The 141,378-nt window shown below is 34.1% G+C and overlaps 13 protein-coding genes and 1 long non-coding RNA gene across 23 annotated transcripts; 8 read left to right on the forward strand and 6 right to left on the reverse strand.

The window, feature by feature from the left end:
* Positions 1 to 6,403: 6,403 nt before the first annotated feature.
* Positions 6,404 to 11,152, forward strand: LOC7457792 (endoglucanase 8). Its single transcript, XM_002311482.4, has 7 exons — positions 6,404 to 6,942; positions 7,045 to 7,452; positions 8,310 to 8,402; positions 8,515 to 8,676; positions 9,920 to 10,031; positions 10,337 to 10,500; positions 10,711 to 11,152. The coding sequence occupies exons 1-7, from the start codon at positions 6,715 to 6,717 to the stop codon at positions 11,032 to 11,034; spliced, it is 1,491 nt and encodes a 496-aa protein (XP_002311518.1). The 5' UTR covers positions 6,404 to 6,714; the 3' UTR covers positions 11,035 to 11,152.
* A 3,323-nt stretch (positions 11,153 to 14,475) lies between these two features.
* On the forward strand, positions 14,476 to 21,377 carry LOC7482900 (protein PLANT CADMIUM RESISTANCE 2-like). 3 transcript variants are annotated; one of them, XM_002311483.4, is made up of 4 exons: positions 14,476 to 14,994; positions 15,419 to 15,490; positions 15,630 to 15,842; positions 15,963 to 16,303. In XM_002311483.4, the coding sequence occupies exons 1-4, from the start codon at positions 14,790 to 14,792 to the stop codon at positions 16,046 to 16,048; spliced, it is 576 nt and encodes a 191-aa protein (XP_002311519.4). In that variant the 5' UTR covers positions 14,476 to 14,789; the 3' UTR covers positions 16,049 to 16,303. The 3 variants fall into 3 exon arrangements, with proteins under 3 accessions (XP_002311519.4, XP_052311189.1, XP_024461827.2); XM_052455229.1 differs by lacking the exons at positions 15,419 to 15,490; positions 15,630 to 15,842; positions 15,963 to 16,303 and adding exons at positions 20,497 to 20,568; positions 20,708 to 20,920; positions 21,038 to 21,377 and having other exon boundaries at positions 14,644 to 14,994; XM_024606059.2 differs by lacking the exons at positions 14,476 to 14,994; positions 15,419 to 15,490; positions 15,630 to 15,842; positions 15,963 to 16,303 and adding exons at positions 19,218 to 20,195; positions 20,497 to 20,568; positions 20,708 to 20,920; positions 21,038 to 21,377.
* Positions 21,378 to 26,065: 4,688 nt separating this feature from the next.
* Positions 26,066 to 27,548, forward strand: LOC7482901 (protein PLANT CADMIUM RESISTANCE 2). The gene is made up of 4 exons (XM_002311484.4): positions 26,066 to 26,415; positions 26,571 to 26,642; positions 26,843 to 27,055; positions 27,161 to 27,548. The coding sequence occupies exons 1-4, from the start codon at positions 26,205 to 26,207 to the stop codon at positions 27,244 to 27,246; spliced, it is 582 nt and encodes a 193-aa protein (XP_002311520.2). The 5' UTR covers positions 26,066 to 26,204; the 3' UTR covers positions 27,247 to 27,548.
* A 1,500-nt stretch (positions 27,549 to 29,048) lies between these two features.
* LOC7482902 (uncharacterized) lies at positions 29,049 to 33,333 on the forward strand. The gene is made up of 2 exons (XM_002311485.4): positions 29,049 to 29,889; positions 32,973 to 33,333. Exons 1-2 carry the CDS (start codon positions 29,659 to 29,661, stop codon positions 33,126 to 33,128), a joined length of 387 nt encoding a protein of 128 aa, XP_002311521.1. The 5' UTR covers positions 29,049 to 29,658; the 3' UTR covers positions 33,129 to 33,333.
* A 4,127-nt stretch (positions 33,334 to 37,460) lies between these two features.
* On the reverse strand, positions 37,461 to 43,116 carry LOC7482904 (glucan endo-1,3-beta-glucosidase 3). 2 transcript variants are annotated; one of them, XM_024606788.2, is made up of 4 exons: positions 42,825 to 43,116; positions 38,507 to 39,730; positions 38,112 to 38,139; positions 37,461 to 37,929 (listed from the first exon to the last, which is right to left on the reverse strand). In XM_024606788.2, the coding sequence occupies exons 1-4, from the start codon at positions 42,880 to 42,882 to the stop codon at positions 37,773 to 37,775; spliced, it is 1,467 nt and encodes a 488-aa protein (XP_024462556.2). In that variant the 5' UTR covers positions 42,883 to 43,116; the 3' UTR covers positions 37,461 to 37,772. The 2 variants fall into 2 exon arrangements, with proteins under 2 accessions (XP_024462556.2, XP_002312452.4); XM_002312416.4 differs by having other exon boundaries at positions 38,477 to 39,730; positions 42,825 to 43,115.
* Positions 43,117 to 46,971: 3,855 nt separating this feature from the next.
* On the forward strand, positions 46,972 to 67,759 carry LOC7482905 (mediator of RNA polymerase II transcription subunit 23). The gene is made up of 21 exons (XM_002311488.4): positions 46,972 to 47,219; positions 47,317 to 47,360; positions 47,448 to 47,547; positions 47,666 to 48,649; positions 51,489 to 51,720; positions 52,090 to 52,307; positions 52,812 to 53,019; positions 53,536 to 53,816; positions 55,428 to 55,511; positions 56,648 to 56,742; positions 57,130 to 57,292; positions 57,399 to 57,644; positions 58,700 to 58,870; positions 59,024 to 59,137; positions 59,244 to 59,369; positions 60,171 to 60,319; positions 60,677 to 60,917; positions 61,043 to 61,808; positions 63,785 to 63,966; positions 66,731 to 66,834; positions 66,925 to 67,759. The coding sequence occupies exons 1-21, from the start codon at positions 47,100 to 47,102 to the stop codon at positions 67,124 to 67,126; spliced, it is 4,830 nt and encodes a 1,609-aa protein (XP_002311524.4). The 5' UTR covers positions 46,972 to 47,099; the 3' UTR covers positions 67,127 to 67,759.
* Positions 67,760 to 72,566: 4,807 nt separating this feature from the next.
* On the reverse strand, positions 72,567 to 75,942 carry LOC7482907 (protein TIFY 6B). 3 transcript variants are annotated; one of them, XM_002312417.4, is made up of 7 exons: positions 75,659 to 75,942; positions 74,862 to 74,929; positions 74,274 to 74,464; positions 74,105 to 74,189; positions 73,665 to 73,992; positions 73,420 to 73,474; positions 72,567 to 72,939 (listed from the first exon to the last, which is right to left on the reverse strand). In XM_002312417.4, the coding sequence occupies exons 1-7, from the start codon at positions 75,744 to 75,746 to the stop codon at positions 72,870 to 72,872; spliced, it is 885 nt and encodes a 294-aa protein (XP_002312453.1). In that variant the 5' UTR covers positions 75,747 to 75,942; the 3' UTR covers positions 72,567 to 72,869. The 3 variants fall into 3 exon arrangements, with proteins under 3 accessions (XP_002312453.1, XP_024463469.1, XP_052311242.1); XM_024607701.2 differs by having other exon boundaries at positions 74,274 to 74,566; positions 75,659 to 75,937; XM_052455282.1 differs by lacking the exon at positions 73,420 to 73,474 and having other exon boundaries at positions 72,791 to 72,939; positions 74,274 to 74,566; positions 75,659 to 75,940.
* Positions 75,943 to 95,043: 19,101 nt separating this feature from the next.
* Positions 95,044 to 97,975, reverse strand: LOC7457794 (plasmodesmata-located protein 6). Of its 3 annotated transcripts, XR_002983055.2 has the most exons (4): positions 97,016 to 97,970; positions 95,692 to 95,814; positions 95,483 to 95,550; positions 95,044 to 95,399 (listed from the first exon to the last, which is right to left on the reverse strand). XR_002983055.2 is itself a non-coding variant. In XM_024605957.2 (3 exons), exons 1-3 carry the CDS (start codon positions 97,740 to 97,742, stop codon positions 95,540 to 95,542), a joined length of 861 nt encoding a protein of 286 aa, XP_024461725.1. In that variant the 5' UTR covers positions 97,743 to 97,971; the 3' UTR covers positions 95,044 to 95,539. The 3 variants fall into 3 exon arrangements, 2 of the variants coding, with proteins under 2 accessions (XP_024461725.1, XP_006379773.1); XM_024605957.2 differs by having other exon boundaries at positions 95,044 to 95,550; positions 97,016 to 97,971; XM_006379711.3 differs by lacking the exons at positions 95,044 to 95,399; positions 95,483 to 95,550 and having other exon boundaries at positions 95,580 to 95,814; positions 97,016 to 97,975.
* Positions 97,976 to 105,013: 7,038 nt separating this feature from the next.
* LOC7457795 (uncharacterized) lies at positions 105,014 to 105,826 on the forward strand. The gene has a single exon (XM_002311490.3). It carries the CDS (start codon positions 105,265 to 105,267, stop codon positions 105,655 to 105,657), a length of 393 nt encoding a protein of 130 aa, XP_002311526.1. The 5' UTR covers positions 105,014 to 105,264; the 3' UTR covers positions 105,658 to 105,826.
* Positions 105,827 to 110,064: 4,238 nt separating this feature from the next.
* LOC7482908 (plant UBX domain-containing protein 2) lies at positions 110,065 to 114,096 on the forward strand. The gene is made up of 3 exons (XM_002311491.4): positions 110,065 to 111,261; positions 112,228 to 112,506; positions 113,584 to 114,096. The coding sequence occupies exons 1-3, from the start codon at positions 110,332 to 110,334 to the stop codon at positions 113,815 to 113,817; spliced, it is 1,443 nt and encodes a 480-aa protein (XP_002311527.3). The 5' UTR covers positions 110,065 to 110,331; the 3' UTR covers positions 113,818 to 114,096.
* Positions 114,097 to 116,057: 1,961 nt separating this feature from the next.
* LOC7482909 (probable peroxygenase 4) lies at positions 116,058 to 119,582 on the reverse strand. Its single transcript, XM_024606449.2, has 6 exons — positions 119,317 to 119,582; positions 119,141 to 119,239; positions 118,929 to 119,014; positions 117,343 to 117,437; positions 116,578 to 116,703; positions 116,058 to 116,472 (listed from the first exon to the last, which is right to left on the reverse strand). Exons 1-6 carry the CDS (start codon positions 119,357 to 119,359, stop codon positions 116,322 to 116,324), a joined length of 600 nt encoding a protein of 199 aa, XP_024462217.2. The 5' UTR covers positions 119,360 to 119,582; the 3' UTR covers positions 116,058 to 116,321.
* A 3,490-nt stretch (positions 119,583 to 123,072) lies between these two features.
* Positions 123,073 to 123,367, forward strand: LOC127905698 (uncharacterized). The gene is made up of 2 exons (XR_008059993.1): positions 123,073 to 123,220; positions 123,279 to 123,367. It is a non-coding gene; the product is annotated as an uncharacterized LOC127905698 (long non-coding RNA).
* LOC18101521 (ubiquitin-conjugating enzyme E2 variant 1A) lies at positions 123,170 to 128,004 on the reverse strand. 2 transcript variants are annotated; one of them, XR_008059992.1, is made up of 6 exons: positions 127,784 to 128,004; positions 126,655 to 126,794; positions 124,138 to 124,263; positions 123,939 to 124,065; positions 123,279 to 123,439; positions 123,170 to 123,220 (listed from the first exon to the last, which is right to left on the reverse strand). XR_008059992.1 is itself a non-coding variant. In XM_006379714.3 (5 exons), the coding sequence occupies exons 1-5, from the start codon at positions 127,809 to 127,811 to the stop codon at positions 123,381 to 123,383; spliced, it is 480 nt and encodes a 159-aa protein (XP_006379776.2). In that variant the 5' UTR covers positions 127,812 to 128,004; the 3' UTR covers positions 123,170 to 123,380. The 2 variants fall into 2 exon arrangements, 1 of the variants encoding a protein (XP_006379776.2); XM_006379714.3 differs by having other exon boundaries at positions 123,170 to 123,439.
* Positions 128,005 to 131,496: 3,492 nt separating this feature from the next.
* LOC7457797 (nudix hydrolase 17, mitochondrial) lies at positions 131,497 to 133,197 on the reverse strand. Of its 2 annotated transcripts, none has more exons than XM_024606666.2 (5): positions 132,778 to 133,197; positions 132,381 to 132,492; positions 132,215 to 132,298; positions 131,978 to 132,106; positions 131,497 to 131,884 (listed from the first exon to the last, which is right to left on the reverse strand). In XM_024606666.2, the coding sequence occupies exons 1-5, from the start codon at positions 132,801 to 132,803 to the stop codon at positions 131,753 to 131,755; spliced, it is 483 nt and encodes a 160-aa protein (XP_024462434.2). In that variant the 5' UTR covers positions 132,804 to 133,197; the 3' UTR covers positions 131,497 to 131,752. The 2 variants fall into 2 exon arrangements, with proteins under 2 accessions (XP_024462434.2, XP_002312457.3); XM_002312421.4 differs by having other exon boundaries at positions 132,773 to 133,196.
* Positions 133,198 to 141,378: the final 8,181 nt, after the last annotated feature.

Here is a 141,378-nt window from a genome sequence, read left to right on the forward strand (position 1 = left end):
GATGCTTGATGGAGACAAAATTTTGTTAGATTCAACTTAGGGTTCACGGGCAAAATTGGCATTCGAGGTGGTTTAGCAAGCAAGGGAGCGGTAGTGGCTGCAGCGGTAGACGTGACTTTATGGGTTTTGAGATGGGCAAAGATAGAATTTGCATTGGATATTTGGGATATCTCCTTCGAGTTTTTGTTGTCGTTGTTTCTAATTTCATTTCATTTTTCAAGTACCTTTTCTTGCAACTCCTTCAAAATTTTGACTCGTGATTGTGGTGTTTAAAATCGTGGTTGAACTAGAGTTTTAAATTTTTAAAAAATAAATAAAAAGAATTTTTTTAAAATATTTTAATATTAAAAACAATTTTTAAAAAATAAAAAAATATTTTAATATATTTTAAAATTAAAAATATTTTTAAAAATAACTTTTAATATATGATTTATGAGGTTTGAAGAAAAACTGACTGTTTACAAAGAAATAATAATAAATTAAAAAAACAGGTTCACCTTTTTCTTATAAACTATTTGAAACGTGTCTCGTTATTTGAGGAGAATGTTCCTAGCGGCGTCAGGAGAGACTGCGGCTAAACATCCCCAAGAGTTAATTATTTGGCGGAAAAACTTAAAATTTGTGTGTTTATTTTTATAAAAAATATATTATTTTAATATATTTTTAATTAAAATATATTTTTATAAAAAATATCATACATTACATTATCAAAAACAAATAAATCACATTACCAACCACCACAAGATAAGTTTTTATACAATAAAAATTATTTAACCGACTCATAATTGCATTTTCACGTGGAATATTATCATCTCTTAGCAGTTAGCAGACAACACACTTCACGAAGCTTATGCTTTTAATAGTTATACTTTTCTTATGACAAGCTTACCTTTAATATATATATTTTCCTTATGACATTCTTGAAACTGTTTAATAGTTTTTTTTTCTAAAATAAAAAATATTTTTGAATTAACTTTCATGTTAACGAGGACTACATCTCTTTTTTGGGAGATATTAAGAGTGTATTTTTCATGCATCTGTAAACCCATAAAATCAAAGAATCAGACATGTCTTCTTAATTATTAGATTAACTACTTAATATAGAAAATTACAGACTTATCCATGAACTCATTATTTTTTTCTTTACATGTAAAAGAAACTCATGTGCAAAGTAATAAAACTTGACCAGGTTTTACTTCCAAACTCATAGCTTTAATTAACTCGTCAATTCAAGAGTCAACTCGTCCAAACCTATGATTTTGGTGCTAGACCCAGTTCATCCTCGACTTGAGTCTTGTAACTATGCTCCCGTGGCAAGTATATTACTTTAACAAATAAATATAGTAATTATGAACAAGTTTCAGGTTAAGTAAAATATGTGGATTATCTAATATATGAATTTGTTTCCTGAATTGATAGATAAAACTTCTATATTCAATAATTGATAAATCAACTTAAAACGAATTAAATGACTCTTGTGGTAAAGGTGGATTGTAGTATTTTGAGACACGGTTTCAGTTCTTTGAGCACGCAGCTCATTCTGCTTTTTCGATTATGTTTATTTACGCGGCTGTAACTGCGTTTTAATTAAACTGTAAATTTAAGCTATTTGATAAAGTTAAAAATAAGATTTACTGTTCACGGGTCTCACATTATTTTTGCGTCCGAAATGCAGGGTTCGTGTTTAAAATTTGGACAAAATTACTTTATAAAATATTTTTTATTTAAAAATATATTAACATAAATAAATAAATTTTTTTATAAATTTAATTCAACTGCAATCATAAACACCCTCTAAACTAGTAAAAAGATACCATTTTTTTTAAATAGAAAATTAGTAAACGAGTTTTGATTGGATTTGTCCCGGGTTAATTGAAACATTGGTCATCTCAGGTTTTTGATCGAATTATACTTTATAAATTCTCCCCCAATTTCATTTGAAACTCAGGTCGATTTAAACCAAGGGTCACCTGGGACTCGGGTCAACCTGTCGGGTCAAGCCAAGTTTTAAAATAGTTGCTTTTCAGATACAGTGCTTTCAATTTAGTCACTACTTAATGTCATGATTTAAAAAGTTAACACAAGTTGACGTCGTTTTCTTTTCCAATTACATCCTTCAAAGTTGTTCATTTTAAAAAACAAACTTCATTAATTTTTTTATTTTTCTTTTCAATCAAATTATTCTTATCTCATGATCTTGGTGGGGAGATTTATCAAGGTGACTCATGTGTTTTTTTAAAGTTGATTTTTTTTTTATTTTTATTTTATCCTTTAAAATTCAATTCTTTTTAACATTAAACTTTAATTTTTTTATATGTTTTCCCCTTCTATTGGATTGTCCTATCCGCACAATACTACTTGCGAGTTTTGAGCTTCGCTGATGCTTTGTTTCTTAGTATTTTTTTCTGATTTTATCCTTCTATAATTTAATTTCTTAGATCTGACGATCATTATTTTTTTTAGTTTCTTTTCTATTATGTCGAGTTGTTTCATTATTTAAAATACAATGAGAGCACTTTAACATCAGATTTTTACTGTACAAAGAAATTGGCCCATTAATGTAGTTATATAACTGTACATCATCATAGTCCCTGTGGATCCCGATCGGCCATAATCCACACTGAGTCACGGAGCAACCTACTTTGAACAAGTTCTTAGCCCAAGTCAATAACTTGTTGATCATCATGGTACTGTCTAGTTAGCAAGTTAATTACCTCATTCTCAGAAAAATGTCATCCGCTCATCAACTCTTCTTACTTTTATTTTTCCAGGCTTTTGTATCTTGGTGTCGACGTCCACTACAATGAGGTTAACTTCACATCTTTGAGATAGTTAAGCGAAGGCCTCCGATCTCAAGGGATTCATGAGAATTGTTTTATATATAATTTTAAGATTTGAATTCTAATGACTAGAGACAGCTAACAGACTCTTTTAAGTCTTGACAGTCCATCCAAACCCACAAGTTAATTAAGCCCTTTACCCTGTATGATACTATAATCTGCAAACTGCACGCCAACTTGTCCCAACTCCACACCTTTTCATATACATTTGCAATTAGGGATAATTACTGAGGTTCATATAGGCAGAGAATGTATCATTTTTTTTATATATATAATGAAAGTCTCCTAATCTCTTTAGTAAAGCCAACCTTCATGTAGACTAAGATTTGGTATGTAAATGAAATGCGAGGCCAAATACTGTGTGTTTGTGGCAGACTGACCTTAATACCGGATTAATTTTTATATTTTTGTTTAATAACTGTACGAGAAAACTTGAGTATCTGACAGGGATTAAGCTACACACACCAAAGCAGCTCGGTAGATATACATTTCTTCATGATTTATATTTCATTTTACTTGCGAAGAAGGGAAAGGAAAGTCGCTGATGGTCATTTGATGGCTCAAAAATATATAATCTTTGGAGTCTTTTGGCTTCATTAATGGAGTCATTACGTCGAATGAAGCCGCTGTTTCTATGATGAGACGAGGACTTTTTGTTCACTACCTAATCACTGAACACCCATGACATGGGCACGGGTAGAGTTTTGTTTCAAGTTGGATTCACGGGATCAGACAGTATATGATCAGTCATGGAACCGGCGAGAATTAACATAGATGCTTGGTCACGTTGAATTGATCACGTTACGTACGTACACCAGAAAAGGGCAAGTCGAAAGGGTCCTGGAGACGAAGTACTTAGTTTTTCTTTCAGTAACTTGATTGTTTAATGGAGTCTGGCCAAATAATAACTGGATTTGATAAGCCTATCATATCCAGACATGATAAACTATGTTTTGCTTCCGATTTCATCATGGGCTAATATATAGTTTTAGAGACACCGAGAGTTTGGGTTTATTTAGGGCACCGAAGAAACTTTGATCCTTTGAAGCTTCGCCTTTTTCGAAATAACACCGGGATACCACTAGAAGGTTTGGACAGATACCCTAACAGGAACTGCATCATGCGGTTCTCCAGGCCAAACTGTCAAGAATCAGGGGAGGACAAGTATGTTAAAATTACCTGGTCTACCAAAACGAAAGTGCACCAAAGTCGAGTCACTAGGAAGTCTGGGATAAGATATAAGAAAGAAGCCAAAATTCACCTGATACAAGGCAAATTAATCATCATTAACACACACACACACACACACACACACACACACACACACATATATATATATATATATAGTACTGTTTCAAGTACTGTGGCTCTACATTTGACATGAGTAGTCACTAAAGAAGACCATTTTTGTAGACGAGTGGAAGACACACTTGCCGTCACAAGACGGCACGCCCTCCCACATGCTGGCGCTAGTTATTTCATTGTCATTCTTTTACTTTGGTGTGTAATTCTTTTCTTTCAATTTAATCTCTATTTATTTTTTTAAAAAATCTTTAATTTAATCCTGAATTCCATTGACCCAGGCCCAATTAAAAGCCAACCAGTGAGGAAATAAGGGCAGAGAAAAAAAAAATGTTAATCAACCCTGTTAGTGCATTGTGTTTATAATTTAAATTGTGATTTTTTACTTAAACCCGAATTTGCTGGGAGTTCGTTATATCTCTGTATCAAAATTAAAACAATTAAATATATCATATTTATTTTTTAAAATATATATTATATTTTTATAAATTATCCAAATTATTTTTTGCCTGTCAAATTGATTGAGTAAATTCATGATACCTCCTCCAAGATTAATTTGATGCTTGGTCTGTGCAAATAATCGGGTAAGAGGTTTAGACAATGACTCGCCAGGTTGATTTTAATGGCATTATCAAAGGATTTTCCATTACCCGGCTACATTCCAAGAATTCAACTACTAAAACAATAATTGCACGACCGTTATTAATTTGAATAAGATGAGATTGCCTATCAGAGAGGGCTGGGGAGAGTAAAGGACAGGGAAACGAAGGGTTTAGAACGAGCTTTCTCACCAGACTGCCTCCCGTATTTTGCCTTATTTCTCCCCTGAAGATCGTAATGCCGTTGCGTGATTGAACTTACAAGTCTAATTCGATCCTTTTATTTTCCCGTATATCCTCAATTTGTTTCTTATCATGGTTTGGTTTGTGCAAAAGTCCATGATCGTAATCTTTTCAATTATTAAATAAACAATTTAAAAGTTCATTGAGAATGTTTCACGATTCAATTTACGTTTGATTTTTGTGGGAAAAAAATTCCATCAAAAAGTGTTTGTTTTAATAAAATATTTTACAAATAAAAATATCAATCACATAAAACACCTTTGCATTAATTTTTTTAGATTTGATAAATGATGATGTTGAAATATAATCAAGATAAAATGGCAATGATTATGTTAATAATAAAGCAATGATAGTTAAAATAATGATGGTGACAGTAGAATGGTGTTGGAGGCCATGGCTTAAATGGTGCTATTGGTGAGGCGATAAGGCTATCAAACAAGCTGGTGAACGTTGAAAGCATAAAAATATTAAGGTAAGTGATATCATATTATATAATTATTGAATAAAATTTAACAAGTCTTTATTGCAAATTTTAATAAAAATTTAACACGGCCCGCCACCCAAATTTAAGAGTTTAAATGGTGCTAATGGTGATTATTTTGTTTCTAGCATTTGATTTTATGTGATTCCGATCATGATTTATTTTAAAATTATATTAGTTCTAGCACTCCGATGAGTGCCAAGTGTACCCAGAAAGCTCTCCATCGAGCTGTATTGAATACAATGATTGATGCAAGTATTTAGGATTAGATGCATAACATTAATTTACAACCTAGGAGACTCAGTGATAACCAGAACCATGGCTGCAAGCCATAGGACCACATAATCTAAACGCACCGCTCACTTATTTTTCACAAGAAAAATGATAAATCTGGATTGATAGAATAACTTTCCAGCCATACTCAACAGAACACTCACATGTCTCCCTTCCCCTAGTCAAACCTCTCTGATGCCCAGGAATGATCATTCCCTATCTTCTGCATCATCAACGCACAGAACCCTCTGGCCATATTTGATCCGCACATGCCTGGTTCAGCTTTCTCAAGTGTTTCATTCATGGCATTAATCAAGGAAAGAGAAAAGCACTACAAAGCAAGCCCTATGATCGAGCCATCATCCTCGATTGGTTTCAAAACTCGATGGAGGAAATCTGTTCTTCAACAGCAATTATTAAAAGTAACCATGCCTATTCTAAATCAAAAAGTAACCACGTCTTAGGCTGGAATCATGCGAATCTACCACTAATCTGAAAAATCAAAATACAAGAAAATTTAATTTAATAGTCCCCTAATAAATTTGGTGCTTCTTTTTTGAACCACACCGAAATTTGTCGACATCTTCCCCCTATAATTATCTTAGCAAACAGAGAAAGGATTACCGCCCTATACACTCAACTATTCATTCTAGTTCTTATCCACGTGTCGACCATTAATGGTTCGGTGGACGATACATTTCATCAATCCTTCCATGGCAATAACCCCACCGACCCTCTTCGTGGGTTTTCTTGTTCGGGTAACCGCTTGCCCAGTAACCCGAATTGACCCGGTCAAGCATGTTTTGCATCGGGATCCTAACTCCATCCAGTAATGTCCATCCACGTGGTGACGATCCAATGGTCCATAATCTGGAATCCAATGACAACACTTCCCTTTTTTTTATTTCTTTTTTTTCTCTTCTGGTTATAAAATCCACGACACTCCGCCTTTCTACTTTGCTCCACCCTCAAGAAAATGGCGCGAAAATCCCTAACAACTTCCCTGAGAAATCTTCGCGTCACTGCCGTTCCTTTCCTCGTGCTCCTCTCTCTCCATGCAGTTATCGGCAGTGGCCATGATTACCATGACGCCCTCCGCAAGAGCATTCTCTTCTTCGAAGGCCAGCGCTCCGGCAAGCTCCCCCCAGATCAAAGAGTCAAGTGGCGCCGCGACTCCGCCTTGCATGACGGCTCTACTGTTGGCGTAATTACTCTGAACTCCAGCGTTTTTCTTTAATGTACATTGCTGCATTGCTTTAATCAGCTGCTTATTTTACTTCATTTCTTGCGACATTCTATTTTGCAGAGGGATTTGACGGGAGGGTATTACGATGCCGGGGATAACATAAAGTTTGGATTCCCGATGGCATTTACGACGACATTATTGTCATGGAGCATTGTTGATTTCGGAAGGAACATGGGGCCGGAGTTGAAGAACGCCGTTAAAGCAGTCAAATGGGCAACTGATTACTTACTAAAAGTAACCGCGGTACCTGACGTCGTTTATGTCCAGGTAGGTGACGCGTATTCGGATCATAACTGCTGGGAGAGGCCGGAGGATATGGACACGCTGAGGTCGGCGTATAAGATCGATGGATCCCACCCGGGATCCGACGTGGCAGGTGAAACAGCCGCTGCATTGGCGGCCGCGTCTATTGTATTTCGTTCACGTGACCCTGCCTATTCTAGGTTGCTTCTCAATCGGGCTGTTAGGGTACGTCATTTTCAAACTGGGCTAAGCTAGCTCTGGCTCCTCTTTATTTTTTAGTGTTTGTCAACTGTCTTCTTGATATTTCACTTTCTTCTCAATTAGTTATCGATTCTAGATCTTTCACCTTGTTTACTGGCTATAGCCTGCTGTTTTACGTTTATATTTTTGAAAATTATCTCCTGGTTTTTACAGCTAGTTTTTTTTTTTTTTAAATACACCATGCATGATTGTTAGCATTTTACTATAAGAGATAGTGTGTTATTTTCTAGCAGCAAGAGTAGTGTCTTTCTTTTGGAACACACTGGGTTTCCTTGGAAATTTGAGTGGGGTGGACCATAAAGATTAATAAAGGCATATTAATGCGACTAAGAATTATCTTGAACTGGGCTGTTTGTTGATAGTATATGTACCTTGTGTGAATATGTTTCAATGATTAGTGGCATGAAGCATGAACTTTGAAGTTGTACCAAATAAAAAAAATGATGCTCGTAAAAGGACAAAGGTGGAGTGAGCTTAGATTTGTGCCACCGCATGTCAGATCAATTATTTTTTCCTTATATATATATATATATATATGCCCAACTGTTCACATCGAGTTTGACTGCATTGGAGGACAGTGAGATTTATTCTTTTATGCTGATTAAAAAACAAAAGGTTAGTCTTTTGATATTATTATTCGAGAAAAATGCACTAGATCAGTTATTTTAAACATTCGTCCCTAAACTTGTTTTGGAATTATCCAATCACGGGTTGGTGTAGACGTGTGGTAGCAGTTGTCATTTTAAACGAATGCACATTTTGGAAATAGAGCGAGAAACTGACCGTTTTGTGGGTGTATGTGTGAAACGGTCACTTCGTAGGTCTTCGACTTTGCTGACAGACATCGTGGTGCATACAGTGGTAGCTTGCGTTCTGCAGTGTGCCCTTTTTACTGTGATGTGAATGGTTACCAGGTAAGCAACAGCCGTACCACGTACTGAAAACCATCCGTTAGATCAGCATGTCTAGATAAAATATCGGCCCAGGATTAATAATAATGGTGAGATTTCGAATATAATATTGCAGGACGAGTTGCTCTGGGGAGCAGTGTGGTTGCATAAGGCCTCGCGCCGGCGCAGATACAGAGAGTATGTAGTGAAAAACGAGGTAATATTACATGCTGGAGATACCATCAATGAGTTCGGGTGGGATAACAAGCATGCTGGCATTAACGTCCTCATTTCCAAGGTAAGAAAAAACCCTTACGAAAAATTTAACTTTTCTAGCTCTTAATATTAACCAGTAGTTGCTGCTAATATATAGTATCATCTTATTTAACGAGACTATCGATGCTTTTAAAATGCCCGCTTGCTTATCAAACCCTCTGTCTTGTCTAGGTTTTATTGTTCTTCATTTTTTTTTGAACAGAGTCTTTTTTGTCTTGCGTTTTTGTTTGCTACGCGGGGATCGTTCTTTCATCCTGAACAGAGTTATAAAATAAAAATTGTACGGGTATCACGTGATGAAGCATAAGCAAAGAACATCTTTGGTAGTGTGGATTCCGCGCATCGTTGGACCCATAAGTCCAGATAAACTAAAAACAGCGTAAAATGATATGCTAGATATCTACACTGGCTTAAATAAAAGCCTAGATCGAAGGGAAATGAAATCTAAAAACTCGAATCATATTATTATTGTTGGTCATCAATATAATTCTGACCCTGCTAGCTAATTTTTTGATCGTGGTGAGCATATGAAAATATGGGAAGTGAATATAAAATAATATGAATAAAAATGATAAAACTTATTAATTTTGATGATTGCACATGATTAGATTAGAATTTGGTTCTGGTTTTCATGTGCGCTGGCACCGATTTTTCCTCAGTATAATCCGTGCATTCCTCAAAGCATAAAGCTACAATAAAAAGAAAGCCATAGAATTAGGAGCTTTAATTAGAAGGGTATAACTGTCTTTAAAGTCGGTGAGAGTTGAGAGTCGTTGTGTCCTTAAATTAGAGCCAAGTCACCACAGTCCAAAGGTGCCAACGTGAAATGCCCTGAAAGTCTATGTGTTCGTTTTTCAAGATCTGAGCTTTTCGGGGGTCCCAGAATCACTAAGATAGCAAGTTCCTTTGTGGATGCATGTGCCAAAAGGCTGGGTCTGTCGTCCTTCCCATGCTCTCATGAGCCCGCTATCTTCGACCCCCACCTTTCTTGAAAGTGATCGTGGCAATTCCTTGATGAGCGATTCCTAGTTTCGGTCTCCCAAGTTTTAGTAATTCTGATAGCTGAACTTTGAATATTAAGTAACCGGGAGTCAGGAAGAAACTTAGAAAAAAAGAAGAAAAAATCATCTATGCTCATGAATAAAATTGTGGGGTCTCGTAACATGATAAGTAAGGCAGCAAGTATTCATTGAACCTGATATACCAGACAACACCATACACAGTTACAGCATTAATTTTTTTTCTGTTAAATTTATTTATAACAGGAAGTGTTAATGGGAAGAGCAGAATATTTTGAGTCTTTCAAGCAGAATGCAGATGACTTTATTTGTTCTATATTGCCTGGGATTTCTCATCCTCAAGTTCAATATTCTCCAGGTATTTTACCTTAATATGTTTATAAATGTATGCAAATATTATATAATCACAATTTTTCCCTGATCATTAATTTGACAGCTAAATCGCAATACATTTTAGTATCGTCTTTACTGTGAAAAATACCGTTATGTAGGAGAAGCATGTGAATAAGTTTGTCATTTATATGCAGCAGTCAGAGAATTATTGTGCTTTTTCAGCAAAGTTTTTGTGCAATAACTCTGTTCTGGGTTTGGAATATTTTTTCAACTTTATTATGCGCGGCTAATAGTTTGCTTGTCAAAATGTATCTGTCATGATTGAAAAAGGCGGGCTGATATTCAAGGCTGGAGGGAGTAACATGCAGCATGTAACGTCTTTGTCTTTCCTGCTTTTGGCTTATTCTAGTTATCTAAGCCATGCCAATAAGGTCGTGCCATGTGGTGAGACGACAGCTTCCCCTGCCCTTCTCAAGCAATTGGCCAAACGTCAGGTAACTTCTATTTTATCTTGTTCTCCGTTAACCAGAGAGTAAAAACAAAGGACCCGTTCTCCAATCGGCATCATGATTACATCAGTCTGCTTTAGGATAATTCATGGGACAGTCGGGCCGTCTATCAAACTGGCTTTAATCATAGAAGAGATGCAAAATAGCAAGGAAAAAACCTTGTACGAATAATTCTTTGCTTGTGGGTTGTGGCAGGTAGACTACATTCTTGGAGATAATCCACTGGGGATGTCATACATGGTTGGATATGGTCCACGTTATCCACTGAGGATCCACCACAGGGGCAGCTCGCTGCCATCAGTGCAGGCGCACCCCGCTCGCATTAGGTGTAAAGAGGGGTCGCGCTATTTCTTAAGTCCAAATCCAAACCCCAATGTGCATGTGGGTGCGGTTGTTGGTGGGCCTAACATCACAGATGCTTTTCCAGATTCCAGGCCATTCTTTCAAGAGTCAGAGCCCACGACTTACATCAATGCTCCCTTAGTAGGCCTACTTGCATACTTTTCAGCCCACCCTTGATTTCCGGAATGGAAAGGATCATTAATTCAGTGGTGTGCAAAATGGTCACCCTACCAATTATTGTCAAAGATTCTAATTGTCCCTAGCTAATGAAGAAAGAATGTTGATGTCTGCGAAACGATGGCGCTTTCATTTTCTTCTTTGTTTCTGTCCTTGGTAATAATTGAACATCTCAGATGCTATGTTCAATGGCGAAGCCATCTAGATGCCAGACAAATTACCATAATTGAAAAATTATAATATACTAATAAATTATTCAAAACTGTTAACTCCAACAATTGGGATGACAAAGGTACACCCTGAAACGATGAAAAGTTAGTCTGGATTTCAATTTTTTTTTTTTTAAAAAAAATGAACTTAGAAAGGTAGAAGTTTCAATTTGTTCACAATATTTGAAATTTTTAAAGGGTGGTTTTTAATTAAGTTTGATTAAAATCTAAAAATAATATTCAGTCATAATTTACTCTTTTATATATATTTAATATAAATTTTAGGAACAATAGCCGGAAAACAATAACAATAGACTACCTTTGATCGTAATAGCCGGAAAAGAGAAAAGTCGTAGCAATAACATTGATTCATGAAAACTCTGGCCGTCTTAAGACCAAATGTTGTTGGGACTGTAAATTTTGCTAACATTCTTCCATTTTCTGAACCAAGTTTTTCTGGTCTGTTGAGACCAGAGGTGGAGTTGGTTAGGGCCTATTATTTATGTCAAAGCTCATGGAAATGCAGGGGCACTAGGTGCTCAGTTTTCTTCTCTCTTTTTTTCCTTGGCCTTTGACTCCTTTCCATTTTCAATATATATTTAAGCACTGACTTGTCATCCATCTGCTCCTCAGGTTGGTGATGATGAATCTGGGTAAGAAACAGAAGTGAACCGCACTAATTAGAGTCCACTAGTGTTGTTGTGGTAAAGAATGGTGATTAGGGTGGAGTCTGTGTGGGTATCAAGATTCGTTGCCTGATCTGGATCTGGGCAAGTCGGGTAGTAACTCAATTAACCACAGATGTTTTTTTTTTTTAATTTTTGTTCAAAAGATGTTATTTCAGCGTTGTTGTTTTATTGAAAGAGAATCACTGAAGTAATATCGTTTTGGGCAATATTGTTTTGAAATTGACACAGCCAACCGTGACCTGGATTGCATCTAATAACTATCAGATCTTGTTTTATCTTGCGATGGTAATATTGGCATATAATTATGCTATTAGATTGTCCTCCTCCTTTCTAATTGTTGCCCGGAAGAGCGTTAACTAATAAACAAACCAGCTGGTTGTGAATGCTCAATGTGCAGATAGCAAAGCATTCTCTCACTCTTTGTTGGCAGAGGTTGGTTGAGATGTGTTTCCCATTCAATGCAAATTTCAATTTTGGAGCCAGCAAATTCCTTTTTCCTTCTTGTTTTCTTGTTGGGTATGGTTTTGGTGTATCTAATTCCAGATCTGCTAGGACAGTTGATGCAGATTGCAGACGGAAGTTACGTGGGACAGTAACAACATAAAATCCCAAGAAAAAAAAACTAAATATTTAATGATGGAAAAAGGTTGCAGATTGCATATCAGAACCTAAATTCCTAATTTCATTCTTAAAATTAAAATTTATAGTGGTCGCAGATGAACCTAAATTCGCTATTTTATTTTTCAAATTAAGTCTTATAATAGTTTGTTTTTAAATAAATCAGAAAACTCTAGCTCTCTACTACAACTAGAAATCTGGAAACCTAAAGAAAATGAGCATAAATTCTGAATTAAAACATAAAATATAAAACAATATAGAAAAAATAATAAAAGTTGTTATATTATGAGCTGCATCCAAAACATGATTTTAAAAGATTCGACGATACATTTAACACGAAATAGTTTTCTTAGCAACATTATAGTTTTTTTAGGGAAAATTACCGGTAAAATCACATACAAAATTTAAACGTGATTCAATAATAGAATGTCATGTTATCATAATTTTAATGTGGTAATCAGTCCCAATCATTCCTTGGACGTTGAATTGTTCCTCTTATCTATAAAAACATCCCTTAAACTATTTACATAATCTATCTAGATTATATTTTCATTTAATAATGTCATATCATCACGTGAATGATCAGAACTACTGGTTTATGTAAGCCAGGAGCCATCAATTGTTGGCCTGTAGCAAATCTAGCTTGCTAGTTGCCTGGTGTGTTTCCTTTTGTGCTCGGCTCTACATCTGTATTTTTCCGGGAAAAAAGAGGATTGCATAGGTTGCAATTTCCAAGCATTTTCATGCCATCAAAGTTTATAAAACATGATGGAATGGAGATGAATTTCTTAGTACTGCTGTGGTCTCTCTTTATCAGCAGTTAGGTTTAGTTTGGTTCTTCTTGGTTTGATCCAATTATTAACATGGAAAGGTTCCATGAATAATATATATATATGAGTTTCTGAACCAGTTTGCACGCATTTTGATTAATCCGACAAGCTCTAAAGTTAACAACCATAAAAATAATATATTGAAATTTGTTTTGGTATCTTTTAAATTTAATATTGGTCATCAAAATGTTCGTTTGTTTGTCCAAGTGAACGGAATCAATGTGTCATGCACGTAATCAATTTCATCTGACCCAACAAAATAAAAATGATTGCCGACAATAACAAGTTTCAAGTTTATCTCACTTTCAATTTACATATGCAGTGCTTATCCACAAAGTCAGTGTAAGGGCAGCTGCCAAGAGCGACTTCCCTTAGCATTCCCCAAAAAAATATGTTCTCTCCCTCAATAACTAGGTGAAGCCTGACGTCAACCATAGATGCCTGGTGTGCAAGTAGGGCGCCAGGCGTGTTAATTTTGGAGGCAATTTTGACCACACCCTCGGTTTTCCGGGAAACAGTGTTCTGATAAAAATTTATAATTTTATTCACTGCTGTAACAGATTATCATAATATATAGCTTCATAAACTAAAGAACAAATGTTCTTTCAAAACCATTTAATTGTGGAACGTTTAGAACTTTGAACACTTCTATATATTTTGGTTTTTTTATGATGGTTCGCGGTATAATTTCTTAAAAATCTTATGAGAAATATGGAAAAAGGGGGTCAGATAATAATATTTAGGTTAATTACATAAAAACTCATGAATTATAGTTTATTATCAAAGTGGTCCTTCAGTGACATGTGGTCACTCTTTTCATGTCTAATTAATTATTTAGAAGGTGCACGTGTTATTTTATTAAGTTTATCTTCTTACAACGTCACCGGCATTGCAAACACATTAGTTTATTGTTTATGAAACTCGAATTAAGGACATAGCCACGAATCTCCATGGAAGCTAACATTTCAACTCGTGTTTAATTATTGCAGATCAGATAGGGCACCAGTTTAGACCTCGTTTTGAGTTACCGGTGAGAAGTTCACGCGTGTTACTATCTCAAGTGTTTAATATCATCCTCCGCTCTCAAATCTCAAAGTCAAGTTGCCTTCATGCTGACCCCGCTTGACCGGCTCTCTCTGCGTTCAAATACACGTAAAAAAATGGCGACGAATTGACGTGGTCATGGCGGCTGATCACTACTTGAAAAATTCAAGTGTCTAAACCTCCCCTTATCTACACTCGTATTATGCTTCATATATATATATGCGCATTCCTCTGCTAACTAATAGTGCACAAATTCAGCAAAAACACTTCGATTCTACTCCTTTCATCACTTTCTTAGCTAGTCGACGACATTGTTGCTGCTTCAATACATTCTTTCCACGGTCTACGTACTATTTGTCATCAGCATGTATCCATCAAAGCAAGACACCGCTCATGAGATGAACCAAAAGCCATCACCTCCCTTGCCACCACCGGTGACCGGCTATCCAGTAGGACCCTTCATAAATCAGCATCACAATGAGATTCATTCTCATCCCATTCAGCATCAACAGCCGCAGCCCGGTCGTTGGTCCTCCGGTCTTTGTGACTGCTTCTCTGACATCCCTAATTGTAAGTTCTTTCAGATGATTTGGATTTCAATTATCAGTAACATTAATTTTATAGCAAATGCTGGATTTCTATTTACATTAGAATCAATTTTTTTTTTCTTTGAGCAGAAGCTAATATATCTTTTAACTTGTTTTTATAAAATTCACCGAATGTTTTTTTGACACTATATTTTATAAAACAAGATAGTAAAAGTTTAAAAAATAGAAGGTCAAACATATTGGTCTTGTAAATAAAAAAATTCTAACTTTTGATGAAATCAAAATCTTGATTCAATTTTGTAACATACATAATTGAAGTAAAACATGCAATTACACTAAATTTATTTATGATTTCTTATGATTGAAAAAAACAATTTATAAAAATCATAGCAAACGAAACCTTACTAATTAGTTGCTTAACATTTGCTGCTATCAATTGATTGCAGGTTGCATCACATGTTGGTGCCCGTGCATCACTTTTGGACGGATCGCTGAGATTGTAGACAAAGGAACAACACGTGAGTACAATACTAGTTCGTTTTTTTGTTCTGGAGATGACCATATATGTGCAAATTTGTTAGCACAAACCACACTTATGATGGTGTTGGAAAGTTAAGATTAATTAGATGTGCGGTTGTGATTTTATTTTTGTTGCAGCCTGTGCTGTAAGCGGAGCAATTTATGGCGTACTTTTATGGTTCACTGGTTGTCCTTGCATATACTCGTGTATATATCGAACTAAAATGAGGAAGCAGCTGATGTTAGAGGACAGACCTTGTAATGATTGCTTGGTTCACTTCTGCTGTGATGCTTGTGCTCTGTGTCAGGAGTACAGAGAGCTCAAACATCGTGGATTTGATATGACAATGGGTAAGCTCCTCGGGTGCTCATTCCCTTTCCTCTTCAATGATTAATTGCATAAGTGATCATGCTATATCCCTTCTGGGCTGTGCTTTGTGGATCTATATCAGTTGGTTTTTTCTTTCTTAGGTTGGCAAGAGAATGTGGAGAGACAAAATGGTAGAGTGACCATCATCGCATCAGCACCGCCCGTTGAACAAGGCATGAAACGCTGAATGAGCCATGCATGCTCTGAATGTTTGTGTGTTATATGTGCGGTAGAAGAGATCAGGATTTCAGTTCAAAAAGAAGAAGAATAAAAGATGTGATCAAGATTGTGCCGTTGGCATCCTTGTATGTTTTGTGCTGCTATATTTCTCTTTTCTTGTATTTGTTTATTTTTATTGATTGAGATCACAAAAGCAATGTTCCTCAATCTTGTACGATAATAGTCTGCTTCAATCGAATGTAAGATATCTATCATTTTTTAATCATTTGTTTAATTCTTGATCGATCATTGATTAAATTTGAACAAAAATCCATCCAATCAATAGTTGACATGCGTCCACCAGGAGGATGGAAACCTTGCCATTACGAACTGTGGCGCTAGTGATGGTGTTCCTGTTGGGCGGCATATTTGTTTGTTCTTCTATCTGTTATCGAAACTGAAGAATCCGTCCTCGACATCTTCTCTCCCCGCATCTCCTTCTCGTCCTCCCTGTTGGAAGATATACATGGCCGCCAACGCGTTGAGCCTAGCTGTCTAGCATTTTAATATTCTGGATAGCTTGCTTTCTTTTGACACCTAAGGTGCCTTAAAATGATATTAACTAGAAAATTAAAACAAGTCGGCTAAATATTGTTGAACAAACATTATCCACTCACCCGTATAGTGGATATACAGTGTATATTTCAATAATTCATTTTAGCACTTGATGTTTTATTTTAGGCGATTTAATCTTAATTAAAGATTGCTTCTGATATTTTAGGCAAGGGTGGAATTGAAAGGAGATGGACCAAAATTAAAAGGACGTCAAATATGGGAGACGTGCCAAATTATTTTTTGTAAATACACTTAAATCCTCAAACTTAAAAAATAACACAAATTATACAATTTAGGTCCCTTTAGATTCCACAAAAATCAATTTTGGTACAAAATTTTATTTATAGTATTTTTTAGTTCCTGATTAGAAAAAAGAGAGACAGAAAGAGGTCGCTATATTCAGCGATGAAAGAGAATGTCGTCGTTCAAGCCATTTCCGACCACCAAAATAGATGTTTTTTTGTCCATGTGTTCCATAAGATATGTAGGGCTTGATTGTGTTGTTTACAACCTCAATGTTGCATGAAAAAAGAAATCTAAACTAAGGACGATAAATCTAACCCAGTTTGATTTCATGTTTTTTTTTTAACTTTTTTTTTGGTATTTTTAGTTGATAAATCGGTTTATGGGTGCTCCAAAGATGTTAATGAGGTGTTTTTTTGATTGAAATAACTTATAAAATAGGTTTTTAAACAAAAAAAAAAAAACACTCTTTAATTTTCTAGCAGCTAGTAAATGGCCAGAATATGAGTTCACGGACAATTTTTGTTTTCATCGTTCACTCTTTTAAAAAATATCTAAAAAATAAAATCAATCTCAGTGTGTGGACTTGAGGTTAAAGACCCACTCGTACGCGCTAGGCTTTTCCTTGTAATAGTAGAGGCGGAGTATTAGGTTCACCCTATTAGAGTTGAAGCTGTTAGATTCAATTCAAATATGGATGTTGAACGGGCCGAGACTAAATCTCTTAAAGATCTGGCCTCCATTTAGGACAGTGTAAAGTACCCAGATTTTTCTTTTGACAGGGGTTACAGATTAAAATACTTGATTGGAAGCTAGCAATTTTAAAATCAGATTGATATATATAAACTAGGCTCAAATTCAGTTAATTTTAGTCGATCTTGTTTTATCCCTTCTTATTAATGGATTCATATTTAAGTTTTTGGTGTTTTATTCATATTTAAGATGGATAATAGTGGTGAAGGCATTTCAAATATTAAATCAATTATAATAGTAAACAGATAATATTTATTATTATTTTTAGTTATAAAATATTATAAACTATAAAGGTAATGAATGTAAAGTAAAGAACAGCTTCGTCAGTCACCATGTTCGAACATTAAGAGAGTCAAGGTCATTTTTCATTTCAATTTTCAAGCAAATTACTAATGTCCTTATATATTACTTTAGTAACTGGTAGCTACACTTCTTGTGTGGGATAATCTTATTATATTTAATATGATTTTAAATATAAACTTTAATAAATAAGAATATTTAATAACTACCTATATAATAGGCGGATGCACCTCCATAGAGCTCTGGTTTCTACCAAACTAGACGAGTGATATTTTTTGGAAATTAATTGAACAAGCCTCGATCTAATTAATATAAAAAATTAACAATATGATATTTTTATTCCAATTTTTAATCAAGCATGAATAGAAAAATAATGTTATTTTCAAATAGTCTTAAACCTTCAAACTTGAAAATGCATTATTATCTATAACGCACAACAAATATAACACAAACAAAGAATCATTAATTGCTATTCTTACAGAAACAAGAAATAGAAAGTGATTTATAGTATTGTCTTTGCAAATAAAGAAGAAGAAGAATATCCTACATTTTCGAATCAAGAAAAGAAAGTAATAACTTTCTATCACTGGGTTCCCAGAAAAATATGTTCTCTCCGTCAATAACTAGGTGAAGCCTTACGTCAACCATAGATGCCTGGTGTGCAAGTAGGGGCCATGCGTGTTAATTTTGGAGGCAATTTTGACCACACCCTCGGTTTTCTGGGAAACAGTGTTCTGATGAAGATTTATAATTTTATTCACTGCTGTAACAGATTATCATAATATATAGTTTCATAAACTATAGAAAAAATATTCTTTCAAAACCATTTAATTGTGGAACGTCTACAACTTTGAACACTTCTATATATTTTGGTTTTTTTATGATGGTTCGCGGTATAATTTCTTAAAAATCTTATGAGAAATCTGGAAAAACGGATCAGATAATAGTTTTTAGGGTTAATTACATAAAAACTCATGAATTATAGTTTATTATCAAAGTTGTCCTTCAGTGACATGTGGTAACTCTTTTCATGTCTAATCAATTATTTAGAAGGTGACGTGTTATTTTATTAAGTTTATCTTCTTACAACGTCACCGGCATTGCAAACACATTAGTTTATTGTTTATGAAACTCGAAGGACACTAGCCAGGAAACTCCATGGAAGCTGACATTTCAACTCGTGTTTAATTATTGCAGATCAGACAGGGCACCAGTTTAGACCTCGTTTTGAGTTACCGGTGAAAAGTTCACGCGTGTTACTATCTCAAGTGTTTAATATCATCCTCTAGGACCTCTACTCTCAAATTCTCAATGTCAAGTTGCCTTCATTCTGACCCCGCTTGACCGGCTCTCTCTGCGTTCAAATACACGTAAAAAAATGGCGACGAATTCACGTGGTCATGGCGGCTGATCACTACTTGAAAAATACAACTGTCTAAACCTCCTCTTATCTTCACTCGTATGATGGTTCATATATATATGCGCATTCCTCTGCTAACTAATAGTGCACAAATTCAGCAAAAACACTTCGATTCTACTCCTTCAATTATTGCATATCAGACAGGGCACCAGTTTAGACAGGAAACTCCATGGAAGCTAACATTTCAACTCGTATTTAATTATTGCAGATCAGACAGGGCACCAGTTTAGACCTCGTTTTGAGTTACCGGTGAAAAGTTCACGCGTGCTACTATCTCAAGTGTTTAATATCATCCTCTAGGACCTCTACTCTCAAATTCTCAATGTCAAGTTGCCTTCATTCTGACCCCGCTTGACCGGCTCTCTCTGCGTTCAAATACACGTAAAAAAATGGCGACGAATTCACGTGGTCATGGCGGCTGATCACTACTTGAAAAATACAACTGTCTAAACCTCCCCTTATCTTCACTCGTATTATGGTTCATATATATATGCGAATTCCTCTGCTAACTGATAGTGCACAAATTCAGCAAAAACACTTCGATTCTACTCCTTTCATCACTTTCTTAGCTAGTCGACGACATTGTTGCTGCTTCAATACATTCTTTCCACGGTCTACGTACTATTTGTCATCAGCATGTATCCATCAAAGCAAGACACCGCTCATGAGATGAACCAAAAGCCATCACCTCCCTTGCCACCAGTACCGGTGACCGGCCATCCAGTAGGACACTTCACAAACCAGCATCACAATGAGATTCATTCTCACCCCATTCAGCATCAACAGCAGCAGCCCGGTCGTTGGTCCTCCGGTCTTTGTGACTGCTTCTCTGACATCCCTAATTGTAAGTTCTTTCAGATGATTTGGATTTCAATTATCAGTAACATTAATTTTATAGCAAATGCTGGATTTCTATTTACATTAGAATCAAATCTTTTTTTTCTTTGAGTAGAAGCTAATATATCTTTTAACTTGTTTTTATAAAAATCAACGAATGTTAAACATAATTGAAGTGAAAGATGCAATTACACTAAATTTATTTATGATTTCTTATGATTGAGAAAAACAATTTATAAAAATAATAGCAAACGAAACCTTACTAATTAGGTGCTTAACATTTTCTGCTATATATCAATTGGTTGCAGGTTGCATCACATGTTGGTGCCCGTGCATCACTTTTGGACGGATCGCTGAGATTGTAGACAAAGGAACAACATGTGAGTACAATACTAGTTCGTTTGTTTGTCCTGGAGATGACCATTTATTATGCGCAAATTTTTTAGCGCAAACCACATTTATGATGGTGTTGGAAAGATATTTATTAGATGTGCGGTTGTGATTTGATTTTTGTTGCAGCCTGTGCTGTAAGCGGAGCAATTTATGGCGTACTTTTATGGTTCACTGGTTGTCCTTGCATATACTCGTGTGTATATCGAAATAAAATGAGGAAGCAGCTGATGTTCGAGGACAGACCTTGTAATGATTGCTTGGTTCATTTCTGCTGTGATGCTTGTGCCCTGTGTCAGGAGTACAGAGAGCTCAAACATCGTGGATTTGATATGACAATGGGTAAGCTCCTCGGGTGCTCATTCCCTTGCCTCTTCAATGATTAATTGCATAAGTGATGCTATATCCCTTCTGGGCTGTGCTCTGTGGATCTATATCAGTTGGTTTTTTCTTTCGTAGGTTGGCAAGAGAATGTGGAGAGACAAAATGGTGGAGTGACCATGATCGCAGCAGCACCGCCCGTTGAACAAGGCATGAAACGCTGAATGAGCCATGCATGCTCTGAATGTTTGTGTGTTATATGTGCGGTAGAAGAGATCAGGATTTCAGCTCAAAAAGAAGAAGAATAAAAGATGTGATCTAGATTGTGCCGTTGGCATCCTTGTATGTTTTGTGCTGCTATATTTCTCTTTTCTTGTATTTGTTTTTTTTTATTATTATTAATTGAGATCACAAAAGCAATGTTGCTCAATCTTGTACTATCATAATCTGCTTCAGAATATGTTTGGTATTGAAGTAATTATTGTGGTTGTGATTTAAAAAAATTATTTTATAAAAAGTATTTTTAGTTGAGGTTAGTTTGAAAAAATAAGTGTTTGGTTAAAACTGTGGTTGAAATTGAGATTGAACAAAAAATAGTTTAATGTGTTTGGTTAAGAATGCTTTTGAAATTGAGGTTATAAAATAATTTTAAAAAAATATATATTAATATTGATGGTTTTTAATTTAAATATTGAGATTTAACTACTGCTATTACATCATGAAAGAAATAATATTTTATATAAAATATTTATTATTGTTCCATTAAATTATTTACAATTCCTTTATGTATAAAATACATTCGACAAGTACTACAATAATTAATTAATGTTAAACACTAATTTTTTAAATAAAACACAATTAAAAAAAATATTTTATTTTATTTTATTGTACTGGGTCGGATAGGTTGGTAGTTATGTTTTAAAATATATTAAAATAATATTTTTTTATTTTATAAAATTTATTTTTGATATTAATATATAATAATTTAATTTAATTTTTATTTTTAAAAATAGCAAAATAATTATAATTTAACCATAATCCAAACATGGCCATAATCATCATTTATAAGAAGAAAGCTAGTGATGGCTTGGCATTGGCATAAATTATTTTATCCGGTCGGGCACCCCATGCATTTTCTGTTAGTTTTAATTTCTTACTATGTAGAGCCCGCAAAGAATGAAAACTTAATTATTTACGGAAACAAGCGGGACGCATGTGAAAGCAGCCTTTTGCTACTTCTTCCAATCCTGCGTTGCAAACGTAGAAAATAATGGGGCCCATGAACAGTAATTAGTGGTTTTTTATTTACCAAACGTTTGGCTCCTACGTTCTGCTTTAAACGCAACCTTCACCGCGTAAACAAACGGCCTCTCAATTGAATGTAAGATATCTATCATTTTTTAACTATTTGTTTAATTCATGATCATTGATTAAATTTAAACAAAAATCCATCCAATCAATAGTTGACATGCGTCCACCACGAGGATGGAACCCTTGCCATTACGAACTGTGGCGCTACTAGGGTGAGCAAAAAAACCGAATAACCGATTAAACCGGAAAAAAAACAACCAAAAAAACCGAACCGAAAAAAAAACCGAATTAACCGATTGAAAAATCACAAAAAAAATTCGGTTCGGTTCGGTTTCGATTTTCAAAGTCTGAAACCGATTGAACCGAACCGGTTCAACCAAGCCAACATTAAAAAAAGAAGTATAAATAACATGTTTTTTTCGTAACCCTAAACCTAAAGTAACATTCTAAAGACAGTCGCCCCCTCCCTTAGTTTGCTCTCTGCGTCTCCCACTCTCTCCTCTCTCATTTTTCTCTATACTCCACAATCCATATCCCACAATTTTTAAGAATTGTTAAGCTCCTGCTTCTCCATGCTTATCTATCCTCATATCAAAGGCACACCTTTCTTCACTTGATTTTAATTTTTTTTAGTTCAGCCACGCCTCTCTTTACCTTTTCTTTTACTTTTAACTTTGTAATTGCTATATAATTTTTCATACCCATGTAACCAAAGAAGATTATTATGTCAAACCAGTGAAAGGTTTTTCTGTGATTTTCTTGATGTTGGTTTCGTGAGGACAACAACTGGACATCGGGTTTGGTTATTTATTGAAGAAACTGAGTATAAAAACACCACACACTCAATAGATGGTGTGGATCTATGTAAAAATTTATAATTAGTTTATGATTGTTTTGGTTTTACATTTGAATAATAAATATCTTTTGATCTTAATTTTTTTTTTTCCAGTGAAATAACTTTTTTTCTTTCCTTATGTTTTGTGTATTTTTTGTGCAAAGATTAATTTTTAAGCAAGGATCCAACAAAAAGAAAACTGGGGTTGGATTTCTGGATATTCCTAACCGGTTTAGCTTGTTGAGAAAGTCAAGATCTCTCTCATAAGCACAAAGCTATGAAAATAGAAATAAGACGAACCGGTTTAAACGGTTTGGAAGGAAAAAAAACCGAACCGAACCGAACATGATCGGTTTGAACCGGTTTTCGGTTTGGTTGGGTTCCAAAACTTGAAAAAAAATAATTTCAATTTGATTATTTATTTTGGTCCAAAACCGGACGAACCGGAAATGCACACCCCTAGGCGCTAGTGATGGTGTTCCTGTTGGGCGGCATATTTGTTTGTTCTTCTATCTGTTATCGAAACTGAAGAATCCGTCCTCGACATCTTCTCTCCCCACATCTCCTTCTCGTCCTCCCTGTTGGAAGATATACATGGCCGCCAACGCGTTGAGCCTAGCTGTCTAGCATTTTAATATTCTGGATAGCTTGCTTTCTGTTGACAGCTAAGGTGCCTTAAAATGATATTAACTAGAAAATTAAAACAAGTCGGCTAAATATTGTTGAACAAACATTATCCACTCACCCGTATAGTGGATATACAGTGTATATTTCAAGAATTCTTTTTAGTCCTCAATGTTTTATTTTAGGCTATTTAATCTTAATTAAAGACCAATTGCTTTTGATATTTTAGACGGGTGGAATTGAAGGGAGATGGACCAAAATTAAAAGGACGTTAAATATGGGAGACATGCCATGTTTTTTTAAAAATACACTTAAATCCTTAAACTTAAAAAATAACACAAATTATACAATTTAGATCCCTTTAGATTCCACGAAAATTAATTTTGGTACAAAAGTTTATTTATAGTATTTTTCAGTCCCTAATTAGAGAGAAGAGAAAGAGAGAGAGATCGTTATATTCCGCAATGAGAGAGAAGGTCATCGTTCAAGCCATTTCCGACACCAAAATAGATTTTTTTTGTCCATGGGTTCCATGAGATATGAAGTGCTTGATTGTGGTTGAATAGAACCTCAATGTTGCTTGAAAAAATATATCTAAGCTTAGGACGACAAATCTAACCCAGTTTAATTTCATGTTTTTTTTACCCTTTTTTGGTATTTTTAGTTGAAGAATTGATTTATGGGTGTTGCAACGATGTTGGTGAGGTGTTTTGGGGTTGAAATAACTTAAAACTTAGGTTTTTTTTTAAGATAAAAAACACTATTTTGATTTTCTAGCCACCACTGGATGGTCAGAATATGAGTTCACAGACAATACATCGTCTGCATATTTTTTTCCCATCGTTCACCCCTTTAAAAAATATATATAAAAAATAAAATCAATCTCAAGTGTGTGTACCTAGATTTAAAGACCCATTCGCATACTAGGCGCATTAATAGGGGGCCAAAAAAACTGGGCTCTGACGTGGTAGCCTGAGCCTAACTTCCTAGAGGACATGGTCTCGGCCAAGAAGCCCAAGCCCCATGCAAGGGCCGACGCCCAAGTGGGTGCACGTCCATGTTGGGCATGACATGCCTAGCAGGCTTGGCGTGCACCCGAGCACCCTCGTGGTCTCGGGCTCGGGAGCACTTCTCGAGCCCAATATGCATGGGGTCGTGCAGTGCACCTAGGTCCATTTCTCATCTCTAATGGGCTCGAGCCTCATTATCTCCAAGGATTTTTCCGGGACGCTACATGTGTCCCTTCATATTTTATACCGATCCAGTACGTATTATTTTGAGTATAATACAACTTAAAATATCACAGATGTGAAATTACCTCCAGCCCCTTCTCTCCACAAAATGATAGGATTCATGAGCTATAAATACACTGTGAATCCTCAAGTTAAAGGTTCACAATCTCTTCATTTTCAATATTTTTAGCATATATATTTTCAGAGTCTATCTCTCTAAAATATCGTTGCACCTTTTCTCTCAATAAAATTACTGACGTTACCATCAGAGAGTTCCCACGCTCATAAAAGAGGACTTTTGCAGGTTGCTTTTCAAAGTTTTTTTTGCTCGGAAATGCATCAAAATAATTTCTTTTTTATTTTTTTAAAATTATTTTTGACATCAGGACATCAAAATGATTGAAAACACAAAAAAATTAATTTGAAGTGAACAAAAAAATAAAAAAATTCAATTTTTTTTAAAATACTTTTTAAACACAAAAATAAACAAGTCAATTAAAAAAAAAAACAAGGAAATAAAAGAATTGATCATTGATAAGCAAGTCTACATTGACTTGTCAAAGAAAACCTCACTCTCTTTTTAATTGGTACTGTTTTATTTTAGGCCCAGTTATAGAAAATAGTTTATTTTTTAAAAAATAGTTTTTATAAAAAAATAAATGTTTGAAAATTGAATTATTATTATTTTTTATTTAGTAGTGTTATTGAAAATAAATTAAAAAATAATTTTTTTAATATTTTAATTTATTTTCAAGTTTATTAAAAAAATATGATCCAAATGTGATAGATAAAAAGTTGAGAAAGATGAAATTAAAATAATAATCAAATTTCATAAATTATTTAAAATAAATAAATAAATATGATAGATAAAAAATAAAAAAAATAATTTCACAAATTATTTCAGATAAAATAAGTAATAAAAAAAATAAAAACCAAATCTGAGAAATAAAAAATTTTAATAAAAAAATAAATAAAAAAACAAGTATTAAAGTATATAGTAATAAAAAAAATTAAGAACTAAATTTAATATGCTATATTTTTTATTTTTTAAATTTTTTTTTAAAAAATTTCCGTTTAAATTATAAAAATTAATTTTTTAACTAAAAAAATATTTTTTTTATTAATCAACTTCTCTCGTAATAAACAAATACATTAAAAATTAGAAAATAATTCCATGAAACATTCGGCCACACGGGTTTTATTATCAAGTTAACCCGCCATTGGAGTTGGAAACCACATGCTCCAAACTGCTTTCTTCTCATCTTGATCTGGGTATATAAAACCCATTACTCAATTGCTCATCATGTACTCACAAAACCCATCTTCTTATGAAAAATTCTCCACTTCGCAGCCACCAGCGTTCAGTCAAGATACAACAACAACTGGGATCCCAGTCACCTCAACAAGCCAGTTCTACAGTACTGATGATTCTAGATCTTCTATTGAACTCCGATCCAAGAACAAAGGCCCTTGGTCAACTGGGTTGTGCGACTGCCATGATGATTGGCGAAACTGTGAGTTAAAAAAGCTGCTTCTCTTAGTGGCGCGTTGTTCACACGCGATTTATTTGTGAGCGTGGGGTTGGGATAGTTGGTATGTCATTGTCTGAGTTAATGGCTGTTTTTTCCTCTCCCTCTCCCTCTCCCTCTTTATTTTTGTGGTTTTACAGGCTGCATAACGTTTTGGTGCCCCTGCGTCACATTTGGCCAAATTGCTGAAATCGTCGACAAGGGATCTTCGTGTAACTAAATATTTCCAATTTTTGTGCTGTTATTAATTTTATGATTTATAGTTTCATTATTAATTAAGAAGTTTAAACAAGCGAATAACTTAATCGAATTCATATAAATAAAAAAAATACTTAACTCTATGTTTTTAGAATATTTTATCTTAATTAAGACCACTATTTATTGACTAGTATGATGTATGCGTTACATGCAGCTTGTGGTGTAAATGGAGCACTTTACGCACTGATTTCATGTGTTACTTGTTTTCCATGTTGCTACTCATGCTTCTACCGTGCAAAAATGAGGCAGCAGTACTTGTTGAGGGAAACCCCTTGCGGGGACTGTCTGGTTCATTGCTTCTGCGAGTGTTGTTCTCTGTGTCAAGAGTATCGCGAGCTTAAAAGCCGTGGATATGATTTGGCTATGGGTAAATATATATAATCTTGCGCTTAACTATATATACGCATATGCTTTATGGGTTTAATCTGGGTTCTTAATTATATTGCGGATTTTTTGTTTTGAAATTGCTTAGGATGGCATGGCAATGTGGAGAAAAAGAATCGCAGCTCAGAGATGGCTTCAGTGCCGCCAGTGGTTGAAGGGGGCATGAGCCGATAAGGGTGCCCCAGATCTGGTTGTGCAAAACAATGCGATGCGTTATCATCAGTTCACATCGTAAGATCCCCTGTAGCTGTTTAATAAACTACTTGACAGTGTTGGAGGCTTGGTGTAGTATAAAAATGATACTCCCAGGTATATGGAATAAAACCCAGTAAGCTGTCCAGTGCCAGGTGGCATATTTGTGATCTTCAGTTGATGCATCGACGAATTTAATTTACTTGTCTGTATTTTACCCTGGTCTTGTCCGTTTCATGAAACTATGTGGGCTTTTTTCTTTTATAATATGGTGACTTGGGGTATTTTTAGGTCCTCGCCCTATCCACATTGAAAACATCCACGGTTATCAAAAAAAAAAATAGCAACGCCCACATGCACCTGTTAATCCAGCTTTCATGGCATATGTGCTTCCTTTCCCTGTCAAGAACACCTCTTCCTTGCCAAAAAACTTCAGGAAATCCGTTTTCCTTTCAGGTCTTGATATTTATCGAAACGATGGATCTCCCACAAGTAGTATAAAATCCACAAATGGTCGAGAATTAAATGGATAATATACCGATACAACGACTGTACCGAAAATTCTCCATGGCTCCTGGGCCATTTCAAAACCAGGATCATAAATTCATCCCTGTTTGTAGGGATACCAAGTCACTCGTGTTATTGAATCATTGATGGGAAGACCCAGAGTAAATTAAAGTGAAGCCCATGAAACAGAAAGGTCGGAGAGTTGATTCCATCGACCGAAAACAAGCATGTACAAATGAAGCAAACACAAAGGTTTTCCATATTAAACGAGCCCATATGAAGTATGAACAACTAAATATATTCAACCAGTTCAAAAGATATTAATCTACCCAAGATTAGAGTCACCAAAGTGATCCGAGACATTATTGTATTCTGGTCCAACCCGATCTAACCCGACCCCGTGCACGCCCCTGGCTTGTTCTAGAGAAAAAAATAAAATATTTTTACGGAATCACGTGAAGTTGCAACTTATGAGCTAGAAAATCTGGACCCAAGGAGAACTGGTATCCTGTTCGCCCACAACCATGAGGTTCCGGGCTGCCCATTTGTAAGAAAAGAACTTCTTGACTGGTCGTTAGGCCTGGCGACCCCGCTTCCGCCACGCAGAAACCAACAAGTCCAGCTTAGATCAGACCCGTCAACTTTGAAAGTATCGGAGTTTACTAGGACCCACGTGTTTCCTTTTTAAATCCCGCAATTGCCGTTTGTTTGTCTATCAAGTGTAAGCACAGTTCGGAGGTCCCATCTTTAGGAAGGAATGTTAGGGGACTTTTGCTTTAGAGGTTCCATCTCTCTTCCTTATGTTGCAGAAGCTGCCTGGCACCGAGCTTCAAGGGAAGGTAAAGCTTCTGTGGTACTGGACCTATCCAGCTACAAAACTAATTAAGACTGGGATTGGTGTGGTTAGTCAAGAGTCAACTTCCTCTGCACGTCATTATAAAAATGAAAAAAAGGAAAACCTTCTGCAATGCCTAATTCCCCATTGCCCTCATGTTGATTTACCAGGAGGCAAATTCTACAATGCCTGCATCGAGTTTTATATTTATTTTTTTGCCCCAGTGTAAACCAAGATAAATTTTGCTCTTAGTTTTTAGGACGGATAATCTATGCAAAATGCATTTTAGTCGAAGACATGACAGGAGAATCTCACAGAGAGCAAAAGGCTGATCAATTCTGGTATAGGAAGCCGTTCATATTATTATTAGAAATAGATGAAGCAATTGAGCTAATCCGAGTATTGATAGCTATAAGCCTATAACACAACTGGTCAAATGTTGTAAACGGTTTGGCGGTATAAATCCTAAGAGCAAAGCTACTTTTACTCAATACAAGAAATGATCTGGGAAGAATAAGATCAACACTATTTAAATCCTATTAACCTCAAAAGTTGAGCCTACATTTTTTTCACAGGCCACCATCTCCCATCTCTATAGTATCACATATCAATCAGGTCTGGTCTTATGCCACTCCATACAAGAGAGCACAATTTTGTGTGGAGGTGAGCTGCAAACTTTCCGCTAAATCTAGAGTAAAAATATATCCCAAGACGATTACAATATACTGGTTTTGTCCCCTCTACGCCTACCCCAACAATAGCCTTACCTTGTCGATACTCAAAAACGCACCAAGAAAGCTCCAAAAACGAAAAGAAAGAAAAAGAAACCCCTCGAACTAACAACCTTGCTCTCTTTCCCTCTCTCTCCCTCCCTCCATTTATTCTTCTAACATCTTCTCTTTTGCGAAACTTTATTTTTTACCCCACCCTGACAGTCTTTTCTTCAAACACTTAGTACGCTCTTACAGTAACTGCTGATACAAGCAGTTTTATCCTCGTTTTTAATTAAGTGATGAGTGAATAAACAAGAAATCAAGAATCAAGCGAAGTGGATGGAAGGAGCAGAGCTGGAACTAGAGAGAAGGAGCAAGTTCTTGAGTGGTTTGATAGAGAAAAGGAAGGCCAAAGAACATCAAGAGCAGCCCAGCAAACTCAGTGTTCGTGTTAGAGCTGCTGATATGCCCATTGTTTTGCAAGACCGCGCTTTTAGGTGTGCTCGTGACCAGCTTGACTCCATGCCTGGAAAGCTTGACAGCAAACGCCTTGCTCTTGCCCTTAAAAAGGTTAGAAACTAAGCAAGTTCCCTTCTTTTATGGGTTTCGATCTTTGTTTACTCTTCAAGCTCAGAATCTGTTAATTGTCTTTCATTCTTCTTTGTTGGAGTATTTATAGTAATGGGTTAAATTATGCATGGAGGCAATCCTGTTGACTTTTGAGTATTTAACTTGAACTTCAAACGTGCTTAAGCACGAGGCTAAATCGGTTTGTTGGGATTTTTGATGGGGTGTTTAGTTTAAATTAATGGGAATTTTGAGGACAGGTGGTCCTGTTCGAATGTGTCATTACTGTAAGTGAGCATGGCGATGTCCTTTTTATGCTGCTGGGCTCTAATCCTTCTTTTGGGGTCTACTTATTCATGGTTTATCCTGATGATTAAAGTTGAAATCCTTTTTTGTGAAGACGAAAGTGTTTTTCATGTGGTCCAATCTTGCCGTTGCGTTAGATTTTTTCTGCTTCCATTATGAAACAGCCAAACCGATTTTGAATCTTGTCAGTAGTGTGTGTACAGAAACTGCAAGTACAGGTGGTCCTATTGATCATTTGTGCTGTTAACTTCTAAAGTGAAATTCATTGGCTTTATTTTTATTCTTGATTGCCAGCTCGGTCTGGACCAATTGGTTCTTCCGCGTGCTCTGCTTGCTTTCTATTGTAAGAATCAATGTCTTAGATAAAGAAAGTGAAATCCTGCAATAGTAGGTATTGAGTTGATATTTATACTACTTAGGTTTGTAATTAGTCTAATTGAGACATAAATGTAACATGTCTCGTAACTAATCAGAATCAGCAATTTATTTATTATTGATGGTTGAATTATGGTCTTGTTTTAGATTCTCTTTTGGTTGATTGCCACTCTGAATGGCTTCTCGGAATTGCTAAGTGCATTTGCATATGTGCAGAGGGAAGAGCATTACATGTATCTGAATGTGTTTTCCATCGACTTCCCTGCAATGATTTATTTCAGTTGGAGGGCGAATTTAACTTCTTTGTTTCCCTTTATATTGAGTGTAGAGTTGAGACTTTGGAATTATAGGGAAACTATTTTCTAGACGCATGTAACTAAATGTATGAGAAAATTAGAAGTATCTGGGAAGGTTTTCATTTAGGTCGTGTTTAGAATGGTAAACGGTATCCAACCTGTTAACAAGCGCAGGACTTATTACCCTTATGACCCCAGAAAACTAGACAAAATGACCAACTGGATTGCTTGGTGTTTAGACATTCTATATATTGGGTATCTAAATCCTTTAAACTGCTAATGAGTTCTTAGAATTTGTTCATATTGTAACAGCAAAGCTAGCATTCTCACAGCTCCAATGCACCAGAATTGTTGGGTTTAAATTAGGAATGGAAACCCATGATGGATAATCCCAAGTCCATTTCCACTTAAGAATGGAGTTTCAACTCCCTTAAAAACTATCTTGAAGCAGTTTTACATACAGGTTAGTTTCTTGAGTTCTACACTGGTCGCGGCTTACCAACTCAGCATGATTGAGTTAGAAAGCCAACCAGTCATGTTGCAGCACCGAAAAACAATTATGTATCTGTAAGAGAACATGGGTTTATTTGTTAGAATTAAAGAAAATGGCATTTTAACTTAAATCTATTGTAACCACTCTTCCAATGTAGTTTTTGTACTCTTGCGTGTAACCATTCAATTGGTCGGGTTTTGCAACTCAGCAATGCTGAGTTGTAAAGCTGCGACTAGTGTAGAATCTTTCTAGTTTTTGAATAGGAAAAACTAACAGAAAAAAAACACACCTTCTATCTCTTTGTAAAGGCTCTCTACATTGTGAATGGCACTTGAATTGTGGAAATTGGGTGTTCTTTCTTCCGTGATTGCATGCTAAGCCTTAAGCACAAAAAATAAAAGTGATCTTGGAAATTCCGCAAATTCTACAGCTTGTAGTAGAGGTAACCTATATTTGTTAAATTGCTTCATTTGTGGCGGAGCTATGGTTATTACTGTCTCACTGCATGAGAAAATAGGAGCAAAAGATATGAATGCACTTCCATAGGCAGCAAAATAAAACCTGTAAATGTTGAAATGTCAAGAATATGGACTCGTCTGGCCTAAGCACATTACAACACTCCATAGTGTACCATCAAGTAAACAATTAGCTTACTGCTCTTTCAGCTGATGTTGGCATTAGGCAGCCCTTGCTAGCCAGATGTTCTATGGTTCAAATGAGAACTTTGTCAGTTGCGTTTCTTGGGGATACAGTTGTCTATACCTGTTCGTTCGTTTCCAGGTTTCTGTGTGTTAAAAGAAACTTTATGGAAAAAGCATCCAGCGGTGGATTTCTCTGGATTTACTCCTTTCCCAGTCTCTTGCATTTTCCTTTTTTCCCCGTCAGAACTTTCTCATGTATGCAACCATTATCTTCATCAAACATTGAAATTACCTACTGTTAGATTGTTTTAAGAAGAGAACCTTTGTTTGATAAATAAAATGAAAACTAGAAGCGGGAAAATGGGGAGAGAGAAAAAGTTACACAACCTGGAATGTGGGAACACAACAAAAGAGAAATGGGCTGTTTCCGTCATCTTTGAAATATGGTATTGTTTCCGGTTTGATGAATACCCAGTTTCTGTGATTCATGATAGTCCTTTACACATAGAAACGCTATCTCTATCTTGCATCTAGTCAAGCAGTTAATTGACTTGAATATTGTAAGCCAAAACCAATTTTCTTGACTAATTATTGCTAGTGGAACATAACAGCAGCATGTGCGAGCATATGTTACTCTGCATCGAGTTTTGTAGAGATACCATGGAAGCTGGGAGTGGGAAATGACACTTGTCAAACTTCAACTTGGTAGAGCAAATTGGCCCCATACCTTTGGGGTTGTTCTGTAACCATCTATTATTATTTTGTTGCATGTTTTAAAGAAGACCTATTGAAGCAGTAATTGTATTGATGTTTGAGTACTAAAAACAGAGATGGACAAATTTCTGCTTGTCCTCTATCCTCCTGTTGCCTAGGAGATTATGATGATCATCTAAGCAGGAATTTATGGAATTTGTTGTTGGAAGTGCCATTTAACATTAACAATCTAACAGTTCCCAGTTTTTAATGGTTTGGCAGGAATTTGATGCTGCATATGGTCCAGCCTGGCACTGCATTGTTGGTACTAGCTTTGGTTCATATGTTACTCATTCCACAGGAGGCTTCTTGTATTTTTCGATCGACAAGGTTTACATCCTTCTCTTTAGGACTGCTGTCGAACCTTTAGAACGCTGACAGTTTATAAATTTTGAGTTCCTTGCTTTTCTATGTGGTTATGCCATGCTGTCGCAACTCGACAGCTATCATACGTTTCATTGGCCCGTTTTTATGTATAATTAGACTGTAATCCTATAAATTTTTATTTTTATTTTTTTACTTTTCAGCTGTACAACACTCTCTCCTCATCCTAAGAGCATAAGAGATCGCTACTCTTTTACCATTTTGTTGCTGCATTATTTTCTTTACATTTCAAATTAATTAAACCAGGCAGGAAGCTTAATATCTTTGGTTTATTTGTCAAGGATTTTCGCTTTTCACGCTTTAGACATTTACTATGAATTAGTACAATTAACCTCACTATGTTATCTGCAACTCGGTGACACAAATAGCTTTTTTTTTTGGGTCACTTGATCCTCTCACTAGCAATTTCACTGGCACAATATCACAAGCTCAGGTTTTGATAAATGATAATGCCAAGGATCCCTGCAACTGCAAGTGTTGCCTTTGTTATCTTGCAAAGGTGGACCTGCGATAATTTGGAGTCTTGCGTTCATTTGCTCAGCAAGCAAGAAATGAAAAGCTGTAGGCAGTCTTTGTCAAATGACTTGGAAGTTCCATTCACAGGTGTACGGTCCACGTTGCTCAACATGTAAAACCTCGGTTACTCAATTATTTTGTCTTGTCTTGCTGTGCAATCCTTTCACACCTCTTTTCTTGAACTTTCTCCTATTTATATCAACAAAATTAAAATTCAATCTCAGTTACTAATATTTTAGCTTGATTGGGAACATGGGGATTTTTACTTTCTGTAGAGAGAGAAATGCATGAAAGCACAGAATACTTTGTGCAGACTCAGCAAATTCTTTCTGCTTTTGTTTCTGGTCTTAGTTCCAAAAATAGATATAAAACCAAAAAGTGGAACCAGGGGGGGCACCCCATGAGGTTCTATTTCTTGTCTTTGCGTACCTCGATGTACCTGAGCTTCACGAGTGAAGCTTGCATGCTGCTCAGAGATGCCGTGAACAAAGATGTATTATCATGGCGGGATATCATCATTGAAAAGCCTTTGAACTCGAGATTGTATGATGAGATTCTGGTGCAAATCACTTCGAAGGCGAATGGAAAACTGAGAACTTTGCCTCTTTTAAACTGTTTCGAGATCACAGGATATGGGCTTCAAACCGTCATGGATAAAAATCCTTGAATCAGTAAGGTATGGTTACCAAATCGACCTTCTTTTGTTTCTTATTTTTCGTTTTTTTTTATATAATGATTAAATTGATTTTCCTCGCTCTTTGGCTTTGCTATTTTAAGGGGGGGGGGGGGGGGGGGAACTTGGATATTTGCCACAGTTTTTCTAATAACCAATTATCTAGGTTAAGGTGGACTGGATAGGATTAGTTTGGTACTGGGGATTGCTTTGAAGCGAAAGATACCTAATCTTATCAGTTATAAATGGATAGACTCGCTTAGATGTTGACTTGCGATAGTTCGAGAAATGGATGAGTGGCTTCCTGAGGCAAAGCATAATTAAAGTATTTCACGTGAATTATATATTTTTAGTCAATGGAATTAATTAGTCGATCGAGTGACGTACTGTAGATCAGGATGAAATACCATAGGAGGGTTTCGGCTCATACTTTCTTGCAATTGAAGTTGCTACAACTGACAAGTTTGCTGTAGCTGTGGGAACTCCCAAGTCTCATGTAGTTGAAATGTGAGGGGGAACAAATTAAACCATGGCTGTTCAAAGGATCAGTACTAGCGCAACATTCATAGGTATATAAATCACAAAACACTAACCCCAAGGGTTAAGCTTGACTGTTAATGAGACTTGTTCTGTCGTTTCATTTTGCTGTTGAAGTAGGTCAGTTCCGCTCTTCTCGTCTACCATGACTGCTAGTCAAAGCTCCAAGAAGGAGTAACCCCGTGTAGAGTTCCCTCCTTGCCCTCGATCATCTCCTTTGATCCCGGATTCCATCAGAAAAGGGTAGAACTCATGCATTCAGTTTTCTTACTTGATCGATCAAGTCTGTCTGTCCTGTCTTCTTTCTTGCTTGCATGATTGTTGTCTTCTCTTCTGGCTACTCCATTCACCTAGAACGCTGCTAGTAGTCCTAGTTCAGAATTCCTTGCTTTGAGGAGTCTTAGACAGCTCATCTTCTCCCATTTTGTGCTGGTTATGTTAAACTATCTTCCATCTCTTTCCTATATCGGAGTTGGAGATAATTACACGCGTGATAAAAAGAAAGCTTTGACAAATCCAACAAATACCTGAGAATTAGATCCTGGTACTTTTCTCCCTCTCCCTTCATCGGGCTTCGTCGTCTCCCTTTCCTTCCCACTCAGAGGATCTCTAAGGTCTATTTTGCTGGTTAGACAGACCCACCGGTCACTTATAAATGCATAGAGCCAGATCCCTCTCGGGTTGGTTGCTTTTCGATGAAGCCTACACCTACTGGGAAGAAGGAAAAATAGGCCCTGAATACTATGATAGAATCGGTTGTTACAGAATCTGCTGTTTGAGGATCAGCTGAAACAGGATTTGATGTCACTTAGGAAAGGAAATGGAATTTATGCCAGTTAATCCGATAGTATGTATAAAAAGAAGAAGCACATGCCAGACCAAAAGAGGTTTCCCATTCAACCCTAGTACGAAAGAAGAAAACTGGTCAGTGTTGTCAGAAATTTATTTTTCTAGATGTATCAGATCGAATGTGGACGGTGATACATTCTTAAGCTCATCTGGATTAAAAAAAATAATAATAATAATCTTAAAAGAATTCAGTTTGACTCGAAGTACCCTCAACTTTTCGAACCAAAATAAGACAAAACATTCTTTTTTTATTTTCTGAGCAGAAAGCATCAGGTTAAATCCTAGTTATTTTTTATTAATTCGTTAATAAGCTGCACACACCCAGATGCTTTGAATGAATCCATGAGGGAATTATAAGAACTGTAAAGACACCATCCCAATATTTTTTCGACGGCTTAAAGAGCCCAGAGATAAACGTTATCTACAACCTAAAAAAGGAACACCTCGAAACAATTTCTTCTCATCTTCAAATGAATCCAGCGTAGCAAAAGAGACAGCCTATCCTGTATCATCACCACAGTATAATCCTACATCATAGTCGTTATAAACTGTTATTTTACGTTTAATAAAACAAAATTACATTTTTAAAAGTAGCTAAACTTCTATGTTTGTGAATAATACCACAATTAAGTAAATTAATACATTGTTTCTTATACCTTTATATATATTAGTAGATTTTTGTTGGTGCCTGTATCCCGTCAGTTTTATAGATATAAACTAACTATTATATTATTATAATAATTTAATTTACTTATATTTAAATAATATTGCAGAGACTTTTATTATTAATGTTATCAATACTGTTATGATCGTAATAATAATTATAATTGTCTTATTCATGGTAAAAGACACTGTTAATATAGTCAAAAGGACATGTAGATTTTTTAATAAAATAGTTTTAGCTTCACTCAAATTAAATATTTTTATATAAAAAATTATTATTATTAGTATTTAGTATTAAAAATAAATAAAAATTATATAGTGCATATATTTTAAAAGACAGTTGATTAAAAATAATTTCTAAGCTACACTTTTTAATGCAGTTCATGAAATTTAATTGATATATTTGATTTTTAAAAATTCTTGAAATATTAACTCTACCGGAGAGAAGGATTTATGCAAATCAAGGGTAAGGCTAGGGCAGGAAGGCTAAAATATTCTTCAATACCAGACATAGAACATAGGATCGAAGCTGATATGGGATCGTACGGGAAATATGAATACGGGAGCGTACGGCGTACGCCATGAAATGAGATCGTACGCCGATGAAGATATATAATAAATCCAGTTAACCATTTTAATTATTTACATGAAGGTATCGTAGATATTAGTTGCTTCAAGTCAATTATAAGAGCCTTTGTCCTTATTGGTGATATATTGAAAGAAAAAAGGTCAGGAAAAAAAAAAAGTAATGAAAGTATTCTTAAGAACAAAAAATAATAATTGAGGGTAGTAAATTTCAGAGGATGTTTATAAATATAATAATAGTTATTTTTTATAATGTTTTTTATTTTAAAATATATCAAAATAATATTTTGTCTTAAAAAAATATTTTTAGCATGAAACAATACAAAAACATACAAAAATTATTTTTTAAAAAAATTAAATTTTGAAAAACACAGTTGCAAACGCTGAAGTCAGCAATCTATCTTAAAAAAACGCAACAACATTAGTCGCAAATTTGACCAAATGAAGGCCTAGAAGAATCTGCAGCAAAATCATTGCATATCGAACTGCAGGGAACAAACAAATTGTCTGCTGCTGAAAATCATCACACTACCAATCAGAAACTGAACATATCATAGATCCAGTTCAAAGAATACATATCCTGCCCCGAGAATATAGTTATAACTTACAACAATAATCCAGGCAAGTCGTTTCACCTACTCATGTTAGAAGTACTTCATGGCTATATATAAGATCAATCAACCTTGCCACCCCTCAACTCTCCAGGAAAAACCAAAATTGGGTATGCAGCAAGTTGTCTAAGAGTATTAGAAACGAAGGTTCTGAATGATTCCAAAGGGTATCAGGGGTTACAACTGATACAAATGCACAAAGTTTTACAAGAAAAACACGCTCATTAGTAAAACACCTATAATCACAGAGGTTGTGAAAGAGCCAGCACCATAGATATATACTGAATGGCAACCAGACGTCGTAGAATTTGAAGATGGTGCCAGAGAAGTTGTATTTGGCAAGCTGCCATTTCTTCCAGCACTACATAAGCAAAAACAAGGAGAGAAGAGATGTCAACAAACTACTCATGACAATCGGGTGTATCCATACCAGAGTTATTAAAATGCAGTACAGAGTGAATTAGACGTGGATGACAAGAGTGGAAAATGGAAACAAGAAAAGAAAAGTAGGCCTTTAAATCAATTAGAATCTTTAGCTTGTACCTTCCAGGAAATATACAGGAACCATGACCTGCACAGGTAAAGGAACATGAGAAGCTTCTTATGCAATAAGAAAACACTAGAAAAGAATGGACAAGCAACAGAAGCTCTCACTTGTGAGAGCATCTCTGGTAAATTAAAAAAAAAAAGAAGTTCCAATCTAGCAGTTGCGAGAATTAAACACCCTAAAAATGTTAACAGGACCTGCCACTTATCTTTGCAGTGAAGTAGCTTTTACACTAGATAAACACCTATCGCAATTCATCTCACTAGCACATTAATGCTCATAAAGCAATTCATATCCTCACTGTAATGTAATTTGTTGTTTTCTTCTCAAATTCTATGTTGCTAGAACTATTATTGCTTACTTGGGTCAGTGGTGGTGATGGTAGCCACACCTTTAAAATCACAAGTACCGGGAGACTTGGCCATCTTCTGGAAATAAGCATTGAAAGCATATGTTGAATGAGCAACAACATTATCTGGCTCGTAACATGGCTGCCCTTGTAACAAGTATGAGCAATCAACTTTTCCTGGTCCACAAGCCCAATCAAGAGCAGCTTGTAGCATCTTCGGGTCAGCACCTTCCTTTGCCACGCAGAAGGTTTGGTTTGTGGTGTCGTTTGCCAATACAGTACCAGCACCAGTCAAGTGTAAGGTATAAACTGGCATGCCGTTGGCATCAAAAAGCCCCCAGTTCTTTTCAGATATTGCCCCGGGTCTCAAATCTTCATTATAGAGTTCATAAATATATGTACTAACTGCAATTTTAGGATGTTTGGGAGTGCCTGTGTTATTAAGCACATGCCTGATCAAGTTGCTGTTGTAAGTGTTAGCATTTTCAAGTGTTGCATCTGGCTCAGATGAGTCACCTTTGGAGGGCCAACCAGACTCCGTCACAAAAATAGGGACATTGGTGAAATTCAGATAGGACATAGCAAAATATGCTGCATCAACAATGGCATCAAAGACATTAGTGTAATGAAGGAGTGTATTAGCATCCACGGCTTCCTTGTCAGGAGGGAGGGGACGGAAAAGCGCATAATCCAATGGGATCACACCATTTGATTGCATGTAGTCGTAATATGGATATGCATTTAGCATGAAGTACGACCCTGTGGACTGCAAAAATTTAAGCAAGGGAACCATGACTGGATCCCAAGAGCGATTAAAAAAGGCTTGAGAAGGAGGGAACGAGTCAAGGATGATGGAAGAAGAGTGAGGGGTAGAGACTTTAATTTGGCCATCAAGATTGGAGGCAACAAGGGCAGAATGGATGAACTTCAGGGCAGAGACCAGGACAGGGGCAGCATTTGGGAGCGTAGTAAGGATTTCAGATCCAACTGCAATGGCTGTGATGTTGGTGGCAGGGACATGGGCTATTACATTTCGAGCAACCCAGTTGGCTGCCGTGGCATTCGATTGACCAATGCCAAGGATCTGGTCATTAGGAACAGAAACAGTTACACGGATGCCTGTGTTGGCAAGGGCAAGAAGCAGGGCTCGGTCTGCATCATAGAGCCTGACATGTCTAATATTCTGAGCCTTAAGAAGGGCTACCACCTGAGTTGGGCTTGGCATGTCAGAAATTGCTGTGCCAATGTTTACACCAATGAAGCCATCTGGAAAAGGGGGGGGAAATGCAATTCAGCAGTAGGATTCAGGCAAAAAAATTGTCCTTGTTGACAGAAGATTTCATCTTAATGAAACCACTAAAAGTGTTGATAACTATATTTCATACGAAGTATGAATGCAGACATTGCAATACTATGTTTAGAAAGAGGATCAGTCCTTGGCCTGAGAAAATCTGAAACACATAAAGGACGAGTGCATTTTGACATTGAAGAGACAAATAGTCACTAGTCAGGCATGGAAAATGATTTCCATATTGTCAGAAACAAAGTTCTGTAACTTGAGCTCATTTGACACCAATCAGGTAGATATCCATGATCATCCATGCATTGTGTGCCTCATTTTTTACCCATACACAATTCATTTTTAAGGCATGATCACTTAATAATAGTGGCAAAAACAACTAGTGGATAAAAAAGAAACATAAATGCAAACTTGATTCCTTTCTACAATTACAGCATCTAGCAATTTATCTTTACCCTCTTTTGGTCTTATTCCAAAAAATGGGATCGAATTCGTCCCACTAATCCCGACCCAGTTTGGAATCATGATACTTTTCTTATCGAGAAAAACTTTAAGATGGCACCAACAGATGATGGGGCTCACAAATTCCTTTTACTGTTAAAATGCATGTTGTGTTTATCTACTTTGTACAATCATACGTAACATTCATTGATCGTCTTCATGGCGGAAGACATAAATGATAATGTAAATACAGGCATCGTTATCTTTCTTCTTTTGCAGAGCTCACTGTGAGGACAATAATTCAAATTTTCGCATATCTAACCAGCCGGATCTGTAGATCACTTTTCATTCCTTTATAACCAAAGACATGCAAAGGATACAAAGAATAGCTACATGGGCATTTGTGGCAAGTGGCCAACTAAAGAGGAAAACAATCTGACTTTCAAATTCTGGCTCTGGGCCATATGTGGAATGACATATCAAGAATTATGAAGGGTTGCGATAAAAAAAATAGATTCATCAAGATTTTACTTATACGTCCATAGTTTAAAATATCTCAATATTACACCTTTAATTTTTAAAATGTTTCAATTTTTTCCCTTAATATTAAATAACTAACGAAAAGCTCACTTCTTTTGTACTTGTATTTTTTTCCCTTTAAAATTCCCCAAACATATTGTAAAATCTTAATAGGAAACCTAAAAAGCCACTAAAGAAAGCCAAAAAAAAATATATATTTGAAAAGGCAAGACTATTTGGGATCTAGAAGGTAAGACTATTTAACGGTTGATGGTAACATACTAACTTCTTGGGATCTAGAAGGTAAGACTATTTGACGGTTGATGGTAACATACTAACTTCTTGGGATCTAGAAGGTAAGACTATTTGGATAGAAGTGAAACATTGATGAATTTGAAAAGGCAAGAGTGGAGTTTACCCTATCATGAAACATTCACAGTTACATTTTTATCCTGTCTATCACAGTATGTATTATGCGATTGTTAGCCCTTGAAGCTGGCTCTTCTAATACTGCTCCTAAGCTCAGGCACAATATTTAAGATACTTGTATATTATCTTAGAACTTAGATATAGAGGTTAATGAATTCCAATCAGCAAAGTATTTTTTATGAGAAAGATGTTATTTGAGGTTCTTTATCTGGGGGGAAAATCATGTTATTCGAAATGGGTTCCACTATGTAGTGAGTCACTTACAACCTGGAAAAGGTCATCTTTCGAGGTTGCTGCTATTTTTTGAAGAAAGGGAGGGTGCAGGTTCCTACATTTAAACTATAAATAATATAAAGTAATGTTATGGTGTCTAGTAAATAAATAACCCATCGCACAATTTATGTAGCACTGCCACCTAACTTTGAACATGGGTTTAAGCCTTGTCCGTAGTAGACCATCATCAACTTCAAAAATTTCCAAATATCAAATCTCTAGATACTCATAGGGAATACACGATAATAGGCAGGTTTATTCCTGAATACCATGACAATCAGATCTGCGATGAGGATGACTTCTATAATTTTAAAAAGAGCTCTGGGGATTAATAGAATAGCACAGAAAGGTGATGGTTTTTGCATATGATATCCACTGGGGGGGGGGGGGGTATACGATGCTGTAGTGGAACATATGTATGCGACTGGTTGCGGTACTAGTAGCGAAATGACAATGATAGCCTTGGAAGAAGATTTCTAGGATTCCAATCCATTCAATACCAGATGCTTTTGCATTCTCGAGCTAATGGTATTTTGGTCCTACACCGTATTTATTAGAAATATATGACAGCATCTGCTGGTCAAAGGACCGCCACATGAGCTGGGAAGCAATATGGTTGAGATTCCCCATTAAAAGAGAGGGTGGAGAAGAGATTAGAGGTTTTCAGCAAAGGGAGAGATTATTATGCAGAGGCTTATACTCTGATAGCAACAGGTTAAATGACCAAGTGGAGAGAAGATTTTTTTCATCATGCATACCATGTTTCCTTATGCAGGTTTCCAAGATAATAAGACATGTAATAAAGTCGAACAAGGTTGTGGCTTGTGACTTCATGTTCAAGAATCCCACCCTACTGTTTTTAGCAGACTTATTGACTAATTAGTACTGCTAACCTGCAAATTAAACCAAATAACACCTGTTTTATTTGAAACTTGATTATAATACCAATAATCCCGTCTCTCTGTTCAAACTAATCACTGAAAACCAAGCTTGTGTCAAATAATAAGACTACAATTTCAAGAAGAAGCCTTAAACTACTAAGTAGAGATAAATGAAATACTGCAAAAATTTAATAAGAAAAGGGAAAAGCAAAACAGAGGAATACCCAGCAACGAGGCACACACGAATATAACTACAGAGCTACACAAAAGCAGACAACTTGAAATGAAAAGGAACTCGAGGTGAACGGAGAGAAAAGGCAAAAGCAAAATGGTAGAATAGAATGGCAACTAATGCCTGCAAATCATTGATTCAAGAGTGAAATGAATTAAAATAAGCTAGCTAAGAGCACTCAGCTGCAGCTAGTAATAAGATACAAGTACAAAACCAGAACAAACCAACAATTAATTTAAGAAAAAGCAATAAAACCATGAAAGCACAAAGAAAGAAGCTTATTACCTTCATCAGCAGAAACAACAGACACTGTCAGCAAGAAAAGCAGGAACAGCACAGCCATTGAAACTTCAGCTACAAATTAAATCTCTTATATCTTGAAAAGACCATAAAACTCAGAAAGGAAATCTATTATAAGACCAACCCAAACACATTAGAAGAGAACAAGAAAGAGTCCAGAAAAGAGAAAGCAGAGAGAAAAAAGTCTGCTCCTTTCGGGGTCTCTCTCTATTGTGGGAAGCGTTTTTAAACAAAACAGGGATGGGCTTAGTTTAGTTTAGTTTAGTTTAGTTTAGTTGTGTAATAAAGAGACAGAGCGTGTGGGCAGGATTTTTTTATTTCTTCATGTATACTCTTCGCAACAGCTACATTATAGAAAGAAACTAGATCATGACCCGCAGCATACGAGCGGGTTGCATGTGAGTTCGATTTTTTTAATATAAAAAAAATCAAATATAACTAATATGTTCTCTAGTAAAAAAAAAACTACGTGGGGATTAATTAATTTGATATGAAGTTGTTAAGTTAGCGAATCTAAGTATAATTTTAATAATTAATAAAAATATAGTTTAATTAAAATAATATTTTTTTAATATTAAAATGATAATTTATTAAATTTATCTATAAAATCCACAACTCAAATATTAAGATATGATAAATCTGTTAAAAATAAATCAAGATAAATTATAAAATCTAATTTTTAATTAATTTAATGTTGTTTGATGTGATTAAAAAAATAATTTTAAAAATAAATAAATTAACATGCTAGATTCATGATATGGTAATGAAATTGAAATAAATTTGTAAAAAACAAATTAAAAGTATAAAGCTCAATTTTTAATTATGAATTTAAATACAAAAATTAATAGAAAATATAACAAAAAAATTCAAATCAATCTCCAAACTCTCAATACGAACCATGAGAAAATATATAATATTATAAAAATCAAGATAAATTATAAAACTCAATCTAAAATTAAAAATAAATAGTATTGTTATATAATAATGATTTGTGAGAAAATAATTATTTAATTCACCTGATTTTTAGTTTTTGTTAGTATTTTCATAAAAATTTCTTCGACGTTAACATAGTAGCGTTTACATAATTTACTAGTTATTTTTAATAAATTAAAACGTGCTTTGCAATTTAGAGATTGATATATCATTTTACATGTAAAATTAATATGAATTCTATAGATCATTTTATCTTTCTAAGAAAGTGATGCTACACATTAAAGCAAAAAAACTTATAAAATATACACAAGATATTAGACTGTATAACATCTATTATTGGATACTGTATGCTAAGATCATAGTCCATTATTTATTATTTTTTGAAGTTTTGTTAAATATTTAACATTCATGCTTTCAAAACCATTGACACTGGAAAGCCGTTTCATCAAATGCAATGTTTCCAAGTTGTGATCGAGGTTTACAGATACTTAATTAAACCACGAGAGGAAAATAAATATGTACGGTCACACTTTATACTTAAAAATATCGGTATTTTTATTATCCCTTAAAAGAACTAAAGTTACCTTGGAAGGCGATACGTTTAATATGCACGTAAAGTGCCACGAAAAATAATTGTTGTAAATATAATAAAATAATAAAAAGTTTGAAGTAAAAATATTTTTTATTTTATTTTTTTAAAAAAAAGGATCTGAGTGAAGTAACAAGGTGGGCAGTGAGGATATCACAGAGGACAACAACTTCGTTTAAAATTAAATTAGAATTGTGATTTGAAAGAGGTGTATCTGCAGGCTTTTTAATGCGTGGGGGCAGAGGAGGGTCACCTCACGGCCTACGAGGAGAGTTCCAGAGCTGGATTCAATCAACGGTCATGTTCCAGGAAGAAGAAGCTCCCTTCTCTGTGTTACTCCTCTTGTCCTGGAATGAGATAGCGATCGCCCAACTTTGCCAGTATATAGCTCTGTACATGTTTCATTGTTTAGAATTCAGAGACTGTGAAAACGCATTTTAAAAGAAACCAAAAACATGAAACTTGAGTGAATCTGAAGGCAGAGGTAGGGGGTTGGCAGGGCCCGACCCTGCAATTTCTTTTTTCTAGTCATTCACCTTAAATAATTTTAACCATTTTAACTTTTAAGATCTTGAATGCCCAAAGAAACGAACAAAAAAAAAAACTGCAAAAGAAATCTTAATTTCTCGACGAAATCGACCCTAAACCATGGAGAAAAATGTGACTGAAGCTCCCTCTGGAGTCATCTCGTTGAACAAGAACAGCGAGTCGGGTTTTGTTCACGAAAAAAAAAGAAAAAACCTAGCCCTCTTAAATATCTCGATGAATTTCCCAGCAAGATTTAAATTCTTTAATGGCATCTGATGTGTTTACGGTCACGCACAAAAACCTTGTTATTTAACTTGATTTTCTTGTTGATTTCTAATCCCCATGAAAGACCTGACTTTTAGTGTTTGATATTGTTTTTTTTTGGAATACACCTTTTAGATTGAGCAAGTGTCCATTTTGTTGCGTGAATGTTAATGGTTTATTTGGAATTGTGATATTGAATGTGATTTAAAGTATTGTTTTTGTTTCTGATGTATTAAAATAATATTTTTTTTTAAAAAAAAGTTATTATATTAAAATAATCTAAAAATATAAATCAATATTTTTTAATAAAAAACAAAATTCAAAATTTAAAGAACCAATTTCTAAACAAACCCTAAAAATTGCCTAATATTGTTGTTTATCATGGGGAGCAGACCTTGATGGGAAAATATAAATACATGCGAGTAGGCTAAAGATTGTTTTTGTTTTTATGTTTAAAAAATATTTTTGAAAATTTTTTATATTTTATTTTAAATTAAATTACTTATAATTTTAATACGATAATCTTAAAAATAAATATTAAAAAATAAATAAAAATATTATTTTATTATATTTTCAAATAAAAACTATATTTTTAAAAATAACTATTTTTATATTGAAAACTGAGCACTTACTTTTTCTATGAAAAGAGAAAAAAACCTGTTCGAATGTACGTGAAAAGAGGTCTGTCATTCAAGATGACAATGAGCTTAAAAATCTACGCAACCCAACATTATTCGGTTAGGCAACGCAACAAAACACCATGCAAATCAAAGTGATATTTTTTCTTCGTTTGTCGAGAGTTTCAAGACCTGTTTAATAATAAAAAAAATCATTTTTTATCTTCATTTATAGCTCTTCTTGGTTTTCAGTTTTTATTTTTTTAATCTAAAATTAAAAAAACATGTTCATTTTAAAAAAACAGAGAACAATTTTTCTATCCAAAAAATGAGCAATTGTAAGATTATAACTATATTTCCACAAAAATTGAAACCATAATCTATGATTGTCATCATATTTTTTTTTGTATTTATTACAATCTAACCATAAAACAATATTTTAATTTATTTTAAATTAAAAATTCTCATTAAAATTTTTTACTTATCAGGTAAAAAAACATATTAGATATTTTACTAAAAACAACGAATTCACAACATTATCCAGATATAAAAATATATATAATTTTTTTTTTTTTGATATTTTACATTGCTAAAGTGCTCGTACATGAAAAAATGATTTATTACATTCCATCATTTTAGTTTATTCTTCATTTGAAAAAAGTGAAAAAGTTATAAAAGAAAATTGTAGAAAAAAATCAAAAGATTTCTTCTACTATCCAAATGAAAAAATATTGCATTTTGAAAAAAAAAACAATCTTTTTATTTTAATTTCTTTAAAATCTGAAGTGTTATTTATTAAATTACCATAAAAAAACACTCTAGCCTGTTTATGAGTGTGGTTACGGTTGTTTTTCAAAGTGTTTTTTCGCTAAGAAATACATTAAAATAATATATTTTTTTATTTTTTAAAAATTATTTTTGACACTTCTCTTGGTTTGTCATGGAGAAATTCATTTATTTGTAAATTATCTCAAAATGGTTTAATAAAATAAAAAAACATCGCTAGAAGCCAAGAACAAGGAAAAAAAAGAATTTGTTGGTAGAGTCGAAATTATATAACCATTTTAGCTGAAAAACGGGTTCTCTTCTTTAAGTAAATTTTCCAAATGGGTCCGGACCCCCGACCCAAATGCAATCCCCCCTAATGGGCCTAGAAGACTTCTCGCAGCACCCACACTCACCTTCGACAAATTTCCCCTTTACTTTCCGCTACACTACTATACTTCTTTGCTGATAACTCACAGTGACTCGGTCATCGCTCTTTCTTCTCGTTACTCCTCACGACTCGAACCTTTCCTCCGACAAAACATGAAATGAAGTGAAAATAAAATGGAACAAAGCCAGAGATCAATAACAGCAGCAGCAGCCTCGGCCTCAGCCTCCTCACGCGGTCACCAATTCCACCCAGCTCGAGCTGCCATTATCGATCTCTTCAACCTCTACTTAGGCGTAAATCATCGTTTTCCTTCTTATTCTCAATTTTATCAATCACCTCCAAAAAAGCGAAAAGATTAGTCATTAATACTTCTTGATTTCCGTTTCGCAGCGAAGCAGCCGCCAAAAACCCGATGATTCAGCTCGTGAACTGCCGTGAGTTTTAAATTCGCTTTTCCTTCGAGGATTATTCTCTTATTATTATTATATTTTTTAAAAAAAATCTGACTTTTTTTTTTTCAGGAACAAGACACAAAAGCGTGTTCTTGCTCTCAACAGAGAGCTTCCTCCTCCGAATGAGCAATTTCTCTTAGATTTCGAGCAACTTCATACCCAATTTCCGGTAAATATTCGTGCTTTACCGTCGAATTACTTCCTCTTTTTTTTGGTGTACTTGTGTTTAAATGGTAAAAAAATATCGTGTTTTGATAATGTGACGTGTGTATGTTCGTACACTTCAGGATCAAGAGCAATTGCGTGCTGTTACAGAATCTGTACTTATAACTCTGGTTGTGCAATGTAGTAATCACGCCCCGCGGGCGGATTTTCTTCTATTTGCCCTACGGAGTTTATGTAGTATAGAGTACATTAACTGGGATAGTTTCTTGCCTAGTCTTCTTTCTTCAGTATCTACCACCGAATTGTCAGTCAGCCAGGCAGGTCAAGCAGTGCCAGCTGTTTCGTCCACTGGTTTAGCGCAGAATGGGATGCTTCCTTCTTCAAGCACAATCTCCAATTCGTCAATTTTTCAGTCTTTGAATCCTACATCCCCACTATCTTCTGTTCATGGCATTGGCTCTCCAGCCCCATTGGGGATGGAAGCTTCACCTTCTGTAGCTATGTCTCCGGTTAAATCATCAGATATTTCTGGTAATGGGCCACAATCTTCAGCAAGGGTCAATTTATTGATAAGGGACAGTGCCATGAGCAGTCTTCGCCAGCTATGTTGCAAGATTATTTTAACTGGACTTGAGTTTAATTTGAAGCCAGTGACTCATGCTGATATTTTCAACCATATGTTGAGCTGGCTGGTTAATTGGGATCAAAGACAACATGGTGTCGATGAATCTGATGGTGTGAAATCCTGGAGACCTGTCAAGGCTCTGATTGAATGGCTGCATAGTTGTTTGGATGTGATCTGGCTGCTGGTGGATGAGGATAAATGCCGAGTGCCCTTCTATGAATTATTGCGCAGCGGGTTGCAGTTTATAGAGAACATTCCTGATGACGAGGCCTTATTTACACTTATCTTGGAGATTCATAGGAGGCGAGATATGATGGCTATGCACATGCAAATGTTGGATCAACACCTTCACTGCCCCACATTTGGTACCCATCGGGTTTTGTCTCCTACAATTCCTACTGTTTCAGTTGAAGCTGTGGCTAACTTGCGCTATTCACCAATCACATACCCAAGCGTGCTTGGAGAACCTTTGCATGGAGAGGTGATGTATTTTTCTAAGAACTCACTCTGGAACTTCGAAAAATTATACCTCATTCTAGTGAAATAGTATGGTTCTGGTTTATGCTATCCTGGAATAGCATCCTTTTGATGGCAGGACCTGTTATCACGGGGCCTTCCAAATACAGCCACCAGCAATGGTAGTCTGCTGGTTGTGCAGGCTTATATCATTACTACTGTTTGCAATAGTGCATTTTTAATTGGATAACAAGAACCATTTTTTTCATGCCTTATAGAATTTCTTCAAATTATTCATAATCCAAAATTAGTTCAAGTTTCAACGAAGTGCATTATAGATGCTTTCCTGTTGGAATAATCATAAAGAGATCCTCATTTTCTTTTTGTTCATTGAACAATACATGGTAGATATGCATCTTCCCATCATGATTTAGAAGTAGTGACATTTTGCAGTTGTGAAAGCAATGCTATATATAAAAACAAATCGAACAAAATTTTCATACAAACAGGCGTTGTTATTTCCCTTTTTATCCTCTACCACTCATTTAATAGTTTTGAGACCCACAATTCACTGCTTATCAGTTTCCACATCTGTTTGTTTGGAGTTTTAGTATGATTTGTTGTATGCGTAGCATTTTCCTTGTGAAAATGAATTTAATTTTGATCTCCAGAGACCTGTATTGTCTTATTGCACCTATTCCGTGCTTATTGTACTTGGATGCCGACACTAATTAGTGTAATCAGTTGAGGATATATAGACAGCAATGGTCACCATTTTCATATTCATTTCTGTATATTTGGATTAAATTAAAAGCACTTGAAAAGAGATTATGGAAGTAGAGGGGTCGATATGTGAGGATATGATGCATTGAAGATTCATAAATGAATACTTTTGGAAACAAGGAATGGCCATAGTTATAATAGTGATGCTGTGGTGTGCCACAATGAGAATATGGGATAAAAGTAATTATGCAACCAGGTCACTTTTGAGTCATAAATAATGATTACTGCTGATTTTGTTCCCCATGTACACTACTATTGGTGAAGTTGAACTGTGAAGACATCAAATGGAATTACATATGGAAAGACTGGGACAATACATGTGCTATCTTTGTTTCAAAAAGCCCTTTATCAAACATTCTGTTTTTGGTATATTATTAATTATCTAGACATATGTTGTTGAGGCCTGAAAGATGACAACTGCTTCCTTTTTTACCCACATGAAGATGATTGAGATAATGTATAACCTATCTTTTTTTCCTAAACTCCTCCATCTAACATTCTGTGTCCTTGGGTATTTTATTAATTATCTAGACAAATGCTGTAAAGGCCAACATGGTGATTGTGGCTGCTCATTTTACTTATGATATTGGTGAATTTGAACTGTGAAGATATTAATAGACATTATATACAAAAATATTAGCATAGATATAAACTCTCTTCATTTCAGAAAATTCCAGCATTCTGTCTGGTTTTATATAATCTTGTATAAAAACTTCTTCTTCAGCAAGCTAAGATGCTTCAGAGATGGGCTGCTGCATCATTAACAATATGCTTTTAGAGTATTTTGAAGGAGATGTGATTCATGTGTGGACTTCCTGAACGACAGATTCTGGATCTTACACAAAATTTGCTCGTGACCTATTTGTGTGTTAATGAAGCTTGCATTGTCTAAAACATAGAACAAGAAGTACACCAAATAAGACATATAATAAAAATAGAAAATACAAGTTCGTTTTTAGTATACCCACTGTTTTGTGTAGTTCTCTTGTGCTTTAGAAAAGAAAGAACTGCAAAAAACCGGTGAAAGACTTTCTAAGTGAATGAAGCTAGTATTTTATTGTATATGTCGCAGAGTATCTTCCATGAGATCCCTGTATCTAGGATTGGAGGATTGTGTTTTGTCTTGGATTCTCTGTTTTACCTTGTCAGGCTTAACAGGACAGTAAAATAATCATGTTTTTCTTGTGTCTTCACCTGGAAAGAAACATTCTGACATTGTAAGGTGAAATATCTTTTATTTGTTTCTTGTATGGCAAATGTATCATCATTATAATTCTTATCTCTAAATATATTTTAAATATTGATTTATGGAGATTGTTCTTTATACAATGTTGCTTAAAAGTCAAATGGCTGCAAAGTTAACAACAGTTTTTAACAATTTGCACTTATGCTTGTGTCTGCATATATGTTTATATATTTACATGTGCACAGTTGGGCTGTATTTACCTTTCATTCTTTCTTTAATTGCTTCTGGTTAAAAATTGGATAATTCTATATGCAGTTCGTTGCTTATACCATGATATTTTTGTTGGACTTCAATTTGTCTGATGAGTTTTATCATTACACTCTAGTTTATCAAAAGTTTTACTCTATTTATATGGAAAGATATCTTTGTTATCAAAGTTATGAATTTGGTTTTGATTCACTTTTTACATGCCTTCGATTGTTTTTTGATGAATTAAAGTTCATTTCCAAACTTTTAGTGCATTCTTTCCCCATCCTTTAGCTCCTTTCAAAACTTGGTTTAAAAGCTGTCTAGTATTCCCCATGGTATATATGTCTTTACTCGAGCATGTATTTTTTTTTTTAAAAAGTGAGATTATTTTTAAATAAAACATTTTTGTCAAATCATCGAATGCATGTCTGGGATGAACCAGCTAACTTGGAGCCTTGTACAGTGCATGGAAGCTGTTATTCCCTGCTCCTTTCTTTAAGGGGTGTTCTTTATCTTATGTCTGAAAATGCAATGCTTTTAAGTAAAATATTGTGTTTGTAATTGGGTAATTTTGTGCCTGTCAAACGCAAAAACACATGCATCTATCTACTACCGCCTGTGAAATTGTTTTCTTTTAACCATGTAGGATCTTGCAAATTCTATTCAGAGGGGAAGTTTGGACTGGGAAAGAGCTTTGCGTTGTATAAGACATGCTCTTCGTACTACTCCATCACCTGACTGGTGGAAGCGTGTGCTTCTTGTGGCTTCTTGCTATAGGCCTGCTCATGGGCCTACTCCTGGTGCTGTTTTCACTTCTAGTATGATTTGTGAGGCCACTATTGATAGAATTGTTGAACTGTTGAAGTTGACAAATTCAGGCAATTATTTATTCCTTTCAATTTTTTTACTTTCTTCTGTTCCTATATAATGTGCTCAAGGATCACTTACTGTTCATGATATTTTCTTCATTGAATGTCTGGTAGGATTGTTCAACTGTTAAATTGCATATTTTCACCAGCAGAATTGAAAATGTAATAGCACAATTTTTAAGTAATATGAAGCAGTAATCATGGTTGAGAAACTTGGTGGACATGTTTGTCACGGTAGCCCCACTACTTTTAAGTGCACGAAGCTGCTTATGTTTCTAATATGTTTAGTGTGTCTGGTTTAAAAATTGATTATAGCAAATTTTGAAATGCTTCTTTTTGTAGGATAATAATTCTTGTAATTGTTTTTTTCATTTGCAGAAATGAATTGTTGGCAGGAGTGGCTTGTATTCTCTGATATCTTCTACTTTCTTGTGAAAAGTGGGTGCATAGATTTTATCGATTTTGTGGACAAACTGGTTTCAAGGCTAATAGAGGGTGATCAGCACATTGTTCGAACAAATCATGTTACTTGGCTGTTTGCACAAATTATTCGGATTGAGCTTGTGATGAATGCATTAAATACAGATGCTAGAAAGGTTGTTATTACTGTAAAATTCATTGCCTTTATACTGCCCGGTGTAGTTTTGCATCTTTCTCACCGTCATAATATATCTCAACGTTATTTATTTTATCGATTTTCTGGACAAACTGGTTTCAAGGCTAATAGAGGGTGATCAGCACATTGTTTGAACAAATCATGTTACTTGGCTGTTTGCACAAATTATTTAGATTGAGCTTGTGATGAATGCATTAAATACAGATGCTAGAAAGGTTGTTGTTACTGTAAAATTCATTGCCTTTATACTGCCTGGTGTGGTTTTGCATTTTTCTCACTGTCATAATATATCTCAACGTTGTTTATTCCTTGTCCAATGCATTTACATTAGCTTCTTTCATCCTTGGTGAAATTTTATTGGCCTTAATTTGTAGCAGATATATAGGGGGTTCATGCTTAGGACTGTGGTTTGGTCAAAATATTAGCCATAATCTTAGGGTCAACTTGTCACACTCAATCTTGGGCGTCGCAATTTTGCTGGCAGGTAGAGACAACCCGAAAGGTTTTATCATTTCACAGGGAAGATCGAAGCTCTGATCCTAATAATCCTCAAAGCATCCTGCTTGATTATATTAGCAGTTGCCAAAACTTACGTATTTGGTCATTGAACACATCAACAAGGGAATGTTTAAATAGTGAACAGCTTCAGAAAGGAAAGCAAATAGATGAGTGGTGGAGGCAAGCAAGCAAAGGTAAATTTCTCACATATGAAATAGAAAAAAGAGCAGGTAAATTTCTTCCAAAAGTAATTGCAGAATCGAACTGGTTTGATAATGTGGATCTTGCTGGTGGTTAGTATTAGAAAAATGCTTTAGTGTGAAGCACTCTTCTGCTTCTTTCAGTTTTCTACTTTACATTTTAAGGTAAATGCATGTTTTTATCATCAGGATATATTGATTTTAGAAAACTGCTTAAATGTCAGCACATTTTGTGGGCATGTGCGTTCACATACATATGCATGTGTGTGCTCACTTATTTTTGTTGATACTCTCCCAACAAAGACAGTAGCTGTTACCAAAAGGGGGGAAGGGACCTGTTCTTTCTTGATTTTTCACTTTTCACTTTTCACATTGCCATACTTCTCATGGAATGCATACTTTTCAACACTCATGCTTCTTACTAAACAATGCTAAGTATGAGGATTGACACTTATTAAGTATCTAACAAATTTGTACTCATGTTTAAATTTGTTTGACTTTTCTTTCCAGGGGATCGGATGTTGGATTACATGAATATGGATGATAAATCAATTGGAATGTTTTGGGTTGTATCCTACACCATGGCTCAGCCAGCTTCTGAAACAGTGGTGAACTGGTTATCCTCAGCTGGAGTTTCTGAATTATTAACTGGAACAAACATGCAGTCTAATGAGCGGTTAATGGTGATGAGGGAAGTAAGCCCTTTGCCGATGTCACTATTATCTGGACTTTCCATGAACCTATGTTTGAAGTTGGTGTTTCAAATGGAAGATTCTTTATTTGCTGGGCAGGTAATGCTTTTAGTGCTTGCTTATGTTGTAGTTGGCAACTTGGCAGCAGGATCCACTTTTATCTGCTCCCTAAATGCATGCTTGCAAAATTGGTGCATAGTTCAAAAACCATTTGTCATTCAATGCAATTCTTGCAGCATTACAGGCAAGATTTGAATCAGGTCAAAAGAACAAAGGCATAGCAAAAAAGAAAAGAAACCACCAAGTTTTTATTATACGAATTGAAGCATTCAGTCTCATTTTGAACAAAGGCATGGCAGAAAGAAAAGAAATGACAGTTTTTATTATAAGGATTGATGCATTCAGTCTCATTTCAGAAAGTAGCACCTAATGCTGTTGCGTAAATGGCATAGTGCTTTGTTCCCAGATCCCCAGATGGTTGTCATAAAATATAAAAATGATAAACAGCTTCCTTACTGCTTCAGACAATTAATACAGATAGCAAAATGGGTTTCCTGTTATTAAGTTTTTGAGCTTCGTTTTGGAACAAGGATGTGATGAAACAAGGGAAAAGATTATATAGGTGTTGAAGATCAGTTTATAATTAATTGTTTTATACAGTTCTAAGAAATGCTGAAGCCTTATCTTTTGTCATCGGGAGCCTGTAAATGGTCTTCCTAATTATTAGTTGCATAACTGACATTTACACATTTGTGTGTTTGAGAGGGGATTGTGTTTTATATTTGTTTCAGCTTTGGTTAATGTGGAGCTCAATCTTTATTTTAAGGGTGGTTTTCCTGGGATGTCTTTTATCTTGTTCTTTGTTTGCCTTTGAAGTTGATGGTTTAAGTAGAATGATTAGCAGAGGGTAAAAATAGAGAGTTAAGGGTATGATAATTGGTTGAGGATGTCTACATGTTTTGCTGATGATGCTATGTTTCTGTCTGATGATATGGAGAGGTTCTTGAAAATTTGTCCTGATTACATATCTTAATGAAAGAGTTTTGTCTTGAAGATAAATTTTGTAGTGTGATTTATTAGGTATTCATGTACAGTCCAAGTCTCTTTTCTATGTTGCTTCCTTGGCAATGCATGTTGGTCGAACTCACATTCTGTGCTTTCTGTGCTATGGCTGAAAGATCTGTAACTTGGTAGGCGGGTAGAAAGGGGAACATCTTTAGTCAGGAAACCCACTCTTAGTCAGCCTTATTTGTCTAACATCCATCTTCATAACTTGTCGTTATTTTATGATTCTTGTGGGGTGGCCCATAGTATTAAAAAGTGCGTCGTGGGATTCAAAATGGAAACTTAGTTATAGTTCAAAATAAAGGTCTCTTGTCCAAAAGTAAAACTTAGAAAGAAACATTGTAATTAATGACAGCAATTGGCAAAAAGAGAATTGTTGATGATGTATGTTGCACTGGCTTCTGTGATCAAAGTGTAAATAAGTGCTACAACACGGTGCTTTGAAGAAGATTATATCTAATGGGTCTAGTTTATAAATTGAGACTAGGCTTTTTGAACTTTCTTCCTGTGATTTGCTCTTCTGGGAATGACTTGCCGTAGCTGGGACTAAATGGTTTCTACTTTCCAATATAGATGTTGTGGTCTATCTATCAGATGTCTGACAGTTTTGACATTTCTTTTAATGTGATCTAATGTTTGGTGCAGGTTGTTCCTAGCATTGCAATGGTTGAAACATATTGTCGATTGCTGCTCATCGCTCCTCATTCACTGTTTCGGTCACACTTCAGTGTATTTCTCTTTACCCTTGCTTCTAAAAGTACACCATTTCTTGCAGATAAATTCATCACAGTGATGCATTCACATACATAGAAAAATACTAAAATCTCTCTTAAGCGCAATCATTTAATATGCAAGCCTGTTTGGTGATTCTCATGTAGATATCGGCATGAAATCACTGTTGGTCACAACTGCTTATTTATATATTCTGTTCCCTAGTAGCCTTGGTTATGAGCCCTCACATACATAGAAAAATACTAAAATCTCTCTTAAGCGCAATCATATAATATGCAAGCCTGTTTGGCGATTCTCGTGTAGATATCGGCATGAAATCACTGTTGGTCACAACTGCTTATTTATATATTCTGTTCCCTAGTAGCCTTGGTTATGAGCCCTCAAAAATATCAGGGGTAAAGTTTATTTGTGTTTGGTGAATAAAATGGATTGAGATAAATATTTATCCCAAAAGTGGGGTACAGTGGGTGTAAATATCATCTCCAAGGGAATGGTTTGAAGTCTTTTAAGGGGGGAAGGCTTATAGATTTTATTCTTTTTTTCTCTTATAAAATTTTAACTCCTAGATTCTCTCATTTACTTATAACTAGCTGTTGGGACCTTTTTATATCATTTTATGGAATGTCTAATGCTCTTGAGTTTTTAAACCTCTACCAAACATGTTTGAAAATAGCTTTTTTATTCACTCTTATACCCTTAATGATTTCTCCCGTGATAAATACTTTCATCACAATTCATCTTCAATTTTAACCTTTTACCAAATTGATCCTTAGATTAAAAATTTGCCTGGTACTTGCAGTGCATGCTACAATTTCAAGTCAACTGATCTACATATAGGAAAGGAAAGCTGTTCTTTTGCATGTCATGTTTTGATGGATTGTGAACTGCCTGTGAGAGCTTAAAAAATTGGCTAGATGAACACATCAACCATTTTCATGGAAAGCTTTTCTTGCTATTAAACTAATGTTAGTGCATTCCTTAAGGCTGACCAAATGATCTTTAAATGTCTGTGGATGCTGAATCTTTGTATGTCTCTGCTTAAGTTAATTGTTGTGCATTTTTTCACCTGTATATTTTGTGAGGTAATGTAATTTTAATGTGATGATGATGTACATTATAATTTCTTTGTAAAGCATTTGGCACAGAGGTATCAATCAATATTGAGCAAGCCTGGGGTGACTCTTTTGGTGCTAGAAATTGTGAACTATCGCTTGCTTCCACTTTACAGGTAATATCTGCCAACTCCATCCTGTGAAGCTATTCCTTTTCCTTTTCCTTCAAACTGGTGATAATTTGCTTAATGTATTGAAATTACTGAGGTTTGGGAATATATTTAAAGTCTGCATCCAGATATTTCTGCTCAGAATCTTTTTAATTGTGGACAACCTCTACCTTCAGGGATTTTGTCTTTTCTTTGCTTCCCAAACATATGCCATGTCTTGTTTGGAAGTTAGGTTGCTTAATGTAGATAATATTTTAGAGTTTTATAGCTATTGTTTGGGTTGATGGACCTTCAAGATTATGCAAATAATAATTTCAAGATTTTTTTCTTCCATGAATATTTTTTTTAAAACAAAAACTGTAAATCACACTTGTTCGTTACATTTTTTCTTAGGTATCAAGGGAAAAGCAAAACCTTAATGTATGATGTTACGAAAATAGTTTCTACTTTAAAGGGGAAACGAGGAGATCACCGTGTTTTTAGGTTGGCTGAAAACTTGTGCATGAACCTCATTTTATCACAAAGGGATTTTTTCTCAGTGAAGAGAGAAGGGAAGGTAAAAGACTATCATTTTTAAACTGAAGATTTTCTGTTGTAGCTTGTGTTCCTTCTTCTTTTTTGTTAGTATCTGAAAAATCTAAGATTTGTTTAATATTTTGCAGGGCCCCACTGAATTTACTGAAACTTTGAATCGTGTAACTATAGTCACTCTTGCCATCATCATAAAAACACGTGGAATTGCTGACGCTGATCACATGCTTTATCTTCAAACTATGTTAGAACAGATATTGGCAACAAGTCAACATACATGGTCAAAAAAAACATTAAGCTACTTCCCTCCTCTTCTTCGTGATGCCTTGATTGGGAGGATAGATAAAAGGGGTTTGGCTATTAAAGCTTGGCAACAGGTCAATTATTGCAAGTCATTTTTTTTTAGTTCTTTCATTGTCTTACTTCTTTCATGTTTTGCTGATTGGCATTCTTTGTTGAGGATGGAAGTCTAGAATCAGATAACTGGATGGATGCATTGATCTAGTGGGATGCAAGTCTAAGATTTGCCTGGTACATGTGAATGAAGGGCTATCCATGTGCATCTCAAGACTTGAAAATGGATCAAGGTTCCTCATTGTGCTAAAAGAAATCTGACACCTGGGTAGATTTAGGAGGGGGGGTGTAATTTGCTATGTGCAGTTTATTTTATCATCTTCTTTCTAATAATGGATCAGGGAAGCATATCGGCAAAGTTGACATGATTTGAGAATGGATCCTCACATAAGTAGGCATTATATTTTAAAGAAGCACTTAGCAGTCTGGTTTAGTTAACTTGATTTAAGGATTTTCATTCAAAGGAGACAAATGTAGCATGATATTCATGGGTATTTTTGTGGTTTTCAGATTTGGTCAGAGTTAGCAGATATTCAATAATGAATTTAGTTTTCTTTATTGGATGAAGATTTATCTTGTTTAATTGGGATTCTTTTTACTTATATTTTAGCCAGTCCTGTACCATTAAAGCAATAAAGAGAGACTATTTCATTTAAGTTTCTTTGCACGTGTACTTTTCTTTAGGGTTGACAATCCAATAGAACAGTACATAAGATTCACATAAAGACTAATATGATTTTATCATTAATTTTTTTGTGAAATAAAGGGAAATGAAATGATTTGTTTTTGTTTTTGTTTTTCATCTTCATCTTCTTTTCTGGGGTCCATGGGAGGGCCTATTGGGCTTTGGACAGGGAGTACTCGAGTAACCTCCCTTTTCCCTTAAATCTCCACCTTCCTTTGAAGGAGAACACCAGAGCTTCAAGTTAGAAATGCAAAGTTTTAACTTGCAAGTTTGTATTACTCTTAATCGGAGAGTTTAACCTTGTGAAATGATTTTAGATTTGAATATTTCCATGCCTGCTGTTCAGATTGCTTGGCAATTCAGTCAGTGTTAAAATGCCCAGTGTTTTTGCAGGCAGAAACAACAGTGATTAACCAATGTACCCAGCTGATCTCACTATCAGCTGATCCCACTTATGTGATGACATATATCAATCATAGTTTCCCCCAACACCGACAATATCTATGTGCTGGTGCATGGATACTGATGCAGGGACACCCTGAAAACATCAATAGCGGACATCTGGTATTGACTACATTCTTCTAATCTGTTTGTTGGGAAAACATCATTAGCACAAGCGATTGTTCCTATAGAAATCATCATTTCTTGACAGCTTTATCTTTCTGGATTTCTTTTAAAAGACCCCTGACTAATTATGTGTTGGTGGATGGAGTTTAGGCACGTGTTTTGAGAGAATTTTCCCCTGAAGAAGTGACAGCGAATATATACACAATGGTGGATGTTCTACTTCATAACATTCATGTGGACCTTCAGCATGGGCATACCTTACAGGTCTGCATCTTCTGCCTTGGTTATTCTTGCAAATTATATGCACTAACAGTCTTATTTGTTGTGTGCTAGTTCATTTAGTGTCTGTTTGTTCCCTTTGTTTTCCTAGGACCTTTTATTGAAAACTTGTGCAAACCTTGCCTTTTTCATTTGGACTCATGAGTTGCTGCCGTTGGATATTTTGCTTCTGGCACTTACTGACCGTGATGATGATCCCCATGCTTTGCGTATTGTGGTATGTTTTTCTGCACAATTTGATCTTGTATATGCACATTTCTTAATCCTTTTCCTTTGTGTGTGCACGTGCACCATCAAACATGACATAATCGCTGTAGTGTTTGAAGGATGATTAGTATAGCGATTACTGTTGCTTTAATCAACTGAGAATCTGATTACTGTCTGGGAAATAAGACTTGGGGCAATTATGATTTTGTGGTTTGGGTCAGAGGGGAAAGTCTCAGGACAGATTTGGAGGTGCAAGATTGAAGACGTGTTAAAAAGCTAACATGATTTTCTAGTCAGCGACTGCCTTAAGGTTTTAAGGCTCCAAGTTGAGGGTTTGCACTATGAGAACGATCTTGGTATATGGAGACAGTGAATCCGTTAAGAGGATTCTAATGGTAGAGTTATCCGTCCAACTGCTGCTCTGACAGCTTTTATTCTGGTTTTTATGCAAACCAGCAGCCAGTTACATAAACTTACAAGTAGTATATAAGAGAAGAACGAGACTTGCTCAATTTTGTGTGCTATGGTAAGGAAAAAACTTTCAAGAGTGTTTATTTTAAAACCAAATACCTGTTGTGCGATTTGGCACTTGTTATAATATGTTAAGGTTGCTACGTCTTCAGTGACACAGTTTCCTTGAAGGCAACTTTTGGCACTTAAACATAACTTCTCGTGCATAACCATGCAATTTGGTGGCAGTTTGTTTGATTTGATCTATGTAATGGGTTGAGATCTCATGCATGTTCAAACATAGTTTCGATGTTTATTGTTCTTGCACTGACACTGAAATGCATCATAATGCATGTTTCAGATTAGCTTGCTTGATAGGCAGGAACTTCAATCAAGAGTGAAACTATTTTGTATGAATCGTGTGCGTCCTGAGCATTGGATTCTCTCAGGACAGTTCAAGCGTCTTGAATTGGCAAAGGCACTTGGAAATCATCTATCATGGAAGGACAGGTAAAGACTTCTAGATTATATGTTTCTACATGGAATTTTATTCTGTTATATGAAATTACAAGACTCATGATAATTTAGAGCATTGGTAATTGATTGATGTCTCTAGCAATTTAGGAAGCATAGATACTCCAAAATGCTTCCTGTAAATGCATCAAGCTCTTTTAGATATGGATATGCACCTGATACAGCACAATATGTATTGGATACAGGGTATAAGAAAGAAAAATAAAAAGATAGTTCAATCTTGATTATGTTTTGGGTTAAAGGGTATAGGTGACAAAAATAATGCAATGCCGAAATTTCATTTCAATACAAGAATTGCAGCTTCCTTAACACTGTTTGCTATAAGCTCTGCAGGTATCCCACATTTTTTGATGACATTGCGGCACGCTTGCTTCCAGTCATCCCATTAATTGTTTATAGACTTCTTGAGAATGATGCTGTAGATCCAGCAGACAGAGTTCTGGCCATGTATTCTCCACTTTTAGAATATCACCCCTTAAGATTCACATTTGTTCGTGATATACTTGCCTACTTCTATGGTCATCTTCCTGGAAAGCTTGTTGTGCGGATACTGAATGTACTTGATCTTAGTAAGGTATTTATAGCTTCTCTTCCCTTCCTGTTATTATTTTCTTTCTTCTTTGTTTCCTCGTTTCAAGTCTTTGGAATGCTATTTTCTTTTTTCTGTATGTTTCTTTGTTGATTATAAACTTGTCACAGATCCCATTTTCCGAGTCATTCCCACAGCACATTAGCTCACCAAACCCTGTCATCTGCCCGCCCCCAGAGTATTTTGCAACTCTTTTGTTAGGGCTTGTGAATAATGTGATACCCCCACTAAATACCAACTCAAAGTATGGATCAGTTGGAGACGCTTCAAATAATTCAGGGCGCAATCCACATACCAAGACATCAGCAGCCTCTCAGTCTGGGCCAACGAATGCTTCTGAGGGTCAAAAGGCGTTCTATCAAATCCAGGATCCTGGAACTCATACTCAACTGGTTCTAGAAACAGCTGTCATAGAATTGCTCTCACTTCCAGTAGCTGCATCCCAAATTATCCCCTCTCTAGTTCAGATTGTTGTTAATATACAACCGACTCTAATTCAATCCAGCAATGGAGCTCCAAATTGTGTTGGACAAGGATCAGTTTTGCCAACGTCGCCTTCTGGGGGAAGTACTGATTCACTGGGTGGAAGCAGATCAACCCCTTCAGTTTCAGGAATCAATACTTCAAATTTTGTTTTACGAAGTGGTTATACTTGCCAACAACTTTCTTGCTTGTTGATCCAAGCTTGTGGTCTCTTACTAGCTCAGCTCCCTCCTGATTTTCATGTGCAACTTTATATGGAGGCATCGCGCATAATAAAAGAGTGTTGGTGGCTTACTGATAGCAAAAGGTCACTTGGGGAACTAGACTCTGCTGTTGGCTATGCATTGTTGGATCCAACATGGGCTGCTCAAGACAACACCTCAACAGCAATCGGTATGCTATTTAATTTCTCTTCTAGTCCTGTTCATCATTTTCTCTTGTTATTCTCAACATTCCCAGATGCCCAAATTTTCACAATTAAGTTACAGCAATTGGTATGCTATTTAATTTTTCCTCTAGTCCTGTTCATCCTTTTCTCTTGTTATTCTCAACATGCTCAGGTGCCCAAATTTTCATATTTATGCTAATTATTTAATTAAAATGTTGTTGAATTCAGGACATTCCTAAACTCTGTGAACTTGAGCCCCATCTATCTTTTAACCGTGCAAAACCTGTATGATTAGAAAGGATTGATGACCATGGCTGACTTTTGCTGATGACTCTAAAGGAAGCCATCTTGTTAACTCTGCAGACTAAGTCATGTTATATCAACAACACACAATGAGATACATTTACATACCATCTTGGAGACAATACCGTAATTGCATCTCGAGTTTGGTGATAGTTTAGTTTATGCTTTGATCTGTTTAGTAGAACCTAGAAGCCAATACTGCTACCATGTGGGGGGAGATGACAGGGCGTGTTAAGAGAGTGGTAGTAGAGGTCCTAAATGAATCCAAGGTTGTAGACCATACCCTCAAGGGTCCTCGTGATGTAGGACATGATTATAGAAACAGAGGAAATAAGGAGGAGAGGAGAAGGAAGGGGCAAAGGAAGTGAGGAAAGTATGAGAGTGGATACAAAAGAGGAGAGTTTGTACATACTTACCCTCGTCATGGATGAGCTAATCAGTCACATACAAGCTGATGTACCATGGTGTGTGCTTTGTCGACAATGTTGTGAATTGATAGTGTAGGAGTCAACCAAAAGATGGAGTTATGGAGGAATACTCTTGAAAGTCGAGGTTCTTAGTGAAGTAGAAGTAGAAGTATATGCACTGCAAGTTTTGCTCTTGTAAAAGGAATGAAGGAGATGTTAGATTGGATGGAATTGAAATATGATCAGTTTAGGTATAAGGGTTGTATCCTCCATTCGGAGAAGTGGATGAGGATGTAACTCATGGAATAAAAGCAAGGAGGTTGGAATGGAGTCGTCTTAAGGGTGTGTTATGCCAGCATAATCTCTTATAAAGTGAAAGGTAAAGTTCTATAGAACGGTGGTGAAGCTAGCCATGCTGTATGGAAATGAATGTTGGAAATAAAAGCAACAGAGGACCCTTAGATGAGTGTGGTGGAGATTTGAGAGCGGTGAGACAAGAATGGACAAGATTGGAAATGAACATGCCGCCACATATTGGAGATAAAATGAGAAGGGTGGACTAAGATGGTTTGGTCATGCCCAATGTAGGATGCCAAAGGTCCCAATTCAGAGGAGTTATTAGGGACTGTAAAAGGAAGGAAAAGAGGAAGAGGAAGATTTAAGATAATGGGATGGAGGTGATGCTGAGAGATCTAAACTCCTGATGCGGAGGCAGATTTGATTTATGATTAAGCTGAATGGTACTGAAAGAACCATATAGCTATCCCAATTAGTTTGGGGTTAAGGCTTTGTTGTTGTTGTTGTTTGTAGGACCCTTGAATGTTGTTGACATTATGCTTGTGGTGGGTTGGTAAGGAAACACAGGCTAGAGGAATGCAATCTGTATTTCGTTGTTGTTATTAAGGTCCAAACTTTGAAGTTTTCTTCTTGTACTTGCCACTTTAAATCTTAGCTTTCTTAGCAAATGTTTTCATATCTTTAGCCGTCATTTCCCTGTTATGATCTCGTCTTATGCCAGCATTTAATTCCCAATCAAGCATTATGATTATTATCATTAAATGCGAGTATCCCAGATATATGCCAGTCGCATCATGTGACTTCAAAATTATTACTTTCTTATTTAAAAAATCACACCCGTATTTGTTAGATGTTGGAACTGGAAGGCATGCATTCTTTCATCTAAATCTGTCATCATTGCCTACTTTATGTTTTATACATCAAGTACTTGTGTCTTGTGCTCTGATTCTGTGTTATAAATATTGTATCGCCAGGTAACATAATTGCCCTGCTGCATTCTTTCTTTAGCAACCTCCCACAGGAATGGCTAGAAGGAACACATGCTATCATTAAACATCTCAGGCCAATAACATCAGTTGCAATGTTGAGGATAGCATTCCGTATAATGGGTCCATTGCTCCCAAGACTTGCTAACTCTCACACGCTCTTCAATAAGGTATAGAAGGCTACTCGTTAGTTTTTATCTCTTAAATGTTTGCAAGGTGTGATTGCAATTATGGCATGCCCCAGACAATTCATTTTGTCTGGTTTAGTCTGTGATGAACTTGTCCAGTCATGCTTGAATGGTTGTACCATGCATTTCTTGAGTTGTTAAATCCACAAAATTTGTAACTAGGCACTAGGCAATAAGCTGAAAAATGCTGGAGCTTAACTTTTTCGGTTCCATATCTTATCAGTAAAGTCATAATGCATTATGACAACTTAGGATTAATGTCCACAAAAGATTTGTGTGAGCTAGGGTTGGTTTTTGTTGAATTAGGGTTGTATGGGATTTTTGTAGATGAAATAGGATGGAAATTAGACTGTTAACAGTAACACAGGGATTGTAGCGGCGAACTTCAAGCAAGAAGGGATGATAGTTAGGGAATAATAGAAGAACTTGAGTAGAAGAAGACCTCTTGGTTCCTAGACATCAAAATAACCTTAAAACACATTTTTATTGCGTACTTCAGCTGCAAGGTAAACAACATGATTCTGTAGTTCTTTTCAGTCTATTGATATGATTTCTTTATCAAAAGGAGGAATAATAAGATATATGCATAAAGAGTCCTAACATGACTAGGTAAGCAATAAATAGGAATATAAACCATTAAAGATTAAAACACCAAGTTCCTTAGTAAGGGCAGGACCTTCTGCTGAATCAAATTTCAAATATCTTTCATGGAAAGATGCAGAACTTATAATTCTGCCCTGCTTACAAAAATTACCTATGACTTAGAACATTAAACCCCAAACCAAGAAATCTACACTTCTCGTATGAATAACTAATTTATTGAGGCTTGGATTTCCAAGGAGGTTTTTTTTTGTTTGTTTTAAAAAACAGCTACTCTATCGTTGACAAGTTGATAGTGTGAACTATATTTTGATAACTGCATAGATATAGAATAATATGAGGTGCATCTTGAATTTGTTGATTAAACTTGCCCTGTGAAGTGACAAGATAAATTCAACAGAAAAGAAGAAAGAAAGAAAAGAATAGAGGGTAGCTTGATGGTAGCTAAGGGATTGGACTGATGAGCCTTGACCAGTCCTTTTTATCCTCTTAATTTTGCAAATCATGTCTTAAGTTTTTAGATAGAAATTAGAAGGTGATTATGTAAATCTGAATCAGATGGAAGTGAGTAGAAGATGCCGATTAATGGTTGTCAACAGAGGATGAACTAAGGAGAAATGAGGGGAAAAAATTGGTTAGGAAGATGACTTTCTATGTGTAACAACCATTACGTACTGCTCTAAGTTTTCTGAAAACACCAAACCCTAATTTAATAACAGGCTCTAGTGTATTAGGTGCATCATTTACTTTCATACTAATATACTTTATCTGATCTGGTCTAGATGAGAGTGGTTGTTGCTGTTAATTGTTTAGTAAAGACAAGACACTGTTGATATTCATGACTGCCGAAGGTAAATATGTATAAAATTCTTGGCGCATAAAAAAATAGAGAGCAACTAGTTTATAGGTCTGTGCTACGTTGTAGGTCGTATAAAAAAAATTTTGGACGTAACAAAAAATGTCCTAGCTAAAGAGAACAATTTGGCATTGTTATTAAACCCGACTCAATGAGTCAACCTCGAAACCTCTAAACCCAACTCCTTGCCTAGTTCGGGTTTAAATTAAACAGTGTGAGTTTCAGTCGACTTAGCCTGTCTAAAGGCAACATGGCTAACCATTAAAAAAAGTCCGAGGATGAAATTGAGGAAAAAAAGAGAGATGAAATTGACAGGAAAAAAAAAACTTTCGACTCAATTTCTTGCATAGTCTGGGTTTAAAATTTAATGGTGTGGGAGTTGACCTAACATGACTTAATCGACTTGGCCGATTCAAAGGGAACTTGGTTACCGGTAAAAAAAAGTGTAAGTATGAAATTGAAAAAAAGAAGATGAAATTGACAGGGAAAAAAACTCTCAACCCATCTCCATGCCTAAATTGGGTTTAAAATTAAACCGTGTAGCAGTTGCCTTGACATGATCCATTTAACTTGATTGGTCTAAAAGTAACCCGGATGATTATAAAAATAAAGTCTGAGGATGAAATTGAAAGAAAAAAAGGAGGCTAAAATTGATTTTCTTAAAAAAAAAAAAACCTTCACTGTTTATATAAACAGTGAAGCTGTACAAAGCAGGCAGTTCTTTTAGTAGAGATAGGTATGATAGTGAAGCTCCAATTTAGAAAGGTAATCATGCATAAAAACAATGGAATCTATGTGATTTTGTCTTAGTTCTTGCATCTAGAGATAAAGATGAGATTTCATTATATCACGAAGGGGGATGATAAAAAAATGCAATGGTTGTCACCTGAATCTGTCAAACTCAATGTGCCCAAGGGAAAGAAAACCCATTTATAACTAAAAGGGAATAATTTCAGCTTCTAATGACATTATCACTTTAGGCATCGTGCAATTTTCCATTTTATTTTCTATTTGGTGTTTGAAGTCAGAGAAACTTTTGTTTGTTTCATTTATCTCACACATGGATATACTGTATATATTCTCTTTTCACTTATGAAGAGGAACAAAAAAAAAAGGCAAGAACTATCTGAATTTGACCGTGAGAAAATTGCCTTTCGAAACCATTTTCGTTGTCTTGGGAAGTCAATTAACATTTTTTAGAAACCGATGTTTCACAATGAGAACATTGACTTCTGAATATTTTCTGATCGGTTTGAATTTATGTTTGATTTTTCATGACCATCATTTCAGACCCTCTCATTGCTTTTAAATACAATGGTCGATGTTTTTGGGAGGAATTCACAGACATCAACTGCTGTTGAAGCATCAGAAATTGCAGATCTTGTTGACTTTCTGTGAGTATTTGTTATTTGGAACTTCCATTTATATGATTTGAAATTCCATATATTTGAAGAACTTTCATTGACAAAACTCGTGTTCGTCAGCCATCATGTTGTCCATTATGAAGGGCAGGGAGGTCCTGTCCAGGCTAACAGCAAGCCTAAAGCAGAGGTTCTTGCCCTTTGTGGGAGGGCAGCAGAAAGTCTACGTCCAGATTTGCAACATCTTCTTTCGCACTTGAAACCTGATATGAATTCTTCTATATATGCTGCCACTCATCCAAAGTTGGTCCAGAATCCCCCATGACCTTTGGGTTTTAGCATTCTTCACTAGCCGATCATGAGATGGCAATGCCCTCTGAACAAAGATCGTTATAGAATTGAACAAGCTTTATATCTCCGGGGCTCCTTGTACTGCAGATTTTACTGCTTTGTGTTGCCTTGAAAATAAGATATGTAAAAGAGTAATGATGAGAATCACAAGGTACTCTCAACTGCTTCCAACCCTGAGTGTGATGGCAAAGACATTCCAGTTTTAAGGGTACTGCTCCACTGATTTGGTGCAGGAAAGCATCCACCAGCATCCATAACGATAAAAGGAGCATTATCCATTAAGAGCTGTAGAGCAGATGCTGTAAATAGCTGCCGCGCCAATTGCATCCAAGGTAGCTGAAGGTCAAGAGGTGAAGACGGAATTGTTCCAACCAGTTGTTAGCTTATGATTATAAATATATTGGAAAGCAGTGGGAATTTGATCATCGCGCGCGAAAGGAGTGTTGACTTGAATTAAAATTTTGTGGTGTCAAATTTTAATCACATCCCTGCACAAGGCTTCAGGGTATCTCAAAGGAAGGGGAACAAATAGGAAAAAGAAAATGAAAGCCATATACATTCTTTTGACTGTTGCAATAAACTAAAAATCTTCTAGGCATTAACCAAATCGCCCCGCCGCGAAACAAATCCATTTAAGTTATTAAATTAATATTATTTTAAATATTTTGTTTAATTGATGTTAAGAAATTATAGAAATGCTAAAAAAATTATTTTAATACATTTTTAATTAAAAATAATTTTGTAAAACATCACCTTTGGATATACTTTTTTTTTCCTAACAAAGGGCCTTAATCAAAATACTAAAATTAATTTCATTAGGCAAAACCCCATATTTAGCCTTACAGTTCAACACATGTACAAAAACTAGATCATACCTTTTATCATGTACAAAAACTTCAATAATCTCATGTAAGGTTCCGTGTTAAATTCTTCTTTTGATTCGCGTAAATGTTTCCTTGCGCGGTGAAGACTTGGAGGGCGAGGTCCTGGTTTTCTTGGTGTGTGATTAGGCGTTTTGGATAGAGGCGTTGAGGCCAGGGTTTTATTGGGGGTTTTACCGTGTAGGAGTTGGATTCAGGGAGGAGTGGGATTCCAGGATTGGCAACGGCAGCGGTAAGGGAGGAGGAGGACGAATAGATTGAAGCTTCAGATGATTAGTGTTGAGTCTTCAGGTTTTGATGTTTAGATTAAAGGCTAATGAGTTTGTTCAAGTGTTTATTTTGAATGTTTTGCAGGTTTTCCGAGGGTTTGTGGATTTGCTTGGAAAAAAAAAATTATATATATATAGCTAAATTCGCAGATGTATTTTAAATTTTAATTCCAATTTAATATATATATATATATATATATATATATATATATATATATGAAATACTCAAATTGCTTCTCAACTGGAGTGCTTTTGCATTCTCCTATATCCCTTTTTTGTAGTAAAAAAAAAAACTGTGGAGGCCAAACAAGTACGCTATCATGGCATAGAAGAAAAGGAAAAATTTTCTCTTTCTTTTTTTTTATGTTTTTTTTTTTCTAAAGGTGAAATTTTGAAATTGAAAAGCGTATAATCTGTAGAGTTTGTTAGATGTGGAATAAAAAGCCACGAATCTTCATCCCAACTTCAAACACGATATATGAGATAGCCTGAACAAATGATTATTTTTGTGTTGAATCTTGTTTTTAAAATATTTTTTTGTATGAAAATATATTAAAATAATTTTTTATATATAATTTTTATGATTTTGATATATTAATATTAAAAAAAATATTATTTTAATTGAAAACATTTTTAAGAAGATAAAAATGGATGAATTAATTTGATTTTTATTTTTATTAAAACTGAATGAGTTAAAATGGGTTGAAAATCAAAAGATTTAGACACCTCACAATTTTTTTTATTTTTTTGAGATAAAAAATGAATCTTTTAGTTTGGTTTGATTATATATAATCTCGGTTTTTTATTTAATTTCTCGAATTAGTTTTGTTAACTTTTTTATATTTAAGATTTAAAATCGAAACCAAGATGATTTTTAAGAAAGAACAATGAAAATTACACGACAAATTTAAAAAATAATTTGATTCAATTAATTTTAAATCAATCTTTAACATCAGCCAAATAACTCTGCTCACCTCTGAATCGATGTGGTGCTTCAAAAGAAGATTAAAATTCATCAACGACCAAAGTAAGCAGAACCATTCAAATCCCAGAAAGGACAGCCACTTATTGTCCCCTGTATGAGCACGTGAATTTTGTGTACGCTTGACGACGAAACCAATTGATTCCAGATCTCTCCAGCTCTCCCCCGTTTGTATTTTGTCTGCCACTTTGCATTATTTATTATTAGGAAAATAGATACGGATATTTTTTGTGATAAAATATATTAAAATAATATTTTTTTATTTTTTAAAAATTATTTTTGAAATAGCATATTAAAACGATTTAAAATATATTAAAAAAAATTAATTTTTTTAAAAAAAATGATTTTTTGTGGAATCTGTTCTTTCTATCCCTGCCCACTCGTTAATTTTCATTTATCATTGAGGATATATATTTCTCCGTACGTAATTTGAAATCATTTTCTTTTTATTAACATCCATGTAATTTAACTCTTCATTCTCTTCCTAATCACATAAAAATATCATGCTTGTTACGTTTCTGGTCAAGATTTAGTCAATGTTTGGAAAGATAGTTGAAATTGTATTTTTTTTAAAATTATTTAAAATTAATTTTTTATATATTCAGATTATTTTGATGTTTTAATGTCAAATAATTTAAAAAAAATAAAAAATATTATTTTAATACATTTCCAAACAAAAAATATTTTAAATCACAACAATTATCACACATCTAAATACCCTCTTAATCTATATCAATAAATATGAAAACACCCTTATATTTTATATTAAAACGTGTTCTCGTAGTCTTGATGAATATTGAGTCCTCAACCTTTGATTTTTTTTTTTTTTCATGATATGAATTTAATCACCATGATTCCATTAAATTAATTCGAATTTTTATAAATGAGTTGCATAAACAATGCTTTAATAACTTTTGTTGTGATAAAAAAAAAAAGTGAAATTACCTGTAATTGAAGTTGTGATGGTAATTAAAATTAATCAAAGAACTTCTATCCGGCGCAAACTACGAGAGGAAATGTCACTCAATCACCGTCAGAGCTTGTCTGACATGGCCGTGACTTTTAACTTTGGCGTGGACCAATTAGACTGTTAGCTAGCTATTGTCGTTGTAGACTTGTAGGCTTGTAGCCATTGCTTTATGTGTAAAATGTGTTCAATAATACTTCCATATTAAAAGACTTGTTTGTTTATAACGGTCATTATTTTTTTAAAAAAAAATTATTTAAATATATATTAAAAAATTATTTTTTTATTTTTTTAAATTTATTTTAAATATTAATATATCAAAACCATCTAAAATCATAAAAAAAATTATATTAAAATTAAAAATTAAAAAAAAAACTTCAGATTTTTTTAAAAGTATTTTTAAAATGAAAAAACAACCATACTCTTAAAAAAAAACTTTAAAGGTTATTTCCTATATATTTTTGGTATTGTAATAATTTTTATTTTTATTTAATAAAAAAAATATTTGATTTGTTAAACAATTTATGTTTTTTATTACACATCACCTATAATTGCTTTTTAAATATTGGTTTTGTAGAAGATAGAATAAATTATTTTTTATTTATCTTGAAAGCAATAATTCATCTCATATTATTTTTAATCAAATCTATATTTTTAAAAAATTTATTTTTAAAATCACAACTAGAAATATTTTTTTAAAATTTATTTTTTAAAACTGCAATTACAAAAGTAACCATATTGTCATTCTAACTCTTAGCTTCCAAATAACTTTTAAAAAACCTTTAATATTCCACCATATTTTTCGTTGATTTTAAATTGGGTTTGATACAAGAAAAAAGTAAAAAAATATATATTAAAAAAAGTAAGATTTAATAGCGGTGTTGCCCTTGGATCATCGTTTTAGTTTTTTTTTTTAAAAAAAAATTAATAACATCATTTTAAAGAAATTTAAAAAGTCAAGTAGAGTTTTACTTGGGTTTTGACTGTCACAAGTTCATTTATAAAAGTCAACGACCAAGCAACTCCTGACTTGGTTTGACATAAATGTCCTCAACTAAGTCCTGACTCAGTGGGTTGACCAACCTACTAGTCTAGTCCCAATGTAAAATACCATAAAATTTGGTCCCCTTCAGTTAAATGAGGGACCATAACCTTGAAAATTAAAATGTACCTTTTCTAATCTAGACGAATAGGTGTTTGGTAGGTTAAATAGAAAGAAAAACAAATAATTTTTTAGTTGAAAAGTATTTAAAAAAACAAAAACTATTATAAAGAAGCTTAAGCCAAAAGCAAAATTAGTTGTATATATATTCGGGATTGTGGTAGTGATGCCGGTTTAAATTGCTTTTTGTTTAGAAATGTATCAAAATGAAATTTTTTTATTTTTAAAAAGTATTTTTAATATCAGCATATTTAAACAATTTGAAAACATAAAATTTTTTATTTTAAATAAAAAAATAATTTAAAATTTTTAAAAATACAGTTTGCACCATATTTCTAAACACACAATGCTATTGTAACCAAAAGCTGTGTAAAATCTTGGTAATAAAAATATAATTTTTTTTTTAGTTTAACGTGGGTGTCCGGACCAGCTTGCGCGCACCTCGACTAATCACACGGGCCCTGAAGTTAACGACCATGTAAGCCTCCAGTAGCTATCATATGAGCAACCATAAGGCTCGAACCTGAGACCACAGAAAGAGCAAACCTCTTAATCCCAAGTTCTTATCACTGGACCAACACCTAAATGGTTAATAAAATAAAAATATAATTTTAATCATGCAACAAATGTGCTTTATGTCCCATAATCTTACGAGTAAAGAATCCAAGAGCATTAACAAGGTAATGGGGAAAAAAACAGGCAAAGGAGGAAAACCCTACACTTGTTATGTATTATATTAGTTTATAGTTGAGATCAAAAAAAAAGTTTTGAACATAAAAAAAAATATTAAATTGTAAAAATTTGGTTCACATTGTTATTAAACTCAAATTAATAAATCAATATTAAATTTATATAACTCAATTTCTTGTCTAAATCGATTATAAAATTAAATTTTATATGAATTGCTTTATCATGCAATGAATTTAACAAGTTCAAAAATAATCTATATAATAAATAAATAACACAATATTTTTTTAATTTTAAGACGATAACATATCAAATTAATCTAGATTTCACTGCTTAATCTATCAAACCAAAAATCCAAATCATGAACTCCATTAGGTTTTATAACTTTGTTTGTTTAAACTATTTTTTACTTAGTTGACGCACGAAATAAATTATAAAAATCAATTTAAAATAAAGAAAAAAGAGATGAAAAAAAAATACAAGTTGCTTCTTCGTTTACATGAATAGCAAAGCATATGAATAATAAATCAGCTGAGTTGTACACCTCTAGTGTATAGTAGAATAGAATAGAATGAGAGTTAAGTTTGACGATCAAACAGAGTCGTGATTACAATCATTCTACGAAATAAAACACTACTAGCACCTTTAACTTGCTACACAAAATCTCAATAATTATTCCCTTCTGCTCTGGCTTCATGCATAGTGGTCCACTCCCTTTTCTTGCTAAAAGAGGAACTAGTTCAGGCTGCAGAGATTGCAGATAACTTCCTTAATAGGGTTCAGGGTTGGTAAAATGTGGAGATTTCTTATTGAGGTTGTATGGTGCCGCATTCATCACCCTACATTCACAAAAAAGGTATCAATTCAGGAGCCGGACGATTTAGTTGAGCTAATCGTTGCATCCATAACATCACTACATTGAAATGCAATTTTTCCAGGAATATAGCAAAGGTAGTAGTAGTATATTTTTATACTTTCCACCTTTTTTTTTTTTTTTTGAAAAACTGATTCTATATTGGTGGTAAATGTGCCCCTCATGCCCAAAGCAAAACAAAAGGCAGGCTTTGAAAATTCTGGAGTCAACTCCAGACATAAGGTGTCTCCAATTCCAGGCCCCGACTTCTCTAAAGATATAACTACCACAGAGGCAAGAGTTCTAGGCCTAGCTAAATTACGCATAGTAGTGCATCTCCACAGGTACTTGCTTTGGCTCCCCATCCAAAGTGTAATTGTTAATAATTATGAAATGGATTTGAGCATTATGGTCAAAGTGATAGTGTAAACAAGCATCTTTAGTTCTTCCTTAAATAAGAACTCACCTTTCCTTGCGCTTCTCTAAAAACCGAGCCAATGATGCTTTTCGAGCCTGAGGGACTGCAGTGACAGAGGTTGGCAATCAATTATACATTGCAGATGTAGACAAACAAAAACCTAATCTGTAGACTATGTAACAAGTTCTGAATGAATGTGCTGCATAATTTAAAAATCCTTTAGTTGGAAAGTTTTTCAAGGGGACAATATATGTTAGAATATCACCCTCTTAAGAGAGAAAAAAAGATCATACCAGATGGTATCATGGTGGTTGTAGTAACAGATCCCACTACATTTGCTGTCTTTGTATGCTCTGGTTTGGTAACATGAGTGGTCAAAGCTCCTGTGGTTTTAGTTGCCATGATTTCCTCAGTACTAGTTGACCCACTCCCTGATTGGGCACCAGTATGTGATGGGCTTGAGAGACGAGAGCATGGTGGAGTGGACATTATAGGTTGGTTCACAGGACTAAGATCAGCTGCTGCTGGCTTAGAGCTAGATGCCTGGACTTGGACTATTGGCTGTGCTAAGTTAGATGAAATGGAAGGCCCATTTCCAGCCAAGAACATGATTGCCTGAGCCTGCGTAGGATTCCATAAAGAAACCAAATTTAGGATCACCATTTCCCATTAGACAATAAATTAACAGCCGGCACACACATTTAGACGGAAGAAAGAAAGACCAAGAAAAAACCTTCTCAGGGGATATATCATCATAGACATTGACTGAGCCAGCATAAAAGATGGTCAATTGAGCAGGAGACCCAGATGCCCTGACACTGTTCCCATAAACATGTTTCAATTGATGTTCATTGTAAGAAATATTTGGAAGTGTTCATTTAAAGAATAAAGTGATACCTTACCTTGAGTCTGTTACCCCAGCAACAGAACCAACCATTGGAAGAATTGAATGTGGAGCTGTGACAGGAATTCCTCCTAGCAACTGTGGCTTCGTGGTAGTCCCCGCCATATTCTGACCAGTTGCTGGATAATGATTCTTGAAGAAATGGTTGCCCATAGAAATTGGAATTGCATGATTGGAGACTGGAAACATCTTCACATCATGAGGATGATGCATAGAATGCACATCGTGTTGCACAGGATAAGCAGTCAGTGAAAAATGAGTCCCACCTTGTCTATTGAGATTGAATAATTTCTATATGATAAAAATCCATGGGGGAATAATGACATTAGCTCTTATATATGAAATAAAATGGGATTTGATGATAAACATTTGCTTAAATCCTAGCACCAAGGGAAATATTCGTCCAGCTCATTTTAAATAGCAAACGGAAGTGATAAAGTTTGTTCCTTCAGGATTTTTAAGCATACCCAGCTGATAAGTTGATTATTCCAGGGAGCTTCGTTAACTAACTTTCCATTGATGCCTAACAGCTACTCAACGTAAACATATTATTAAACACAAGGGATAGGAAGGAACTATACCATACCTGGATTTCAGCCGTGGAGTGACGAGGGGTGGAGACCTTGTTAGAGAAGGGCCACTGCATCCCTGAACCTGTAGCAAATCGTATAGATTTCAACAAAAGGATTAGCAACTGCATAACCTTTTAATTCAAAACAAATCCGGGAAAGTAACATAACACTCAACTTTTGGTCACTATCAAATTAGGGAAAAGGAAGCTCAAACTGTTTGAATCAGACTCCAGATGGCACACTCTTTAAAGCTAAACTGGGAAAATCAACCTATTGTGTATAATCCAAAATTGCTTGTTGAGATAAACAGTCAAACATATGAAGACAAACAATTATAAAATATCGATGTAAACAGGCACTGATACAAAATTGAATCTTTATCTCACAGATATAATCCGTCAACAGTAGATATATGGCGACGCACATATATGCACATATATTGGTTGTATATATACACTGTATCAAACAGATAAATTCAGCAACGATTTTTTTTATAAAAAAAACCTTCATAATTTCTCAACGGTATGAGACAATTACTCTTTCTTTTCATTTATTCAATTCGAACATCACAGTCACAGACTCGCGGCTGCACCGGCCATGCACTCAGAATTAACAAGGTACAAGAAAAGGAGAAAATTTTCCACACCAAAGCAAAAGCAAAGCTACACGATTTCATATCACAACTAATTCTAAATATAACTAAGCTCACAAGTTCATTTTAATGCTAGAATCACAAAACCAAAGCAAAAGATGAAAAAAAAAAAAAAAAAACTTTTTTTTTAAGGCAAGAAGAAGAAGAAGAAGAAGATACCTGACTCTTTACACCCATCAGCGTTTACCTCCTCCTTAACCACAGCCAGTGGTTCTCTTGAACTCAAACCCAAAAAATCTCTTTCCATTTCACTCTCTTCAAAAGAACTAGCTTACTACAGAGAATTCAGCTAAAACCAACCTCGAAAGACGAGCCCAATTACCATACGGATCAATCAATCGATTTCTCTTCTCTTCAAAAGACCAAAATTCTTGGAGAGAGAAACGAGAGAGGAAACCCAACAAGCTTCTACTATTTAAAACAGGAGAGTTTTTTTTTTTTAAGGTTGTATAAGATCTTGACCGTTAATTTTTCGAAGAATTATCAAAATACTAGGTGTGATAGTTACCGGTTTATCCAGTTTGGTTACTGGTTTGTCCGGTAACACAACACGTGCGAAACTCTTTAATGGACACATTACCAGCAAGTTGCTGCAAGCTGGCCCACTTGTCGGTGGTAACTCCTCTCTTCGACTGAGAGTGTAACACGTGTACTTGTCACGTGAAGAGTTTCTCTCGGTGGGTTGATGAGCTCATCTTTATTTTAATAGCTGTCTCAACTCATATAAATTATCGCCATAAATTATCAAAGAGTGATGTGTAATTCATCTCAAGCTTCTTCTTTTTTTCTATAAATGATTACACAGCATTTTCGGGGTTTTTTTATTTATTTATTTAAGCTAAACACTTAAACTCTTTTGTTATTTGCGGGTGTAAAAAGCATATTTTGAATTAGTTAGGTTTCATTTGGAAGTATTGTTAAATATGATTGAAAATATATTTTGCTTTAATTATAATTTTAAATGTATTTGATTAGTTAATATAAACCATAATTTTAAATGAATTCCATTAAAAACACTATTTAAATTTTGGTTACGAAAAAAAAATCATCTTTTATAACTTTTTTTTTCTGAACTGTAGCTGCAAAAATTATTACAATATTAAATACATACTATCTACCCAGCTATAATATATATTTTAAAAAAAATAATGTAAGAAGAATAGAATATCAGAAAACTAAGACGCTCATTTGTTTGAAAAGTTCCGAAATTATAATTTTTTTTGGTCAAGTTATATCAAATAATTTGATTGAATAACTCTCAAATTCTCATGGAATAAAGGATATATGAAGTGAATAAATTGCTCTTTATTGTTTATAGATTTTGCGAGTGATTACTGTTATTGATTATATTTTTTACATAAGTGTTTTTTTATAAAATTATTTTTGTATTGTTTTCTTTGTTCAGTTTTAAGGTGAAGGTGGAGTGACGTGGCGTCATTAATTTTTTATACGTTACGATATTATAATGGTCCTTACTGAAAGTGCCGGTTTTAAAATGGCACATGTGGTATCATTAATTAATCAATTCTTCACAAGTTACTTTGTTTATTTTAGTGATCTTTAGTGAAAATAACAGTTTTAAATAGAAATGTATGTTCATGATTGTGATGAATAAATGAATGAACAATTTTAATTGTGGAATATGAAATAAAAGAATAGTATATAAATAAAAGAAGAGACGAGGTGCACGCAAACTAGTCTGAACACTCATTTTAATTAAAAAAACACCAGTAAAATAAATAAAAAAAAGTAACCCACTTATTCCAAGCTGGTAAAAGTATCTCCTCTCGCAAATTTATGAGTTCTTCTCTGTTGCAAACTATCATCTCTTCTAACAATCTCACTCTCTTTCATAAACAAAGATTTACAGGTAAATCACCACCCTCAAGTTATTTTCTCCTTCAAATCCACATATATTTCTGTTATTCATATACAGTGAAGCTCCTCTTTTTTCCTTTTTCTTTTCTTTTTTAATTTTCTTTTCTTTTAATTTAGCAATTTTTTTTCTAAATCTAATTCCCATATTCTTTTTAACAATTATCTGGGTTGTATTTGGACATGTCAAGTCAATTAAATCATATAAGTCAGGGTATTTTTAAATTTGTCAAGTTAATTAAATCATGTCAGGATAATTTTTGTATGGTTTAATTTTAAACCCGGACTAATTAAGAAGTACTTGGGTCAAGAATTTTTTTGTCGATTTTATTCTTAAATTTTTTTTATTAGTTAAGCGGATTGTTTTTGGACAGACCAGGTCAATTGGGTCGTGTCAGATAAACTCTCAACACAGTTTAATTTTAAATTTAAATTTGATAAAAAATTAAATAAAAAAGTTTTAATATTGATGTGGTGGGTCTGATTTAATTTAATGACAATATTAAATTTTTTTTTTGCACTGTGTATTTTTTTGTCGCGTTCAAGAACAATTTTGATTTAACCCAGCCTTGTCTGATTATCTAGCGCTTGCTGTAAACTAGTTCAAATCTGGTCGGTTTTAACCCAATCTTGAATGATATGAGATTTTAGGGCATTACTTTGTAGAGATATACAATTACGTGATAAATAACAAGACCTTTTAATTATTCGTCGTATTTAGAGAAAAAGGTCTAGATATTTTAAAATAACTCGTAGAATAAATAAATAAATTGAATTAACAAGGACATGGGAGATGCCATTAGAAGAAATTGTCCTCTTTCAGTCCAGTCAAGTGAGCGAATGAATGGAGAAGGAAAAGAAAAGAATAAAGGAGAGAAGCGCAAAGTTAAGTGGACAACAAGATAAACCAATCAACCAGAAAAGGAGATTTATTTCCGTGCGGATGATGTGTATATGGATCAAATTTAAGGAATAAAAAGGCATTGTCCTATCAATACAGAATTTTACAAGCCTGCACCACTGCAAAAGCAAAGCAGGTCAAAATAGATTTTTTTTTAATGTAGAATTAGCATGATTTTTTTAAAATATTTATAAAATAACATGTTTTTAAAAATATATAATGAAATAACATCATCTTTACATCTCGCAATTAAAAAACACAACATGCATGACTTATTATTATTCATAATAGTTAAATCTAAAATAATTGTAAAATAGTTTCACATTTGAAAGGGGGGACACGATAGGAAAAAAAAAAGAAATAAACCCAAAAGACACACCGAAACTTATATTATAACACCACCAGTATCATTAGACAAATCTTAATTAAATGAATTTAATACCATAAAAAAAAATCATCAACAATGATCTGAGTGGCTACACTTGCCATCCAAATATGATGGGGTGATTCACTTGCCCGAGACAACAAATGTATTCACTAAAATCATTATTAATAAATTTTTTTAATAACATTAAATTCGTTTTGTCAATATCTTTTTATGATACTAGTGTTTTTTGTTAGAGTTTCTGTGTTTTTCATATTATTTTCCTCTCTCCTCAGTCCTAACTCGTAATGTGCATCTTATTTCATAATTTTTTTATAAGTTTTTATTATAAATAACAATAACTTGTGTATATCATGTGTTTAAATCGTTATATGTATAAGCTGTTTTATTTTATTAATTTTTTTAAGCTGTGTTATTTCATAATTTTTTTTTTTTTTTTTAAGTGCTAGCCGTAAAAATATTACCAGCATCATTACTTCATTTGATAATAAATCACTGTATATCCCTTGCCATGGAAAACAAGTGAGAAACGTTTCTGGCCTACTTAAATTTCTCGCCTTAATTTAAATAAATTGTACCGTGCCGTTATTTCGTAAAAGTAACGGTCTGTGACATTATATTGTTTGGTAGTCATCGGGAAGGAACAGATCCAACACGTGTCGCAACTCTATTGAGTTTCTCTCACAACAGTACCCACGTACTGTCTGTTTCTGTCGCTGACAATTGTTACGTGTCAAGGTTAACGGAAAATACCAAATATTTACCGTTTCTCAGGTCACGTGGTAATTCTCTGGCCACCAATCTCACGTGTCTTTGTGCACGCCTCTATGTCTATGCAGTGAATTTTTTTTATTTTTAGAAACATGTGGCAAATCAATGAATGTTTTGATTTACGGCATAGTTTTCCAATTTCTAGAACATTTATTAGTCTTGTAAAAATATGGTATCTACGTAACACTTAAGTGTTTGTTTGATATTGTTGATTTTATAAAAATTTTTTTATTTATTTATCAATTATTTGAGTTACTTCTAGACTCAACTGGACCATGTAAAGATAATTTTCATGCAAGTTAATTTTATATTTATATCAGGCAAAGAATGAAGTTAAAAAGTTTTAAAAGTAATTTACTAGATTTTACATGTTAATAATATCAAATAATTCAACATGATATAGATATTTAGTAAGACTAGTTATTCCTTGAAGGAATAAGATATTTATTTTTTCAAAGTGGTAATTGATCATTTACAACAATCAAAACTAGTTAAATTATGATTTTTACACTATAGATATATAAAAATAAATCATTACATGATAACGATTCACTATCAAGTGAAACAAAACTTGTTATTTTACTAATTATAATTATCAGAAAGTTACATGTCAATAAGATTTTTTGTATGGAACAAAAGTTAAATATACATAAATAATAGCACTTAACTTAAAAACAATACACATAATTTTATATAATAAGAATTGTTAAAACTTGATTTCCAATTAAACACAGCACGTGTCTTGAAAGCACACCTTATTTTTCTCTTCTCGAATTTGAAAACTAAAATTGATGTTAATATCTGAAATTAACATATATTACCCCTTTAAAAAAATTAAAAAATTAGTAATTTTTACATATTTAGTCGTCGTATTATATTTTGATGATAAAAGGTTTGAACTTGTATCTCTAACATTTAATTTCAAACTCTAGCACACTTTTTTTTTCTATCACTAGTTTCTCTTTTTTTTAAAAAAATGTCACGACAAAGAGTTATGAAGAGATTAAAGATCATTTTAATCCCAATTGAACTATAATTAATGACTTTTATCACTAACTTTAATACAGCACCAACATGTTTAACATGCTATAAAAGATTTATTTTGCTAATATGATGGTAATTGTAGGTTCATGTGATCGTTAATTTCAGAGTCTATAAAATTAATCGAGATACACGCAAGTTAATCCATACAATCATATTAATAAATAAATAAAAATTTGTTATCGGAATATCTCTTAGAACAACTGGCATTTTGAGGACAAGATAAAAATTTCCGTCGGTTTCTCTTATGTAAATTATGATTTTCCGTTGTAAAAAAAAATAAAATAAAATTGTGGATTTGTCAAGATACAGTAATTTCACTTGATTGCAGGTTAATGTTACAATATGTTTTTTTTAACACGTTTTCTTTACTTTTGAAATCATCACTCTTCCTACGCAACTTTAAAACAACTAGGTGATCATGGGACACAGAAATATAAATCTATTAAAATAATGATGCACTTAGTACGACCTGTGTTTAACAAAGATCACTGAAGTAATAGAAGAGTGAGCTTGGAGGATAGACAACTTAAGATGAATATGTATTTTTTAAAAAATTATAAATGAATTTTTTTAATATATTTAAGAAATATTTTATTATATTTAAGAAATATTTTATTATTACTTTTGATGTGTATCTGATAAGTGTAGCCTTGAGTAATTTTTATTTTATATTTGAGGTTTTTTTGTCAAGTAAAAATAATTTTTATTTCATGAAATATAAATTACAAATAATTTTATTCATTCTTAATTTAGTATTTTCTCATATAAGGAGAAAATAACTAATTATATGAATATTTTAATTAATTATCATCCAAATACTAAATAACTTGTTTCTTAAACAACATATTGTCTCTTGAAATATTATCACGTGATAAATAGTAAGACAATAGAGATACTTTGATAATGAAAACACTGGTAACACAACGAGGAGGATGGTAGTTAGAAGATGATATAAATCTTTATATTGATTACAAGGACGGTAGTAGCTAGCGGTAATAGTTTCAAGGTCAAAGAACTCGAGTTTCAGGGTTATTTTGATGGGTTTAAAAAATACCAAGACTAAACTCTAACTTAATCTAAAACATTAAGGATAAAATTGCTGGGTATATAGCTTTATTGATCAACGTTTCATCCCACCACTTTGTATGGAGAGAGGTTCGTAAAACTTTCTCTTGCACATATAAAAGAGAGCGAGGGACGCGCAAGTTGACCCGGATACCCATATTAATAATAATTAAAAAAAAAAAGCTAAGGGATGGGGAGAAAGATTGAACAAGGCATAAAAATATGTAAATTTCCTCTTGTCCCCTTGTTAATTCTCGAATGGGATCGTGAGAATAGCCAGAAATACCCAGAATGATATTTACGAATTCTCTTCTCTCAAGCAACGTGCACAGATCCATAAACTTTTCTGTTCTGGCTCCACACATACGTTAGTGTAATGCAAAATTGAAGCTCCTTTGTGAAGATCCAATTCACAACACTTCCGTGTATAGAGAGAGGGAAGCACTAATAACGTGTGAAGCCAAAACCATGTGCTGGAGCACTCATAATTACTCTATTGAACTAGACCATGAGCTAATTAGCCTGTTGAACTTAATAAAATCTTGCCGTTTATTTATTCCTTTTTTTTTTCTGGCCTGTGCTCCGAATCAGTATAGGTGTAGTACACTATCCTCCAGAAAGAAGAACAAGCTCTTTTGAGGAAATATATCAATAATTTTATAATAGCACGGGAAGTTGAGTATTCACAGTAGAAACGCATTTGTGGAGTATGATATTGCAAGCCCACTGTTTTTTTCCTCTCCCCTTTATGCGCGACATCATTATTGAAAACCTTAAAATATTTGAGGCTAAATACGGTTTAATATCAACGATGAATCAAATTGAGTTTTTTTTTTCCTCAATTTTTTCTTTTTATATCCGGTTAATTTAAGATTAAATCGATTTTGATGATATTTTTTTGTTAGCTTGATGTAGGGTCCTCATAATACCAATAAATAAATTCAATACTGATTGATGATTGATTTAACAAAATCAAAGTTTTTTTCTTCACCATTCATTCAAAGTTTCTTTTTTGTTATTTAATTTTTTTTGATCACTTGATACTGGAAGTAGGCCATACCAAACCTGCCTAAACAAATCATAAAGTCCATCCTAAATAAATCTAATATAAAAATATCAAACTTTTTTTTTAAAAAAACCTCGTAGCGTCAAAAAAAAATAAAAAAGTAAAAAGATTTTTCCTTCATCCCACGACATGTCGCGAGGAATCAAAACTAGAATTCATGATTACAGTGGAGAATCTGAACAACATACTTCCATCAGGAAACTTTATAATAAGAGCACATGCGAATTATATATAATAATGAAACATACTGCTCGGTACACGCGTCTCGTATAAAGCAACTATTTTTTTAATCCTGTACCGAACATTCTCGCTCAATTTTAATGCCAAGAAAACTTGAGGGATATTCTCGGTTCCTTCCTTGTCACTAAAAATCAAACACCATTCAAGGCATGTCTTGTCCTAGCAAATAAAACTCTCTAGTATCGATGCAGATGAACCTGTCTTGATTTAAACTAAAAATAAAGGTGAAAATTCAGGCATTGAAAGGAAGGAAGGAAGGAAGGAACTTTCTCGAACACACAAAAAGCCTAGCGATCCATCACACAAGTATCTGTTCTTATCCTGGCAAAGCAATTTTTAATGGTTAAGACAGAGATTCTCCCTAACAAAATCAAATTTAGTTGGTGCGAAGACACGGGGGTAAGTGGTTTTTTTATTAAATGTGATTATAGTTAGCGAGAAGATATGATCACAGACCAATCACATCAAATAATTTGTTCAGACATTTATTAGACTTTGACTGATAGTTGAGGAATTATCTCCTCTCGTCTCCCCTGTTGTTTTTGTTGTGACCCTTATGTTATAACTAGGCCAGCTAGATATATTTGGCAATTAACAAATAAAGTCACGTCTGCTAAGGATGATCTGCCTAAGGAAAATGGAAAGCGCGACCTGTGCTGGGCCATGATCAGACATGCGCCAGCTATAATTCCCTGTCATTCATTCATATATATATATATATAATATTTTTTTTCTATATTTTTTTAAATAAAAACTTATAGCTGTCAAATAAATTTAACCTAGGAAATGATTTCTTAAATAAAGAATGTAAGATAAAAATTCAACCTAGAATCCTACTCCAAAATCCAATCCCATAAATAAACATCTGCATTTTGTTTGCTCTGACCAATAAAAATCTTTTAGAATTCTTTGATAAATGAATTGTTTTAGCTAATCCATACAAACATTCTTTGAACCACGGATAGTTTATATACAGTATTTTGATTGACACTTCGTCTATTACATTTCTTTTATTTTTCTGTCAAATAATATGTTTCTATATAATATATCAAAATATTATAAGAAATTGGATAAAAAATAAATTCCACAAATATTATAATAAAACATAAATTATAATATGATAAGAATCATCATAAAAAATCAACTTTCTATATTTTAATGACTTTTCAGTGCCTTTTAAAGGAAAAAAACGTGATTTGTATTCAAGAGGTTTTATATAGTTTAAGTTGAATTATATTCATTAAAAAAAATATAACCTAATGATTTAGTACATTTAACTCTTAAACCATTATAATATACACCAATGGCTGGTTTAATTTGCGAGTTCAAGGACATTAGAGAAATAAATAGATATCATGATATAAAAATAGCTTAAGTGGCGCATAAAGATTATTTGGAAAGTTCTTGCAAGCTATAGATTATTTTTGTATTCGATTCTTCACTTTCCATTGCTTGAATAATCCTTCATTACCAAGTTCGATCAAGCATCTCTTTCAGTGGCTTGCCCTAATCAAATAAATGCCTTTCTCCAAAAGTTGCAACGTCACTTATCTGGGCTCTGAGCCCTTCGGCCTTTCCGAAGTAGAAAACGACTTTGAGCCCATCACACGCGTGATGTCGAATTCTTGTGGTGTCCCACGGGATAGCTGCCAGTAGTTTCTTTCCGGGATCGCTAGCTCAAAGCTACATGTGCTTCAAGATCTAGAGAATCAAACCTAGATTTTCCATGTGATATGCTCCTGCACGAACCTATGAAACATGGCAAACTTACAGTGATATTTACTAGTTTGTTAGTAATAATAAAAATGTATATTCTGGTACAGGTTAGTGTATATATATTCTGTAAATTGCAGAGGACGGAATTAAAACATGAAGAACAATGAGTTTTCTGATTGTTATTATTCCAAGTAAAGAGATAAGTAGCCTCACAGTCTCACACCACTCAAGGAATCACTCCTTAACTGGGAATCACACCAATAAAACTTTATTGAATCAAAACGCACTTGCATTCTGCCATTACAATCCTTCCTTTTACAGGTTTCTATACGACTGGCAGTTAGTAATTACTTGAACAATTCTAGCGGCTAAAGATAACTAATTGGATAAAAACAATAACAATTATTATGAACTATAGTTACCACTTAATGATTATCATCATCTATTAATAATTAACTGCATGCCCTCTTGTCAGCATGCTCTGACATGCATTGCTGCAACATCTTGTTCCTTGTTAGCTAATTCGTTGTCAGATTCATTCTGTTTCTTCCCCTTCATCTTGTTCCTGTTGTCTTGGTTTTGGTCCTTTTCATTTGCATCAGTACGTGTACATTTTGTAAGCCCTGACTCGTCAGTTAACTAGTCAAAAATCATGATTTCACATGTTGCTGTTGAGTACGCATTAATTACATTCCCGCTGGTTATTGATCATGATGATTAACTTAATCTACTTGAAGCATAAGCAACCTTCGGTTGGTTCAGGAAGTAATCAAAACAATTTTGAGAGGTACTTAAGTTTATTATCTAAAAATCATTAGTTCGAGTCTCATAAATTTTAAGACTACTGAAGACTTACATGGTTGTTAACTTCAGGATCTATAAAATTAATCGAGGTAAAGCGCAAGTTGACCCGGACACCCACGTTAATAATAAGAAAAAAAAGAAAAAGTAATCAGAACAATATTGTTACCTTTCGAACATGTTTTTTTTTTTTTAGTTTAACGTTGGTGTCCAGGCCAGCTTGCGCACACCTCGACTAATCCCACGGGCCCTGAAATTAACGACCATATAAACCTCTAGTGGCCATCATATGAGCAACCACAGGGCTCGAACCTAAGACCACAGAAGAAGCAAACCTCTTGATCCCAAGTTTTTACTACTAGGCCACCAACTAGATGGTTCGAACATGTTGTTTTGAACTAGTTGATTGGGGGTTTGTAAAGTTGGATGGCTTGCAAAAATCAGTTTACCTCGTGCAAATTAAGATTGATGCCACTTCACATCGTGCCTGGCTGTTAACTCTTGCTAGAGGCCAGGCTAGCTTATGCTGTCTGTCTCCCTCTCTCCCTTAATTTCCCATCAAGCAAGCATTTTTGCATGTTTGGGACGTGAACCAGTTTATTCAAGCTGGATATATATGAAGTGATTTCCCCATCCCAGCTAGCTATTTCATGTAGAGGTTTATACTAAGATATGACAATGATTTTCTCTCGCCATGAAATTAAGAACCGCTTTGCAATCCCGGAATTGCTAGCTTAATTAGAAAACTTAAAAAAAATTTCTACGAGTCAGCCATATGAATCCCCTTCCTGCCATCTTAGTTCAAATCAAGATTGCTAGAATCCATGTGATGCTCTTCTTCCAATCCAAACATATATTTATAGAACTATATATATGGTAGACATTATACTATGCGCATTGTCCTTCCAATTGAAAATATTTTTAAGCAAGATCCTATTTTGCTGGATTTTGTCATTCAACATTCAACTCGCTTGTAGTTGTTCAAGAAAGCTATCCGTATTTGGTAGTATAAAAGTTGATGTGATCGGCAAAAATCACAAACCACAACGAGTTTGGCCAGCTATATGGACCGGACATTACATGATCGATGCAACACGAAAACTAGGCTAATTCGAGAAGCATGGAGCTGTGAGGCGCTCGTAGGAGACCTCATCTCAAGAGAAAAATGACAACGACCTGGTCGGGAGGTTAAGCCAAAAACCTAAGAGACCTTCCTTTATGAAGCTGGAAAAAAAAACCCTCCATAAAGTTGCATTAATTATTGAATGTTACCTTCGTTCTCTTTAACTTTTCTTTGTCCCTCCTCTTCCTTTACCACAACCCAGCAAATTTTCCTGGTCTCCAGTCACAATACAGAATATATATTTAATATTTATAAAAGTATTTTTTATTTGAAAATATATTAAATTAAATTTTTATTTTAAAAATTATTTTTTATATCAGGACATGAAAGTTATTTAAATATATATATAAATTTTTTTTAAAAAAATAAAATTTAAAATTTTAAAAATACAATTTCAACCCTATTTCCAATGATATTTTCGAACATCGATTAAATATCTAAAACATCGATGTAATATTTATCAGTTTCAAAGTCTTCAGTCAATTTTGAGTGTCTTGAAAGTATATAATAAAAGATTTTAAACTTCGTGGTAAAGTATTTCGGTCTCGGTCAACCATATCAAGAGAAGTCCTTCTGATTGAGAATATGTAGAGATCGGTAAATTTGATTTGAAATTACATGATCATTAATAATTGATAGCGAAAAATGAATGTAACATGAAAATCTTGGGCCACAGGAAATAATTCAATCAAATTAATATATTTAAGTGCAAAACTATATATTAAATGTATGAAATATATATTTAATGTGGATGGTATAAAAACGTGTTGCATTTAGCGACCACGGATGGATGTGAATAAAAATGCAGTACTAACATGATTGATTAACCAGCTCAACAGATAATCGTAGCCTGTATGATTAATTTAGAGTATCTTTTTCCAATGAAATGCTCATCAATGAAAAAATATACACTCGATCGGTCAGTGTGCTAGCCTTACAATCATTTGCGAGGGCATACGTTCAAGAATCCACTGCCACAGCATTTCTTTGTGCTTACTGCTTAGCAGAACGATTCTTGTCGAATTCAAGAGAAACAATTCCTCCGAGATGCCGATGGCCCTTCTATTGTTTATATATTTAAAATCATAAACAAATAGGATTATAAAGCATTTTCTTATTTTAATTAGAAACCGAGAAAAAGAACCAGCAAGGGGATGTCGGGTATCCATTCATGTTGGTCTGCATGGAACAACATCAGTATTACAGGGTGTGTAATATAAAATAGATCTGTGGCGAATATACGAAAATATTTAAATATTTCTAGGATCCATAAATCATAGCAACATGACAGATATCGATATAACATGTCATATAAAATATTCACTTTTTGATGAGATTGCTCCTGCTGATGAGGGTGATGACTGCTATGTGTAGTAGGGTTTTCATTTTCTAACGGAGTTCGTTTTGGAAACTTGACAGAATCATTTTTTGTTTCAGATTCGGTCATGGGGAGGGTTATCGGCGGGAAAAGAAAGGGGAGGATTAGGTGTTTAGATAATCGGAAAAGGTAAATTGGGTAGCGGTGACCAGGGAGGTGAACTGGTTCTTCTAAACAATTCTCAAACACAACAAATTTCAGTAACTGGGTTTTGGCTGGAAGTGATAAACATGCACCCGTAGCTCTTTTTACCTGACGACAATTGAGCCTATGCCGTAATTATTATTATTATTTTGAATGGAGCGGCAATAACAGTTCTTCTAGGTTGTCATTGTTTTTTCTTTTTAAATTGTTTTTTATTTTAAAAAATATTAAATTCATGTTTTTAAGTATTTTTTTAATGGTTTTGGTATATTAATATTAAAAAAAAATTAAAAAAAATATTTTAATATATTTTTAATTGAGAAATATTTTTTTAAAAAAGAATTGTTGACCCGTAATTCATAGGGAGCTGGGCTCGAATATAGCTTATTTGACACGCCCCATTGAGGCTGCAGGCAGGCCATGAGCACTTGTCTATTACTTGATTTTTAATTCTTCTTGTTTACACGAAGTGCTATCGTCCATTGCAGCTTTCTTGAAATTAGAATTTATGAAAACATTTTGTGATTAGACACGTATTTATAAGAAATTATTACTTTGTAATCTCTTTATAGAATTCAAACTTATAGATATAAAATTGGAAACAAATTAAACTCATTTATCAACCACAAATCCTCCAAAAGTATTATAATTTCCTTTGCAGTGCAAGTAATGTATAAAACATTGTACGAGTGCAATTCCCAGCTTAATTTCACTGCATATATAGCATTACAAGACCATCCAATAACCGAGAAGAAGTAAAATATATTTTGGAGGTGTTTGAAAGTATGATAGTGGTTATGATTTAAAGTGTTTTTTACTCGAAAATACATCAAAATAATATTTTTTTATTTTAAAAAAATTATCTTTGATATCAACCCATTAAAATAATAAAAATATATAAAAAATTAATTTTAAATAAAAAATTTAAATTTTAAAAAAACATAATTTCAGCTAAATTATCAGATTACCTCCTCCTCAAGTTTTGAGATCCATACCCCTCTTGTAACTTGACCCAACTAACGGTCTTCAGTCATGGAGTCAACAAAATGAGGTAAGCAACACAGTGAAAAAGGTTTGATTGATAAGATCATCTTTCATAACATGGTTTCATACTTTATAATAGAATGGATGTCAAACACAAAAATAAAATAAAATAAAATAAAATAAAAGGGCTCAGCTTCCCGCCTGCCATGGTATTCAAAAAGCTCTGATTTTACAGCTGTAAGCAATAAAAGGAGGGTATGCCTTGTGCCTTGTATAGATGACAATGGCAATCTACAGCCTAGACAGAGGAATTAATTCTACCTTAATACTCATAGTAATTGTTGACCGAAAACTATAGTTACATTATTTTATATTAAACAAAATTGATTTTTAAAAAAAATTATCACAATAAATTAAAAGTTTTGCAAAAAAAACATCATTTATTTTTTAATGAAACAACAAGTTTTCATCCTGTCGTGCTTCAGAAGCGCGACATTTACTAAATATCGTTATTTCTAAATACGACAAGATAATTATTGTGCTTCAGAAACATGATATGTAGTAAAATTTAAATGTTTATCTAGATCAAAAAACCTAGATTTATGAGGTCACTCAGACAATAGCATGAACTAGATCCAATCGTGCTATTGATGAGTCCAAATCATTTAGTAGACGACATAGATATAAATAAATATGTGAGTTATCATTAATTAAATTAAATATTTGAATAACAAACTAAATAATAAATCTAATAAAAAAACATATTTTTGTTAAATATAAATGTTGTGGAAATTTGTTGTTGAAAAATTACTGAAATTTATTTAATATTACTGTTCAAAACAACAACATCTAAAAATATATTATTTCACTAAAATTTTTTTTGCTTTCATATTAATTCACCTTTTTTATTTTATATGTTAATTGCACAATATATCCACAAAAGTTACTCTGCAACCGCTTCATTTTAAGTGTGAAAATGAAAACTAACCAATCAATATAATTTATCTAAAACGAAAGTGATAGAGCGAAGAACTACCCTGTCGTTTTCTCCTGGCAGGTCCCATGGCATGCTAACGGTGCTCCTAGGAATATGATATGACAGGAGGATGTATAACGTGACACGTGTACAAGCCATTACGGACACCTGGTTGCTTCACTTTTTTTTTATATATATATAACTCAAATTAGCCAGTTACACAAAACTTGTTTGAGATTGTAATAACAATTATGGTTTAAAATATTTTTTATTTAGAGATATATTAAAATAATTTTTTTAAAATTTTTTTAAAAAATATTTTTAACATCAGCACATCAAAACGATCTAAAAACATAAAAAAATTATTTTTAGTAAAAATTTAAAATTTAAAAAAATACAGTTTCAACTACGTTCCCAAACTTACTCTAAGCCATTCATCAATTAAGATGCTACCAACCTGTACTTTTTACCAATTAGATCCCCACTATATTTATGAATCCTCAATTTAATCCTTCCCTTGACAAATATTTTGCCTACGTTGTTGTGTAAATATTGGGACCAGATGAGAAAAATTTAGGGAAAATTTGGAAGTCAAAGGATCTAATTGACAACTTTTGTATTAAATCGATAAACAATTTATTGGTTAAGAATAAATACGAGGTCACCTTTTTTTCAGTGTGGTAAAATTGGACACTTCGCCTTGGCTTGGTTTAATTAAGAAACCTGATCAGGTGTAAAAGTTATAGTTTAAAGAAGATAGGAAAGGGATTCCATAGGTATCTTGGTTGGAGGATATTCTTGAAGCACAAAATGCCAGGTGTCTTTTATATTTTGTTCTATAGGATTCTGTTGATCATCTTTTTTGTTTTTTTGGATTCGAGGAAACTCTACTCTGGAAAGCGCACTTTGTGAGTCCAGATAAGCGAGTAAAATCCTGGCTATCCCAGGCTCTTACAAGAGGTGCACACCCTGACTCGAACTCGAAACCTGCTGTGCAGATCTCAAACCTTTTGCTATCACGCCACGACCCTTGAGGACCATCTTTTATACACTATCTACAATATCATAATTACTAGTGTATTTGGAGTACATTTATTGATCGGAGAGGAATATTTTGGTGCTAGCTTGATAGTACGTCTCATATTTTTCATGGATAAGAATATCTTGTCTATAACCATCTAGTAGGTAGCCCAGTAATAAAAGCTTGGGACAAAGAGATTTACTTTCCTTGTGGTCTCAAGTTGAAGCACTGTGGTTGATAATATGATGATCATTGGAGACTTACATGGTCGTTAACTTTAGGGCTTGTGCGATTAGTCAAGGTACGCGCAAGCTGGCCTGAGTACATGGTCGTTAACTTTAGGGCTCGTGCGATTAGTCAAGATACGCGCAAGCTGGCCTGAATACTCATATTAATAATAATAATAAAAAAAAAAAAGAATATCTTGTCTTTGAAAAAATTCAAAGGATTGTATGATTTATGCTATTCTTTGCAATCTCGTAGTCTCTTTGGCTTGCTAGAAATAAATTGCTCATATTTTGGTTATAATACCGTCTTTTTTTCTAATATTAACTAGCTTGTGTGTCTGGATCAAGACTTTTTTTTTTTTTTTTGAGTTTCCTTATCGTGACTTGGATTTATTAATTTGGTTGATGGTTTGATTCAATGGTCAAAGATCAAGTGGTATAGACCTCCTATCTCATGGTATTCACCTGAATCATATACGTTAAAGTGGAATGTCGATGACTCTTCTTCTAACAAACCTGGTGATGTTGGCACTTGTGGGGTTTTTCGTGCCCACAATGGCTTTGTGATGGGTTATTTCTCTACTTTTATGGGAGTTAAATATTCAATCGAGGCTTAATTGTTTGCTGTAATTAAAGCGCTTAAATCATCCTCTTCATGGTAGGATCTTTTTGGGATAAATCTTGTTTATGTGGTAAATTTGATGAATAAGCAATTTAGCAGACCATGAAGATTCCAAGGACTGTTTTTTCATTGCATCTTGTTTCTCCTCGTGGTTGGGTTATTAAGATATCTGGGATTGCATTGAACCATAAACACTGATGTTCGAATTGTACCTGCATGGGCCCCGGATCAGAAGCATTTTGCTTTACTTCTACGAATTCATGATGATTCGTTAAATATGTTTCATTTCTGTGTTTTTTTTTTCCAGAACAAATAACTTAACAGGAGAAATATATTTCTGTGGCCATCATAAACAAACGTAGTTATAACGTGTTTTTGTTAAAAAGAAAAGGACGAGCTGCTTCAAAGCATCTATTTATACAACTGCCCTTTGTTTTGAAGACTATCTTCTCTGCAATTAGTTAAGCTGTATCATTCATCATGGAATCTATGGAGTTCATAAACTACAGACAATATAAAATCACTATCAGTCCCTCTCTGATCCCTTGCAAACTCCCAATCTATCCATTAATTGTTTTTGCTCGCTCAACCACATTCTTGCCAAGACTTTCCTTGCAACACTGATCCCTCCTCTCCCATCCCTTTCGCGATCTTGATTATTAATTTGGAACCGTACGTGTGCCTTACTTGCCACTCCTCAGACCTTTCATGGAAGCTTCCCAGTTCCTTTTTATCCCTGCCACTTGGATTAAAATACAAGGTCGTTCTTGTTGCGAATTTGACACTCACTCATTGCTCTCCACCTACAACTTGTCCTTTCTTTGTTTCATGATTAAACCTCGTTTAATAAAGCCTCGTGAAAGCCAGGGAGTTCATGGATGGATGTAATTGGATACGTGCAGTTTTGAGTTCATCATTATATATGATTCAACGTTTAATACTTTACAAGTCCGTATTAAACGTTGAATGATTCATCATTATACATGATACAACGTTTAATACATTTAATCTTATTTATTTTTCTATTTCAAAAGTATTAATAAAAAAATTGATTTGTTTTATTTTTTTTTTGTTTCGAATTAATTTTTTTGATGTTTTCATATCATTTTAATGAGTTAATCTTAAAAATTAAAAAAATATATTATTTTGATACATTTTCGAATGAAAAACATTTTAAAAAATAATCGCAACCACATTCTCAAATATCCAGATTGAATAGATCAAATTAACCTAAAATTTCTGTAAATATTATAAATATTCACGAGTTAGATTTCTATTGTTATTTTTTATAGATCAATATTTAGAGATAGACATAGACATATAACATGGACCGTAAATGTTATAGCACCTTAATATTAAGTCTAGTTTCATACATTATGCCGTCATTAAATTCTTGTTACTATTTTCTTTTAATAAATAGACAAGTTTTTTTATTATATTAAAAAAATCTAATAAGAAACCCATTAATAAAAGTCTTGGAGCTAAGATATTTTTAAATAAAATAAAAATAAATATGTATCATTAAATTTAAAAACAAAATAAGTATATAATATATAGGTTAAATCTGATTGGTCAAGTTTTAAAAATGACAATCCAACTAAACTTGTAATATCTATTTTTATAATATTAACATTATTCGATTTTAAAGAATGTTGTCGGAACAGATAATACAAATCAAATCACCTAATGAAAGCGAACAATAGGGTTCCCAGTCATTGTCACTCTTTCGCACATGAAGCAATTATTAGTGTATCACTGCATAAACCCAAATTATATTTATAGGCTGCGCATGTTGACCATAAAAGTCCGAAAAATTGGTTACGGTAATTAGCCGTGGATGGCTTGCAGATTTTGGGGTTTTGGTGTGGAACATTTGATTACCATCCTAGTTTAAAAAAACATTAATTTGGAGATCTGGAGCATACCGTGCCCTAGCGTTTTGAATTTGATAAACAGCAAGCAGATCATTCCTGGTAACAAAACACGATAAGCTTCCCAAGAAAACATGATGAGATTTTGTTCTTTTCTTTCTTTCCTCAAAAAAAAAAAAAATTGAAAATTGTATTATGTGAAGGACAGAAAACTTATGAGCAAATGATAGAACACAAGCTGTCACAAGAATGACATATTTGCGTGTTGAGCTGAGGCTGAAAATGGGAATCCCTTTTTAGGATAGCTGAAAATGAATCATCCTAATGCAAGGAAATTCACAAGTTTATTTTTCGAGCTTTATGATATGCAGTTCTCTAATCTCCCCCCCAAAATTGCTACACCTCCTGTAAATTTAGTTGATCCGTTCATGTTTCCTTTATTAAGGGTCATCGAGGCATCCAGGCCTTCGTTTCCGTGTTTTTCTCGTAAGAGGAGAAGGGAAAAAGTTCAGGAAACAAGGGTTTCAAAAAAACTAGTGACAGGGATTGCGATTCATTATATATGGTATAATCCACTCAATCATACAGGGGTATGGAGAGTGAGAGAGAGAGAGAGAATCTTAATTTGTATCCAAGCGTGTTAAAGAAAACTAAAGTAATGGTGTCAAGGACTAGATTGGGCACAGCGCCGCCTTACAAAAACTCCAAATTTAAAAGCCAGGGATAATGGAGGAGAGAGAGAGACAAGACTCTACCCTATTCAAGAATCTCATCACCCACTAGTATCATGCATGATCCTCATTATTGATTCTTTAACAAACCAATTGTCCCATTTAATTCACTGATTAGGCCTCAATTAGTTTGATAAGTTATAGGGAAATTCTAAGAATATTGTCCTAATCATTATGATGATGATATCATAAGAAAGTGCTAAAATTTCATGAACAGTATTCTTCGGATCTAGACAAGCTTAAGTTGCATTGCATCATTAGGCAGGCACTTTCATCAAATCCCCCAACTTAACTGCAACTGCTAAGCTTTCAATTGCCAGGGGGGAAAAAAAGCATGGCTTGATGGCATTCAAAACAACAGTTTCAAATATCAAAATCAACCATTCCATAGACAAACAAGAAAAAAAAAGGCATTAGTTTATCTGAAAGTATAAATATTCAAGTATAGTGATCATCTGTTAAACTCTATCTTGGTATTAGTCCCACATAGTCTATTGTACCCCAATCAGTTTGCTTGTGATAAAAGAAAAGAAAAGAAGGAAACAGTTTGCTTAGTACACATGACAGGAAATAAAGAGGATTTTAACAGCAAAACAAGTAGGATTGTTGCAGGTAAAGGAAAGTGAACATTGAATTGACACAAAATTTAACAAGTCTTGTGAATACAACATCTGGATGAAAACAAACTATAAAGCTCTAATATCACCCAACAAAGGCACTGACTACAGCATTTCAAAGAGCACTTTCACAAAAGTGTCTCAATTTATACAAAACAATTAGAGACAGAACTAACATTAAAGTAACGTTGAAAGACTAAAGTGGGTGTAAGGAGAGTGTGGAATCCTTGGGCTTTTTCACCTTATTGCAATCTTTCTTTTCACTTGTTTCAAGGTACCTGTTTCCATGGACATCTTCCTATCTACCCTTCCAAGCCTTCTTTAGGAGAAATTTGAAAGAAACTTTAAAAAGAGGAGAGAGAGAACTCAAGACCACAAAAACAAAAGGGAAGCAATTGGGCCGCACATAATGCAAAGCAAGTTACCAGACGGATTAAGGGAGAAATGCCATTTCCTGAATCATCATATTTTCTTGGATTCAATTATTTACCACCTGCGTATTGAAAGATGGCACGTATATAATACGAGTATTGGCAATTTCTAAACCTAAAAAATTTGAAAAGTTTTGACAACGTTCAAGGAACACAGTAAAGAGAACTATAAAGATGCAAAGAAAGATAAACAAGTAGCTTACATTTTCCTTTTCCACAAGCTTTTCTTAAGAAAGCAAGGAATACAATGAGCAATGCAACCCCAGCAATAAGTCCTACTAAAATTGCAAGTGTCTTCTCGACCTCATCATTTTCGTCGTGATCTACTGCAGAAGGTAAAAATCAAACAATTAGATACCATCTCACTATCCTTGCACAATGACAGGATAGTTAGCAATCCTAGGTAATCGCTGTGTCTTGCTATCAATTACAAATTATAAGTTGCTAAATGATCATCTCAATAAAGAGAACCTAATTATATGCGAATGATTTTTTGCTACATTCTGCATAATTAGGAGAGAGGATTTATTGATTACTTCAACTTAGTTGTCAAACAAGATTCATTATGCTAGTCTTTTCAAGAACAGCATGTCCAATTCATTTTGGAAATTGTAGCAGTAATAATCTCAACATTATTTGAGTAATAATATGCCTTGCTCCCCCTTTATAAAATCTCAAACACCTGGGAAGAAATACTGTGAACTAAGGCCATAATAACTTCATTTGCATTGGATTCTTTCTTGAATACTAGTTAGGCATTAATTTAGAAGTGGGGCCTTGATTATATCATGGTGTGGTAACTGAGAACTTTAGAGGGCTTTTTCTTTATGAACATGTGTGCAACAACTTTAACAAAGCAAATATACATCAGGATTATGAGATTCTCCCTTTTGGGTTTTGACCTCCAAATCCATCAAATCTTTAACAGTATATAAATAGAAATACGGGATTGATGTCAAACCCATGATTAAAACCACTACTAAATCATTCAGTGAAAAAGCATTGAAGCATTAAGTATCCATCAAAAAATTTGAAATTATCCACTCTAGGAATAAAGAAATGCTAAAATTCAATAAACTTTGCTCCAGAATCTTCATAGACACTTCCACATTCACCTTGAATTTGCGTCAAGAAATCGGATCACACCAGGAAGGCAGTCTCATCATCATATAAATTAGTACACCAAACATTATTAACCAGACAAGTGACAAACATATCAAACTTCCCACTGTCAAACACACACACAGAAGGGGGAAACCAAAACAAAAAAAGAAAAAAAAAAAGAGGAAAAAAAACGTGGAAAAAAAAAACACCCTGAACAATATGAAATTTACCCATATAACCATGCAAAACTACAGCACCAGTCTCACAGGTTAGGTTTGCCATGGTGTATAAATTAGGTAAAATTCAAGATCATTCAAGATGGGGATTTTCACTAATTACTCATTAATTTAAACCAAGAAACATTTAGCCAAAAACAAAAAACCTTAAACCACCACCCAGCCGGCCGGTGGCGCAACAGCTTACCATTTCCGCCGTGGGAGTGGGCCCCAGCTTTGGAGAACCGAACATAACACTTGGCCAAGTACATGTCCCCCGAGGCAGCCGCCCCACAGTAAGTTTTCAGCCGTCCGACCACCTCAGACAAACAATCCTGACACTCGCTCGCACTCAAATCTTGGACGCACTGCGCCACAGCAGAAATATCCCCGGACCCACCAATTCTGAAAGGCTTGGAGGACCCATCACTAGTCCCCAGGTAATCCATCACCGCATCACGCCTGTTCAGCTCATCAGAATCATACGCAATCAACGGCCCACATTTCTTCAACACCTCCGTCTTGTCTTCCACACCAAGAAACGTCGTGTTATCGTATTTTACGAAACACCCATCAAGCTGCAAGGCGCCACCGGTCGAGTCAAGGCAAAGAGTGCCGAGTTGACTCACTGCACGAGCTACACAGCTGGCACAGTCACCATTGGAGAGGTCTCCCCGGCACTGGAAGAGACCGTAAAGGGTGTCCTGTGATGTCGGGGACTTGATGGTGAAGTTGTTGTAGATGGTGAACGTGGCCGAGTTAACAAGGGAGGTAAGTAGCGAGTTGACGTTGGACTCGTAAGGAGAACCCGGTGTGTATTTTACTTGTGAACAGCCACCGTAGACAAAAGTGTCTACGGAGGAAATTGCTGGGGTAGTAAGAAGTGCGATTGTTAGAAGGGAGATAAGAGGTGCCATCGTTATTGTCCTAGACATGTCTCTGGGTTTGCTTTGATAGGTAGGAAGGGCTATGAGTATATGGAGAATTGATTGTTAGCAATTGTGGCGATGTTTTTGTGTGAGTGAGAGAGAGAGAGTGAGAGAGAGAGAGAGCGAGGGAGTGGTTGTTGCTTTGAGGAGAATTTGCGTAAGAGAGGGGCTTTCTTTCTTCGCCGACGCAGCTTTTCATTTCATTTTAATTTTTTTATTCGAAATTTCTTCCTTTTTTTTTTATTTCCCCCCCCCCCCCCTTCCAATTCTTGTCGAAGTGTATTGGACCATCGAGTAGCATCAGGTAGCTAAAGAAGAAAATGACCGGTTGCTCTGCTAATAAACAAGTCGCATCTTTTGAATTGGGATTGTGAGAAGCGCTGGTCGGTCAGGGCTTTGTTCTTTACCTTTCCAATATTTTTAAAACGGTTAATAATTATGGGCGTCTCGTGATGGTTGACTCCATCAGCATCAACTAGGGTCCGGACCTTGATTTGATTTCCTGCGAGGCTGCAACGACAATTCCGTCTGGGTCGGATGCAAAAAAAAGAAGAAAAACTGTCCATGCTTCTTCCTATGACGTGATGAGAAATTAACTCAAAATGCTTTCTTGATTAGAAAGAAAGGACTTTCAAATTAAATTAGGTTTTCCCATCTAATTCTTCTCTATTCTAATGTCCTCGATGGTATTAATTAAATATGTGTTTATGATTGTTTTTTAAAAATATCTTATTACCTTTTAATGTTAAATATTAAAACCTTTTTTATTTGTTTTTTTTAGCAATAGTTTCAGATTATATTATGTATTTCATTTCAAACTTCATACGGGGACACCTAAAGCATGGATTAAACCCAATAAAGAACATTAATATTTCTTCTCTAAGAAATAATAATAAAGAGAATTAATTAACACATGAGTCCTCAAGGACGCATGGCGTATTTGGATGCTCCAAATCAGCTAAGCTGTAGAACAATCGAAGGAATTTTTTTATTTTTTTTATTAACGTCGAAGGAAATTTTGATTACGAAGATAGTGGAAGCTTCTGGATATTTATATGCTTGATAACCATACGGAACAGGGGGCGTGTTACGGGGCTCCCTGAAAATAGTGGGAGCACAGCTCCTGAAAATTAGGGGCAGGGGATAGCTGTTAGATCTATCAAAATCTTGTCAGCGGGGCCCGTCCTCCCTCCTTACTCCCTTTTTTCCCATTTCATCTCTGAATAATTAAAATGAATTAAAGCATTATTTTTTAAAAAAAAAAATTATTCTTAATATTAACAAATTTAAAATTATTTTTAGAGCTGAAAAGGTGCTAATCAATGGGCTTTCAGTTGTTAATTTGAAGATTTACAGAATGTATTTCGAATTCTACGCTTCTAAATTCCAGGGAAGATTATCTGGCGAGGAGTGAGAGAATTTTAAAAGCTTCCATCTCTATCATATGTGTTTGTCTAAGGAATTAGATTCCAAAGTCAATTTTCCAGAATATTTTTGACCAATTTCATAACGGTCATGTATGTATTGTTATTTTTTAAAACAAAATATATTAAATTTAAATATCTACTTGGTGATATAATATCATGAATGATGAGGATAAAAAAAAATATATAAGAAATCTAATGTAGATGAAATGTCTAAAATAATATTTTCGGGATACTTGACGTAGAACAAGATAAATGTAAAAACCAATATATACTTGGGTAAAATGGTCCAGGGGATGCAGAGCTTGATATTTTTCCCTGTCCACTGCATTTAAAAATATACCGACTAGATTCATAATTTTACATTTAAAATTCCAATACATATAAAATGATCTTTAGGACATTTTGCAATGAAAAATACTCACGATGTGTTACAACTGGACTCGTTATGAAATTAGAAGGAGTGGGAAATTAATTGCTTCTTGCAACGGATTTTATAATCCCATTCACTGAATATTCGTTAAAAATGCTTGAGAAAATCTGTTACGAAATTCACAAGTACATAATAAGGCCTTTGGATTGCTAAGATGATTTTTTATTCGTTAAAAATGATTTTGTAATTGATTCTTTTATCCAAGTTTGCAAGGAAAAACAAACATTGACTTCATGTTTACTCCTCTCAGAGTTTTTTGAATTGGTTATCAAGTCATAATGAGAAAAAAAATAAACAAAGAAAATGAAAGTGGACATCCTCGTAATAGCCTAAAAAAATTAAGTAGCTCAGAACAAGTACTTGTACTGTTTATAATTAGTTAATCTCTTGATGAAACATCGTATGGATTAGAGAAGCAAATGTTGATGGGAGATCAACTTGCTTGTTTACTGTTCACTCTTTTACAAAATACTGGGATTGGAGTGGTGTTTTTTTTTTAATTTTTAATTTAATCCTAAAACTTTTATCTTGCGTGATTTCGTATTTTTGAGCTCAAAATAACCCTGAATTGCATATTTTTTAAACATGAAGAGTTGAATTGAAAGATAAGGATTTAAGTGAAAGAAACAAGTAGAATAAGAGACATGCTTGAAGTTTGCTTTGGAAGTTCATTTTCGTCATCTTTCTTTTTGAGATATTAGGTTACTGGTCCCGTAATGTTTAAATATCTCATTTTAATACTGAACTTTATTTTTGTTATTTTTCAATCTTTTTTTGGTTGAAAGATAAAGATGGAGTCTGTAAACCCCAGTAAACAAAAAACATAGGATCGAAGTAATGAGGTCTCGACGAGTGATGGAGATTCGGTATGAAAGAAATGAATAAATAGTGGGAATGATAATAAATGTGTTATGTAAGAGAGAGAATGATCTCCATAAATAAATTTAAAGGTAGTGTTAAAGTCGAAATGAGGTTATGATTTTTAGTTTAAAACTCGTAACGTTAGCGAAACTAGTAACGAGTTTTAATGGATAAAAGAATAAAAAAATAAGAAGATATGTAAATCCCGGTCGAAAAACTTACTTTGAACAATTAGTGATAAATGGGGTATATTGAATTTATTAAGTATAGATTAAAGGGAAATTTCATGATGATCTAGGTAAATAAATTAATGCATGAAATTCAGATTTTGGCATAAAAGATACTAATTATCTAGTTTTATGGCATCTATTGTATATCTCAATCTGACCGTTTGATCGTGCTGAGATTTTTTAACCAATCTTCAGACGTATTGCTTTATCTTAGGTTAAAATTTCATAGCAATCGGAGTTTGAAAAGGTTTTGCAAAAGTACTAGCTAGAAATCGAGTCACTAGCTTCAGAGTTTGACATCATTAGCTTTCACTTCGGAGTTATTAGATTTTGGTTGTTGTTAGTGATGATTTCAACCATCAAAATGGTTGTTCTTTGTGTCAAATGGTACTATATGATGAATAGGGATGCAATTAAGTGTTTTTGTACCTTGAAAACACGAAAAAAAAACAAATATGGACTTGGAAAGTTTTTTGGGTTTTGAGTTGAATTCGGGTTTTGGACCTTTTTTTTTTGTTTTTATAGGCAAAGGATTGATTTAGCAAGGTTCATGGGGTGTTTCTTAAGTGTTTTGGGTCAACAATGGGTTGAAAATATGTTTTTGAGTCAAACAAAAAAACCTTGTTTTTCTGGCCACACTAGTGGCCGAATTGTGGGCTTAGTGGACGATGCATCATTTTTTTTTTTGGAAATAGCTGGGGCAAACAATGGGTCGTCAGCCCCATTCTTTTTTGTTCTTATTTCTATTTTTTTTGTAATTTAATTTTTAATTTTTTACATTTTTTAAAAAAAATTTATTATACAAAGACTAAAGAAACAATGTTTCGCTGTAACAATTACAACATTGTTCCATTTTTATGCTACGCTAAAAATTACCTCGATATCTTATTTGTTTTTATTAACGCATATGATCTTTACTATACTTTATTATATGTAAGTATTGACCTTTTGATTTATGATTATATTTTTTAATTGATATTAAAAAACATGTTAATAACAACTACATATTACTTTTTTTATGTTAAAAAAAATTATTTAACCTGCAGTGAGACGGGTAGAGTAAACACATTAACATTTTACTTTTTGTATTTATTAGCACACGTGATTCTCAATATATTTAATTAAATACATGCATAGATTTTTTAATTTATAATTCAAAATTTTATTATAAAAAAACATTTTAAAAAATTATATTTATTTTTTAAAAAATATTATTTAACATGCGATGAACAAGGCCCAAATAACTAGTAATTTGTATTCCATTTACATATTTTACAGCCGTCCAGGGCGAAGATTGGACTGTCAAAGCTAAGCCCAGGTTCGAAGTGGCTAACCAACATGGTATGCCAGAAGTTTAGACTGGCTCCACACAAGGCATGGCTACGCTGTAATAAATAATTAAATATACATTCCCTTAAAAGTTTTACAAGCAATTCAAGCCGATTAGACATTCTGGACTAACTCCATTAGCACATTACCGGATCTGGCCCTGCGCCTCGCAGCAAACAAGACTAAACTTTTTTTTAAGTAAAAAAAAGAGAGGGAATATTTACATGACCCAAACATATTTTTAAAAAGTAAAAAAATCGGTAATTTAAGTTATAGACATTGAGCCAAATAAGTAAATATATTGAATTAAGCAACAAAAAAATCATGAGAACCTGAACAAAAAAAATCAGACCAAAATGAAAAAAAAAAACAACAACAAAGCTTGGATATTAGCCAACCCAATGCGGAACAACAAAATTTAAAAAAAAAACAAAGAGAGAGAGAAACGACTCAGGTCAACTTGAGTGAGCAAGCTAAATCTACAACTCGGGTTATGAGACCGAGATAAGCCTGTAAAAAACAAATAAAAAAATAACAAAGTTCAATTCCCAACAAATCCAATATAGATAAATGAAATTAAAAAAAAAATCATTTGAAAAAAAAACCCAGAAAAGCCCACCAAACCCCGTGGCCTAAATCATTTGAATGAGATAATCCAATATAAGGTAAATAAAAAACAATCTTGAAGCTCAATTCTAAAACAATCTAATGTTGAATGATACGACTGAAAAAAATATTAAATTTAAAAGAAAAACAACCAAAAAAATCTCTAACTCAACCCGGGCTAACCTTTGATCCAAGTGTCGAGACTGGGATAGACGAATAAAAGAAAATCACGAAGCATGATTTTAGAAAAACCTAAAGTGAAATGACATTAAAAATAAAATTAGTGTAAGAAACAAAATCTAAAAAAAGACCTATGTTAATCCAGGTTAAGTTTTCAAACCTGTGACTTGGGTCATGAAATTAAGATCACTCATCAAGAAAAAACATTAAGCCAAATTTTCAACCAACCTCATGCCGAAGCATAAAATTGAAAGAAAAGTTTTTTACAAAAGGACCCAACACAAAAAAAAAATCAAAAGAATGATGACCAATTTTGAAATAAAAACAAATTAGAGAACACCTTATATTTTTTGATTGGATGATGACCTTGAAAAAAAAATCACAAAATGATAAAAAAAAAAAAGAAATTAAAAGAATGAGTATTGAATTAGAAAAATAAAATAAGAGGACAACATGATATTTTTTTATTGAAGGGTGAAGTTGAAAAAACTTTTAAATTTACAATAGGATCCAAAACAAGAATTTAGCAATTAAAAGAACAAGGATCGGATTTGAAATAAAAATAAACGAGGGGACAACTTGATGTTTTTGGATTGAAGGGTGAACTTAAAAAAACTTTTAAATTTACAATATGATCCAAAACAAAAATTTAGCAATCAAAAAAGCGGGGATCAAGTTTGAAATAATAATAAAACAAGAGGACAACTTGATATTCTTGGAAGGGTGAAATTGAAAAAACTTTTAAATTTACAATAGGATCAAACACAAAAATTTAGCAATAAAAAAAAACGGATCAAATTTGAAACAATAATAAAATGAGAGGATGATTCAAAATTATTGACTGAGCAATGCGAATTCTGAGTAGAGTGAAGGGAAAGAAAAAATAAAATATTGCCGCTGACAAACCGTTGTGATCCATTCTCTATGAGGCGTCCTATATGAAAGAACATGGTGTGCCTCATCTATATCCACCGTGAAAGGCAGTGTTTGGTGTAAAGGAGGTCGTACGCGCCACCAGAATGTTTTGGCCTCCCTTGCTCTCTGACACATGTACTGCACTTGCCAACCGATCATACCCTTCCCACTAGCTTCGTCCCCTGTATTTGTTTAAGCATCAAATTAGGAATTTAAAACCTTGATTGTTTTAGATAAAAGAATTTAAACATATTTTGACAAGCCAGACATCAACCGATCACTTAAAAAATTCCTTGATATTGTGAGACTTCTATATATAAGCAACCAAAATAAACTATAAAGTATCCCAAAAAAAAAGAAGGATCAAAATTAAAAACAAAAACAGTAACTGAAAAAAAGAAATAACAATATCTACCTTGATCCTGCAACCCAGTCTATAGTTGGGTAAAATTTAAAGGTCTCGGTATTTATCAAGGTTTAATACTTTATCACCAAAGCTTTAATTGCTATAAAATAATAAAATTAAATTTTATATTTTGAAAAATCGAGCAACAAAATATTTTCTCAACACCCGGAGGTTCTCATTCATAGACGAACACAACAATTTGCAACGCCAAAATCCACACTATTGCAATGTCTAATGACTAAATTAGAAAACAAATAAATTAAAGGATCAAAACGTAAAACACCAAAGGGAAAAAAATCTTTCTTTTGGGCTATAGTAACTTCAAGAGGAGTTTAAGTTTTTTGCATACATCATGTAGAAAACTAACATAACACACATGAGGGCTTGTGTGCTTGTGTTTAGTATGTTGTTTTTTAACTTGTTTATTTTTATGTTTTAAAAATATTTTTTAAAAAGTATGATTTTTATTTTATTTTATTTTTGTTTTAAATTATTTTTTTTCAGGTTATTTTAATATGTTCATATTAAAAATAATTTTTTTAAGAATATATTTTTAATATATTTCAAGATAAAAAATGTTTTTAAAAATAATTACTACCAAACGAGTTTAATCTGGACAACATAAAATGCCCAATCAATTCACAAACTACGAGCATAGTGAAGCTGTTCAAGCAAAATTATAAACAAAATCAAATTTCTTTCTGACTGGTTTTACAAGTTGGGAATAGAATTGATGATTTTTTTAAAAATAAAAACAAAACATAATCAGTGGGAATAAATACATTTCAGTTATCCAACAAGAATAAGAAGGATTAGCGAAAATTATCAAAGAAACGAGAGAGAAGATTTTTTGTTGTGTTTTAAAATCTATTTGAATGAGTTATTTGATATCTTCAAATTATTTTTATTGTGGTTGGTTCACAATTTTTCTTCACTTTGATCCAAGGACTAAGAATTTTACTTTATTTATTTCCTACGTGCACCGTAGCATTTGCCCCTCTATTTAATGAAAAAGAAAAAAAATACAGCCTTATTTCTCTGACCACGCCACGTTCCATTTCTCCTTACTCCCGAAGAAAAGTACAAACCCATAATCCCCAAATTTCCCAATCGGATTCAGATCTTTTAGGGTTTCCAAGCAGCAATGGCACTTGAGTGGGTAGTACTAGGCTATGCCGCAGGCGCAGAGGCAATCATGGTCCTTCTCTTGACCATCCCAGGCCTTGACGGACTGCGCAAGGGGCTGCTCGCGGTGACGCGCAATCTGCTGAAGCCGTTTATGTCGGTGGTTCCGTTTTGCCTGTTTCTGCTGATGGATATATACTGGAAGTATGAGACGAGGCCGAGCTGCGAGGGCGAGTCCTGCTCTCCAACCGAGCACCTCCGTCACCAGAAATCTATTATGAAAAGCCAGAGGAATGCGTTGTTGATCGGTGCTGCTCTAATTTTCTACTGGCTTCTTTACTCGGTCACTCATCTTGTTGTGAAGATCGAGCAGTTGAATCAGCGCGTCGAGAGGCTCAAGAGCAAGGAGTAAGTGATGATGATGATGGATATACATGGACTTTGTTTTCTATTTTCATGGATTACTACTGTTAAATGAGACTTTAATTGGCGTTTTCAATTCAGTTATTTTTCTCGTGTAGATAGTAACTATGTTGGATTTGGATGTCAAGACTTATTAATATGCAGCTTTTCCTTAATCATTTTGGGAGTTTTTTCCTGCGTGTCGAATTCGTTCCAATTTTGATCAGAATATGGATTGTGTTTTGTGAAAGTGTAAATTGATGAAATTGTGAGATCTGTATTAGGCAGTTTTATTATCTGCTTCTTTCTTCTGATTAATGCGGATGAATCTGTAGTATATTAGGGTAGGAGAAGAGGACGCGCGTGGGTTTTCGATTTTAGTCATGCAATTGCCATGTCAAAACTCTGATTGTGAACTTAATGCAAGCTGTTGCTTGTTCTGACCAATAGCTATATTAGTCTCTTCTGATCCCTATCTCAGACAACCATCACCATACAAAAATAATGGCCAGCCAGGAAAATGATGATGAGATCCAAAGATTTTTACCTTTTCTACTCTGAACTCGTCACACTCACAGCGACTCCGTTCCTTCTCAATGTTGGAAATATCGTTCGTTTGGCTCTGAGTCAACCTTTTCTTCATATGTGCTCTCTCGCATGGTCATCTTTGGCTTTGAAATTCTTTTTAGTTTTGTCATCGTTGCAACTTGTATCGGCTTGATGTTTCATCACTTGCAATGGTGATGGGACATGTGAATTCTTAGTGGCTGGGGGCTGGAGGAGCAGATCAGAAGAGGGAATTGATACCAGGGAGAGGTGGTGGTGGTGGTCTTCTTGGTGTAGAGGAGTAGATTTTAAGTTAGTTTGGGTCTGTGATCAGTGGGTCTCAGAGTTTGTTTGGCGATGTGACAATTTATCTAGCATCCTGTTTGGTGACGGGTTTGTTGAAGCTGATCTTCTATTATTGTGATGTTCATAATCTCTCACTTGTCTTGAAATTCATCTCTACAAGGCCAAAATAACCCTCCAGTAGCAGATCTATCATCAGTACTCAGTATCATCAAGCCAATTCGCATTACCCATCAAGCATCGCTCCCATGTTAGTCAATTTTGCATCCTTTCAGCCCAAATTTTACCATTTCTTTGAGTGCTTGACACTCTTGAGTTTTGAGCCTCAGGCGATGGGTATTGTGTGGTTAAAGCAAAGCTGCTCGAAATTATGCATTTGTGAATATCAGTAGCGACACCTGCCCATTCAAATAAGATGTTCAAGTTGTTATTCATCAAGGTTTGGAACAGTTTTTTTTATTACAATTTGTTTTACTAGAAATAATTTATAAAATTAGTTTTTTTTTTAATTTCATTTCTCTTTAATTTTTTTTAATCTTTCATAATTAATTCTTATTTTTTTAATTATTATTTATTTTATTTAAGATAATTTTTATTTTATTTTTACAAATTTTTTTTCATATCAAATTCGATTTCTATTATTTTGATTGATTTTTTTTTTTCACTTAGAAAATTTTTTAGATTGATTTTTTTTAATTTTTTTGTTCAATATTAAATTGGTTGAAAATTGAGCTCCTTGAGGGTCTAGAATTTTACAAGTTGCAAGTTTTAGATATTAACCTAGGTTTAATCGGGTTTGCTTGTTTTTTTTTGAAAAAAAACTCAAGTATTTTCAGTTTCATCTTTGAATGTTTATTCAATTTGAGATAGGGTTATGCTATTTTTATTTTTTCGCTTTTTATATAATTTTTTGCTAATTTTAAAAATGACTTGGGCTATATCAATATTTTTTATTTGTTGTTATTTGATGAATTTTCTTTGATAAATTTTTTAAATTGATTTTTTTTTATCCTTCAATATTAGATTGGATGAATATTTTTTTTTTCCTAGTTCCATCCTTCATGGCTAAAGTTTGTTTTTATATTGGGTTCCTTCATTTTTCCTTATATCCCTTTATTCCAGCATTGTGTTGTTTTGGAATTGAGCTTGGTAATTTTTTTCGATTTGTCTTCTGTTAGGTTATTTCATTTATATGATTCGGGGTACAAAGTTTGGTTGGCTTGTCTTATTTGTTGTTTTTTTTATTATTGATTTTATTTTTTAATTTCATTCATATACATTTGATTTGTTTTAGAATTGGACTTCAATTTCAACTTTCTTTCCTTTGCATTATGCTGGCTTATTATGGTTGCATGGCCTTGCTTGCATATTTGACATGCTTGTTTATGTTAGATCAGGTTAGGTTTTTTTCCTTTTCTTTTTCCAATTTTTTTTTCATTTGTCTGGTTGAAATCTTAGTTTCGTCGCTTTTTTTGTTTTGATGATCGTTTTTTTGTGTGTGCAGGTTTTCATGATTTTTTTTGTTTAAATTGGTCAATTATATGTCGGTATTAGTTATTTTATTATCTGGTTAGATTATATCTATTTATTTTTTGTTCAATCGGGTCTATGCATTGATTCGTTTTTTATTTACTTTTCTAAAATACATTTATGTTGCCCAAGAATCTTTTTTGTATTGATTAAAAAATATTGCAATTAGCGGTGTAATGCGGACCCATAAATCTAGTTTGGTCCAGATGATTCATAAATAAATAAAACATTTCCCATGCTTGGGCCAAGCCCAAGTTTAAGGGCACTTGGAAGTGTGCCCGAGCATAAGACATCACTTTTTTTGCCACTGGTTATTTTTTATTCACATTTCTTCTCCAATGTCACATGCAAACACAACAACCCATGACAATGCTAACCTTTCCATCAATACTGCAACTCTGAGGTACTACACTCGTCGAAATAAGTTAAAGTGATCAAGGATTATAAATAACCTAGTTATTGTTTAAGAAAGGAGAGCCAATTTCAAGCTAATCCAGGCTAATTTAAGCCAAGCTTAACAAAATACCTAAGCTATATAATTTTAACCAAAGTAAATTCTAAATCGAGGAAATTTAAGCCAAACAAATTTATTACTTCATATCTGTTCATTCTATTTATTTTTCATGCACATTATCTTCTTCTTCTACCTTTATTAATTCAAGCATTAAAAGGTTATGTATTTCGATAAAAATCTTGTTTTTAAAAAACAATCAAGATTACATGCAAAAAAGATATCCAAGCCCATACATCTCAATCCAATACACAACCATGAAAGCTAAATTAAATCCAGAAATATTTGTGGCCGTTTGTTTCCGTTGTTGTTTCTGTGTTTGAAGCCAATCACGGAAAACAGACGTTTGGTAATAAATAAAAAGCTGATTTACATGCGTGGACTCCAGTCATTCTTGTGTTACAAACACAGGTAACTGAAAGCATCATTGTGCTGCTTTCAGTGTGGAGACCTCCACTGTTCACTAAAGTGAACAGTAGAGCTCTGCAAATCTCCATTGTGGTGAACAGTGGAGACATGCTTCACTGTTCACGTGAACAGTGGTGCATGATTCCAGCCGGACTGGACCCGGTCTGGTCCAAAGCTAAATGCATTGAACCGGGTCCGACCCAATAAAAAAAATTTAATTTTTTTTATTTTTAATTGATGATGTAACATTTGCAGAATTTGATCGCAATCCTAATTTTATTCCTGATTATATTTTACCTGATGTTGTTGCGCGAGAAACCAAGGAAACTGTAGTTTTTGTCCGATGTATTTCATACGTGATGGAATTGTAGATAGTTTAATTGAGCAATAAAAAATATTTTATATAAAGTATTATTTATTTCATAATGTAATAACAATAGTTAAATTTATAATATTTAAATTCAAAGCCATCAATATATATATATAACCTTAATTTGAAAAACAATTTTTTAACCAAACACATTAAAATACTTTTTATTCAACTTCAAATTCAACCATAATTTTAACCAAATATATATAAATACCAAACCAACCTCAACTAAAAATACTTTTTATAAAATAATTTTAAACCACAACTACAAAAGCTATCATAATATCAAATACTTTCTAGACCAAGATTGGCTATGCTTGTTGATCCATGGATCATCTACGATGCTTATGATATTGCAATTCCAAATCGAGAAGCACGGTATGTGGTCATGTTCGACAAATATGGGCTTTGATTAATGGAATTATTGATCATAAACTGTACATAATTATCACAAAGGTATGTGTAGAGGGGAAAAACGAACTAAAAGTTAACGAGAACTTTCTGCCCTCTTTTTGGTGCTCCAAACCAAAATGAAAAATTCACAATTAAAATAAACTCAGAAAAATAAAAAATAAATGTTCAAGCCCCGAAAAAAGAGAGAAAAATCTTTGCTAAAACGGCAATGCTGCAGGCAGTTTTGGTAATGCATTGCCGTTTTGGTAAGTGGGCCAATGGATCCACTAGCTGACGTGGCATAACTCTAGAGATTGATTGCTTAACGCGGAAACTCACTCCACCTTGTGGAACGAGGCTCTGCGCTGTAAATCAATAAACCATCGAATATTCTGAATTCTCAATCCAACGGCCAAAAACACCAAATCCCATTGTTCTTCTGACCTCATCTCCTCCTCCTCTGAGCTCCCTAGGTCGAATGTCAACCCTCTTCCCTTTTTAAGTATTTCTATTTCATTATACCTTGGATCTTCCAGATATCTCTTCTTTCCTTGCATCGTTAGAAACAGTTCCTGGTTTCACTGTTCGTCGATTTGGATCAACCAAATAGAAAGAAATAAAGAATGGATGACATGAAAGACAAGTTCAAAGGTTTCATGAAGAAAGTCTCTTCTTCATCTTCTCCTTCTAAATTCAAGGGCCAAGGTCGTGTCTTGGGCGGTGGTGGTTCCACTCCTTCTCAATCATCATCCGGACCTACTAATCCTCTCCATGCCCGTTATTCTCAACCTGTTAATTCAAATAATTCGAAGCCCAAGCCAAACCCATCTTCCTCTCTTACTTCTTCTTCAAATTCCAAGCCTTTGCCTGAGAAAAGATCCAATCTTGATCAAAACAAACCCACTCCTGCCAACAAAACCACGAATGGCCTCGACCCATTTGACTCATTGATCACTACTAGCAAAAGATCTCAAAATGGATACTCGTTGAATGTGTTTGAGTGCCCAATTTGTGGGCAGTCGTATCAATCAGAAGAAGAGGTCTCTATACATGTAGAAACCTGTGTCAATAACAGTAATGCTAATAGTCCAGTTAAAAGCAATGATCGTGTCGTTGGTGATGATAGTGCGGTAGAAGAGTCTAGTGGGAGTGAATTGGAGACTTGTGTTAGTGCATATTTGTCAGGAAAGCCGCTGGAGGGATCGGTGGAGGTTGTGCTTAGACTGCTGAGGAATATTGTCAAGGAGCCTGCGAATGCAAAATTTAGGAGGATTAGAATGGGGAATCCAAAGATAAGAGAGGCAGTGACTGAGGTTGCTGGAGGGGTTGAGTTATTGGAGATTGTAGGGTTTGGATTGAAGGAGGAGGGTGGAGAAATGTGGGCCATCTTGGAGGAAGCTCCTAAAGAGGAGAAAATTGGTTTGATTAATAAGGTGATAGGATTCTTAGAACCTAGGAAGGAGGAGCAGGAAGAGCCGAGGGCTGAGGCTAAGCCATCTGATGCTCCAGCTGAGACAGAGGAACAGGTTGAGCCGAAGAAGGTTGACAGGCAGGTATGATGACAGTTTTTGCTTGATAAATTATGATTTTTCCTTCTTCGTTTTTGCGTTCTTAAAATTTTTGGTACCTGTTTCTTTCTTTCGTAGAAATTCTTTGCAAGAATTCCAAAATCTTTCTGTGATAGACTTCTAGAAATTGGATTATTTATGTTTTAGATGAACTCGAAGCATTTAAACCCCAGAAGCAGAGTAATACTTCGAATGAAAGCGTTGGTTCAAAACTAGTTATATAGCTGTGCATTAAAGATGACAAAAGATGTTCAACTCAGTGATGCCCTTTCTCTGGCACATTCAAGCATTATTTAGTTGATTACTATAACAGGTTCTTATGTGAAGGTTTGACTAAAGATATTTATGAAACATAAATAATGTCTATCACATGTAAGATTGATTGAACAAGCTAATTCTCATCCAAATTAGATTCGTGCGAGTTTTCTGCATTTGTTGAATCAACGTGCATAAGGAATGGAAACATGTCACATGTGAGCTTAGATTTGTGGAGGATTGCTGCCTGTGACTAGGAATCTGTCAAACCCCCCATCCCACTGCCTTTTCTCGATTTCTTTACTTCAATTTGCTTCCTTTAAGAACGCATTGTCATCTAGTTTATTGGTTGCTACTTCTCCTCCAATGAGAAGGTGCATGAAGGGTTTACTGGCCTAGGGACATGCTTTCTGGTGTTTTCCCATGGTCACTTATCAGTAGTTTAATATGTCATGTAATTGTAAGCTTATGAAAGTCAATTGAGGGTCTGAAATTATGATTCCTTGCCTTCCAATGGCAGCACTCTCTACTGTTTCTTCTCATTTATTGAATGTGTTCATTGGTAATGTGGTGTCTAAACTTTGTGTAGCCATATTTTATATGTATTTTCATGGTGCACCCCGCCTATGAATAGATGTCTTCAAATTGTCTATGTAGTATATACAGCATTCTAATCCATTTATTCGGTTTTGTTAGATAAGGGTCTTCTTTTCTGTCCCTGAAAATGTAGCGGCAAGAATTGAGCTGCCAGATTCATTTTACAGCCTCTCTGCTGAAGAGCTAAAAAGAGAAGCTGATATGAGGAAGAAGAAGATTGCAGAATCTCAGCTTTTGATCCCCAAGTCTTACAAAGAAAAGCAAGCAAAAGCTGGTAGGAAGAGATACAAAAGGACTATAATTCGCATCCAATTTCCTGATGGAGTGGTTCTTCAAGGTGTCTTTGCTCCTTGGGAATCAACAACTGCTCTCTACGAGGTTAGTCATCTTAACTGCTTTTATCTGATTTTAGAGTTGTTTCATTCATGGTTAGCAATGAAAACGACAACTCTTTGTATCAAGAGGCAACATTTATTTTAAGTGAGACTTCATAGTTAAACAGGAAAGGTCAATTTTTTCTTGTTAATGCCAACAGTGCTTATCAACTGGAAAATATTTATCTATAGAAACAGAAGAAGATTACAATGTTCTGATTGCACTATCCCTTTGAAAATCAGGTGATGAAACATCTCAAGAAGTTCTAATATGTATCTCCGTAATGGTCAAAAGAAATAAAAATAGTATTCTATCCAAAAACAGTTTTGTTGATGAAGTTCAATCCTGGAAATTTTTTGAACTGTGCCTCAATTAAATGCTTCAGTAATTGCATGGAAACAACATTTGTATGACATTCCAGAATCCTTCCTCTTCGACCAACCAGTTCCACATGTATACATATGCTCTACTGTACCGAGACAAGACTCTCCACTTGTAAACTCATGTTTAAAGCTCCTACTCTTGCAATTTTACTGCTGCAATCATGTGAAGGATGGAATAATCCGTTCAGCTCTCCCACAATCTTTCCTGGCTACACTTCTGGAACTTGTGATTGGATTTATTGAATTGTTGTGGTGTTTGACTTGTAATTATTTCAAGCAACCTTTTACACTGTTTCTTTTTTCTTGTTGAATTCCTTTAGCTGATAACCCTTCCTTCTCATTTTTCTTGACTATAATGATCTATCATCTGATTTATTGAAATCTCTTTCATGCTTCCTAGCTTAGTGTATTATTTCTCTTTCATTTTAAAATAATAGGTCCAATGTTTGCCCCAACTCTTTTCACAAAGTGTTCTAAATTGCCATTTGTTCATCACGATGAAACATTGTCTTCCCAAGAAAAGAGAACTTGCTACTTAACATTAATTATATTTATGGTTTCAGATAATTTGCTTCAAACGAGCTTCATTCTTAACCAGCCACTTCTGTGCATTATGTTGCAGTTATAATTTTAGAACTAATACAGAAATCTACTTGTCTCTATTTGTTAAATATGATGTGAAGTTGTTTACTTTCAGTTTGTGAGCGCAGCACTAAAAGAACCTGGTTTGGAGTTCGAGCTGTTACATCCTGTTGCAGTCAAACGGAGGGTTATCCCTCATATTCCTTCAGTGGGAGAGAGAGCCACTACACTTGATGCTGAAGATTTGGTTCCTTCGGCTCTCATCAAGTTCAGACCCATTGAAACTGATTCCACTGTTTTTACAGGGCTCTGTAATGAGCTCCTTGAGATCAGTGAGCCACTGAATTGATTTAATAGTGTGGTGGAAGATCGCAAGTTCAATTCCTGCATCTGGTTTCAGTGTAAGCTTTAAAATCAACTCGATGGGTTGGGGCCGTGTGATAATCTTTCTTTAAAGTTTGCATCCATCCCCTTCCCCTCTCTTTCATGTATACTTGAACAGATTATACTCAGCAAGAACTATTCTTGTACTCATTTACCATTTCCAAATAATACATTTGTTGGCCAATCTAGATTGTACACAAAGTTAGAACAGTGTATTTTTTCAGAAAGGGAATTGTTCTCTATAGGTTGTTGTTGTTACATAAACACCGAATAACGGTGCCCTTCCTTCCCCATAACTGTTTTGCTTTATTTATGATCTTCAACAACTTTATCTCGTTCATGGCTAAGTAGCTTGAACAGGGATGTGCTCGAGATAGTTAGTAACTTAAGTTGTTACATAGAATATGACAGAAATGATTTATATTATCTTACAGCACGGCGCTCTCATGACATAAAAGTCTTTAAGACTAGCGGTGCAAGCTATTCTATTTCAGTCATGTTTGATATCTTCCTTGCTAAGATATTGCCTCCATAAAACCATGTTTTGGAATTAGTCCTGGGAACATGATACAGTGCTACATAGAATAAAACAGTTTCTCCGTTGGATTCTTATTTTATTTTATTTTATTTTATTGTTTTGTCTTATTCAAAATTTTACCTCAGTCCTAAGAATCGATACCAGAACGCAAAACAGTCCTTACACTAATAATTTTGACAATTTAGTCCGTAAACTTTAGGATCCTTTTTTTTTTAAAGGAGCCCGCTTTTCTTACAACTATTTTTTCATTCAGTCTTTTGCCGTTTTCTTAACAAAAATAATTTAATTAGTATTGAGTTCTTTTTTCTCAAAGCCTTTCTAATGCTTTTATTTCAATCTAATATTTCCATTATAGTTTGATAGTTTAATTCTAGATATTATTAATGTATTTTCCATTTTTATAATATATTTTCTTTTCGTATGTAACAGCAATGCTACAGTTATCATACAACTTTTTTAAAATAGGAAAATTATTATGGCGAGTTATAAAAAATATCATCCACTCATTATATGAATTATTTTTTTAATTGATAAAACATGGATGTCAAATTTTATTTTATTTTATTTCAAATATTTTTTATGCACAAATTAATTTATTTGAAAATAGTTTAAAATATAATTTTCAGCAGGCTCGACCAGTAATGGATCAAAAGGAAAAAGATTTTCTAGGTCCCGTCACTAGGAAAAGAATAACAGAATATCATATGGTTTTAATTCTTTGTTAGAACGTGTTTAGGAAAGCAGCTGACTCTATGTTTTTAAAAATTTTGATTTTTTTAAAATTATTATTGTTTTATGTTTTTAAAATATAGTTTTAAAATATTGATGTTGAAAATAAAATTTAAAATATAAAAAAATATTATTTAGATGTATCCGGACAAAATACACTTAAAAAAATAATCATAATACCAAACAAACTATTAATTTAAAATTTAATCATACAATCATGGAATTGAAGTGCATATGAATTGATACAAATATAACATTATATAAAAAAAACTAATTTCCTAGCGCAGGACATGAAATAGTTAGAATAAAATAAAATTATTTTAATATATTTTTAATTAAAAACACTTTTAACAAATACTCCACAACACAATTCATCTCTTTATTTCAGTTTTCTTTCTCTATTGAAAGTGAAGCACAAGAATTTCCTTTTCCAAAAGTTTTTGCATATGTTTCTTTAATTTTGCTTATTTCATTGATATTCCTAATCGAACACATTCTTGTCCTTGCGTAGATTTCTCATGCTTGTTTCTCTTTGCTTATTTCAATCTTCATGTATCCTCTTTGAACACTTCATTTTATTTTTTAATTAATATAAATATTCAAGCCAGCTTGTATGTATCTTAATTAATACCATGAATCTTAAAATTAATATATATATATCCACACAAAATTTTCTTTTTTTATCGAGTTTATATTTACTGGATAGAAAGCCTAGCAAAGTAACCATCTTCGACGGACGAGGACAGCCTTAGCCAGTGTCAGCCAACCTTAGCCAAGAAAGCTTCCTATCCCATAAAATCACAGAGCTGCTGAGGGACGTCTTGCTTCTTCCTACATAAATTTCATTGACATACAGTTGCCGTAGGCATGCACATTCATAAGCATCTCCTTCCTAGCTAGCTAGCTAGCACGGCTTACTGTTACTTTATCATATAGAATTACAGGCAATATCAAACATCAAATTACACTTCGACAATCTGTGATTTACACATTACTAGAATCAAAGACCATCCTTGAAGCATGGCCAACTGGAGAAGTAGTACCCAAACCTACCAAATATATATTCCTTTTCTTACACAACACTGCATTAATTGAAAATAAATATTTTCCTCCCACGATTCATTTATTTGGGTGACTAACAGAATGATTCAAAGATGAAGTAAATTAATGTATCCATTAATTATTGATAAATGGCAGTGAAATTACGCTTTCTTTTTGGCTGAAGTTCTTTCCTTCTCCATGTGTTCAAATAGGCTTCCATCATAGGCAGCTCTAATTGTATCTTCGTGAAGCAAACCATTCTTGTCCTTGCAAAGAGCGTACAGGATCTTCCATTCGGTGTAGGAAGCAACCCTGGAAAAAAACAAATTAACATTTAATTACCTTTTCATATTTTGAAAGACATGATATAATTTAATAATTACTTTTGGATTCTCAAGATTGAAATGAGAAACTAACCATCCTCTAAAGTCCTTAGGTTCTCTGTTAGCCTTGAGCATTCCCATCAGTTCGTCTGCTGTCAAGGAATTTGGATGCGAACGTGCATGTTTGCTGAAAATTTCTTCAAACTTTCCAGGTACGAACCTACAATTTTGTTACGAGAACTGACATGAACATCAAAATAAATGAGCCGAAAAATGCTTTAGTACTATATATTAGCCTGTGTTAAGCCATTAGTTGATACATTGCCCTCATCGCGCTACCGAACCAGAACGTCTTATGTTAGCTTTTGATTTGATAAAATGAACAGCAACTCGATAACAGATTTAATTAGCGGACCTAAAACAGCATCTCTTCACCACCTACTAAGCTATGGCTCTATAACCCCAACAAAACAAAAACAAAACAAAACTATGCATTAAGAACTTTTCTAACGAATAAAATAGGATAACCAGGCCTCACTTGGCACAAGTGCCCATCAACAGTCAAGACTAGGATAGTCTAGTCAAAGTGAAATTCCATAAACTAACATGGGTATTAATTAATTATGGCCAAAACTCACTGCATAATTCAACTAGCTATAAAAAAGAATACCAATTAATTAGAATTTAATTGGAAAATTAATAAGGAATCTTCATCGATCATGCTATCACCATGATAAAATACGATAAGAAAACAATCCATTTTTGTCACAAATGTTTAGCCGCCATGTTTCGTGGCAAGAACTAATGAATAAATTGCAGCAAGAAACAAATGAGACTGCAGGAATATAATTATACATACCTTCCTTCGCTGTCATACACACCAGAATCACTCCCATGTTTGGTTCGGTGGATGTTCTTAACCTCGATAGGGAACAATGGAGATGGAAACTTCCCCTGTAATACATGAAAATACGATAACTAATAATACATGAACAATTCCAGAGATAAAAGGTGAAGTGACTGTTATTTTTAGGCCGTCCAAGTTTTATAATGCCTTGCACATCTTCGTACTTAAATCAATCATTATTAACTAGATAACTGAGCTGCAAGCATCCCAAAATGGGGCGAAATCACATAAAATTAAATATCTTGCGATTCTAGGAAAATAGATTTATTTCTCATTCTTAGAATCTTAAAAGGCACACATAAAATAATGGGAAAAAAGTGATATATTTTTTCCTTGACCTGATTTTATGATAAGTATTTGTTTCAAGGTTTCTCAGCTCAGAGAGAATATTGAGCTCATGCTAATCAAGAATACGTGAGTTTGTTGCTTGTAAGCAACTAGAGATGAACAAATTTAAAAGAAAAGCAAGAAAGGAAGGGAAACCTTTGCTTGGGATCTAACAATAGCTAGCGTTTCCCTGTGTTTCTACTAGACTCCATTAATATGCGACCCTACCTGGACGTCGCAGCTTGCATATTTGATTAACTTGTATTAACTTCAAATCTTGCTCATAACTTTATTTTATATTTATATTTATATTTATATACTATGCTAATATTTTGTTTCTTGTCTAGACGATGTGAACTGAACGAAATATGGAAAAACAAAATTGAATTCGTGATAATGGAACTCGTCCATCCTCGAGGACCCATTTTTCTTTGTTTTTTTTTTCTTAGAAGAATGCACGCGGGTTGAATTCTTTTTTGCAAGGCACATGAAAATTCTTAAATGTGTAAACGGGCCCATCTGAGCAAGAGGACGCAAATTAGGTGCAATAATTCTAGTGCACAAATTATTGATCATTGACGAGTGAGTCTTCCCAGAAGAAATGTCAAGACAAAAACTGTGATGCACAGCAAAAACACGAGATATTGACAAGAACAACCGGTAAATATAAGCAAGTAAAGCGATATATTAATCATTTGAAAAAAAGAAAAAATAGACACCACAGATTCCCATTCATAAGCAGATTAAATGGGACAATTATCCACCTTCGAGCTTTTACGGCAGCATCCTTTAAGCTTTTACAGCAGCATATTTACCACTTTTGCAAGCATGTTGTTTAGTAGCGAAGTAAGTAAAGTGCTACGCAGTTATCTATCCTCTACGATCTTGGACAAATATATAAAGAACAGAAAAACTAAACAGATGAAAAGATCAGTGCTGCTAGCTTATGTCGACTTCCAGTCAAGCACAAGTTCAATTGATGACACCAAAGACCAAACTAGCTGCATCTCAATCATGCACCGACACCTATGGTGATCTTATATTATTTATTACTACTTCCCCATTCAATTTCTCAAACGACAATTTCTCCCCCCCAAGAAAGAAAAAGTAGAAAATCTTATCAGCAGAAGTGAAAAAAGAACCACACAAAAAAAAGGAACGATTACTTTGGATTCGAAATATTAATTAGAAAAGGAGCTAGAGAGAAATACAGGTCGAGTTTTCTGGCTGAGAGCGATATTGATCAGAAGGGCACTGGCAGTGGATAATAAGATACCACACCCAATTGCGCGAAAACCTGTTAGTTAACAAATCCAGGTTAAAATTAAGCCATTAGTTAGTTTTTTTCTTTTTTTCTTCTTCGACAAAAAAAAAAGTGGGAAATATATTAATACAAAAGAAAAAGAAAAACACGAGAGCACACCTTGAAATGTCTCCCAGGGATAAACTATGCCATCTTGATTCCTATCAAAGAAGAAAACATGCTTCTGTAGTACGTTATGATCATTTGGCACAAATTTTCCTGCATGAAAAAAATGATCTCTAACTTTATCCATAAAAAGGCACAGAGCAAGAAGTGAGGAAAGCAAATTCCATTACCGTCTTGTTGCTTATCGATTGATGATAATGTGGAGGAAGTCATAACTATGATAGTATGATGAAACTGTGAAAGCAATTAGAGAAAGAGATGAGAAGCGTTTATTGGGGCGGAAAGGATATATACTGTATGTGCTAAAGAAGAGAACCTCCGGCTTTGTTCTGTTCTACTTGAAAGGGAAGGAAATCGATGGCATCCATTACAAATAACAGCATTTTATGGTTACAGTACACCTTACGGCCCAAGCGCTTTATTTGTTGTAGCGGTATGCATTCTCTTTTTTCTGTAATCACTTCTTTTTTCTATTCTTTCATTTCACAACAACGGCAGGGTGAATAAATATGCTTTCTTTTTTAGTGCATCAATTGAAATAAAAGTTAATTGTGGATTCTAACAGTAAAATGGTAATTTTTATCTTTAAAAAAGCTTCAGAATATTGATTTTTTAGGTCAATTTATTATTTGATAATTATTCAGGGGTTTTATTATTTTATTATTATATTTATGCACAATAAAATGACTTCGCTAACATTAAAAACAAAAAAATTATTTAACTTTAATCAAGGTCTTTTCAAGTTTCAAGCATTTCACATTTTAAAATACAGTAAAATTAAAAATTTAACCTTAGAGTTAAAAATTCTAAGTCGTTTTTACAGGGGTATATTTATATTTTCATATTGTTTTTTTTATATATAATTATTGGGTTTGTCAGGGTGATAACATAATTTGCCATTTAATTATTTTTTTAGTTGAAAAAGTTGTTGGCGTGTGTTGTGTGCGCACCAATAAGTGAGAGGTGACGCGGATTTTGAACGGTGCGTGTGACGTCCCATAATGGTAAAAAATATGTTTCCGCTGTGTCATTTTGTTCTCTGTTGTGTCCTCTTTCTTTATAGGTGATACATGTCATCTAAAAATGACCGGTTTATCGCCGCCGCCGGTGACCCTTTCCCTCCTACATTTCTCTCTCCTGCCCCGAAAAATAAATATGTCCTTGATTTTTTATGGTGTTTCAGAATCCATCCTCTTAGGTTTTATTTTTTATTTTAGTCATTCTTTCTTTTGTTAAAGTTTTATTTGTTTACAATTTAGTCATTTAATTCTAATTTGTATATATGGTGTTTTTCAATTAGGTCCTCCTACGTTTGATTTTTTTTTTCTTGGCTCTTTTATCAAAGTTTTTTTTTTTATAGTCTTTGGTTTTATCATACAAATAAAATTTATGGTTTTTGTTGGTGTTTTAGAATCCATCCTCTTAGTTTTGATTTTTGATTTTAGTTCTTTTCTCTCTTTTGTTAAAGTTTTATTTATTTTCAATTGAGTCTTTCAATTCTAATTTATGTATATGATAAGGTCCTTTTATTTTTATTTTTTATTTTTTATTTTATTTCTTGGCTCTTTTGTCAAAGTTTTTTCAAATCAAATTTATGACTTTTTTTCAATAATAATAATATTTATTTCAATTTGGTCCTTCTTCTTTTGATTTTTTATTTGTTTCCCTTTCCCTTTTGTCAAAGCTTTTATGATTTTTAATTTTATCCTTCAAATCGAGTTTATGATTTTTGTTATTTCAACAACAGCAGCAGCAACAACAACAATGGTAATTATAGTAGCTGTAATAATGATGATGATGATACTAACAATACAATTAATAATACTACTAATAGTGATGATAATGTTAATAATGGTGGTAATAATAATAATAATTTATTATAATAGTAATAATTGTGATGATGATAATAATAGTAATAAGAATAAAAATAATGGTAATATTAGTGGTAGTAGTAATAATAATAATTATAACAATAGTATTAACAGTAATAACAATAACGATAATAATAATAGTGATAGTGATAGTGACCACAATAATAACACTGCTACTAATAATGATAATGATGATATTACTTACTAATAATAGTAGTAATGACGATAGCTGTGATGATAGTGATGATAGTAACAATGATAATAATAACTATGAAAATAATAATGGTAGTGATAATTAATCATTCAATGTTAGATTTGTTGAGAATTGAGTTTCACCACCTTTTCATATATCTTATTTCCGATCTAATAACCCAGATTACAGGTTTGAAAAGTTTAATTGGACTGACATCCTTTTTTTTTTTTTGCTTTATTGTTTTTTTTTTCTATTTTATTGTTCAACATTAGTTTTTTTAAAATAAAAAAGGATCATCCAGATTTCATTTAAATCTACTAAATAGATCAATTCACATCGAGTTATCTCTTATATAGTTTCACCAAAAGCTCGCGCTAGGCAAAGATCCAAGTTAAGAGATTTAAAGAGTTATCCTTGTGCTTTTAATGTTTTTTTTTAAATAGTTCAGCCTATATCGAAACACGAACAAATAAACTAGTCTAATCTATATATGTTACAATATTGTTATAAAATTATTATAATAATAACTTATTTAATGATTTAAGATTTTGAATTAGAATGGTTATTTTACATGATATTAAAATTTTGTTTACTAACCAATCACAAGATTAAATCTTACTACCCTCAGTTTTTTCTAATTAAAATTAAATAATATCACAAATTAATTTATATATGTGAAAATTTTAAAATAAATAGATTTTCACTTGAAAACACATTAAAATACTAATATCAAACCAATAATAATATCTCATCTAATGATTTAAATCTTTGAATTAGGTTGATTCTTTATGTATTATTATGGTGTTTATGGAGCGTGGGTGGCTCCATTAATTAACATTTGACTTGCAAACTTCTTAAATTTATAAATTGTATAGAACAATAAGAATTGATTGCAAGCAAATATCTCAGTAATCTAATATCAGCTCGTGCTTTTTTTCTTCTTACTACCATCTCTTTAGACATACTACGTAACTCATGACCCCATGTCCAAATACATAATTGATTAACGAAAATTTGATCCGTCTCTCCTTTTCTTTTAAGAAGAAGGGGCGGACAAAGGTTAACACATTATTTTAATTATTTGGTTAACAAATTAATTTCTATGCAAATACCCCATTCTTGAAAAAAGGATTACACAAATCTAGATATCAGTACGGATAAATAGATATAAATGGTATTTTTATAATACATTCGAATCCTCATTATGAATACAGGAATTAGGACATAGTTGGCTTGCTTAAGAGTTAAATCGAAAAGAAAAAAAAGGCATGCAAATCCACTCTGTTTCTCACTCTCTCTATGCGACCCTGGGCCAATTCGGTGTGGCAGGTATCACCTTTGATTCTCAGACATGGTTAAGGTTTGCAAGCAAAGAGTTCCATTGCTTCCCAAGGCACGTAAACAGCTTTCCATTGCTTAAAAACATGTAGAAGTCCATCACTCTCCATTTCTATTATCAGTCAAGTCGAATTATGCTTCAGTGTTGTGTTTGAAAATGCTTTTTTTTTTTAAATGCATTCGGACCGAGAAAACAACAAATCATACCTTCTCAAATACTTTTTTCTTCGCTTTACTCAGTGTAAACAGCAGAGTGGGTTTTGCTTTTCTTGGGCGTAAGCTTATCGACGAGGCTACTTAACGGCGTGGCATCCACTTCTAACGCAAACTCCCCTAGCTCACCACATAGTTAACTATCATGCCCGCAATGACCCATCTTGCAGGAAGCATATTTTCTGAAAAATCCAATAGTTATCTACCAAATCAAGGTCACATATTTAAGCAACATGCTATTATATTTTACAGAGCGTCGATCAATACAGCAGACAAAATGGCTGCTTTGGTTTGCGAGCACAATCTGTCCCTGATAATGTTCAATGAATGTGTGTTCAGGGAGAAACAGATAAGGCAGTCATTCGCTGAAATTAGTTTTCACACAACAGAACCTCAGTGGTCAAGGAATTAATAATTCATCAGGATCCATTTATTTAGCCACCATTTGATGGAACTGAGGTTATCTGTCTCATACACAAGATTATATATTGCTGGAATTAAGCCTGATGGAACTGAGGTTATCTGTCTCATACACAAGATTATATATTGCTGGAATTAGGCCTGCAGGAGGAATTGTGTATCTATATACAGTACTTGCTCATTAACTTTCAAATGACTCTCAGAGAATACAACACTTTAGGACTAGCCCCTTTTGATCCAACCTTGCCTCCTCATTTCCTGCACACACACAACTAATGATTACTGTATATTTCTTGAGAATTTTACAAAACATATGCATAAACCAAGTAATTGCATTGCAAGGAAGATGCCCATTGTTCAGTTGCTCATAATTCCGCATCTTACCATCCTGACTTGGTGCCAGTGCTAATGCATGGAGTTCATATCGGGTTTCACTCCATTTAATAACAACCGCTAACAAATCCCAATTTAGTTGAATCATTTCAAACGTTTGAGCAGTAAATCAAACTCACACCCGTGATTCAAAGTACAATCATTAACTGATGTACACTTCAATTTTGTTTTTGCCTTGGTTGTGTACTGGCGGTGTCTATCTTTCACTTCCTAAACAGCACATTTCATCATTTTTAACCACTCCTTCCCATCTCCCCATGAAAACAAGAGTTGTTAATTTCATTAAGTTATTCTTGCTTGACTAGAAAATCAATACCAAATAGATAGGATACACCAAGAATATGCAGAAGCAAAATAGACACACCTTCAGGAGGCTGGGTGAGCTTCCTGTTTTGTGGAGCCATCATTTCTTTCTTCAACTGAGTTAATATATCCTCCATTGTACACTCCCTCTGCCAATTAGCAAGCATAGGGAAAAGACTAGGCTCGACCTGTTAATTTAGTTACCAATGAGATCATTTTCAATCAATTAGTGTAAAATAACTAAAATTTGCATCACCTACCATTCCGCTTGCAGGATTGACACAAGCCATATTTATCCGAGTTTGGAACCTCACACTCGGCGGATTATCTGGATAATCCTTGCCACAAAACAATTTTAACTGGTAGATACGCCCTTCATGAACAGTCTGGCAAGTAGCATGAGTCAATACATTATTGTTCCTTTTGAAAAATAATATAAAGCATACATAATTACATTGAAAAATCATGTCTCATCAGTCAAGAATCAAGGCAGAGATAGTATGACTATCACGCCAGGCCAACAAAGTCATAAGGTGGTCTGCTTTGTAAAGTAAACTAGGGATGACAATTCTCCCCACTAGTCAGGACTGGGGGCCTACCATGCCACTACAAGGTGTGGCAATACCGTGGATGGGTAATGGGATAAGATGTATAATTTGATTGGATTCATTAGAGGAGCAAGTTTAAAAAAGCCCTGCCACCCCTCCCAGATGATCACATATTTCTAAGACGTACTTATTTCCAGCATAATCACCTATGCACTGTATTTAGAGGGAATTGTGACTAATTCTCTCCCACTAATTCAACCTAACCTAATTGGAACCAGACTCTACCAGGCATTCATTGAAAAAGACGTGCAAATTTTTTAACAATAAAATTTTAGGATCTATTACAATATTTTAGGGTTTAGAAAGCTTCTAGCATTTTTGCCCATTCAGATCAAATGAGCAATTGATGCAATTCTACCTAAGAAAAAACTTCACCTTGAATTTATTTATCACTAATTTCAGTAAGGGCTTCATGAAGCAAGTAAGATGCGGGCCTTGGAGGCTCTGGATGACTTTGGTTCCCCTGACCTGTGTATGCAGCAGGTATGGAGAAGCTTTCTGGGATATTTTTTTCTTGGGGAGAGGGGGGGGGGGGGGGGGGCGGTGTTTGGAAATAGCAGCACCATAGCCATTCCAGGACCATTCTCATTCCAACCTTATCCACCATGATAGGATGCCACCATCAAATGCCATGGAGATGCCCAGATTTGGACTATAGATATGTGCATGTGAAGTAGGGGTCAATCTTTTTGGTGTAGCTAAGGGAAATAGAAATTCCAAACCTCATCTGATGTAGTTCTTTGTTTTGACAATTGGGGGTTTTCTTGTCTGGGGGGTATCTTTAAGTTATTTTGACTAAAATATTATTTTAGAATCATGGCAAGTGCATATTCTAAGGTCTTTGGATAAATTATTATTTAGATTTCATTGGAAGGTCTTTGCTGTCACTATCTAGAATTGGTTCTACTTTCCCTGATGTTAGAGTGATTTTATTTCACCTTTCCCTTATACTCTTTCAATTTCCATGTTTTATAAATTGAAATTCTTTGGTACACTACAGCACAAGAGATCAACTGCAATTTTCTTTCAGAATCAACCTCTGCAGATGACAAGCCAAGACTGGCATCAAAGCTACTTGATTTATGAGGAATTATCAGATTATAGAAGATTTGACAACATAAGATTTGCAGTGCCAATCTTTTATTTGTTTGTTTGTTAAATAAGTTTTCCATTGACGATCTAATGCAGAAAAAGAAATAAAAGAGAAATGATTTTAAAACTTCAAACTACAAACAAAAAGAGAACCTTGAAGATTTCACAGAAAAGTCAGAACAATATGCAAAGGCAACTGGATTGCTAATGCATTACAAAGACATTACACTTCTGATTGAGGGCGTCTGAAAGGACACCAAGATTTAACAACGTTAAAATAGTTTTTTTAATAGGAGAGCTGAAGGAAGCAGAAGAGATATAAAGAGACTGCAGATATATACATTAAGTTAGTCAAATAACATCTGTCATCAAAAGATAAAGAACAGTTGTGATTCTAGAGGAAAAAAATAAGTATCTGACTTGCTGTGAAGTTGAGGAAATTTTAATTGTTTCAAATGACATCCAATAATATTTTCAGAAAATGATATTCCCAAATGTTTATTTTCATGAGTAGTAAAGCTTTAAATGTAGATGGGCTGATGACATGAACTGTAAGAAAGATAAATTATTCCTTGAAAATTTTGTCTTGCTCGTATGGATGTTCACATCCGAGAAAGTTGCTTTGCCAGTCAACTGCAGTCTGTATCCTATAATAGCTCATTATGACAATGAAAGAAAGTGTAATTGATAAGAAAAAAACATGCGAACTCATATACATTAAACTTTTTGATTGAAGAACCCACACATATAAGCATGACTATCATCTTGGAAACTTTAAATCGATATCCATATTGACTGAGAGAAGTAACTTCTCTCCTCAAAAACCCTGCTTTTATGCCTCCACAGCCCACACCAGCAAAGCATAGTTAAAGGATCAAGGCAAGAATTCTCATCCTATAAGGCCATAAACATAGACATCTTACCAATGAAATGAGCTGGCATCATGAATCGTAATCTACCACTTTGTTGCAATTTAAACCAAGAATTTTATTAAAACCGGTTCATGCATTGGCAATCCAGTATGCATAAAACATGAATGAGAATATTGAAAGAGAGAATAGCAAAAAAATTACATACATTTGGGGGGCCAATTATAGTTCCTGTCCATGACTGCATGTAGATATCATCAGCATCGTCCATTCCATAACTGACAGTTCCATTTCCGATCCCCTTTTCTCCTCTCTCAAGCTCCTCCAGTAGTCTGAAGTTCCTAGGCACTGAAGAGGACAGAAATATTCAGTTACAAAATAGTAATCATGTATGCATGCATTCTAGGAATCATCAAATAGAAAAAGAAATTAAATCCTCCCCCCCAAGACACACACCACCAAACAGAGAGAGAAAAAATTGTTACTGTTGGAGGATTTGGGGAGATACATGGAAAATCATGGGGCAAAAATGTGGTATTTCATCTATACTACTTTTAATTAGGAAGCTCACTTGATTTACAACGCATGAGTAGGATTTTATTTTTCCACTCCAGGGACAATTTGCATCATTGCCCAAATCAGCAAAAAAATCAATTGTTTCTAGGCCTCTTAAATCTGATCTCTTTCAATTCAACCAACTCATACCATCTAATTTCTGCCATTACCCACGTATCACATCCCATTTTAAAATTACTCTCTAAAGGTAAAACCAAAGAGTTGGAAAGGCCACCCTTGGTCATGATTTGTAAGATCTCTAGATGCACGAGTAAACTCGAGCAAAGGAGCCTGATTGTACTCGGCATTTGCTCCCTCTGTAACAGAAAGTCCACATATGCATTTCATATCTTGTGAGGCATTTCATTAAACATTTATCATGTACAGGAGTGGAGAAAATAGCCCTCCAAGGCAAAAAAAAATTACTTCAAGATAATTTCTTTATGCTCGAGGACAAGATATAGATGCTGTAAAGAAAACCATCTAGCCAAAACAATAAATTCCAAACCATTCCACCACAGCCAATCAGGGAAAAAAAAGGTCTAAGAGAAACGGATCATCCTGAATCTCAACTCAAAAACAGATCATCCTCAATGATAACTCGAAAACCCTAACCAATTGTAAACCTCGGAGCAAAACTCCAACTCAAAGACACCACAGATACTGCAAAGTGCAAAGAAACACAGAATGCTAACCTCGTGAAAAAAAACAAGAAGAAAAATTACTACTACAAAATCTAACAAGGAAAGTTAGGTTTTTTTTCCTTGAAAGGGTAATCTTACCAACAACACTCGATCCTTCAGAACCCATTGATATTGAATGTTAAATTCAGTGAAAGGAGGTAGGATTTCTCTTTATTAATAATTATATATTGTAGATTCAAAGACCAGAAAAAGGAAAAGAAAAATGGATGAGATGAGAGGTTAGAAAAGAAAAGAGGGAAAGTAATGTATCTGAGTCCGACAACAGTGTCTCTAATCTCAAGTCGAACAGGTCAGGTCCACTTGTGAAGTAGTACTTGTTCTTTTTATTACGCTGTACTTTCTCGGATTAACAGTGTCTAAAATTCGCTGGCCGAGTGAAGTGGTTACTGTGAGTGAGTTTTAATTTGTTTTTTTATTAAAATTTAATTTTTTTTAAATGAATTTTTTTTAGTATTTTTAAATTATTTTGATAGGATAATATTAATAAAAATAAATAATATTATTTTAATATTCTTTTAAAAAAATTAAAACTTTATGAAACAACATGACCATATTTTTAAATACCCTTAAACTATGAGCCCCATACACTCGAGAGAATACATGTCGTTTAACAAAACAAATTGTTCCACGTGGTTAATCCTTTTGTAATTATATAGATATTTTTGAGAGATTGAAAAGTAGAATAGATAAAGATATAAAATTTTGATGATCAAAGAAGATAAATTCGAGAGAGAAAACTAATAAAACGAGGATGATCAATAATCATTTTTATATTATAAAAACTAATTAATTAGTTTTAATATATTACAGGGAAGTTGTGTGCTCATCAAATGTATTTATTTCTTAAAAACAATATGATTAAAAAAAGGTTGAAAAAATAAACAACCCAAAACTGGGTGAACCTTGTTATTAATTTTTTTTTAAAAACTTATCTAAAGACCATCTTTGTATGGATGGAGATCAAACTCATTGCCAAAAAGAAAAGAAAAGAAAACCCTTGCAAGCACAAGTCCATAGAGAGAAACCAGCTAACTTAAGACAAGGAACTCTAACAAGGCAAAAGAGTAGATCAGTACAGCACCATAAGGTCTTGCATCACCAGTAACAATAATAGTATTATAACACCAATTGTTATTCCACCATAAAATGTGCTCCCAAGAGACAGCGACAACTCCAGATCATACAGGCTTCATCGCAGGGAGCGAGTGAGGAAGGAGAAAGGCTCTTCTTCAGCTAAGCCACACCAACCACTATCTTTCAAATTTTACAATCATCGATCCTTGATGAAAGCCTAGCTTGATATTTCTCTGTATTTTTCCAAAAAAAAAAACCCCATGGAAAGTAGAAAAGGAGGTAGAAGAATATATGTAACACCACCAGGCCACCACCCACTAGCAAACTTAAATCACCACTTCAACTCCAAACCATCACACAAACATACCCAACAATTTGGCACTCCAAAATAAAACTGTGTCACTAGATCAGCCCCATCTATTATAGAAAGCTACCAATATAAAATATGAGGTTAATTACTGCTGTCCTCATAGAACTCGCACCGATCAGATAGGCTTTAAGAAGCAGATTTGTCTAATAAAAACAAAGATCTCTAGTAGGGTGAGGAATAAAGAGAGGAGGCTGAGGACAAGGAAGTTCAAGAATATTGTCTGTTTGAACTAACAGTAAATGATCCTCGATTTGCTCCTACTATAGTGCTCTTAAACATGCAGTAGGTTAAAGATGCATTGAAGAAACATCTTGTTGCGCGACGCAAAGGGATTATTTATAATAAAGAATGATACAAAGAAAGTGGGATCAAAGTGTTCAAGTCTATATTGTTCTTGGTTGTTTTGTGCTCAATGTATGGGTTCCGATTGCTCATTTGGAACTACAAAACTGCTTTGTTCAAAACCAGTGCCATCAGGTTTAGGTGTCATGATCGAACCTCCAACGCTCTCTCCAAGTTCACATTGCCAACATATTTTACAGCTTGAAAGCCCTCGGTCGCCATAATAACTTGAGGCGAGTTGAATGTGTATATTGAAGTAGGATATTATTATTATTACGAGGCATGTCATTGTGTTATATTGTATTTTGATTAACTGATGAGGATAATTTAGTGAAACAAGACTGCGAAGAACTCTTATGATTTTATTTTTTTTGGATAAGAGCTCTTGTGATTGCTAATTTTGGTTCGAAGTCGAATCTTCGATAACCTTTCATGTTACCAGATTAATATAGGCTTATTACAGATGACAATTGAAACGAACAGCTTTAGCCCGTACTGTTCTTCCATAACACTTGACAAGGCCTTTTACTACTGTGACTGATAATACACTTTAAATGAAACCATACGTCTATATGAAAGATGAGCGGTTTACAAACTTTGATTTATCCGTTTTCCTGACAACTCCACCTAGTCGCAAGTGATCAGAATACTCTGGAGCAAAAACGCACATGCAACAACAATAAACAAATTAAAGATACGTATTACACTCTCTTTTTTTCAATGAATACAACCACATTCTTACAAAATAAAGACATGCATTAATTTGGAAAGGCATATAAACTAATGCCTGCAAATCATTCAAACATGCATGACATGTGTTTTTGGACTTGCCATATCGACTCAAGATAGGAATCCTGCTCCCTAATCCAAACTAATCATGTAACGTGTTAAGGAGAATGTGTCTAAAGCTAAGGATTCAATAACTCCAGCAATTGCAGCCGAGAAAATTCTCCAGAACCTGCAGCAACGCAAGTCAGCAGCATCTGCATATACGTGATCGGGGCACCTGATCTCCGCTGATATAATTGTTTTTGTGCCATGAATGAGGAGAAATGGAACCCTTCATAGAGGACTTTCTAGTAATTTTGTAAGCTCCGTGTTCCCTACTTTTAGCTTCTTCAATCATCTTCTCAAGTCCTTCCAAAATTATCTTGTCTCTGAGCTCTGTTTGTCTATTAGATTTGGATCCATATCTTTCTCGGGTTTAATTTTAAGCATCGGGACATCACCGTGTTTAGAGAGCATATATCCCGGCCCATCACTCATCTTAATTCATTGTCAACGTGTTAATGATGGTGGAACCAACATCTATGAACATAAATACCAAACCTTATTATTGTTAATGCGTAATGAATTAATGATGGCAGAACCAATTAATGAATGAACAAGAAATCACCAATTATAAACGTATAAACACGATCATGTCCTTGAAGTTAATAGCATCAAGGTTATAACTACAGCTCATGAGAATTTTATATATTTAAGAGGTCATGGTTTGTCGATGAAATAAATGGCGTCTTCGGAGGTTTATTATTCTACTGGCGAGCAAATGAGATGCTATATGGTTTTATGCGCATCTTGTCCTGGAGTTTGATAACTTAAACATATGGAATCACCGAAGTCTCACATGATGATCGGCTATGGAGACTTTTTTCCGCTAAAGCTACAAACTGTCGAAGTTTTCAGGTTGGCCTTGCTCTATCATACCACTGGCTGGCTCATTGCAGAAACTGGGGGATGAAAAAAAAAAGGCACTGAGAGGGCATAGATTGTGATGCCTGACTGATCGCTTTAATGGACAAATTAAGCAAACACATGGCACCTCTAGAAATGAAGTTCTAGAAATGCCATGTTCATACTGCGGCAAAAATTTGTCTCGAGCGAGGTTGGGATAAGGCTTAGTTTTGTTGATCTGTATGACATCAAGGCACTCGACTCACATCTTTATGGCAGACAATGAAAAGACGGCAGCAAGTATGAACACATAATTAAATAGCTCATTCCATGGAAAATGAAGGATTTAATTTCTCACTAAAGAAATGAATGTAATATTTTTCAACTACTTTGTCCTGCTTTGATTTAATTATTATATTAGCCTCCAATAAAGAAAACGATGGTTGTCAATTTCTTTTTCTACAATCGTGCGCCTTAAATCCGCACGCCTTGGCCTGATTACTAGTTCTCGATCCGTCTTCTGCTTCCATGAAGACATGGTGCATTGAGACTTGGGAAACTGTTATGTACAAATAATCTAATCTTTCCTAACTTAAAGAGCATGACAGCGCAAGTTCTTCCTTCTGTAGTTGCAGAGATGTATGCCGCTCAACTAATATGTCCAAGGCCTCCTTCATCCACCAATGCCTACAAACTTCTCTGGCTTCGTTCACGGTCATCTGTTTTCACGTGTAATTAAATTATTAGGACACAATATCGTGGCAAATTAATGATTTTAACATGGTACAGCAGCAGAAACTAAAGCAACATACCCAAATTCTTTGCCTGACACTCTTCTCCGGCCAAAGATCAAGTTGCTTTGTCACAAACAAAGGGAACATAAATCCTTCGTAAAATGTGCCATGTCTTTTGCTTAAAAAGTTCCATTTGCCTAGTTCATCCTGCCATGTATGTGAATCCATATTAAAAACTTGTTCAAAAAAATCAAGCCAGCACATAATGTTAAAAAAACTACAAAGGTAATTTGCAACTGGCAGTAGAACACCAACCTCAACATTGCCAAGAACCCCGGCTTCTTCAAGCGATTCCCTGGAAGCTGCTTCTTCCACGGACTCATCGAGTTCCCAGCCACCCTGATAAACATGCAATTTTAGGCTCTTGATATATATGAGAGGTAAAATACGAAGCCATTTTCTAATTTTTTTGCATAATTACCTTAGGGAACATCATTCCTTGGGTTTGACCCTTCTGTGAAGTGATGACTAGAACCTCCAATTCATCACCATTGAAACCATCACTACAATTTTTGAATCTATATGGGATGCATCTGCAATTCGAAACATTGAGTAAGATTAATAGGAGTTAATTCTAATAAATTAATATAAACAAATCATGATTAACTTGTTCTGATCAAGAAATCAAAAGGAAAAAAAAAACAACATATATGAGACCCATGAAGAACAACTGCGCATAAATGGGGACCACGCCCAAGAGAGGAAAAAATAACTCTTTTCCTTCATATCAAACAAAGAAGAGGAAGGCCGCCATAATGAAGAAGGAAAAACTCATGGGGACCACGCATTCAGAAAAAAACAAATTAAGCTCACCCAACAACTTGGCGGCGGCCCATGTCATCATATCTCTGCAACTCCCTCCCTGATCGAGCAACCATACACGCCATTTTCCAGATATCAATTCGTACTGGAGAAGAAAAGGTGGCTTTTTATAGTTCTTCAATTAAGACAATCTACGGTAAGGGATTGATCAGTAAACCTTAATCAGTTTTAATTTCCGAAAAATCCACCACTAATAAAAGAAAAGGGATGGTTTTACAAATATATTCTCTTAGCTTTAATGGGGGTGGAATAGAAGGAACTAGTAAGAAAATGAGGCTGGAAGGCTGGTTGGCAACAACAACGAAGCAAAGGCTTTAAATAGAAAACAAGAGATCAGCAAGAATGGCTCCCTAGCTATAAAATGTTAAGAGAGACTTTTTATCTAACAAAGAGTATGTAGAACTGCTATATATAGAGAACATGGATGCGTCTAAATTTATATGTTTTTGAGTTCAAGAAAAAACTAAGGCTTGGTCGTCACAAAGATGTGTAATGAGCGCGTCGGCATCTACGTGGTATACGTACGTGTCCTTTCTGTGTTGTTTCCTAGGTATTATTATATGGTACGGTATAATGGCAGTAGACTTCGTAGTGGTAATTTTATTGGGTTAGCCCACACGGTGTGTGGAGAAGGCGAGTTGACTTGGGAGAACATGCCCACGTGTGCGAGTATAGTCATTGTTGTTAGGTTTGGGTGGATAGGGGTGCATGCATGTAGCCCCTAGATCGATATAAATATTTTATCTTCTTCTTGTATGGACTGTATATTACATACTTATCACGCGCTCCGTGTTACAGTGGTCTATGCATTGCTAGTAGTACTGACCTGTCTTTGGAGAATAGTTTTTCTTTTCTTTTCCTCTTTCCTTCTTCACTGTTTTCTTACTCTCCTCCCCTTCCTTCCTTCTATGTTTTTTTTATATTATTATTTTTATTCCCTGCTTCATATTTTTATGAAATAAGTTACATCTGGGATCGATCGACGGCTAGCGTTTGTATGTGATTTGAGTGCAAAGTATTGTTATAGATGCACATGCAATAAATAATTGGTCATAACTAAACCATATAAAAATGCACTTGAGAGTCTAGCTGTGGTCAACCGTGTGACTTGTTCCGCCCCCGTCCCGGGTTCGACCCTCTATGTGCACGTCTGTCACCCCCGCGGTGCCTTACCTGCTCCTGGGCTTGCAGGATGTCCAGTGGGCCGTGGGGAATAGTCGTGGTGCGCGTAAGCTGGCCCGGACACCCCACGTAAATAAAAAAAAAAAAAAAATAGAAATTTATGGTGGTAATTATTTAAAGAAATTCACGCACATGCAAAATATATTTAAAGAGATTCATTAATTAGTAAATATTGGAGGGATATAATAAATCCACGTAGCATTTTTTGAATCTATATTATGGTGTTAGTGAAAATATCTTATAATTAAATAGTTAAATTTGAGTTACATTCAAAATACTTAAATTTGTGATGAGTGATGCATTCTCAAACTTTTATATTACTTTTATGCTCTTATATTCATTCAATGTGTGATGTTCATTCACGCGCGCTCTCCCTTTACTTTCTACCCATTTCTTAGGATCAAGTGGCCTGGAATATTCCAGAAACTTTATTAAATCATTGAGTCTTTTTGAGGCTCTAAGCTATATAGAATTTGATAATTGAGTTTGTATTTCATCAAATTAATTTAATTAAGCCTTATGGTAGATGGTTCATTTTCAAGTTTACCATTTTCAACTAAAATCTTATAGTGAGTGAAGTATTCTATAATATTTAATATTAATATATATTTTTATATTTATTAATTCTATGTGCAATAACTGCACGCAGAAACAGTGCACAGTATGGATGGATACAAATGAAAAAAAGTAATTATCGTTCATTAAATATTCTTTGGATTTAATAATTAGTTCCATGGATTTAGTGGATCTCGTGCTTGAAATGGCCTTATTTTTCTTCTGAAAATAGCTTTAAGTGCATTGAAAATCTTTATTTTGCGGTTTATTATTCTTTCAAGGGGCAGTCCCATATTAAATCTATTTTTTCATCTAATAACGTTAGATTAATCCAGAGCTATATATTCGCATTCTATCATCTGAGTGTGGATATGTATTAATTTATATAGCAGGAGCTAGCCACTGGCCAATACAGCAGGAAAGCCTAAACTGATGGATTATTTTCGGTTACAGCCACGAAATGGCCGACGAACAAATTTCGGGATACATTAAATTTAGAACAAACCAACATAGTTTTATTTATTGTATTTTTTTCATATCTCTATGTAAGTTTCTTTTCTTTTTTATGGCTACTCTCTAAACAACCATGTTTTTAATAAAATCTTCCCAAAAAAAATCAAATTTCTGCGGTTGATCTCTGTCAGGTAGGCATAATAGTACTGTATATCAAGTTTCATGCATGGCATGACGTCCTGCAGAGAATCGATTCCAAAAGATAACACCCAGGCGGCTCTTATAAGCTGAATATATATTCGACATGATCAAGAGTACTTAATTGCAAACATATATAAGCAGCTCAATGTTGAAAATTGTACTCATATGATGACAGATCATTATGATTACTACAGTACTGAGGATATAATGGAATAACACCCCCCCCTCTCGATCTCTCTCTCTCTCTCTCTCTCTCTCTCTATATATATATATATATATAATTGTTGACCGGGTAAAATGCAATCAAGAACTTCATATACGTTTACTCTTTTCTTTTAATCCTCTAATATTTATTTAGCCGGTCGACTAATAAACAAATAACAATTGGCATTTTTCATTCTAGTTGCTTGTTTCTGTAATTTCAGGTCACCGGCCTCTTCGATCAAATGGTCGTAAAGAGTGAACTCCTTTTCTCGTATGTGACATCTCCTAGGGCACACACACACACACACAATATATATATATATATATATATATAGAGAGAGAGAGAGAGAGAGAGAGAGAGAGAGAGAGAGGTTGTTGATCATTTTTGAATTTGACCATATATAGAGCATCTAAACAAAGAAGAAAATGTGTTTGTGGCCCAAAACAAACACGTGTGGTTTCTTCGTTACTTTTCTGCTACTAATATATATATATATTAGTAATTTCTTTTCCAAAATCTTGATGGAAGAGCGAAATCAAGAAACTTCATGAGGACTCTTCTCCAAATTAAATAAACCACGTACTGGCTGAGATGAATAAATGGTTAACTAACGAATCCTTGTTGGACGTGAACGTGATCATAGTCTCATATGTCTATATGTGTGTGTACTATTCAATTTTGGATGTATACACATGAAAAAAAAATTGTAATTTTTTTCTATTCACATATATAAACAAGATTTTGCTTTTAGTTACATTACAACCCATATCTTGTAATGCAACGGAGCATTTTGGATGCATCGATCGTAGCTATATATAACGATAGTTACGTGATGGTAACTTTCATATCTCGCGGTGGTTGCAACCATCATAATTAATATTTAAAATTAATTATCATCATTTGTCTTAATTTATAATATGCATTTGCATTTAATTGTTTTGTATCAATTAATTAGTTTATATAAATATCAACCGCGCGTGGTATATATGTTAATATACTCTTTAACTATACACAATTTTAGATATTTGAGTTTTATATACTTTCTTTGCATAAAGTCGTGATCGTTACACTAGAAATATTTATTGGGGGGACATATATTTGTTTAGGCAAGAAATATATAAGAAAATAACGGGAGACGATTACTTGATGTACTTCTTTTTGGATCTCTATGAAAAGGAAGAAATATAAGGACCAAAAGGGGAAGTATGGAAAATTAAGGGGAGCGATATTTGCCTCCTTTTATATAACCCAGCGCGTCTTAAAATGTGCCGTATTTTTATTTAGGCAAGAAATATGTAAGAAAATTACAGGAGACAATTAGTACTTGATGTGCATATATTTGGATCTACACGAAAATGTGAAAACTATAAGGAGCAAAAAGGGAAGTATGAAGAATTAAGGGGGCGATATTTGTTCATTTTTATGTAACCTAGCACGTCTTAAACTGTGATTTAGTGTTGGGAATAAAGCTTGGAATATTTATGTGAACGTACATAGTCCTAAAGAGTTAAGGATATATATCACTAGTTATTTTTTTGTGCATTATAAAATTCTCTAAATAATTTATTTTTTAAATCAATGTTGGGAATCAAATGTGAAAAACAAAACATTTTACTCCTATATTTTAAATATTTACTTGTCCAAGCTTCATTAAGAACCCTTGGCAGCCAATTACCACGAGCTAGAACATGTAGGCACCTCATATACTATATAAAATTATAAATATAAATTTCCTGACTATGCAGAGTCTCCAAAGATGACCTAAAATAAAACCAGATTATTTACATCTGATAGTAACCGTAAAGGATCCCATGCGGCATGCACACTTGCAATCTATTTTTAAATAAGGGGGAAAAAAGTTTTTATCCTTCGCTAAAGTCCCACAATTCAATAAGCTCTAAATTAATTATCAAGCCAACCGACATTAGTCGCACGATAAATTTGTTCTTTCATGCGTATGGGATTCAATTCACTACTGTAGTACTGTTACGACGAGTCGCTCATCCATCTGCATCTTAATCTCCTTTACTTGCAAGTAACTTTTATTTCATTTATCAAAAACAAGAAAAAAAAAATCAATTTTTGTGTTCTGGTCTCTTGATGACCGGTAGACCAATAAGACAATTTTCTCTTTTATTTTTCCTAGATTATAAATAATATTGACCGGTAGACCGAAGTTGAGATAATTTTCTTTTGTATTTTTCTTATATTAGAAATTTCAAGGGGTCCATAATTATAATGCGTTTAAACACGTTTCATTTATACTATTCAATCTTCAACCAATTCAATTCTATAATTCACTCCTACATGCATGAATGATTATCATTAATTAGCAATTTAAATATATCATCGTTAAAAATAATATATAAAATAATCATCTAAGTTAAAGCTAGCAAGTAAAGTTTTAAAATATAATTTATATAATTTTCTAACAATCCAATAAATAAATTTTTTAAGATATATATCCTGGTGCATCTACTCTTCAATACAAATGAATTTCTTAAAGAAGCCAAATCTATCTATCTTTTTTTTCTCTACTCCACTACTTTAAATATTAAAAATAATTGTTAAAGATCAAAACCCCATATAACAAACGGAGCAAAATACTTAAACAAGATAAGTCACCCTAAAAAAAAAACCAGTCATGAGTCGTGTAAGTTGAATTGGTCGGACTCACATGTAGTGGAAATTAAAAAAAACATGCATGCCCCGCCCACTGCATGAGAATTTATTTTCTTCCAAATATAAATAATTGAAAAGTTGAAAGAGCTTCCAACTAAATAATTGATAGAGGATTATAATTTCCTCCTGAATTTCTCCAAGATACGTTCCATGTAATGCATGGCTGTCAGGTCACCTCTTCTTAATCTTCTTTTGCTTGTTCATGTTTTTGGCTTTTTCTAGATGGATTATTTATGCGTGTGTGTATTGCCATTATCTTTTCCTTTATCAAACCCAATTTTCTTCCTTACTTTTCCTAAGGCCTCTGACGGGAAATGATTTCTTAAAAACTACTTTCCGAACTTTTATATATTTGTTTATTATTAGAAAAGTTGTTCTACGAAAAACACTTTCCAATCAAAGAAAAATTTAGCTTGATTTTCAGAAAAGTGATTTTCTTTTATTTTGGGCGGAAAACACTTTATCAAACCTAATTTTCTTCATTACTTTTCCTAAGTATATCACATATGAGTTTTCCTCCCTTCTTATTCGCAATAATAGAGTTAGTGATATTTTTTGTTCTCTAGGATACATGCCGAAGCCTATCATTTAAAAATAAATTACAACCTAATTCAACAAAAATCAAATCCATTAGTAAGTTACACGGATTTAAAAATAATTTATTTAGACAAGTTGAAGTTTAAAAATGAGAATCTTTATTAACTTTCATTGGTGATTATTGCTCTTGATCTCATGCTGATAAAGTCTGATTTTATTTTATGGGCTTGAAGGTCAAGCCAAGGCTTGTGATAAGATTATTAATTTCCTGGTTCTGGCAATCCGGCTCATCTTTTCTTGGAAAAATGATTGTTGAATTATGCTCAATATCTACAAAGGATCCTCTCTTTAGAGTTTTGAGACTCTTTAATGATTAAGTCAATATTATATGAGAGAAAAAAATAGTTTGTTTTTAGAAAAAAAAAATCGTAGAATTAGATATATATCATTCATAGTAGAGAAAAATCGAACCTACCTAGTAAAGGTTACACCAATTACTTTTATAGTCCATAAAGTCCTCCCTTTCATGAGAGGAGAAAAGGTTCACATATCAATAACTTTGTCTTTTTAGGATAAAATATCTTTGACATGTTAGAGTAAAATATTTATAACTATGGGTTTAGCGGTTTGTCAGACTCACATATGTGTGGGCTCAGCACTTGGGTGAGCCCAAAAATGATGGGTTTGGTGGTTCACAAAATCCACACAAGTTTGGGCTCAGTGCTTGGTTAAGTTTTGAGACGGTGGGTTTGACAGTTTTTCAAACCCATATATATATGGGATCGACACTTGGGCGAGTCTAGAGACGATGAGTTACCACCCTAAACTTTGTTTATTTGTTCAAAATGAAGGATTTAGAAGAAAAAAAATAGTGTTAATCCATCAATAGCTCCCTAAATCCTTGTGCGTTACGTAAAGATTTTGAAAATCTCCCACCACTAGTAGATGAGAGCTATTTTACCTTCTCTAAAAGAATTTATGTGTCTCATACAAAACTTTTAGGATCTTTATGCCTAGGTGGCTTGTCTTTACTGGGAGAACATATCCCTTGGGAAACAAAATCCTTATTCTTGAGGGCCCTGCCTCCATAGAGACAACAGTGGGGGCTATAGCCCCCTCCTCCCGAAGCTAAGAGTCATGATCTTCCCTTGTCTCGGGAAGAAGTAAACTTGACCTCCCTTGTAATGATTGCAGGGCGTAGCCATCCGCTTCAAGAAGAGAAAAATCTCTACCCCGATGGAAACCTATACTCCAATCCCACTGATAGAGGCTCTTACAAAGGTGTTCTTTTTGCCTTAATTTCTTGTATTACCAACTAAGAAAGCGGCAGCTGGAAACTCCATTGAAGGTAGTGCTAAAAAGTTCAAGGTTTTTTTCTCTAACTTGGCTTTAAGATGTAATCCGTTTGGTTTTCCAACTTTGATAGGTGAGGGAAGACAATTCATAAAGGCTATGGTTAGAGAGAGAACGAGCCTCGAGAAGGCTAGCCTCGAGGTGGTGAGAACACTGGATAGGGTCCTCACCATCCCATCATATATCCCGTAATGCATGATGAAAGCTTTCATTGTTATTTGGCTTTAACTAGCCAGATGACTTTTAATGTAAGGAAAAATAAAGTCTGGTTTCTTTGGTTTGATGGTGACCTTTTTAACATTTATTCTTAGCAGGCCTTTATAATGTACATTTATTTTTGGAGGCGTTGGGCGATTGAAAAGGGTTATGTAAGGGCAACCTTAGCTGCGAATAAAAAGAATTAAAATGCTTTCAAACGACTGCAATGAGAAAATACTATCTTGAAGACCGAGCTAGAGAGCATTAAGATGGCCTATACCACGCTGAAAGACCAAGCCCATGACTTTTTTACCTGGTTCCACTTTGGCTAAAAAAATATAAAATTATTTTTTGCTAAAGAAAGAAAAGCCCAAGAGTTTCCTTTTTCGTGAGTAGAAGAAATAGGAATACCTTAAAGCCCAAAGATTAAACACTGATCCCATGTTACAAGGCTTGTTCCCTAGTTTTCTCCCCAGGAAATAGGACCAGCCCAATTTACGAACACGGAATCCGGATTCACAGTGGATTGCGGGATAATAACTAAAAAAACTCCAACCAATTGGCATGGATTATTAATTTGGTGAGCCTTGTGCTTCTTCAACAAAAGCACAATTAATGGTGTCTGTTACTGATCAAACAATAAATTAAAATCTTTGACAAAATCCTACGTATGGAGTAAACTTACAGTCGCCTTAAAGTGCATTCGACTACGAAAAGAGGTTTCTGTCGTCGGACAAATTTAAAGAAATTCAAAATCAAATAAGTAGTGAAACAGCCACCTCAAAATAAGAATATTACATTCTAGCCCTCCTAAACTCGGAGTCTGAATTCGTCATTGCTAGAGTAAGCTACTCATAGCTCGGGTGTCTTCTCCGCTGTAAGAAGAAAAAAGAAAAGAAGGAAATCGGCTACATAAGCTAGCTATCACTTTCATGTCAAGACTCAGAAAAATTGAGTGGGCTGTGCACGAAGCTTCATTTTCACACATGAGACGTGCAATGCGAAGCATCCTCTTGAAGAAAGTTGGCAGTAGCGAGAAGTTACTTCGCTTAGTATGCTCATTTTCTTTCAATCTTGTCAGTATCATATAATACTGCACCATCATTTAGCTATAAAGTTTAAGAAACTTTCAATTCTTTACCACTTTCTCAAGCATGCCTTGACAACCTTTCTCAATCCAGAATTTCTTGTCACGGTATAATGATTTTCTATCGGTGTATATATACAATCA

Source organism: Populus trichocarpa, chromosome 8, assembly GCF_000002775.5.
Source record: "Populus trichocarpa isolate Nisqually-1 chromosome 8, P.trichocarpa_v4.1, whole genome shotgun sequence".
NCBI classification, from domain to species: Eukaryota; Viridiplantae; Streptophyta; class Magnoliopsida; order Malpighiales; family Salicaceae; genus Populus; species Populus trichocarpa.

Bases quoted from the DNA above. Each gene is read 5' to 3' on its own strand.
- LOC18101521 (XM_006379714.3), bottom strand. From the start codon at position 127,811: ATGGGTTCTGAAGGATCGAGTGTTGTTG. The intron at 124,066-124,137 runs GTAGGTGATGCA...CTAAATTAACAG, and splicing joins TCAATCCTGCAAGCGGAATG to GTCGAGCCTAGTCTTTTCCC. The intron at 123,440-123,938 runs GTGTGTCTATTT...GTGTGTGTGCAG, and splicing joins GCTCACCCAGCCTCCTGAAG to GAAATGAGGAGGCAAGGTTG.
- LOC7457794 (XM_006379711.3), bottom strand. From the start codon at position 97,742: ATGTCTAGGACAATAACGATGGCACCTCTTATCTCCCTTCTAACAATC. The intron at 95,815-97,015 runs GTAAGCTGTTGC...TACCTTCTGCAG, and splicing joins CCACTCCCACGGCGGAAATG to TAGATCACGACGAAAATGAT.
- LOC7457797 (XM_002312421.4), bottom strand. From the start codon at position 132,846: ATGGCGTGTATGGTTGCTCGATCAGGGAGGGAGTTGCAGAGATATGAT. The intron at 132,299-132,380 runs GTAATTATGCAA...CATGTTTATCAG, and splicing joins AAGGAATGATGTTCCCTAAG to GGTGGCTGGGAACTCGATGA. The intron at 132,107-132,214 runs GTTGGTGTTCTA...CATACATGGCAG, and splicing joins GGGTTCTTGGCAATGTTGAG to GATGAACTAGGCAAATGGAA.
- LOC7482905 (XM_002311488.4), top strand. From the start codon at position 47,100: ATGGAACAAAGCCAGAGATCAATAACAGCAGCAGCAGCCTCGGCCTCA. The intron at 47,220-47,316 runs GTAAATCATCGT...TCCGTTTCGCAG, and splicing joins TCTTCAACCTCTACTTAGGC to CGAAGCAGCCGCCAAAAACC. The intron at 59,138-59,243 runs GTCTGCATCTTC...TTGTTTTCCTAG, and splicing joins AGCATGGGCATACCTTACAG to GACCTTTTATTGAAAACTTG.
- LOC7482904 (XM_002312416.4), bottom strand. From the start codon at position 42,882: ATGGCTGTGCTGTTCCTGCTTTTCTTGCTGACAGTGTCTGTTGTTTCT. The intron at 39,731-42,824 runs GTAATAAGCTTC...CCCCTTTTCCAG, and splicing joins TGTTGTTTCTGCTGATGAAG to ATGGCTTCATTGGTGTAAAC. The intron at 38,140-38,476 runs GTAAGCAATAAT...TTACCTGTGCAG, and splicing joins CATCACCACCACTGACCCAA to GTCATGGTTCCTGTATATTT.
- LOC7482902 (XM_002311485.4), top strand. From the start codon at position 29,659: ATGGAAGGAGCAGAGCTGGAACTAGAGAGAAGGAGCAAGTTCTTGAGT. The intron at 29,890-32,972 runs GTTAGAAACTAA...ATGGTTTGGCAG, and splicing joins TTGCTCTTGCCCTTAAAAAG to GAATTTGATGCTGCATATGG.
- LOC7482901 (XM_002311484.4), top strand. From the start codon at position 26,205: ATGTACTCACAAAACCCATCTTCTTATGAAAAATTCTCCACTTCGCAG. The intron at 26,643-26,842 runs GTAACTAAATAT...CGTTACATGCAG, and splicing joins CGTCGACAAGGGATCTTCGT to CTTGTGGTGTAAATGGAGCA. The intron at 27,056-27,160 runs GTAAATATATAT...GAAATTGCTTAG, and splicing joins TGGATATGATTTGGCTATGG to GATGGCATGGCAATGTGGAG.
- LOC7482900 (XM_024606059.2), top strand. From the start codon at position 19,988: ATGTATCCATCAAAGCAAGACACCGCTCATGAGATGAACCAAAAGCCA. The intron at 20,196-20,496 runs GTAAGTTCTTTC...AATTGGTTGCAG, and splicing joins CTTCTCTGACATCCCTAATT to GTTGCATCACATGTTGGTGC. The intron at 20,569-20,707 runs GTGAGTACAATA...TTTTTGTTGCAG, and splicing joins TGTAGACAAAGGAACAACAT to CCTGTGCTGTAAGCGGAGCA.
- LOC7457795 (XM_002311490.3), top strand. From the start codon at position 105,265: ATGGCACTTGAGTGGGTAGTACTAGGCTATGCCGCAGGCGCAGAGGCA.
- LOC7457792 (XM_002311482.4), top strand. From the start codon at position 6,715: ATGGCGCGAAAATCCCTAACAACTTCCCTGAGAAATCTTCGCGTCACT. The intron at 6,943-7,044 runs GTAATTACTCTG...TCTATTTTGCAG, and splicing joins ATGACGGCTCTACTGTTGGC to AGGGATTTGACGGGAGGGTA. The intron at 7,453-8,309 runs GTACGTCATTTT...GTCACTTCGTAG, and splicing joins TTCTCAATCGGGCTGTTAGG to GTCTTCGACTTTGCTGACAG.
- LOC7482909 (XM_024606449.2), bottom strand. From the start codon at position 119,359: ATGACTTCCTCCACATTATCATCAATCGATAAGCAACAAGACG. The intron at 116,704-117,342 runs GTATGTATAATT...ACAAAATTGTAG, and splicing joins GTGTATGACAGCGAAGGAAG to GTTCGTACCTGGAAAGTTTG. The intron at 116,473-116,577 runs GTTAGTTTCTCA...GTTTTTTTCCAG, and splicing joins CCTAAGGACTTTAGAGGATG to GGTTGCTTCCTACACCGAAT.
- LOC7482907 (XM_024607701.2), bottom strand. From the start codon at position 75,746: ATGGAAAGAGATTTTTTGGGTTTGAGTTCAAGAGAACCACTGGCTGTG. The intron at 74,190-74,273 runs GTAAGGTATCAC...TTATGGGAACAG, and splicing joins GCTGGGGTAACAGACTCAAG to TGTCAGGGCATCTGGGTCTC. The intron at 73,993-74,104 runs GTTTTTTCTTGG...AATCCTACGCAG, and splicing joins ATGATATATCCCCTGAGAAG to GCTCAGGCAATCATGTTCTT.
- LOC7482908 (XM_002311491.4), top strand. From the start codon at position 110,332: ATGGATGACATGAAAGACAAGTTCAAAGGTTTCATGAAGAAAGTCTCT. The intron at 111,262-112,227 runs GTATGATGACAG...CGGTTTTGTTAG, and splicing joins CGAAGAAGGTTGACAGGCAG to ATAAGGGTCTTCTTTTCTGT. The intron at 112,507-113,583 runs GTTAGTCATCTT...GTTTACTTTCAG, and splicing joins CAACAACTGCTCTCTACGAG to TTTGTGAGCGCAGCACTAAA.